This window comes from Trichomycterus rosablanca, chromosome 5, assembly GCF_030014385.1.
Source record: "Trichomycterus rosablanca isolate fTriRos1 chromosome 5, fTriRos1.hap1, whole genome shotgun sequence".
NCBI classification, from domain to species: domain Eukaryota; kingdom Metazoa; phylum Chordata; class Actinopteri; order Siluriformes; family Trichomycteridae; genus Trichomycterus; species Trichomycterus rosablanca.
This window is the reverse complement of record NC_085992.1, coordinates 13,075,286-13,219,464: the sequence shown is the minus strand read 5'-3', so window position 1 is coordinate 13,219,464 and position 144,179 is coordinate 13,075,286. Positions and strand designations below refer to the sequence as shown.

The 144,179-nt window shown below is 40.2% G+C and overlaps 3 protein-coding genes across 3 annotated transcripts; 1 reads left to right on the top strand and 2 right to left on the bottom strand.

Moving 5' to 3' along the window:
• Positions 1-10,782: 10,782 nt before the first annotated feature.
• Positions 10,783-27,915, bottom strand: LOC134314733 (calcium/manganese antiporter SLC30A10-like). The gene is made up of 4 exons (XM_062995428.1): positions 27,426-27,915; positions 21,672-21,740; positions 19,792-20,031; positions 10,783-11,213 (listed from the first exon to the last, which is right to left on the bottom strand). The coding sequence occupies exons 1-4, from the start codon at positions 27,913-27,915 to the stop codon at positions 10,783-10,785; spliced, it is 1,230 nt and encodes a 409-aa protein (XP_062851498.1).
• A 38,541-nt stretch (positions 27,916-66,456) lies between these two features.
• Positions 66,457-122,097, top strand: LOC134314732 (collagen alpha-4(VI) chain). Its single transcript, XM_062995427.1, has 41 exons — positions 66,457-66,532; positions 68,019-68,615; positions 70,187-70,777; positions 74,894-75,454; positions 76,659-77,282; positions 79,931-80,491; positions 81,813-82,364; positions 82,471-83,046; positions 85,473-86,054; positions 86,920-87,260; positions 87,498-87,573; positions 89,327-89,466; positions 90,159-90,251; positions 90,522-90,575; positions 90,732-90,803; positions 92,214-92,240; positions 92,325-92,369; positions 92,856-92,909; positions 93,340-93,402; positions 94,179-94,244; positions 96,713-96,766; positions 97,068-97,103; positions 98,046-98,111; positions 101,519-101,581; positions 101,950-102,012; positions 103,005-103,067; positions 103,829-103,879; positions 104,005-104,040; positions 105,340-105,402; positions 105,495-105,557; positions 106,198-106,233; positions 106,360-106,396; positions 106,906-106,917; positions 109,570-110,063; positions 110,178-110,253; positions 113,264-113,926; positions 115,283-115,376; positions 116,399-117,423; positions 118,856-119,026; positions 119,114-119,155; positions 121,537-122,097. The coding sequence occupies exons 1-41, from the start codon at positions 66,457-66,459 to the stop codon at positions 121,746-121,748; spliced, it is 9,171 nt and encodes a 3,056-aa protein (XP_062851497.1). The 3' UTR covers positions 121,749-122,097.
• A 5,313-nt stretch (positions 122,098-127,410) lies between these two features.
• fndc5a (fibronectin type III domain containing 5a) lies at positions 127,411-143,760 on the bottom strand. Its single transcript, XM_062994928.1, has 6 exons — positions 143,697-143,760; positions 134,381-134,496; positions 132,920-133,106; positions 131,243-131,332; positions 128,907-129,083; positions 127,411-127,669 (listed from the first exon to the last, which is right to left on the bottom strand). The coding sequence occupies exons 1-5, from the start codon at positions 143,758-143,760 to the stop codon at positions 128,944-128,946; spliced, it is 597 nt and encodes a 198-aa protein (XP_062850998.1). The 3' UTR covers positions 127,411-127,669; positions 128,907-128,943.
• Between the last annotated feature and the right edge of the window lie 419 nt (positions 143,761-144,179).

The window sequence follows — 144,179 nt, the reverse complement described above, 5'->3', positions numbered from 1 at the left end:
TTCCCAGATCTCAATCCAATCGAGCATCTGTGGGATGTGCTGGACAAACGAGTCCGATCCATGGAGGCCCCACCTCACAACTTACAGGAGTTAAAGGATCTGCTGCAAACGTCTTGGTGCCAGATACCACAGCACACCTTCAGAGGTCTAGTGGAGAATATATATATATATACAGTGGTGTTCCAAAAAATAGCAGTGATTTTAAAAAAGCGAATAAAGCACAAAATCATTATAATAACTTTTATTTCCATAAATGCAAATGCACTGAAAATACTACACTTTCAATTCTAAATCAAAACATTAACAAAATTTAGTCAGTTTGTGTCAATCCTTTACAGAAAATTAAGAAAAATGAATATTAGGCTGTTCAAAATAATAGCAGTGCCAGCATTTTTCTTTAAAAACTCAAAAAATTTATCTATAACATGAAAAAATGTTTGAGGTTTCACTTTACTTTAAATTACTGAACTAATATTTAGTGGCAGAACAATTGTTTCCGAGATCTGTGTTGCATGGAGTCGACCAACTTCTGGCACCTCTGAACAGGTATTCCAGTCCAGGTTGATTAGACGACATTCCACAGTTCTTCTGCAATTTTGGGTTTTGCCTAAAAAAAACACGTTTCAGATTTCAGCCCACAAGTTCTCTATGGGATTGAAGTCAGGGGATTGGGCTGGTCACTCTATTACCTCAATCTTGTTTGTCTGTAACCAAGATGTTTTGGGTCATTGTCATGTTGAAACACCCATTTTAAGGACATTTCTTCTTCAACATAGGGCAACATGATCTCCTCAAGTATTCTGATATATTTAAACTGATCCATGATCCCTCGTATGTGATAAATAGACGTAACACCGAGGTATGATAAACATCCCATATTATAATTTTGTACCACCGTGCTTTACTGTCTTCACAGTGAAGTTTGGCTTGAATTCAGTGCTTGGGGGTCGTCTGACATACTGTCTACGGCCACTTGACCCAAATAGAACAATTTTGCTTTCACCAGTCCACAAAATGTTCAGCCATTTCTCTTTGGACCAGTTAATGTGTTCTTTGGCAAATGTTAACCCATTCAGGAAACGTCTTTATCTTAACAACAGGACTTTGCAAGGAGTTCTTGCTGGTAAATTGTCTTCATTTAATCATCTTCTGTACTCACTGGGAACTTCAGATGTTCCTTGATCTTTCTGGAGGTGATCATTGACTGAGTATTTGCTATTTTGGCTATTCTTCGATCCAATCGAACAGTAGTTCCACGCTTCCTTCCGTATCTTTCAGATTTTGGTTGTCACTTCAAGGCATTTGAGATCATTTTAGCTGAGCAGCCAATAATTTGCTGCACTTCTGTGTATGTTTTTTCCCTCTACAATCAACTTTTTAATCAAAGTACGCTGTTCATCAGAACAATGTCTGGAACAACTCATTTTACCCAGTATTTCAGAAGGAAATGTGCTATGACCAACCTGTGCAACATTTGCCCCCCCTCCTGCCTTAAATAAGGGCCAAAACTGACACCCGTTCTTCTGCAGAATGAATGACTTCACCAATTGAACTCCTCACTGCTATTATTTTGAACCCCCTTTCAATCAATGCTTCGATTACTCAGAATGAGTGGGATGCATGTCCTAATTGTTGGGTTTGTTTTGTTTTCATTACTCTACTACACTTTCAAGTCAATTTTTTGCTATGTAGAAATATCACTTCTACTAAAAACAGTGATTTATCAGGTTAATGGTGTTGGACTGCTATTATTTTGAACACTACTGTATATATATACACACACACACACACTGCCTGGCCAAAAAAAAAGGTCACACACTCTAATATTTGGTTGGACCACCTTTAGCTTTAATTACGGCACGCATTCGCTGTGGCATCGTTTCCACAAGCTTCTGCAATATCACAACATTTATTTCTGTCCAGAGTTGCATTAATTTTCCCCCAAGATCTTGTATTGATGATGGGAGATTTGGACCACTGGGCAAAGTCTTCTCCAGCATATCCCAAAGATTCTCAATGGGGTTCAGGTCTGGACTCTGTGGTGGCCAAGCCATGTGTGAAAATGATGTCTCATGCTCCCTGAACCACTCTTTCACAATTTGAGCCCGATGAATCCTGGCATTGTCATCTTGGAATATGCCCGTGCCATCAGGGAAGAAAAAATCCATTGATGGAATAACCTGGTGGTTCGGTATATTCAGGTAGTCAGCTGACCTCATTCTTTGGGCACATAACGTTGCTGAACCTAGACCTGACCAACTGCAGCAACCCCAGATCATAGCAATGCTCCCACAGACTTGTACGGTAGGCACTAGGCATGATGGGTGCATCACTTCAGCCGCCTCTGTTCTTACCCTGATGCGCCCATCACTCTGGAACAGGGTAAATCTGGACTCATCAGGCCACATGACCTTCTTCCATTGCTCCAGAGTCCAATCTTTATGGTCCCTAGCAAATTGAAGCAGTTTTAGCCTCACTGACAAGTGGTTTTCTTAAGGCTACACAGCTGTTTAGTCCCAATCCCTTGAGTTCCCTTCGCATTGTGTGTGTGGAAATGCTCTTACTTTCACTATTAAACATCCCTGAGTTCTACTGTAGTTTTTCTACCATTTGATTTCACCAAACGTTTAAGTGATCGCCGATCACGATCATTCAATATTTTTTTCCGACCACATGCTAACACTTATGGCAGAGCTGCATTTTAGAAACTCTTATTTTAATCAAATGCCAAACCATAAGAAATATATACTTGATTCTAGGAGCACAGAATCTTCACTCCTGATGGATCTAGTGTGTAAATCCTACCACAATCATAACATTTGATTGGACTAGGCTACAAGGGAATGAAAGTTTGACATGGGCTTTCTTTCAACTGTCAAAAACATAGAATGTAGATGAAAATGAAGTTCCTTCCAGAATAAAGTTTGCATTTGGACACAGAGTCTTATATAATCGTATAAACCTGATCCTTATAATCCGGCTTTACTGAATTTAGGCAGAATAAAAACAAACAAACAAAACAGCGTGTGTTTAAAGTTTCAGAATCATGTATATAAATACGAAATGATGCCTGATGTCCGCTTCAGGCTGTATCTCTGCCTTGCGTCATGGTGCAGGCTCGCGGATCACCACGACCCTGATCAGGATCAACTACTTAAGATGAGCAATGAAACGCCGGAACTTTTTTGCTTTTGCCATTTTTGGTCACACGGCGCCATCTAGCGGACCAAGTTCCAAACTACTGTCTCGTATTCGATCAGTTCAGACTGGTTGCTGAGAAATAAACGTTTACATTTTGATTTTGGGAAGGGGCAGGTGTACTGTGAAGGGGGGTTTGTTTGTTTGTTCATTGGGATTTTAACGTCATGTTTTACACTTTGGTTACATTCATGACAGGAACGGTAGTTACTCATTACACAAGACTCATCAGTTCACAAGGTTATATCGAACACAGTCATGGACAATTTAGCATCTCCAATTCACCTCACTTGCATGTCTTTGGACTGTGGGAGGAAACCGGAGCACCCGGAGGAAACCCACGTGGCCACGGGGAGAACATGCAAACTCCACACAGAAAGGACCCGGACCGCCCCACCTGTAGATCAAACCCAGGACCTTCTTGCTGTGAGGCGACAGTGCTACCCACTTAGCCACTGTGCCGGTAGGGGTAGTGCCTCACTTGCATGTCTTTGAACTGTGGGAGGAAACCGGAGCACCCGGAGGAAACCCACGTGGCCACGGGGAGAACATGCAAACTCCACACAGAAAGGACCCGGACCGCCCCACCTGTAGATCAAACCCAGGACCTTCTTGCTGTGAGGTGACAGTGCTACCCACTTAGCCACTGTGAAGGGGGGTAGTCGTTTATATTCATCACTTTATGTCATGGCAGTCTTTTGATTTTAATATTTGCACTTTTTTTCTCCTGCAGCTAAAGGACTGAAACACACTTCTCTGTCCCAAGAAAGAAAGTAAAATGCGATTTAAGTGCTATTATAAATTAATTGTGTGGGTTTTTTTTTTAATCTGCTCGAATAAAACTGGATGGATTGATTATAGCTGGTGTCTTTTTTATGCCCATAGAGAAAATACACAGCTCTAGCTTGAGAAAACACCCATTACCAAGTGCATGGAACAGTGGTCTTTAAGCCAAGGTCAGAAAAAACACCGAACACTCTTTTAAATATTAGTAATCAGAGCTTTACAGTCATTAAAATGATTTCAATCAATGGTACTATAAGACCAAACACAAACGACGGTCATTGATGCTGAAGGTGGTGCCACCAGAAACATTATGGAGTAGATCCTGCATGTGTTTCCACCATGCACCAAGTGTTTGTAAGAGGCACCATATCAGCTACAATCCTGACCAGGATGGGTACCTTATTGAAAACGAATGAATGAATTAATGAATGATTTTACCTACCTTCACTTTGTGTAATATTATGCTTTGTTATGTCTTCTAGATTGTCAGCTATATAGTCTACATCAGGAATGTTGAACTCATTTGCACCGAGGGCTACATCAGCATTATGGTGCCCCTAAAAGGGTCGTTTGTAAAGTATCCTGCTGCGATTGGAGTCTGCCTTTTAATTCTTGGATGATTTACTGTTTTTCTCAAAGGCTAAATTTAGCACACTTAGTTCTGTGTTTCTACTGTGTTTCTGTATCTATTGTACTCCTTTACCACAGACACGGCCTCATTACACAAAATACAGACCATTTTTTTCTTCCTAAAGCACACACTTGTATTCGCTTTTCAATCTTTCATTAAATTACCTCCTTCTGCTTTAATTTTCTCTTCTTGGACATTTTGGGATTATTTGTAGACCAGTGGCGATTTCTCTAAGACTGCAAGGGAAGCTCAGCTTCCCCTAAAATGTCCAAAATTAAATGGTCAAATATGTACAGTTGTGTTAACATTTCACTGACTACAAATGCGTTAGAACACGTATATCTCGAAGACGAGTTCGTTCAGAATCAGCTAATTATCACAAATCGACTCGATTTTATTAACTTAACTCATACATTCCCGTAGCGTCAATGCATTTGCCCGCAGAAGCTGAGCGTCTCTTCACTTCTATGGGACTGCGTTGAGTTTTTTTTTTTAATGCTCCGAAACTCGCCGGTCGTTGGATAAATGCCTCGATTTTGTCCCGCCCCCGGACGCTGAGCGTCTCTGGGGATGAATGGGGCTGTGGGCGGGTGTGGACGCTGAGCTTCTGCAAGATGATTGGAGGATCAGTGGAAAGGCTGAATCCCGTTTTGATTGACAGCTCGTTTGAGCGCTACACCGTCACTTCTCAAACTCAAACTCAAAAGAAGCTTTATTGGCATGACAAATAGGGACATTCGTATTGCCAAAGCAATACACTTCATGTGTCACTTAATCACTAGGAGCTTCAGTCCCATCGTGGATTTTGCGAAGACAAACTGCAACCCATTTCAGGCCATTTTCTTGTAAAAGGAACAGAGGGCAGAATTTATGTGTAAATAAATTGACAAATTTTATGATGTAAGCCGACAATGAGCTTCCCCTCTTTGAAAGAGATATTACTCAACATCAGTTGATTGAAACCTGCCTTAGTTAGACGCTGATGTGGAAACACTGCCATCTAGTGGCAGGATGCGGTCACTTTACACATCACAAAATCGACATTCATTGTGGGAGATGTAGTTTATGCACGATTTTACAGTGTATTTTAAGACAATCATACGTCTTTTAGGCTCCGGACCGATTCTATTTTTACTAGTATTAGCTGTAGTCTTTGAGCTCCACTCTTCTGGACTACTTTATTTAGATCAGACACACTGCTAGATTCATTTCAACACACCACAACATCTCTACTCTGTTTAAGTCAGAGCTTTAACTAGGCCAGTTTAAAATATTATATATTTCTCAGATTCAGCTTTCGGACAGATGACCTTCTGTTCTCACGAGTAATGACGTTCATAGTAACTTAAATTCTTTCAATAGCAGCCAAAATAAAATGACACAACGGCTTTTGAAGGTAAAAAAATCACCAGTCTTTTATCTGTACTGTACTTACTATACATCACGTGATCATTCAGACCATCATAGAGTTGAAAAACATGCTGAGTCTTAGCAAATGATTAAACACAATGATAAGGAGTCAAGATATATTCACGTTATAATTAATGAATGATCTTTACTGAGAACAATAAAATCTGAACTCCTAAAAGTTCAGAGTGATCAAGTTTCATTACATCAGTAATGCCTTGTTTACGGAAGTATCCTTAAAAAATAAAACAACTGGTTTATTACAAGATATTTACTACATTTCACCTCAACAACATGAAGTGAAAAGTTACATTACATTCTGCTGTCCCAATCAACTTCTTCTAATCTTGATAATATTCATGCACTGATAATTACAATGAGCATATAAACACAATACTAACATGTAAAAAGAAAAAAAGAATACAATTAATGCATGTATAGAAAGTGTAGACACTTCCTATCTGAGGTAACGGCATGGCAGAGCTGACGAGTTCGAAACGTCAGCTCTGGTGTGCTAGCGTGTTTTACAGCTGCGTCACCTGATCGGCATGTTACTAGATTTTAATTAAACCTGCTGCATTCTGGACCCAATGTGTGTCAGGTTGAAATCAAAACAGAACAGCAAAGCTACTAGTCTTAAAATTGTAATTTAAAATGATGTAATTTCAGATGTTGACATCAACAACCTGATAGTGTAGAAAAATTAAATATACACTGATCAGCCATAACATTAAAAACGCCTCTTTGTTTCTACACTCACTGTCCATTTGATCAGCTCCACTTACCATATAGAAGCACTTTGTAGTTCTACAATTACTGACTGTAGTCGATCTGTTTCTCTACATACTTTTTTAACCTGCTTTCACCCTGTTCTTCAATGGTCAGGACCACCACAGAGCAGGTATTATTTAGGTGGTGGATGATTCTCAGCACTGCAGTGTCACTGACATGGTGGTGGTGTGTTAGTGTGTGTTGTGCTGGTATGAGTGGATCAGACATCAGTCCACCTTGTAGATGTAAAGTCAGAGACGATCGCTCATCTATTGCTGCTGTTTGAGTTGGTCATCTCCTAGACCTTCATCAGTGGTCACAGGACGCTGTTGGCTGGATATTTTTTGGTTGGTGGACTATTCTCAGTCCAGCAGTGACAGTGATGTGTTTAAAAACTCCAGCAGCATTGCTGTGTCTGATCCACTCATACCAACACAACACACACTAACACACCACCACCACCCAAATAATACCTACTCTGTGGTGGTCCGGTGGGGGTCCTGATCATTAAAGAACAGGGTGAAAGGGGGCTAACAAAGCATGCAGAGAAACAGATGGACTACAGTCAGTAATTGTAGAACTACAAAGTGCTTCTATATGGTAAGTGAAGCTGATAAAATGGACAGTGAGTGTAGAAACGAAGTGGTTTTAATGTTATGGCTGATCTAATCTAATCTCAACCAAGATTAACAATCATAAACTTCACTGAAAAGTCTGAATTTAACAAGTGCATTTGGGATTTGTTTGCTACAGTAATTAATTAGTACTCCAGTGAGACATTTAATAGACAGGTGTACACAAAAAGACATACATTATTTAGACTTTTATTGGAATTTAAAACTTACTTCAAGTGGTTTGTGTTCATGCAAAAGAGAAATCAAATACAGACTAATTGTCTTTAATAGGACAATTAAAGTCAGAACAGTTTGATTTAATAAAGGACATTCATGAATGTCTTGGTCAGTTAGAGCTTATTGTGTCAAATAAAACAGCACCTTAAGATTTCAGATCATACAATCATATTACACTTAATAAAAACTTAATAACATTATTATAACACAACAGATCTACAGTACATAAATAAGATCAGCACTTGTTCTTCATAAAGTACAAGAATCACCAGAGAAGCACAGCAAGCTAATAAATGCAGTAGATCTTTCAAGTCCCTGAGGTACCTCAATTTGTGTCTGGAATGTTCTGAGACAGCTTCATCAAACCAATATTAAACTGTTATCTTCTAACCAAAATGCTAAACAATGTATTTAAATCGAATGTTTAATAGGAAAGAAAGTGGTGATGGGCTGCTAGCTATTAGGCTAGTTAATAGTGATTAACAGCAATCCCTGAGTAACTTCAATTGTACACTATATTGCCAAAAGTATTCACTCACCCATCCAAATCATTGAATTCAGGTGTTTTAATCACTTCCATGGCCACATGTGTATAAAACCAAGCACCTAGGCATGCAGACTGCTTCTACAAACATTCGTGAAAAAAATGCAACAAGTCCAGTCGTGAAATTTCCTCACTACTAAATATTCTACAGTCATCTGTCAGTGGTATTATAACGAAGTGGAAGCTTTTGGGAACGACAGCAACTCGGCCACGAAGTGGTAGCCACGTAAAATGTCAGAGCGGGGTCAGCGGATGCTGAGGTGCATGGTGCACAGAGGTCGCCAACTTTCTGCAGAGTCAATCGCTACAGACCTCCAAACTTCATGTGGCCTTCAGATTAGCTCAAGAACAGTGTGTAGAGAGTTTCATGGAATGGGTTTCCATGGCCGAGCAGCTGCATCCAAGCCTTACATCACCAAGCGCAATGCAAAGCGCTGGATGCAAAGGTGTAAAGCACGCCACCACTGGACTCTAGAGCAGTGGAGACGTGTTCTCTGGAGTGACGAATCACACTTCTCTGTCTTGGCATTGTGCCAAGTGTAAAGTTTGGTGGAGGGGGGATTATTATTATGGTGTGGGGTTGTTTTTCAGGAGTTGGGCTCGGCCCCTTAGTTCCAGTGAAAGGAACTCTTAATGCTTCAGCATACCAAGAGATTTTGGACAATTTTATGCTCCCAACTTTGTGGGAACAGTTTAGGGATGGTCCCTTCACACCACTGTGCACCAGTACACAAAGCAAGGTCCATAAAGACATGGATGAGCGAGTTTGGTGTGGAAGAACTTGACTGGCCTGCACGGAGTCCTGACGTCAACCCGATAGAACACCTTTGGGATGAATTAGAGCGGAGACTGTGAGCCAGGTCTTCTCGTCCAACATCAGTGTCTGACCTCACAAATGCACTTCTGGAAGAATGGTCAAAAATTCCCATAAACACACTCCTAAACCTTGTGGAAGGCCTTTCCAGAAGAGTTGAAGCTGTTATAGCTGCAAAGGGTGGGCCGACATCATATTAAACCCTATGATTTAAGAATGGAACGTCACTCAAGTTCATATGCGTGTGAAGGCAGACGAGCGAATACTTTTGGCAAAATAGTGTATCTGGAATGTTCCAGGCTGGCTTCTCAGAACCGTAGTAGTCATATTTCCCAATCATAAAGCGAACAGATTCTGGTTCTGCCCCAAACACTCGACTTGATTAAATAATTCTGGCTAGAATTAATTATAACCAAAATAAATTCAGTGTAACCCGACTACCATCCAGTGAGACCAAAATGTACACCTTCTCAAATACACCGATCAGCCATAACATTAAAACCACCTCCTTGTTTCCACACACATTGTCGATTTTATCAGCTCCACTTACCATATAGAAGCACTTTGTAGTTCTACAAGTACTGCATGCTTTGTTAGACCCCTTTCATGCTGTTCTTCAATGGTCAGGTGCACGTTCCAAACTCTCTACTCCCTCTACGAATGAGAGCTGCGTGCTTTTGCTCGTGAGCCACGCATTCTGCTTTCACCTGCTTTAGGTCTTTGGAACGGTGTTGGGCCTGGGTGACCAATATGATGGCCATTTTCCACAAGATTTTAGCTAAGTCTTTGTCCTTGAGGTCACTTCGTGTGTACTCCGCTATACTGCTTTCCAGTAATGACTCAAGTGCCTCAAGGTTCAAGTTTTGGGCAGTGTTCATTTATTCAGGAACCAAAGATTTAGTCATGTCTGCCAGGGCTGTCTCTATATCCCTGTAAGAACCTCGTCCAATGAGGGAATCTGACTGGAAGTCATCTGGCATTTTGCTATCTAGAACTAACTCTGCAAGAGGTCTGCTTAAACCTCTTAGCCAAGGTGTGATATATTTGGTTGGCCCAATCAGTGACGATTTGGGATTAGGTTTTGATTCCAATAACCATTGGGAGTACTGTACGCTCCTTTTATTTACTAAGAGTAGTAGAGAATAATCCATCAACCAAAATATATCCAGCCAACAGTGCCTCGTGGGCAGCGTCCTGTGACCACTGATGAAGGTCTAGAAGATGACCAACTCAAACAGCAGCAATAGATGAGCGATCGTCTCTGACTTTACATCTACAAGGTGGACCAACTAGGTAGGAGTGTCTAATAGAGTGGACAGTGAGTGGACACGGTATTTAAAAACTCCAGCAGTGCTGCTGTGTCTGATCCACTCATACCACTTATATAACACACACTAACACACCACCACCATGTCATTGTCACTGCAGTGCTGAGAATCATCCACCACCTAAATAATACCTGCTCTGAGGTGGTTCTGTGGGGGGCCTGACCATTGAAGTGTGCCTGGGTGAAAGCAGGCTAAAAAAGCATGCAGAGAAACAGATGGGCAACAGTCAGTAATTGTAGAACTACAAAGTGCTTCTGTATGGTAAGTGGAGCTGATAAAATGGACAGTGAGTGTAAAAACAAGGAGGTGGTTTTAATGTTATGGTTGATCAATGTATATTAATTAATTGTATGAAACATTCCAGACTTCTAATATTTAATACAGTGATATTAGTTAAGGTATTTTTTATATCCTATGCCTTGTCCTGAGAAGCTGACCCCCTATTTTAAGCTTTAAAACTTAGTGCTTTTAGTTTGTTTTGTCTCCTCATTTAGCAGGCTCTGCGTTCCATCGGCTAAGTCCACGGCCACTTCACCAGAAGAATGCCAGTCTTTGACTTTATGGAGGTCAGTATGTTTCTGTGTTTTTGAATCAACAGGGCAGCAGGAGGTTTTTAAACAGTCACGGGAAATGCACGGTGTGCTACAGTAGCTATTCTCCAGCTCTTCATCGCAAAACTCCATCTGAACTGTGACGCTATGGACGCTGATCTGATGAAACACCTGCCTGATCTGCAAATGGAGGCGTCGGATTTCGTCTTTGGAGTGTTCAATGTCAGAAGTCACTCTGACGTGCAAGGAGGCAACATTCCGATCCTTGACCAGCTCCCATAAGTGGAATTCGTGAACGCTGAGGACCCCAGGTAGCCGACATAACTCCTCCACTGAGTAGAAAAATAACAAGGATAGACATTGAAAAAAATAAATTGCTGACAAATAGACTAATACAGTGAGTGGTACCTTGTAACACGACGTCCCCTAAACTCAAAATCTTTGAAAGTCGACACTCTTCGTCAAGAAATTTGTACCCTTAAACTCAACGTGTGTGCGACTGTCACCTTGTTCAGTGCTTGGCTTGAGCGCTGCTGTAAAACCTCACCAAAGTGCGAATATGAGACGAATCTGCATTTGTGTGGAATAACCGTCAGTCACTCTGAAAGCTCCACCTGTGTTTAGCTGGATTTTCCTCCTGTTTCACTTTTAAACTTGTGTTGTAGCTCGGGATGCTGAGAAATTGTGAGAATCAGCTTTTCTGAGAGTCTAAAATGCTTAACTTCGGCATTCGGCTCTCACTTCCGGTGGTACGCACGCTGAGACGCTAGCCTAGTTGTTTGTTTGTAGCCTTTAGCTAAATAACTTTTTATATACGTATGTTTTAAACATATAATTTATACGTTAATCTTCCGTGTGTTGTTGATTTAGTTTTATTTTGTCTATCGTAAAAAAGCGCTTGTGTTTACTAACGTAAATTCGTGCTGTGTTGGAAACTAGGAAACTTCTGCTACCGGCATTTGTTTGTATGCTAGCCTAGTTGTTTGTTTGTAGCCTTTAGCTAAATAACTTTTTATATACGTATGTTTTAAACATATAATTTATACGTTAATCTTCCGTGTGTTGTTGATTTAGTTTTATTTTGTTTATCGTAAAAAAAAGCGCTTGTGTTTACTAACGTAAATTCGTGCTGTGTTGGAAACTAGGAAACTTCTGCTACCGGCATCCGAACGAAGCCGGTTTTGTTTGTTTTTGTACTTCAGCGCATAAACATCATAATTATCCAGAATTAAAACCGTTTTCGGTCCGCACGAAGCGCGTTTGTGTTTGGTTGTGTTCTGTATTTCAGCTCTTAAAACACCTTTGTTTTGTGGGGAGTTATAACCGTTTCTGTTCGTAGGAAGCGCGTTTATTTGTTTAGTACACCAGCGCATAACACCGTTCTCCTTTAGAATTACAGTCGCTTTTGTCCGAACGAAGCGCGTTTGTGTTGTTTGGTTGGTGGTTTTTGTATTCCAGCTCATCATCGCCTGTTTCATCCGGAATTAAAGCCGTTCTTCTGTGACTACCAGCAGAAGCGCCGGTGAATCCAACATTAACATCATCTCCAACTCATCTTGTAAAGCTAAGTACATTTCTTTGCTACTATGGCCCCAGCAGGAGCATTATATCCATGTTCCGAGTGTAATATGTTCAGTTATTCCTTCTCCGTGTTTAGTGATAACTTTACATGTGATAAGTGTAGATTAGTTGTTAGTCTGACGGAGAAGATCTCAGTGTTAGAAGGGCGCATTCGGGCGTTAGAACAGACTACTACTAGTGAGGGCTTAGATTCAGCTGTAGCAGTCCCGAATGCCAGCAGTTCAGGTGTAGAACCCCAGACTCCGGCATTAGAGCCCTCACAGCGGGGCGACTGGGTGACGTCTCGGCGACATAGTCGTAGGGAAAAGCACCGACCATCTCAGTTGCACGTGTCCAACAGGTTTTCCCCACTCAGTGAGCCACCCGCTGAGAAGCCTGTTAATGTAAGTGCTCTGGTTATAGGAGATTCTCAGCTCCGACACGTGCGTATTGCAACCCCCATAGAGACACCAGCAACCATAGTCACCTGTATTCCGGGGGCCAGGGCGCCTGACATCAGAGCAAATCTAAAAGTGCTGGCTAATGCTAATCGTAGATTTTCGAAGATTGTTATCCACGTCGGCACTAATGATGTTCGTTTACGGCAGTCTGAGGTTACTAAGAGTAATGTTAAAGAGGTGTGTGAGTTAGCTAGGTCGATGTCTGAGGCAGTAGTGTGCTCTGGCCCCTTACCGATTCGACCCAGTGGCGAAACCTACAGCAGGTTGTTGTCGCTGAACCGCTGGATGTCTAAATGGTGCTCAGAAAACTGCATTGATTTTGTAGATAACTGGTCCACCTTTGAGGGAAGGCCTGGTCTTTTGAAGCGGGATGGTGTCCACCCCACGTGGGAGGGTGCTGCTCGCATTTCTTGCAGCATAGGTGACAGGCTTTACCACCGCGTTAGTGTAGCGGCAGATAGTGTTAAATGACTATCCAGAGCCAAGACCAGGCAGCAGACTAACAGGCCTAACCGACTGTCTGCGAGTCGCCATCGGACGTCACCTGGAATCCTTAGGTCACAAACCATTGAGACTGTGTCTGTTTACCGTGGCAGGTGTAAGCCAAAACAAAATCAAAAAGTATGTCATAATAACTTAATTAAAATTAATCTAAATGAGCATCATGAAAACCCTAGTAAAGTTAAACTAAAGTTAGGACTTCTAAACATCAGGTCACTTGCATGCAAAACAGTAATTGTAAATGAAATAATTACAGATAATTGTCTTAGTGCCCTGTGTTTAACCGAGACCTGGGCTAGACCTGATGAGTATCTAGGTTTAAATGAAGCATCTCCTCCGGGTTACAGTTATGAACATAAGCCACGTCTTAGCGGTCGTGGTGGAGGAATAGCCGCAATTTATGATAAAGACATAGGTCTTACTGTAAAATCATCTCCCATAACAAACTCGTTTGAAGTTCTTATCTCTGACATAACCAATAAATGTTCATCTGATAAAAATAGTATGTTTAAGCTGGTTACTGTTTATCGACCCCCTGGTCCTTACTCAGAATTTCTTAACGAATTTGCCGATTTTCTTTCTAAATTAGTTTTATCAACTAAGAAAGCTTTAATTGTTGGTGACTTTAATATTCATTATGAGGATAAGTGTAATCCACTCAAAATTGCGTTTGACTCTATTTTAGAATCCTTAGGCATCACCCAAAATGTAACAGGACCCACTCACCGCTGTAAACATACCTTAGATTTAATACTTACTTATGGTATAAACATAGACAACCTGGAAATTATACCACAGAATGACTTAATCTCTGATCACTCTCTACTAATTTATGAAGTGTCCCTGTCCAATAATATACAGCAACCAAATCGTTTTAAATGTAAGCGCACTATTACATCTGCAACTGCAGCAGCGTTCATAAACTGCCTACCAGAATTACCAAATATATCAGCATCAGAACCTAAAGAACTAGATCAGGCAACTCAAAACCTAGAGACCGTACTGCGCACAACCTTAGATAACGTAGCCCCACTCAAAACTAAACTGATTAGGGAGAAAAAACTTGCTCCATGGTACAATGACCACACATGCGCACTTAAACAAGCAGCACGAAAATTAGAACGCAAGTGGCGTCACACTACACTAGAAGTGTATAAGATTGCTTGGAAAGATGCTCTAACTGAGTATAAACATGCACTTATAAAAGCAAAATCTTTATATTATTCATCCCTAATAGAGAAAAATAAAAACAATCCCAGATTCCTTTTTGAGACAGTGTCCAAATTAACTAAAAACGTTAATGAAACTGAATCTAATATACCGCCTGACTGTACCAGCGATGATTTTTTAAAATTCTTTAATGACAAGATAGAAAAAATACGACTTCAGAGTCAGAGTGTGTCACTTGCCAATGTTAAGTATGGACTCACTCCGAGCAGCATTGGTGATAACAGTGGTGATAATAGTAACGAGTTAATCCAACTAAATTCCTTTAATCCAATCTCCCAAAATGAACTAACTGTGTTGATTAAATCATCGAAGTCATCATCGTGTATACTCGATCCTGTTCCAACTCGTTTACTTAAAGATTTACTCCCAGCTATTGTAGAGCCCCTGCTTACATTAATCAATGCATCCCTTAGCCTTGGATATGTACCTAAATTGTTTAAAAGTGCTGTTATTAAACCCCTGATTAAAAAACCTAATCTTGATCCACATGTACTAGCTAATTATAGGCCAATTTCAAACCTTCCTTTTGTCTCAAAGATATTAGAAAAAGTCGTTTCCAAACAGTTATGTTCTTATTTGAATGAAAATTGTATTCATGAAAAATTTCAATCAGGATTTAGACCCAATCATAGTACCGAAACCGCATTAATTAGAGTAGTTAACGAGTTGTTAATGTCTTCTGATAATGGATGTGTCTCTTTTCTTGTTCTATTAGATCTTAGTGCAGCGTTTGATACGGTCGATCATAACATTTTACTGGAGAGGCTAGAAAATACAGTAGGTGTTAAAGGACTCGCACTCTCTTGGTTTAAATCATATCTGACTGACCGCTCTCAATTCGTTTATGTAAATAATAAATGCTCGGAAACTACAAAAGTAAAGTATGGTGTTCCACAGGGGTCGGTACTGGGACCGCTATTATTTACACTCTATATGCTTCCACTAGGTGAAATTATTCATAAACATGGCATAAACTTTCACTGCTATGCAGATGACACACAGCTGTATATATCAGCCAAACCAAATGATACTGACACAATCAGTAAGATAGAAGATTGTGTAAACGACATAAAAAACTGGATGTCGTGTAATTTTCTTTTACTTAATTCAGATAAAACAGAGGTTTTACTTGTTGGCTCTAAAGCTGCAAGAGACAAATTGTCTAACCTGGTGCTAAACTTAAACACGTTCTCTGTTACTCCCAGCCCAGATGTAAAAAACTTAGGTGTCACAATAGATTCAGATCTCTCATTTGATACACACGTTAATAATATTACTAGAGTTGCTTTCTATCATTTGCGTAACATTTCTAAAATAAGAAATATACTATCTGTTAATGACGCCGAAAAACTGATCCATGCGTTTATAACTTCTCGGTTAGATTATTGTAATGCTCTTCTAACTGGATGCTCTGGTAGATCCTTAAACAAACTCCAGTTAGTTCAAAATGCAGCAGCTCGAGTGCTAACTAGAACTAAAAAATTTGACCATATTACTCCTGTTCTATCATCTCTACACTGGCTGCCAGTTAAATTTCGCATTGATTACAAAATACTTTTACTAACTTATAAAGCGCTACATGGTCTGGCTCCACAGTATCTGAGTGAACTTATTAATCACTACAGCCCAGCGCGTCCACTTCGTTCACAAGATGCAGGGTTACTTATAGTTCCTAAAATTAAAAAGATCACGGCTGGTGGAAGAGCGTTTTCCTACAAAGCTCCACAACTCTGGAATAATCTTCCTGCCTCTATTCGGGATTCGGACACAGTCTCAATGTTTAAGTCTAGACTGAAAACATATTTATTTTCTCAGGCTTTTGATTAGTATAGACAAAGGCGCAGAGCTTGGGGGTTCTTGGTCATAGAAACTTGTGGTGATCAGGGATGTTGGGTTGCTGTCGTTCTGCCTCTCTTGTCCGATCACTCAGGTTTGGTGACGGTGGGGAGATGGGCGCTGATGTCCTGTGAAAGCCTTCATGACCTTGTTACCTGCTTGCTCTCCCTTTTAGTTATGCTGTAATAATTAGGGCTGCCGGAGTCTAAAACTCTCTGTAAAACTGTTTGTCAACTAGCATTGTACATTATTAACTACATTCTCTGTTGTTTTACCCCGAGGGCATTCTGATGGAAACCTGTTTACCCGCCGAGGTTAAGGATTGAAGTCGAGACTGCCGGGACAACGATGCTGCTCCTGTCAGATGTGACTGGTCTGGAGTAATTGCAACGACAAGAAATCACTACAGACTTTATTGAAGACTAGAGTGGATAACAACTCTATTATTATTTAATTGTTTATTTATCTATTTATTACCAGTTATGACTTTTAGATCATTTAATTCTGTGTTTGTATGATTTGTGTAAATCGTGTATTTATTTAAAGTATCCTCCAGGCCACCCATGAAGGATGGGCCCTGCTGAGTCTGGTTCCTCTCAAGGTTTCTTCCTGTAATTTTCAGGGAGTTTTTCCTTGCCACAGTCGCCCTCGGCTTGCTCAACAGGGGTTTTTGTATCTGTTGGTCCTGGATTTTGTAAAGTTGCTTTGAGACAATGTCTATTGTAAAAAGCGCTATATAAATAAAGTTGACTTGACTTGACTTGACTTAACGTGGTTTCATGTATTAGAAGAACGACATAGAAACACTAAATTAGGGCTGGCACCGATCCGATACTCAGTATCGGTATCGGTCCGATATTGGCCCAAATCACTGGATCGGATATCGGAAGGAAAAAAACGTGTAATCCGATCTGATACTGTTGCTTAATGTAAATAACACAATGTAAATAAGGCCATTGTTTGTGTGTAAAGCAAATAACACACAAAGATACGTTCCTACAGAGTGCCGTTTACTGCCACTCACGCTTGATGACATCAATAACATGTGCCACTGATCTACAACTCCTGCAACAGCCATTCATACATTAAAGCACAATGATCTACTTAAACTTTTAGCATTTTAAAAAATCATCTACTACTGCCACAACTAAAAACACTGTTTTACGGCATGTCTAAGATAAGACTTCATTGATCCCCTTAGGGAAATTAACTTGTTACAGCAGTATGAAGACAGGAAAAACAGAAAGAAATACAACTAAGTAAAAAATATTGCACACAGTGTATAGTTATTTACTCTAAAAAAAAATCTAAAAAATAATATATACATTAGAAATATGCAAAATATATTAGGTTATTAGATTATTATTAGGTTATTATTAAATATATTAGGTCTACAATTGGAAGATTGGATGTCAACGCGATTGTTAATGTTCTGTCATGTTTTTAGATTATTAAAAACCAAAGCACGCTTATTGAAAACTTAACAGGAAACGGTGTAGTTTGTTTTATTTCATAACACTAATGGATTGATCATTGAGGATGTGAGGGATCTCCAAGCCGGGACAAGATAGATACATTAGTTTATTTTTATTATTTAATTGTAATAATTTTTATTTATATATATTTAATAATAACAAAGACAAGGCAGGTTACAAAACAAGACAAAAGAACACAAGACCTAAGCTAACAATGCTAAGCTAACTAATCTAAACATCCAGGAACAAGGCTAATTGCTAAACATGAACTAAGCTAATAACAGGGAACAAGACAAAACTAGACAGACCTACACAGGGCTAACAAGAACTAAACAGGGGAAACAGATGAAACAGACTAAACAAACTAAACAGGATAACCGGCTAACTAAGCTAAACAGGCTGAACAAGACGAACAAGGCTAAACTAAACACGCTACACAGGTTAAACAAACGGGCTAAACAGGACAAACCGAACTACACAGGACAGGAACATGAACTGAACAGACAGGAGCATGGATTAAAAAGACAGGATTATATCTAAGAAAGGTCAACCACCAAACCATCAGACAGAGTCACTACAAAGCAAATCAAAATAACCTCTACTGGTTTCTCCTATAGCTTCCCTCTTATACTTCCTCAAATGAGGGACAGCTGGAGCTAATTGGCTCTGGGAACCAAAAAATGGGCATGGCAGGAGACTGAGTGTGCTCACAGAGAGGGGGGCGTGGCACACAGGACCTCATTGTTACAATTGTATATAAATGATATTTTTTATTAATAATTTTATACTTTTTTCACTGCCTCTTCAAGGTGTAGACTTGACAGATCTAGAATTTTATACTGAAATTATAATTTATTTGGTAAATACAGATAAAGTTGCACTTGGACGGTGCTGTTAAACACGCCAAAAATACTACTAAATGTTCTGTGTGTAAAAGTGAAAATAAAAACAGCAGTTTTGCATAAGTGTGATGTTGTAGGTTCTGTATTTATTCCATTAGAATATTTGTTTCACAGTCTGAGCATTGTTATTTAGATAGCTAGTTTAACCATGGTGCATTAAGACATGTATTATTACTGCTTAGTTTGAGAGGAGAAATGACGGTATCGGTATCGGACATAAAAAAGTGGTATCGAGCCAGCACTACACTAAACCTCTATTAATTATTACTGCTCACAAGTTCTCTCCACTAATGAAATTCCTCGCTCGTTGTTTTAGTACAATAAGTCACGTTAAGCTTTGTGCACCAGCACACTCCATAGGAAATAACGGCACACCAAGTGCAAAAGCAGTTTTGCTGCTTCTCATGTGAATGTGCCTTTACTGAACTCACTAAGGAATACAGTATTCCAAGATCAAGCATCTCCATGATTAAGAAGCATAAGGAAACAATAAAGAACTAAAGGTAAAGTGCAGGTTTTATCGTATTTAACTGTTTTTTTAATATTATATTTTTGTTATTTTCAGTGTATAAGTGTCAAAAACAACCCCATTATTTTACATTAGCCTAAAATATATGCAGTATCACAGGACCATGAAACGTATTAACAGGTTTCCCATACATCCTTATGTGAAAAAATACCTTAAAACTAAAACGCCACTCCCAGAACCAATTGAGGTCAAGTTTCAAGCTACCACTGTATCATCAATGTAAGTAGAACTTGGTAGAGCAACAGGAAAAGTACAACACTGACCAATCAAGATCTGCTCTTGAAATTTTCCAGTCTAATTTAAGGTCTGAATGCAGAGACACTAGAGTCCACAAGTGTGCAGCCCAGAGACTTAGATTTCCCACATAATAAGAATACTTAAAACAGTTACCCCATAAGAGAACCTTCTATACTCACAGATCAAGGTGGCGTCCATGTCAGGAGGGCTCATCTGCAGCAGAATTCTAGTCGTCTCTTTGACCAGGGGAACGGCCGAAGACATGATAATAGCTATCATGACCAGAGTAAGGCTGGGGTCCACGTAGCACTGCCAGTTACAGGGGGTATCAGGTGGCAGAGGTTTCACGTAAAACAGCACGGAGGCCACCACTACCACCACTGAGCCCAGAGCATCATTCAGCACATGGAGTAAAACTCCTACGAGGAACGGTTATAAGTGAATGATAGACCAATTATGAACAGTTATGCTAATAAGAAAGAAAGAAACAATGTTAAGCAGGCACTGTTCCATCACTACCGAGTTGTTCATTTGTATTGATGCTGTCTTGTACAACCCCAAATCAGAAAAAGTTGGGACAGCATGGAAAATGCAAATAATAAAAAAAAATACAGAGTATCTTACATTTACTTTGACTTTTATTTAATTGCAGACAGGATTAACCTGAGATATTTCATGTTTTATCTGCTCAACTTCATTTCATTTATTAATAAACATCCATTCCTGCATTTCAGGCCTGCAACACATTCCAAAAAAAGTTAGGACAGTAAAGCATTTATCACTTTGTAATGTTGCTATTTCTTTTCACTACACTTAAAAGACATTTTGGCACCGAGGAGACCAAGTGATTTAGTGTTTCAGCTTTTATTTTGTCCCGTTCTTGCTGCAAACACGTCTTAAGATGTGCAACAGTACGGGGTCGTCGTTGTCGTAATTTCCATTTCAAAATTCTCCACACATTCTTTATTGGGGACAGATCAGGACTGCAGGCAGGCCAGTCCAGTACCCGTACCCTCTTCTTCCACAGCCATGCCTTTGTAATATGTGCAGCATGTGGTTTTGCATTGTCTTGTTGAAAAATACATGGACGTCCCTGGAAAAGATGACATCTTGAAGGCAGCACATGTTGCTCTAAGATCTCAATGTACTTTTCTGCATTAATGCTGCCATTACAGAAGTGTAAATGACCTTTGACAAAGGGCACTGACACAGCCCCATACCATGACAGACCCTGGCTTTTGGACTTGATGGATGGTCCTTTTCATCTTTTTCTAAAAAAGACCTGGAATGCTGATTCATCTGACCACAATACACGTTTGGTCCATCCTAGATGCCTCCGAGCCCAGAGAAGTCGACGCCGCTTCTGGACATGGTTAACGTAAGGCTTCTTTTTTGCACAGTAAAGTTTAAGGTGGTATTTGTGCATGTAACTCCGTATTGTAGAGCCTGACAAAGGTTTGCCAAAGTAATCCCTCACCCATGTGATTATATCAGCTATTGTTGAGTGGTGGTTCTTGATGCAGTGCCATCTGAGGGATCGAAGATCACAGGCGTTCAGCTTAAGCTTGCGCCCTCGCCTTTTCGCACTGAGATTCCTCCTGATTCCTTGAATTGTTTAATATTATGCACTGTAGAGGGAGAAATATGCAAATCCCTTCCAATCTTTCTTTGAGGTTCTTAAACATTTCAACGTTTTTAAACATTTCAATCATTTTCTCACACATTTGTTGATAAACTGGAGATCTTCTGATCATCTTTGCTCATCAAAGACTCAGCCTTTCCTGGATGCTGCTTTTGTACCAAACCATGATTACAATCACAAATTAAATGAAGCTGAGCAGACAACATGGAATATCTTGGGTTCAAACTGTCTGCAATCAAATACAAGTCAAAGTAAATATAAGAAACACTGCATTTTATCTGCGTTTTCAATACTGTCCCAACTTTTTCTGATTTGGAATTGTAAAATGCACCAGACAGCAAGAACTACCCAAAACAACCAGTCACTGTCACTCTGCAGAGTTAACACCCCTGGTCTAGACAGCAAAAATGTACTCACCTCTGATGTTAAGTGAAGGTCCGTCACTCTGTTTCTTATCTTTGTGTTCAGAAGTGGTCAGTTCGGAGCCTGTGGATGGACAGAACACCAGTGCTGAGCGCCTTTGCTGCTATCACGCAGAAGATTTACACACCACTTACATGGAGAAGAGGGGACTGCACGGACATGTCACAGAAATTATTCCTATAAATCACATTCCTTAAATGAGCAAGTGCATTATTTTAGTGTAAACTGTAAAGATTCTAATGAAGTCAATCGCAGTTAAGCAAATGACCTCATTAGATTTCACATCCCATACGTGGCTACTATTCATGCTTATTCAATTATGAATAATTTTTCCTTATAAAGTTGTTTGTAGCCAATGTAGGTCTATTTATGAATATGGATCTCTAGTAAACTGATTTGTAGCAGGTTTCTGTTCTAAAAACATTTTAGTATTACTATTATCTCTACAGGCATATAGACCTACACCTAACCAACACAATCTTGTGCTTTTCAGACCTCCAGTTATCTTTGTCCCACCCAAATAGCCACATACATCAAACACCTCCAAGCACAAGTATCCCACTTATCTCTAGGTACAGCCAACAACCCAGCATTTACAAAGTCTCAGATAAAATGCCACCCCCACTTTCCAAGCATACACCGATCAGCCATAACATTAAAACCACCTCCTTGTTTCTACACTGACTGTTCATTTTATCAGCTCCACTTACCATATAGAAGCACTTTGTAGTTCTACAATTACTGACTGTAGTCCATCTGTTTCTCTGCATGCTTTGTTAGCCCCCTTTCATGCTGTTCTTCAATGGTCAGGACCCCCACAGGACCACTACAGAGCAGGTATTATTTGGATGGTGGATCATTCTCAGCACTGCAGTGACACTGACATGGTGGTGGTGTGTTAGTGTGTGTTGTGCTGGTATGAGTGGATCAGACACAGCGGCACTGATGAAGTTTTTAAACACCTCACTGTCACTGCTGGACTGAGAATAGTCCACCAACAAAAAAACATCCAGCCGACAGCGCCCCGTGGCCAGCGTCCTGTGACCACTGATGAAGGTCTAGAAGATGACCAACTCAAACAGCAGCAATAGATGAGCGATCGTCACTGACTTTACATCTACAAGGTGGACCAACTAGGCAGGAGTGTCTAATAGCGTGGACAGTGAGTGGACACGGTATTTAAAAACTCCAGAGGCTGCTGTGTCTGATCCACTCATACCAGCACAACACACACTAACACAGCACCACCATGTCAGTGTCACTGCAGTGCTGAGAATGATCCACCGCCTAAATAATACCTGCTCTGTGGTGGTCTTGTGGGGGTCCTGACCATTGAAGAACAGGGTGAAAGCAGTCTAAAAAAGTATGTAGAGAAACAGATGGACTACAGTCAGTAATTGTAGAACTACAAAGTGATTTTATATGGTAAGTGGAGCTGATAAAATGAACAGTGTAAAAACAAGGAGGTGGTTTTAATGTTATGGCTGATCGGTACTACATTTTTTGCTTCCATATTTTTTCATTGTTAGCTCATGGCTTAATGGTCCTCAGTTTGGGTTTTCTTTGTACTTTATAATAAGGACAATATTTTATTAACCAGTTATGGCCAATTATAATCACCAAAAAGAAAATAAAACGCCTTGCTACAAGGTTAATAATCTCCAAATTACATCAGCTTTTTTGTATATTTGTATTTGTGACACAGGAGATTTTCATTATATAACGGACTTCATGTACGTGTTAGCATCAGGCGTGGCTAAAACACATGAACTCAATAATTAGAAGGGTTGTCCACATACATTTGGCCTCATGGCGTACGTGTGTCTTCACCCTTAGCCCCACTAAACATTCCCAGGGTGATCAACTCCCAAAACAGACTCGACAGACTGGCGCAGATTAATTAGGAGGTGAAACTGAGGAAACCAAAACGCTGACTCATTGTGATGCTGAGAGAAACAATAGGTGAAACATAAAACCACAGCATCTGCATGCATGTCATGCGTGTAAGAATTTTAAAGGACCGGTTCATTTATTAATTCACTAATTAATTCAAGTCTGGCACCACCCAGAAATACTGGCAAGAGTGCATCTTAAACAGGATGCCAATTTATTGCAGAATAACACACATGCAGTTATATGATATATCTCTCTTACTGATGAGATGTCTAGCCCAGGCATGAGGGTGTTAATGTCATTTAGAGAAGCATGTTGCCCAAATACATGGGATAACTTGGGCTAATAAATAAATTAGTTTGTTTAATTATAGATTCCTATCTATCAGTTCTGTTATACACTGTTTCTAACTGTTTGGACTTTATGTAATGGACAGATAAATATTGGCTTGGGCACTCAAGACAATTTAACTGACAATACTGTCAGTTTTGCCTCCACATTTACCCCAACTACTAAATCTAAATAAAAAATTATATAACCATAAATTAGGCTTAATTATAAGGGAAACACAATGAATGTGTTAATGGCAGCGGTGCTTAGTCTGACATGTGTTAATTAAAAGGAATGTAACTGCACATCACTGCCTGACAGTTTGGCTTGTACATTCCGTAATACATTAAGGTGAGTCATAAATTCAGCGGGAACAGCGGGCCAACTTTTATGTACCACTAAAAATAACAGGCAGCTGTAGATGACTCAAGAGAACAACCTTAGAAAGTCAAAAGAAAGATACAGAACAGTTATATTTTATGTTGGTAAATGTATGAAATTCATTGCTGCAAGGACTTGCTTATTGATGTGCGTTCAGACAGGGATGTTGATCGTTTCCTATAAATGACATCTTTATTGGTTTGGGACCTTTTCTTGGTTTTACAAGTGGAATTATTCTCTTAGTCTGTGGAATTATTGTCTCTCAATGTAGTCATTTCTAGTTGTCTATTACAGAGAGCTCTATCACATACAGAGGGTCACGCTATACCCTATGGGTCTGTCTAAAAACCTAGTGAGCTGCCTAACTGCCTACTGGTCGTCCTTGTCTGATTCTCTTGTTTTTCAATGTTCAACAGAAGACAGATCTGGACTGCAGGCAGGCAAGTCAAGCACACACACACACTCTGGGTCCATGAAGGGTGTATTTACATAATTGTAAATAGAAATTGTGTGTTATTCCCTGTATATTTCTGTTCAAACTCTTTTTCTATTGTAAATACCCCGTCTATTCCCGTCCACTGTACAACAATCCGGCTCTAAGAGCCGACTCTTTAAAGTGAACGACGGGATCCGGCTTCTGATTGGGAGCCGATTCGTGTTTTTTCCGGGTTTTTTTCTGTTAAAGCCACAAGTGATTGGTCAAGATACGTGGTGGCGTTTGTGAGTTTACAAGGAGCAGGAGGGGGAGGGGTTACACACACACACACACACACACACACAGCGTGCGGACAGCGTGCACACGAACAGGCGGGAGAGAGAGAGAACTTGATGAAGTTTTACATAGCTTACGTAGCCAGACATTACACGCTGGAAAGGTGAGGAAAATGAGTGACAGGAAACAGTAAAGTTTGGACACGAGGAACCTCTTTAACAAAGAAGTTCAGACCCACTGAGCTGATGGGAGACCAAGTGTTCAGTCTACCCACATCTTATACGTCACTGTGTATTGTAGCAACATCTGTTCCCTCAGAGAGAATCTTTTCCAAAACAGGGCAGATCCTAACAGAAAGGAGAAAGAGGATCAACCCCTCAGAGATGAGCTCCTTGGTTTTTCTGAATGCTAATCTTCACTAAATACTTACAAATACTGTCACCTGGATGCTGCTTTTTCTTGCTGCACATTTTCATTTATATTTGAATAGTTGAGTGATGCTTTGTTGATGTGTTGTTCCACTATAGATGCAAATTTACAAATAATATACACAATCAGACCTTTTTGTCTAATTGAGATGGGCCTTTGTTTTTGTATTTTATAATTTATTGTTGTGGCGTTCCATGTTGAGTATATAAATAAATCAATTTTAATAATAAACATTTAATACAATGGGTTTTTTTTACATTAGTAATTCATTTTACATGTAATTTGGTAATAAATTAGTTTAAGCAACAAAAAAATCTGTTTAAAGACTCAGCTCAATGAGCTTGTTTGATTACTTTGATTTTCAATTTAAGTTGGCAATAAGTAATTTAAATTTGGTAAACCTGTCAGTAGGTTACAGTAAAGTACTCTGTTCTTGGTAATTACCTTTAATTGCAGGGGACTGATTTTTTTTTTTTGCTTAAAAAATGTACAAGAAAATGTGCATTGTTTTGCACTGTTTACACTTCAGAAAAAATCGTGAGAAAATCGAATCGTGAACTCAGAATCGTGAATCAAATCGAATCGTGAGCAGAGTGTATCGTTACACCCCTAATAAATATATATGCTAGTTATGCCACTGCATCCAAAGGAACCCCTAATGGACACAGGATCAACAAAGTCCTTTGGACTTTGATCAGAGGGAGGTAAGGATCGAACCCAGGTCCCCTAGACTTACGAAGATTTTTCAATTATTGTTACGTGCCTCACAACAATAAGGTCTTGGGTTCGATCCCCAGGTGGGGAGGTCTGGGTCCTTTCTGTGTGGAGTTCGCATGTTCTCCATGAGTCTATGTGGGTTCCCACAGTCCAAAGACATGCAAGTGACAAAACTGTCCATGGGTGTGTTTGACATTAAACTTGTGAACTGATGTGTTTGTGTAAAGTCTTGTGTAACAGTAGCTACTGTTTCTGTCATGAATGTAACCAAAGTGTGTAAAACATGACGTTAAAATCTTAATAAATAAATACATTAATTATTGTTACAGTCTTTAGGTGGCATGATGGCACACAGCAGATGGGATGGGTGCCATACAGCAACATGGGTCCAGGGTACCTAGATTGGATCCTCAGCTCTGGTTACCATATGTAATTTATTTATTTATTCGGATTTTTAATGTCATGTTTGGTTACATTCATGACAGGAACGGTAGTAACTCATTACACAAGATTTGTCAGTTCACAAGTTTTAATGTCAAACACAGTCATGGACAATTTTGTATCTCCAATAAACCTGACTGCAAGTCTTCGGACTGTGGGGAGAAACCGGAGCTTCTGGAGGAAACCCAGGCAGACACGCAAACTCCACACAGAAAGGACCCGGAATTGAACCCAGAATTGAACCCAAAACCTTCTTGCTGTAAGGTGACAGTGCTACCCACTGAGCCACTGTGCCACCCACCATATGTTATAATTAAGTATTATACAAGTAAATGATTTAGGGTATATTCTTCTTCTTCTTCCTCGGCCTTTGTCCCGTTCGGTTACGGGGTCGGCGGATCATGATCCGCATTGATTTGGCACAATTTTTACCCCGGATGCCCTTCCTGACACAACCCTCCCTATTTTATCTGGGCTTGGGACCGGCACTACAATGCACTGCTTTGTGCATCTAGCGGCCAGGTATCTACAGGACAATTCGGTGTTTCCAATTAGCCTGGTGGCATGTTTTTGGACTGTGGGAGGGAACCGGAGCACCCGGAGGATACCCACGCGGATACGGGCCCGGACCGCCCCACCTGGGGATCGAACCCAGGACCTTCTTGCTGTGAGGCGACAGTGCCGCCCAAAGTTCAATCTTTTATTGTTTCAGTGTTTTGGGGTAACCTAGTACTTCGGTTCCCCCCCACATTTTAAAACATGCAGAAGGTGGATTGGATGGAATTTCTTTATTTCTATATGTATCTAGAATTGTGTAAATGAGTATATAGCACGAATAAGAGAACCTGCTTCTCCGTTCATCACGATCGTCCCGTCGCAGTCGGTTGTTTTGACTCCTTGCTGTTTCTTCCCGCATGGTAACCAGCTGTAGTCCTGGAACACCAGCAGTCCGACAATATTCACACCGAGTCCGAGAGATCCGACGATCAGGACTAGGAGGGGCTTATCCACCGCCTCAGGCTGGACCATCCTCTTCAGCGCCTCGGCCGATATAGAGAAGCACAGCGCGGCCAGGAAAGCAGCGTTCGCCAGCGCTCCCACCACCTCAGCCCGCGCCAGTCCGTACGTAGAGCGGGGCGAGGCGGGTCTCCGGGACAGCCTGCCCGAGGCCAGTCCCACACACAGAGACACCATGTCCGACAGCATGTTAAACGAGTCCGACACCAGAGCCAGAGAGTTCCCCGCGTAACCCGCCACGATCTCCGCCACGAAGAAGATCGCCGTGATCACCAGCATGAAGATGAGCCGACAGGTCTGCCCGCTATAGCGACCCATCCTTATTGTCTAAAGCACCACGCGCACCGAAAACACACCGACTGCACGCCGAGCTCGAGATCACGCGCTGAAAAACTCCTACTGCACACAGAGCCTGAAGTCACGCGCACATCTCACTAGAAGCACCACGCGCGCTGGGAAAGACCGGCTGTAACTCGCGAGCACGGCTCAGTTGAAACACCACCACGCGCACTGACAAACACCTGCTGCACGCAGACCTTTAGCACATGCGCACTACTCAGTTAAAGCAACACAGTACAGTGAACTTACTGCTCCTCCTCTGTTTTACATTCCCGTCCTTACAGTGCAGTAATAGTGTATAAAGGGCGGTGCGTGGAAACATGGAGCATGGAAATTATGAAGCTGTTGGTCCCCATTGATTATTATTATTATTAATATTGTTGTTGTTGTTGTTGTTGGTAGTAGTAGTAGTAGTAGGAGTAGTGGTGGTTTTCCCCTGTTTTATACAAAAAATTGGGGGCAGCACGGTGGCTAAGTGGGTAGCACTGTCGGTCCTGGGTTCGATCCCCAGGTGAGGCCGGTCCGGGTCCTTTCTGTGCGGAGTTTGCATGTTCTCCCCGTGTCTGCGTGGGTTTACTCCGGGTGCTCCGGTTTCCTCCCACAGTCCAAAGACATGCAAGTGAGGTGAATTGTCCATGACTGTGTTCGATATAACCTTGTGAACTGATGAACCTTGTGTAGTGAGTGGCTACCGTTTCCTGTCATGAATGTAACCAAAAAGTGTAAAACATGACGTTAAAATCCTAATAAACAAACAAACAAAAACTAAAAATTGGTACAGTCGACCCTTGACTTTAATTGGTTCCGAAGGGCTGTTCTTAAGTCAAAATGCTCGAGAATTAATTCGTGCCAGACCTCCCAGACCACCCCCTTATAAATACAAGTATATTTCCCTTAAATAAAAAATTATGTAATAGACATTCCTGTAATAAACAATAATAAACAACAATACACAGTAGTACTGTACATAAAACACATACATTACATTTCTTCACATTACATAATACATTCCTTCTTTTTTTTTATAAAATGTATCTACCAGAAACAACAATAACTCTCATATCTCTCTATTAATTCCTTCTTTATTTTAATAGTGTTGTATTTTGTAGGTGTAAATGCACGAAAGAAAGAATACTTTACTCAGCGACTTCCTTCTTCTCTCTCACTCACTGTCCCCTCTGCCTGATACACAGTGACAGCTACTGGCAGGAGTAATTATACAACAACAAATGCTCGGCGCTCTCTCTGCACCATATCTGGGGACATTTTAATATTGAAAACACCGGAAAAACACAGTCCGCTGTGCAAATGTTCGCTCACTGTATATATATATAGAGAGAGACGTTGTCATGTTGCACTGGTTGAAACTTAATTGAAAGACCCTTCAATCATTTGTCAGAGTATACAAGGTTAATGGTGCTCAAATGGAACATGATGTACTTGTTTCATCCTCAGTTGGGGTTGATTCAAGACACAATATACCTGTCATTCTGGTCCACGACTGGCTCGCCAACAACGCACATTTTGTGGTGCGGTACCTCCCACCATATTCCCCATTTCTAAATCCAGTAGAGGAATTCTTTTCAGCATGAAAGTGTATGAACACACACCCCGCGAGTGTGTGGACCTGTTCAAGGCAATGCTGGACATGTTTGGCCAGGGAGAACATCACAGCTGATGTAAATGGCATGACTAGGATAAAAGACAGGATACAGAGTTTCACTGCTATTTGCATTTCCATTAAAAATGCCATCCCCCCGGTATTAGGTGCCAGACAGGATCTCAAAACTTATGCATTTACGACCTCAGGGTTTTTCATAGACCAGTCTGGTTTGTCTTGTAGCTGCACCCTTTTTGATCAGGGTTTGGCTCTTCATACACAAAAGCTGATCTGCATATGAACTCGCCTCTTGCAGGTGAAAAAAGATACAGTCAGCTACTGCACACATGACATCCACTTGCCAATCCTTCTTTAGAGCACACATTTGCAGATCAGGTGTTGTCTCTAGCACATTTGATGAAACAAATCGAGCCATCGTCAGATCTAGCATCAGGTGTGCTTGAGATAAAACACATCAAATATCTAGACTGGCCACAGGTTTGTTGACTGCGCTGTTTGACTGCATGTTCGAAATATGATAAGTCAAGAGAGTCCAAAGTACAAAAAGTTAAGAGATAATTGCCTTCCACAAACAAGGAAAAAGATTGCAAATGTATTGAATGTTCCCAGAGATACAATTGGAAGCATATTTCACAAGTCCAAAGTTAAAGGAACACTGGCTACACTACCTGGACTTCGCAGGAAGAGGAAGCTGTCACTGACTGCCACCAGATTCCTGAGAAGGCAAGAGTGCAAGAGTTGAGCTATTTAAATTCCTCTTGTTTGATTTGTTTATTGCAAATTTGTAAATGTGCTAATTTGCAATGGGGTTAAAGAATAAAAAAAAAAAAAACACCCTATTAGGATTTTAACGTCATGTTTTACACACTTTGGTTACATTCATGACAGGACAGGTAGTTACTCGTTACACAAGACTCATTAGCTCAAGTATTTAATGTCAAACACAGTCATGGACAATTTTGTATCTCCAATTCACCTCACTTGCATGTCTTGGACTGTGGGAGGAAACCAGAGCTCCCGGAGGAAACCCACACAGACACTGGGAGAACATGCAAACTCCACACAGAAAGGACTAGGACCGCTCCACTTGGGAATCGAATCCAGGACCCTCTTGCTGTGAGGCGACAGTGCTACCCACCGAGCCACTGTACTGCCCTCATGAAATGGGAAAAATGGAAACTTATTCTGTAATGACCTCTTGAAGCCAAACCATACAAACAACACCTCTGATGTTGGTGTTTTGAATTTAGAGGCACTATGGTGGCACAGTGGGTAGTGCTGTCACCTCACAGCAAGGGATGGGTTCGATTCCTGGGCCAAGTGTGCGCCAAAGTTAGCAATCATAATTCTTTACATAATTTGAAGAAAATTACTGTCACCAAGAACCTTAAGTAAATAACATCTGGAGCAGTTTTGTGTGCACAAAGCAAGGTCCATGAAGACATGGTTTGGTGTGGGTGAACACCAAGCCTGCACAGAGCCCTGACCTTAGCTCCATTAACACCTTGGAATGAGGTGAAATGTAGAAACCAAGCAGAGAGGTTCACAAGTCACAAAATACGAGTCTGAGTCAAGTCACGAGTCTTGAGTCTTTAGTCAATATAATCTACACAAAACATATATTGGAAATGTAGCATTGAAATAAACAAATAATATGAAAGTTCAGATAAAAAACAACAGATTAGAAACTGTATTTTGCTATTTTACTTTGTGCCTTTACTTTCCTAGTCATTGTGCAAATGAATGTAATTTCCGTAACAAGAAGGTACCAGTTAAAAGCTTAAACTGATACGTTTTGTTTCCATTGCAAAACAAAAATGCGCGATAAATCACGGCACAGCGGCCAAAATCCAAAACACAGCGAAAAAAAATCCTAACCACTGCTTACCTTAGCTTATGTTCTTCCAGATGCTATTAAATTCATAAGCATGTGTCCCATTAGGAATATAATCTGTTATTTTGTAAATGTGCTTATAATTAAAAACCTCCAAACTTTTCCCGGTTGTGAAGTAAAACACTAACTCGTTAGAAAGCCAATCAAGTAGGTTTCATTGACATCATCTGTGTGACGCAAACTGAATAAATGCAAATAACAGCATTTCTTAATTTCTTAAAATTAAAATCAGAAGGACTGATTGGTACAGAAAGCAGTCTTTCAACCATTACCGCCAATTCTGTAGGAGCGTTTCATTCACCCCAGTTGTTCTAGTGAAGTGCACTACGTAGGGTATTCCACCATTTTAAGTGAGATTCCAATCCAAAGGTAACAAATATGTTCAAATGAAGTGAACTTCAAACTGTGTAGGAAGTAGGAAGCGACGCTTCATCACTACGCCGGAAGCTGGCTGTAACATCACACACACACACACAAAAAAAGCTAAAAAACCTCTCGCACACACCAAAGGATATGGGTGATAACAGAACTTTTAGGAGCTGCTGAGCTACTAAGCTAACTGTTCGCGTCACAAACACATAGTGCACTAGATAGTGTGAAAGATAATAGGCTAATGTTCCCTACATAGTGCACTAGTTTGTATATTAGAGAAGAATGTATGTTCCTTACTTAGTGCACTAGATAGTGTACTAGATAATAGACTTATGTTTCTTACATAATGCTTTAGGTAGCGTATTAGTTAACGGATTTAGGTTCCCTACATAGTGCACTAAATTGAATATCAGATAACGGATTTATTTTCCCTACATAGTGCACTAGATAGTATTTTAGATATGAATTTATGTTCCCTACATAGTGCACTAGATAGTGAATTAGACAATTGGTTTATGTTCCCTACACAGCACTAGATTGTATATCAGATCACGGATTTATGTTCCCTACATAGTTACATAGTGCACTAGATAATGTATTAGATAACGCATTCATGTTCACTACATAGTGCACTAGAAGGTATAACTAGATGATGATTTGTGCTCCTTACATAGTGCACTAGATAGTGTATTACATAATTAATTATGTTCCCTACATAGTGCACTAGATTGTATATTCGATTATATATTTATGTTCCCTACTTAGTGCACTAGACAGTATATCAGATAATGGATTTAATACGTGATCGGGGAAAAAAGTCTGTGTCGCCTGCGTGTACGTGTGTGTGTGCTCTTGGCCGCTCGTTCTAGATTCTGGGAGATTTTATCTGACTTGTGGGCATCAGGGAGCCGCTATGTATATGCGGGAGACTCCCGGAACTTCCGGGAGACTTGGGATGTCTGATTTACCCATTGTGTGCGTTGTGGGTTAAGACGGCCAGAGCGTTATTAGAGAGCAAAATATTTATAATAATAAATATTATATATATATATATATACAGTGGTGTTCAAAAAAATAGCAGTCCAACACCATTAACCTGATAAATCACTGTTTTTAGTAGAAATGCTATTTCTACATAGCAACAAAAATTACTTAAAAGTGTAGTAGAGTGATGAAAACAAAACAAACCCAACAATTAGGACATGCATCCCACTCATTCTGAGTAATCGAAGCATTGATTGAAAGGGGGTTGTTTAAAATAATAGCAGTGAGAATTTCAATTGGTGAAGTCATTCATTCTGCAGAAGAACGGGTGTCAGTTTTGGCCCTTATTTAATGTAGGAGGGTGGCAAATGTTGCACAGGTTGGTCATAGCACATTTCCTTTTGAAATACTGGGTAAAATGGATTGTTCCAGACATTGTTCTGATGAACAGCGTACTTTGATTAAAAAGTTGATTGTAGAGGGAAAAAACATACAGAGAAGTGCAGCAAATTCTAGGCTGCTCAGCTAAAATGATCTCAAATGCCTTGAAGTGACAACCAAAACCTGAAAGACGCGGAAGGAAGCGTGGAACTACTGTTCGAATGCATCGAAGATTAGCCAAAATAGCAAATACTCAGCCAGTGATCACCTCCAGAAAGATCAAGGAACATCTAAATTTACCAGTGAGTACAGAAGATGATTAAATGAAGCCAATTTACCAGCAAGAACTCCTTGCAAAGTCCTGTTGTTAAGAAAAAGACGTTTCCTGAATGGGTTCAAATTTGCCAAGGAACACATTAACTGGTCCAAAGAGAAATGGCTCAACATTTTGTGGACTGGTGAAAGCAAAATTGTTCTTTTTGGGTCTAGTGGCCGTAGACAGTATGTCAGACGTCCCCTGAGCACTGAATTCAAACCAAAGTACACTGTGAAGACAGTAAAGCACGGTGGTACAAAATTATAATATGGGATGTTTTTCATACCTCGGTGTTACGCCTATTTTATGGCATGCAAGGGTTCATGGATCAGTTTGAATATATCAAAATACTTGAGGAGATCATGTTGCCCTATGTTGAAGAGCAAATGTCCTTAAAATGGGTGTTTCAACATGACAGTGACCCAAAAGATCTTGGTTACAGACAAACAAGATTGAGGTAATAGAGTGGCCAGCCCAATCCCCTGACTTCAATCCCATAGAGAACTTGTGGGCTGAAATCTGAAACGTGTTTTTTTGAGGCAAAATCAAAATTGCAGAAGAACTGTGGAATGTAGTCTAATCAACCTGGACTGGAATACCTGTTCAGAGGTGCCAGAAGTTGGTTGACTCCATGCAACACAGATCTCGGAAACAATTGTTCTGCCACTAAATATTAGTTCAGTAATTTAAAGTAAAGTGAAACCTCAAAAATTTTTTCATGTTATAGATACATTTTTATAGAGTTTTTAAAGAAAAATGCTGGCACTGCTATTTTTTTGAACAGCCTAATATTCATTTTTCTTAATTTTCTGTAAAGGATTAACACAAACTGGCTAAATGTTGTTAATGTTTTGATTTAGAATTGAAAGTGTAGTATTTTCAGTGCATTTGCATGTATGGAAATAAAAGTTATTATAATGATTTTGTGCTTTATTCGCTTTTAAATCACTGCTATTTTTTTGAACACCACTGTATATATACAGTATATACTGTATATATATAGTCATTTGAAATGAGTCGAGTCTGAAGTTGCTGTGTGTGCGACTTACGTGCGACTGCCACTCGAGTCCCCATCTCTGATACCAAGCCAGACCTTCTCACAAGATATCATGTATTTACTCAAATGCTATAGACTCTAGACTCTAATTCCTAGGCACAGTCCAAAAAGCTGTGGAAAGCTTTGCAAGACGAGTGAAGGCTGTTCTAGCCTTAAGGAAGTAAGGAAGTAAGGACTCTATATTAATGCTCTCAGTTATCTAATGGAAGGTCCAACAAGCTCCTGGTCATATGTCCACATACTTTTAGCTTTACAAATTATTTCATATATACAATGAGACTGTCATGACATACATGTCCCATACAAGTGTATGTACCCTTTAACTTTAACTGAACCATGGTTGATGCAGGGGAACAAACCTAAATTGTCAGCAGGTTTGGTTTGGGAAACATTGGTTTCAACCAATCAAACGTCCTTGTCAATGCAGTGTTTACATCATAAACTAAGTGTGAAGGTCTGCAGAAATCCTATATATCTGAATCCTCATGCAACTTGGCTTTAGTTTGGACAACTCAGCTGATTTTATCACCTACTTTCCCCAAAACTTGCTGTTTTGTTATAGACCAGTAAAACCAGTCTGGTTTGTCTTGTAGCTACACCCCTTTTGACCTCTCGAATTTTCACCATTCTTGACTTTTTCTACAAGAACCACACCTAGTAAGATTGACGAGTTCAAAGGGTTCAACATCTACTGCAGAATAACATTATCTAACATTAGAATGATATCATGACTTCAGCTAGCAGAGGAGGACAGGAGTTTGGTATGCTCTCTCATTTTCTGTATGGGTTTTTCTTTGGGTACTTTAATTTGCTCCCAACTTCCCAAAAACATGTCATAGATGGACTGGCTACTCTTAATTACCCCTAGTTAATGTTATTATGAACTGGCATCTGGTAAGAGTTGTATTCCACTCCTGCACACAGTGTTTCTGGCTAAAGCTTTGGGCGAACAAGAACAAGGTCCTGGGTTTGAATCTTAGGTGGTGTGGTCAAGGTCCAAAGACATGCAGTCAGGCCAATCAGACATACTAAATTGCCCTGTGTGTGTAATACACACACAATAACAGTAATACACCTCATACCAGCACAACACACACTAACACACCACCACCATGTCATTGTTACTGCAGTGCTGAGAATGATCCACCACCTACATAATACCTGCTCTGTGGTGGTCCTGTGGGGGTCCGGACCATTGAAGAACAGGATAAAAAAGTATGTAGAGAAACAGATGGACTACAGTCAGTAATTGTAGAACCCTAAAGTGCTTCTATATGGTGAGTGGAGCTGATAAAATGGACAGTGAGTGTAGAAACAAGTTAGTGTAGGTGGTTTTAATGTTATGGCTGATCAGTGTAGTTTATGTTTTGTCTGGTCAACAAAACCTCATTTCTTAATATACATTCATTCCTGCATTTAAGGCCTGCAACACATTCCAAAATAATTGCGACAATAAAGCATCCACCACTTCAATGTAGAAGGTCTTGTTTATTTCAGCTCTGCTAAGGACAACCAGTTCATCAAGATGACATCCGACCCCACCCTGAGGCAGAGGTTTACAGATCAGACACTAAGTGAATTCTGGCTTGGTGTGGAGATGTACCACCAACTCATAGGGTTGAGGGCTGTGGGCATTCTGCTTTTCTTTCATTGTGAGATGGGCATTTATAGTACAGATGTAAGCACAGCATTAAAAGATGTATAGAACGAAACAGGCTCATTGTATCCAGTAATGCAGTTTGTTTGTTTATTAGGATTTTAACGTTATACAAGGTTCATCACTTCACAAACACAGTCATGGACAATTTAGTGTCTCCAATTCACCTCACTTGCATGTCTTTGGACTGTGGGAGGAAACTGGAGCACCAGGAGGAAACCCACACGGACACTGGGAGAACATCCAAACTCCACACAGAAAGGACCCAGACCACCCCACCTGGGGATCAAACCTAGGACAGTAATCGGACTTGAAATCTCACTTAAACTTGCTCATCTTTCATGCCAAATAGCTCCATTATTTTTATTTTATTTATTATTTATTCATGTTTTTTTGGCAGATTGAACTTTCATCGTTATCAGTTTAGCAAAGTGTTTTATTTCATTTCTCTCTATTTTTAAAATAGCACACAAATGGAAGAAGCAATCGTTACAAATGTCAAAAAGTGGTTTGATAAAGTTGACGTGTAAGTAGCACAACAGAAATGACTAAAATTGAGAAGCACTGGTTTAAGGAATCATGACGATGATAAATAGGGCCGTACTAAAATTCATGGGGAAATGTGCTTAATTTCATGGACCTAGTTTTTCAAAATTCACAGATTTCACATATTTTTAAAGAGAAGTGCCACATTTTCCGAGTCATTAAATAACACACATACTGTATAACTGAATGACAGAATCAATGGAAGCTCAATACACAGCACAGCCTACCTTAATAGTTAAAGGATGAAAATACTTGACACCACCCCCTGTGTCCACAGAATTGGTTGGGAGTTTTTTCAAACTCAGTACCTGAGTCATGTTTTCAGCTGCTTTAGACTTCAACATCTTGGACATTTTGGCAAAACGATTGCTAGTGTAACCGAGCTTCTTTAAATTTTGCTGAGTTTATAAGGAAAGAAATAAACTGTACTGTACAGGCATAGTACTGTACTGGTTTGTTCTTTTGAGGCACAGCACAGAGATGATCCTGTGTGTAGGAAAGCACACTTTTCCATTGATTATGAAATCCCCAAAGAGACAAAATACACTCAATACGTAAATACATACAATTGTCAGCACACTACACCACAGAAAAGTCTGTAACACTAACGTAATAACTTTATGATTGCTAGAACCACCTCATATTGCGCCTCATATTTCATACGCTACACGCATGGAACATGTTCCATCGCTAAACACAAACCAATTGCATATTTCACAGGAAACGACTCATTTCACAGTCCGTGATGCGATTTTCACGGCCATGAATTAGGTAGGGCCTTAATGACCCATATCAGATCAGATTTTATTAGTTACTAATACAGAAATCTGATCATTCTAAAAGGGGTTCACAAACTTTTTCTTGCACCTGTATGTTTTTGGACAGTGTCACAAATTCGGAAGCTACTTTCAAGCAGTGGTAGTCAAATACAGTTAATAAGTGTCAACCCATATTGCAATGAAGTAAGTGGGTCAGGTACAAAGTACAGGTAGAAACGTTTAATCATGAACCTGTGATGCAAATTAAAATTCCCATTTTTTCTATGGTTTTGTCACAGAACCCGGTCATGAACATGGACCTTAGTCGAAGCCTAGACACGTCTGCGCTTCTTCCAACGCTAAACCCTTGTAGAAATTTTAGCAGGCTGGTCACTCCTGGGTATTTGGAGATAATGACTCTTACTGTGGTTTAGTGGAGTTCTAGAGCCTTGAATATGGCTTCACAGCCCTGCTCAGACCAAATACACAACTAATATTCATTGATAGTAGTTATGCCATTGACTTCAGCCATTGCTATACATTATGTCCATCACACATGGACGAGATTGACATCCTATTTACATTTCACAGCATTAACAGTCTCCACTTGCAAAATAAATATAGCAAAATATTATAATATATATCTTTTTTTTTCAATTATCTATTTTTCCCCACTTTTTTCCCCCAATTTTTATCCCTATTCTAGTCATGTCCAATTACCCTGATTGTGTCCTCTATACTTATTCGACCCTTTTGCCGCCGACTGAGGACGCCACTCAACTGACTTGCGCCCCCTCCGGCACGCAATCAGTACAGCCTGCATTTTTCACCTGCACGAGCCGAGTTCATACACCGAGAGACACTGCGCACGGAGGGTCACACCCCCCTCAATGTTATTCCTCAGCCCTGTGCAGGCGCCGTCAGTCAACCAGCAGGGGCCGCAGTTGTACCAGTTATGAGGACCTATGCTCCGACTCTACCTCTAAGCCCCTGAACAACAGCCAAACGTTGTTCATACTCCCACCCAACCCAGTCGGAAAGGTAGAGCTGAGTTTCGATACGATGTATCTAGAAACCCAACTCTGGTGCGCTAGGGTACTTTACCGCTGTGCCACCTGAGCGGCTAATATACTGTATATCTTTTAAGCTGCATTGTAGCATGGGTTGTTCAGAAGCATGGGACCTGGGTTTGTTCCTTGATTGTCTTTGTGGACTTTTTAAGTACTCAGCTTGTTTCTTATCTCCCCAAAGCATGCAGAAAATAATCTGGCAGGTTTGAGTGTGAGTTGCTGTGTGGTAGATTGGGGCCCTGTTCTGGTGATCAGTGTTTCTTAGAGGCATTGGATCCACTGCAACATTGACCAGAGTTGGTTTATTACCACATCTTAAACCTACCAGTATGTGGACTGAATACTTTTAATTGGCCTTGGATCGTCTGGCACTCTTTCCACTCACAATGCATAGCAACCCTGTGCTTAGTGTTTACAGGAACAGCCTTATACACTGTATGGTCAAAAGAACCACAACCCAAACCTACCAGTAGGTGAAATGGATACTTTTAATTGGCCTTGGATGGACTGGCACTCCTCCCACAATGCATTAGCTGCCAAGTGTTTACATAAACAACCTTATACGCTGTATGGTCAAAAACATGGACACCTGATTATACGTTTGTTATATATACATATCATTTTAATATAAAGCAAGTCAGAATCTTGCATCTTGCTTTGTGTGCAAGAGCACAGGGATGCTAGAAAAAGAAATGGGCCTTCCCCATCTGATGCCACGGGTTTACACACCTGCTCTAGCTTCAGGTGTCTAAATGTGTGAATAATTTATAAAGGATCTCAGGGTCCTGCAATACTCTGTAATCCAGCCAGTTCAATTCATCACTCATTCATTCACTCACACACTCTGGCATCATCACAGTGACTCAGCTGGTCACGTAGGCACAGATAAGTACACTCCCCAACGCGACCACTAGAGGTCTCCAAATACTCACCACTAATTAATGCAGGGCATCAACTGACAGTAAACAGGGAAATAAAAAGGCACAAAATAAAGCAGGCAACATGCTTCCTGTGGAGTTCGATCTGTGAGGGGATTAGAAGGTGCAGAAGGTGGATTGGCTTCACGAAATTGTTTATAGAAATATATGGAATATATGATTGAGTGAGTAAATGTGCGATACTCAACATTAAGTGCTATATACAGGGGGTATTCCTGTCTTGTGACTAGAATTGCCAGAAGACTTTGGACCCACTGCGACCCAAAATAGGAGTATATATTCAAAAAGGAGTTCAAATATTACACAGTAGGCTAGAAAATGCATCCAACTCCATACAGAACCAAGAGGGCTAACCTGGTAGAATGGGTGCCATGCAGTAACGTAAGCTCCGAGAACCTGGGTTCGATCCTCGTCTCCAAGCACAATCTATGAGGAATTTAGTGTGTTACTCCGGTGTTCGTACAAGTTTCCTCTTGCTTAAAAAATAAAGTTGGATTGGTTACTTTGAGGTTGCCTTAATGTATGTATAAGAGAACGCCAGACCCAAACCCACTTAGCGCTTTTCCACCAAAAGAACTCTGGTTCTTGAACCGGTTCTGTTCGGGTTTCTTCGAGCCGTGGTGTTTTGTAGAGAACTGACCTGTGTTTCAACCAGTTTTTGGGAACCAAGCATGCGTCATCATTCGCTGTCTGGAACCTCTTTTTTCGGTGGTAACATGTGGAACCGGTTCAAAATCAAGTTTGCGAACCAGAAATGGAACCGTTCCATGTTGGTGGAAAAGGGGTGATAGTGACCCTGATAAAGCATCTAAGGAAGTAAATGAATCTAAGAATGTAAGGTCAGTTCAGTATTTTGGTTCGAGGGTGGCACTGGACTCACCATGACCCTACCAGGTTGAAACTTTTAGTGACAATTAATAAAAAAATAGAAATATATATTTGAAGCCGTTTTTGCCGGTTAGCCTCACTGACAAGTGGTTTTCTTAAGGCTACACAGCTGTTTGGTCCCAATCCCTTGAGTTCCCTTCACATTGTGCGTGTGGAAATGCTCTTACTTTCACTATTAAACATATCCCTGAGTTCTACTGTAGTTTTTCTACCATTTGATTTCACCAAACGTTTAAGCGATCGCCGATCATGATCATTCAAGATTTTTTTCCAACCACATTCCTTCCTCGAAGATGATGTTTCCCCACTGTCCTTCCACTTTTTAATAATGCGTTGGACAGTTCTTAACCCGATTTTAGTAGTTTCAGCTTCTCCTTAGATGTTTTCTCTGCTTGATGCATGCCAATAATTTGACCCTTCTGTAACAGATGAACATCTTTTCCACGACCACAGGATGTGTCTTCGACATGGTTGTTTAACAAATGAGAAGCTACTCACTGCATCAGTTAGGGTTAAATAACTTGTTGCCAGCTGAAACATAATCACCCATGCAGTAATTATCCAATGGGAGGCTCTTACCTATTTGCTTAGTTAAATCTAGGTGGTGACCTTTTTTTTGGCCGGGCAGTGTATGTATATATATATATATATATATATATACAGTGTATCACAAAAGTGAGTACACCCCTCACATTTCTGCAGATATTTAAGTATATCTTTTCATGGGACAACACTGACAAAATGACACTTTGACACAATGAAAAGTAGTCTGTGTGCAGCTTATATAACAGTGTAAATTTATTCTTCCCTCAAAATAACTCAATATACAGCCATTAATGTCTAAACCACCGGCAACAAAAGTGAGTACACCCCTTAGTAAAAGTTCCTGAAGTGTCAATATTTTGTGTGGCCACCATTATTTCCCAGAACTGCCTTAACTCTCCTGGGCATGGAGTTTACCAGAGCTTCACAGGTTGCCACTGGAATGCTTTTCCACTCCTCCATGACGACATCACGGAGCTGGCGGATATTCGAGACTTTGCGCTCCTCCACCTTCCGCTTGAGGATGCCCCAAAGATGTTCTATTGGGTTTAGGTCTGGAGACATGCTTGGCCAGTCCATCACCTTTACCCTCAGCCTCTTCAATAAAGCAGTGGTCGTCTTAGAGGTGTGTTTGGAGTCATTATCATGCTGGAACACTGCCCTGCGACCCAGTTCCCGGAGGGAGGGGATCATGCTCTGCTTCAGTATTTCACAGTACATATTGGAGTTCATGTGTCCCTCAATGAAATGTAACTCCCCAACACCTGCTGCACTCATGCAGCCCCAGACCATGGCATTCCCACCACCATGCTTGACTGTAGGCATGACACACTTATCTTTGTACTCCTCACCTGATTGCCGCCACACATGCTTGAGACCATCTGAACCAAACAAATTAATATTGGTCTCATCAGACCATAGGACATGGTTCCAGTAATCCATGTCCTTTGTTGACATGTCTTCAGCAAACTGTTTGCGGGCTTTCTTGTGTAGAGACTTCAGAAGAAGCTTCCTTCTGGGGTGACAGCCATGCAGACCAATTTGATGTAGTGTGCGGCGTATGGTCTGAGCACTGACAGGCTGACCCCCCACCTTTTCAATCTCTGCAGCAATGCTGACAGCACTCCTGCGCCTATCTTTCAAAGACAGCAGTTGGATGTGACGCTGAGCACGTGCACTCAGCTTCTTTGGACGACCAACGCGAGGTCTGTTCTGAGTGGACACTGCTCTTTTAAAACGCTGGATGATCTTGGCCACTGTGCTGCAGCTCAGTTTCAGGGTGTTGGCAATCTTCTTGTAGCCTTGGCCATCTTCATGTAGCGCAACAATTCATCTTTTAAGATCCTCAGAGAGTTCTTTGCCATGAGGTGCCATGTTGGAACTTTCAGTGACCAGTATGAGAGAGTGTGAGAGCTGTACTACTAAATTGAACACACCTGCTCCCTATGCACACCTGAGACCTAGTAACACTAACAAATCACATGACATTTTGGAGGGAAAATGACAAGCAGTGCTCAATTTGGACATGTATATACAGTGTATCACAAAAGTGAGTACACCCCTCACATTTCTGCAGATATTTAAGTATATCTTTTCATGGGACAACACTGACAAAATGACACTTTGACACAATGAAAAGTAGTCTGTGTGCAGCTTATATAACAGTGTAAATTTATTCTTCCCTCAAAATAACTCAAAATACAGCCATTAATGTCTAAACCATCGGCAACAAAAGTGAGTACACCCCTAAGAGACTACACCCCTAAATGTCCAAATTGAGCACTGCTTGTCATTTTCCCTCCAAAATGTCATGTGATTTGTTAGTGTTACTAGGTCTCAGGTGTGCATAGGGAGCAGGTGTGTTCAATTTAGTAGTACAGCTCTCACACTCTCTCATACTGGTCACTGAAAGTTCCAACATGGCACCTCATGGCAAAGAACTCTCTGAGGATCTTAAAAGACGAATTGTTGCGCTACATGAAGATGGCCAAGGCTACAAGAAGATTGCCAACACCCTGAAACTGAGCTGCAGCACAGTGGCCAAGATCATCCAGCGTTTTAAAAGAGCAGGGTCCACTCAGAACAGACCTCGTGTTGGTCGTCCAAAGAAGCTGAGTGCACGTGCTCAGCGTCACATCCAGCTGCTGTCTTTGAAAGATAGGCGCAGGAGTGCTGTCAGCATTGCTGCAGAGATTGAAAAGGTGGGGGGTCAGCCTGTCAGTGCTCAGACCATACGCCGCACACTACATCAAATTGGTCTGCATAGCTGTCACCCCAGAAGGAAGCCTCTTCTGAAGTCTCTACACAAGAAAGCTCGCAAACAGTTTGCTGAAGACATGTCAACAAAGGACATGGATTACTGGAACCATGTCCTATGGTCTGATGAGACCAAGATTAATTTGTTTGGTTCAGATGGTCTCAAGCATGTGTGGCGGCAATCAGGTGAGGAGTACAAAGATAAGTGTGTCATGCCTACAGTCAAGCATGGTGGTGGGAATGCCATGGTCTGGGGCTGCATGAGTGCAGCAGGTGTTGGGGAGTTACATTTCATTGAGGGACACATGAACTCCAATATGTACTGTAAAATACTGAGAAGAGCATGATCCCCTCCCTCCGGAAACTGGGTCGCAGGGCAGTGTTCCAGCATGATAATGACCCCAAACACACCTCTAAGACGACCACTGCTTTATTGAAGAGGCTGAGGGTAAAGGTGATGGACTGGCCAAGCATGTTTCCAGACCTAAACCCAATAGAACATCTTTGGGGCATCCTCAAGCGGAAGGTGGAGGAGCGCAAAGTCTCGAATATCCGCCAGCTCCGTGATGTCGTCATGGAGGAGTGGAAAAGCATTCCAGTGGCAACCTGTGAAGCTCTGGTAAACTCCATGCCCAGGAGAGTTAAGGCAGTTCTGGGAAATAATGGTGGCCACACAAAATATTGACACTTCAGGAACTTTCACTAAGGGGTGTACTCACTTTTGTTGCCGGTGGTTTAGACATTAATGGCTGTATATTGAGTTATTTTGAGGGAAGAATAAATTTACACTGTTATATAAGCTGCACACAGACTACTTTTCATTGTGTCAAAGTGTCATTTTGTCAGTGTTGTCCCATGAAAAGATATACTTAAATATCTGCAAAAATGTGAGGGGTGTACTCACTTTTGTGATACACTGTATATACAGTGTATCACAAAAGTGAGTACACCCCTCACATTTCTGCAAATATTTTATTATATCTTTTCATGGGACAACACTATAGAAATAAAACTTGGATATAACTTAGAGTAGTCAGTGTACAGCTTGTATAGCAGTGTAGATTTACTGTCTTCTGAAAATAACTCAACACACAGCCATTAATGTCTAAATAGCTGGCAACATAAGTGAGTACACCCCACAGTGAACATGTCCAAATTGTGCCCAAAGTGTCAATATTTTGTGTGACCACCATTATTATCCAGCACTGCCTTAACCCTCCTGGGCATGGAATTCACCAGTGCTGCACAGGTTGCTACTGGAATCCTCTTCCACTCCTCCATGATGACATCACGGAGCTGGTGGATGTTAGACACCTTGAACTCCTCCACCTTCCACTTGAGGATGTGCCACAGGTGCTCAATTGGGTTTAGTCCATCACCTTTACCTTCAGCTTCCTCAGCAAGGCAGTTGTCATCTTGGAGGTTGTGTTTGGGGTCGTTATCCTGTTGGAAAACTGCCATGAGGCCCAGTTTTCGAAGGGAGGGGATCATGCTCTGTTTCAGAATGTCACAGTACATGTTGGAATTCATGTTTCCCTCAATGAACTGCAGCTCCCCAGTGCCAGCAACACTCATGCAGCCCAATACCATGATGCTACCACCACCATGCTTGACTGTAGGCAAGATACAGTTGTCTTGGTACTTCTCACCAGGGCACCGCCACACATGCTGGACACCATCTGAGCCAAACAAGTTTATCTTGGTCTCGTCAGACCACAGGGCATTCCAGTAATCCATGTTCTTGGACTGCTTGTCTTCAGCAAACTGTTTGCGGGCTTTCTTGTGCGTCAGCTTCCTTCTGGGATGACGACCATGCAGACCGAGTTGATGCAGTGTGCGGCGTATGGTCTGAGCACTGACAGGCTGACCTCCCACGTCTTCAACCTCTGCAGCAATGCTGGCAGCACTCATGTGTCTATTTTTTAAAGCCAACCTCTGGATATGACGCCGAACACATGGACTCAATTTCTTTGGTCGATCCTGGCGAAGCCTGTTCCGAGTGGAACCTGTCCTGGAAAACCGTTGTATGACCTTGGCCACCATGCTGTAGCTCAGTTTCAGGGTGTTAGCAATCTTCTTATAGCCCAGGCCATCTTTGTGGAGAGCAACAATTCTATTTCTCACATCTTCAGAGAGTTCTTTGCCATGAGGTGCCATGTTGAATATCCAGTGGCCAGTATGAGAGAATTGTACCCAAAACACCAAATTTAACAGCCCTGCTCCCCATTTACACCTGGGACCTTGACACATGACACCAGGGAGGGACAACGACACATTTGGGCACAATTTGGACATGTTCACTGTGGGGTGTACTCACTTATGTTGCCAGCTATTTAGACATTAATGGCTGTGTGTTGAGTTCTTTTCAGAAGACAGTAAATCTACACTGCTATACAAGCTGTACACTGACTACTCTAAGTTATATCCAAGTTTCATGTCTATAGTGTTGTCCCATGAAAAGATATAATGAAATATTTGCAGAAATGTGAGGGGTGTACTCACTTTTGTGATACACTGTATATATATATATATATATATATATATATATATTGCTGTGATCATGTGTGCTCCAAGTTTTGTTACCTCCCACATCCCAAACCTACCAGCAGGTGGATTGAATACTTTTAACTGCTCTAACTGCCCTGAGATAAAAGTTACTGAATAAGCAATATGGCCAAAAGTATGTGCTATTAGTTGTCAGACATCCCACTTTGGACATGAATATAGATTAGCAGCCACCATTGCGCCTCGAGTAGGTGGATTGGTGAGTTTGAGTTGCTCAGTGGTTGGATGTGTGTGATGCCCTGAAAAGCATTAACAATCAATCTGTTCCTGATCCTCACACAATGGTTTTAGGTTAGACTCCAGAGCCACTGTGACCATGATCGTGATGAAGCATTAATGAAAGAGCATAATACTGTAGTATTAGGTGGTATGTCGAACACAACTTTAGTGCCATCTAGTGTACAAAATGCAATACTACACTGCAGGAGAGTCTACGTGTGGTCAGATCGTCAGGAGCAGTGGTAGCTCAGAAGTTTAGGTTTTGGACTAGTAATCAAGAGGTCGCTGGTTTAAGACCCCACAGCTCTGTCGTAAAGTAGGAATACACCCAGGACAAGGCACCAGTCTCTCTCAGAGCAGCACACACAGCTTCAGTATGTACTCCCATGTTGCATCCCAAGTCCAAGGAACAATCAAAAATTGTTAAATTATTTTCTTATGCTTCTGTTTAAGCAAAGCACTGAACCTCCTCCCATCCCCGCTTATAAAGGACTGACCTTTTCCTAAATGCTATCCTTATTTCATTCCCATCAACCGCTTCATCCTGGTCAGGGTCGCAGCAGGTTCAAACAGGCCACCAATCCATTGCCCGGCCACCAGCGGAACCCTTAGCCAACGCTCACTCCCCCAGACATAGCCAATCATGTATATGCAGACACCTGGTCAGCCCATAACACAGCTACACTCACTGTCCATTTTATCAGCTCCACTTACCATATAGAAGCACTTTGTAGTTCTGCATGCTTTGTTGGCCCCCTTTTCAATCGTCAGGACCCCCACAGATAATTTTTTGGGTGGTGGATCATTCTCAGCACCGCAGTGACACTGACATGGTGGTGGTGTGTGTTGTGCTGGTATGAGTGGATCACACACAGCAGCGCTGCTGGAGTTTTTAAATACCATGTCCACTCACTGTCCACTCTATTAGACACTCCTACCTAGTTGGTCCACCTTGTAGATGTAAAGTCAGAGACGATCGCTCATCTATTGCTGCTGTTTGAGTTGGTCATCTTCTAGACCTTCATCAGTGGTCATAGGACGCTGCCCATATTTTTGGTTGGTGGACTATTCTCAGTCCAGCAGTGACAGTGAGGTGTTTAAAAACTTCATCAGCATTGCTGTGTCTTATCCACTCATACCAGCACAACACACACTAACACACCACCAAGGTGGAACATTATACATTTCTATCTTTATACTGTTTTTTTTAATACAGTCAAAGTGGATCCACAATCCTTAGCATGAAAAATATCTGCATAAAAGTTATAATTTAGATTTAAAAATAGCAAAGATTCCAAATGAATACACACTTTCACATGAAAAGCATGCATTAGGCAAGTAGTAGCCTAGTGGTTAAGGTACTGGATTACATTTACATTTTCGGCATTTAGCAGATGCTCTTATCCAGAGCGACTTACAGAAGTCTAGTAATCAGAAGGTCGCTGGTTCAAGCCCCACCACGGCCAGGTTGCCTCTGTTGGGCCCTTAACCCTTAATTGCTCAGACCGTCACTGTACTGTAAGTCACTTTGGATAAAAGGCATCTGCTAAATGCTGTAAATGTAAATGCATTAAAGCAGTTCGGATTTTAAAAATGGCATAGATAATCAACATTGAAGAGTATATACATTTTATGGGCCCTTCTGTACAAACCATGACAATAAATCATAACTTGGGTCTTTTAATTTTTTTAAAATTATTATTATTTTTAATTATTATTATTCAAAATTGAAATGAACAAATTCTCACATGCACAACTGAATATAAATTACATATATTATTTAACTCAAATGATCACTTTATTCTGTTGTACAAGTCTCAAATTAAATATTTATATATCATAAAGGATCATAAGCACAAAATGTTTCAATGTTTCAATTTCAATGTGAAAAAACTGCTTTAAATAATTACTGATGTATGTAAAGTTTGGGCACATCTATCTACATTATATTGAATTAGAAAAAAAAGCCCTATATGCCAACATGACATGAACTAAGGTTTAGTTACACAGGAACAGTGGTGCACTTTTCCTCTGTGGAGTGCGGCATAAAGGAGTTAATCGGAAGGACGCCTTTGACCTGCGACCTTGTCACGAAAGTCAACGTCTACAGTTTGCAAAAATGTTTAGATCAGCAAAATGCAAGATAAAAATGGACTGCTGTGAATTCTGCATTGGCGGCTTTACAATTTATATTCTATGCACCTCAAAATTGGTAGATGGAAACCTCTAAATAAAACCAAGAGGGGAGAAGATGCGATATATAAATACGCAGCATATAAATACCTAAAGTCTGTCTGGATGTACATATGAAACATGGCAAGAAAGAGGAAAGCTACCAGTATTAGGTAACCCAGTTTCAGGATGTGGTAGAGAGTCAGAACCCTCTGTAGGATGACTTGCACCACCTTGAAGCAAACTGGTTGAGCACAGCTTTCGGATCCAGTTCTTACAGGTCACATCTCGAACCGTGTGAAACTCATTGTACTGAAGATTTATCCCCTGATGACCCAATACAGCTGGTCACTTTATTAGGAACACCATAATAATACTGGGTAGAAACCCCTATAGCTCTCAGAACAGCCCTAATTCTTTATAGCATAAATATAAATATCATCTTAAGGCATTGAAAACATACTGGTCCAATTGTGGTCCATGTTGAGAAGACTGGTCAGCAGTACATCCGTGATGCTACTCTTCCATCCTACCATGACCCAAGGCTGTTCTTCGGATTTAGATCTGGGAACCAGAAGGTGATTAAAGTACAATAAATCATTGTCGTGTTCATCAAACGCTGCATTATCATGCTGGACGTCACCCGTAAACGATGGTAAATTCTTTGGGTTTTACATGATCAGCCAGCTGTAGCCTAGTGGTTAAGGTACTGGACCAGTGATCAGAGGGTCACTGGTTCAAGCCCCACCACTGCCAGGTTGCTGCTGTTGGGTCCTTGAGCAAGGCCCTTAACCCTCAATTGCTCAAACTATATAGTGTAACTGTAATCTAAGTCGCTTTGGACAAAAGGCGTCTGCTAAATGCTGAAAATGTAAAATGTAAATGATCGGCAATGAAACTCAGACAGTCTGTAGCATACAACTGATGCTTGATTAGTATTAGGTAGCCCAAGAAACCAATCTTCACACCAATACACCACTGCGATCAGCATGACCCGCTGAAGCCAACGTGGTAGGTCCATGGATTCATGTAGTTTACAGCAATCTCTGAAAGTATTATGTACACATTATAAATGTGAGAAATGTGAGATGTATCAGACCAGGTAGTGTTTGTGCAATCTTCACTCGTCCACTTTTTGTGACTCTGTGCTTACTGTAGCTTTGGACTGTTGTTCCTGGCTGACAGGACCTGAACTTAATGTGATCTTCTGCTGGCTTTTCCTGTAGCCCATTCGCCTCAGGGTTCGACGTATCGTGTGTTCTGAGATGCTCTTCCTCTCACCATGGTTGTACAGAGTGGTTATTTGAGTTACCGTGGCCTCCCTGTCAGCTTGAACCAGTCTGTCTATTCTCCTCTGCCCTCTCTCATCGACAAGCCGTTTCCGTCCACAGCACTGCCGCTCGCTTGACGTTTTTTGTTTCTCGCACCAGTCTGTGAAAACTCTGGAGACCGTTGTGCGTGAAAATCCCAGAAGATCAGCAGTTACGGAAATACTCAGACCAGCCCATCTAGCTCCGACAATCAGGCCACGGTCGAAGGCACTCAGGTCACCTTTTCTCCCCATTCTGATGCTTGATCACCAGACGCACTTGACCCAAGTTCGTATTATTTTAGGCATTATCCAGTTGCCACATGATCACTAATTAAGTACAAATGAACAGGCAAACAGGTGTTCCTAATGAAGCGGCTGGTAACACACACACAGACACACACAAACATTGGTTATTAAAAACTTATAATGTTTAAGTTCATATTACTCTACTCTATTATAATATCCAAAAACTCAAGCAGAAATGAAGTAAACATTAAGTAAAAACATTCATTTATAACAATCTATAACAGGGGTGCCCATACTTTCATGGCTTAAGATCTACTGTTTAAGTTGACAGGTTATAGCAATCTACTTTTTAAGGTTGGCCTCATCATTTCAAAAAAATGCTTTGAAGCTTTTAAAATTAACTTCACTTGCCTATATTGACACTTAGCATTACAGGGCAAGCAACTGAAAAATCACACTAACCTTATTCTGATGATTTACACTGAATGGTGTCAGCCAGGTTTGTGTAGTCTGGACAATAGCTGCTGATGCCAATTCTTAAGCAGGCTTCCAAGTGTTTATCAGTAAGGGTGGACCAATATTTAGACTTATTATTTTCATGTGGGAAAAGTCTGATTCACACAAGTAGGTTGATCCAAAAATGCTGTCAAATATGTGGCACATTTTTTTATGTTTGGATGTTTTTCCTCAGCCAGCAAGTTCCAAAATTGTCCAGCAGAGGCCCCTGCCTTCATATGAATGTCAGATTGTAGGGTTAAAATTTCTGTCAGCTTCTTCCACACATTCCAGGTCTTTGCAGTGGTCTTGCCCCGAATCTAACCATTTCTGGTTTATTTGTGCTTGGTTACGAACTCATCTTCACAAACAGTGTAGGTTACAAAAGGAAAAATGCAAAAAAGGTGCAGACTGGCTACTGATGAATGAAAACTTTCTAGATTAGCAGTGATTTAGGCGAGCTGAAACAAACCACATATTAAAGAAACAGTGGCCACATTTTATTGTAATCACGTTGAGGTGCACAGTGTGCACTGTGATCAACGTATTGGGCACCCCTGATCAATAACAATCAACAATATAACCTATAATATTTTTTAAATGTACAATAGAAACATTTAAAATACAGGTAAAAGCAAAAAACTAAACAAAACAAAATACATACAATTTCTGTACAAATAGAAAACAGTTAACATTTTTGAAAATAATTTCTTAAGACATGTTTTAATTATGCAGTTACAGATACAGGTCCTTCTCAAAAAATTAGCATATTGTGATAAAGTTCATTATTTTCCATAATGTAATGATAAAAATTAAACTTTCATATATTTTAGATTCATTGCACACCAACTGAAATATTTCAGGTCTTTTATTGTTTTAATACTGATGATTTTGGCATACAGCTCATGAAAACCCAAAATTCCTATCTCAAAAAATTAGCATATTTCATCCGACCAATAAAAGAAAAGTGTTTTTAATACAAAAAAAGTCAACCTTCAAATAATTATGTTCAGTTATGCACTCAATACTTGGTCGGGAATCCTTTTGCAGAAATGACTGCTTCAATGCGGCGTGGCATGGAGGCAATCAGCCTGTGGCACTGCTGAGGTGTTATGGAGGCCCAGGATGCTTCGATAGCGGCCTTAAGCTCATCCAGAGTGTTGGGTCTTGTGTCTCTCAACTTTCTCTTCACAATATCCCACAGATTCTCTATGTGGTTCAGGTCAGGAGAGTTGGCAGGCCAATTGAGCACAGTAATACCATGGTCAGTAAACCATTCACCAGTGGTTTTGGCACTGTGAGCAGGTGCCAGGTCGTGCTGAAAAATGAAATCTTCATCTCCATAAAGCTTTTCAGCAGATGGAAGCATGAAGTGCTCCAAAATCTCCTGATAGCTAGCTGCATTGACCCTGCCCTTGATAAAACACAGTGGACCAACACCAGCAGCTGACATGGCACCCCAGACCATCACTGACTGTGGGTACTTGACACTGGACTTCAGGCATTTTGGCATTTCCTTCTCCCCAGTCTTCCTCCAGACTCTGGCACCTTGATTTCCGAATGACATGCAAAATTTGCTTTCATCCGAAAACAGTACTTTGGACCACTGAGCAACAGTCCAGTGCTGCTGTTTCTGGTTCAAAAGTGGCTTGACCTGGGGAATGCGGCACCTGTAGCCCATTTCCTGCACACGCCTGTGCACGGTGGCTCTGGATGTTTCTACTCCAGACTCAGTCCACTGCTTCCGCAGGTCCCCCAAGGTCTGGAATCGGCCCTTCTCCACAATCTTCCTCAGGGTCCGGTCACCTCTTTTCGTTGTGCAGCGTTTTCTGCCACACTTTTTCCTTCCCACAGACTTCCCACTGAGGTGCCTTGATACAGCACTCTGGGAACAGCCTATTCATTCAGAAATTTCTTTCTGTGTCTTACCCTCTTGCTTGAGGGTGTCAATGATGGCCTTCTGGACAGCAGTCAGGTCGGCAGTCTTACCCATGATTGCAGTTTTGAGTAATGAACCAGGCTGGGAGTTTTTAAAAGCCTCAGGAATCTTTTGCAGGTGTTTAGAGTTAATTCGTTGATTCAGATGATTAGGTTAATAGCTCGTTTAGAGAACCTTTTCATGATATGCTAATTTTTTGAGATAGGAATTTTGGGTTTTCATGAGCTGTATGCCAAAATCATCAGTATTAAAACAATAAAAGACCTGAAATATTTCAGTTGGTGTGCAATGAATCTAAAATATATGAAAGTTTAATTTTTATCATTACATTATGGAAAATAATGAACTTTATCACAATATGCTAATTTTTTGAGAAGGACCTGTAATTCCCTGTTATTGCTAGTCTATAGAGAGGCAATTGCTATGGTATTCCAGGTGGTTGCTAGTGTGTTGCTAAGCAGCTATGGTATTTCAGATGTTATTTTTTTTGCTTGCTAATGTGTTGCAAGGCAATACATATAATATAAGTTACATAACAATGACTGCACATGCTCAGCCACACTATTTTAGATGACCTGAACTTGAAACAGAAATTAAAAACACAGAACACAAACCAAAACAATACAGAATTTATTTATTTATGCTGACAACTGGTACTTACAATGGGGCATCTAATTAAAATCAGCGGGTATATCAGCCGAGAACAATTTGGTAACTTTACAGAGCCAGGTGCACCCTGTGGTGCCAACACTCTTTGCTGCTGGTGTTCGGATATTCCAGGAGGATATTGCCCTAATACTTAATGCTAAAATTAAACATTAAAGTTATTTGATAAACACCAAGATGATATTGCTTTAATAATTAATACTAAAATTAAACATATAAACACCAAGATGATATTGCTCTCATACTTAATACTGTACTAAAATTAAACATTAAAGTTATTTAATAAACATTAAGATGATATTGCTTTAATAATTAATACTAAAATTAAACATTAAAGTTATTTGATAAACACCAAGATGATATTGCTTTAATAATTAATACTAAAATTAAACATATAAACACCAGGACGATATTGCTCTCATACTTAATACTGTACTAAAATGAAACATTAAAGTTATTTGATAAACACATAGATGATATTGCTCTCATACTTAATACTAAAATGAAACATTAAAGTTATTTGATAAACACCAATATAATATTGCTTTCATACTTAATACTAAAATTAAACATTGAAGCTATTTGATAAACACCAGGACGATATTGCTCTCATACTTAATACTAAAATGAAACATTAAAGTTAATTGATAAACACCAATATAATATTGCTTTCATACTTAATACTAAAATTAAACATTGAAGCTATTTGATAAACACCAGGACGATATTGCTCTCATACTTAATACTAAAATTAAACATTAAAGTTAATTGATAAACACCAGGACGATATTGCTCTCATACTTAATACTAAAATTAAACATTAAAGTTATTTGATAAACACCAATATAATATTGCTCTCATACTTAATACTAAAATTAAACATTAAAGTTATTTCATAAACACATAGATGATATTGCTCTCATACTTAATACTAAAATTAAACATTAAAGTTATTTCATAAACACATAGATGATATTGCTCTCATACTTAATACTAAAATTAAACATTAAAGTTATTTGATAAACACCAATATAATATTGCTCTCATACTAAATACTAAAATTAAACATTGAAGCTATTTGATAAACACCAGGACGATATTGCTCTCATACTTAATACTAAAATTAAACATTAAAGTTATTTGATAAACACCAGGACGATATTGCTCTCATACTTAATACTAAAATTAAACATTAAAGTTAATTGATAAACACCAGGACGATATTGCTCTCATACTTAATACTAAAATTAAACATTAAAGTTAATTGATAAACACCAGGACGATATTGCTCTCATACTTAATACTAAAATTAAACATTAAAGTTATTTGATAAACACCAATATAATATTGCTCTCATACTTAATACTAAAATTAAACATTAAAGTTATTTCATAAACACATAGATGATATTGCTCTCATACTTAATACTAAAATTAAACATTAAAGTTATTTGATAAACACCAATATAATATTGCTTTCATACTTAATACTAAAATTAAACATTGAAGCTATTTGATAAACACCAGGACGATATTGCTCTCATACTTAATACTAAAATTAAACATTAAAGTTATTTGATAAACACCAATATAATATTGCTCTCATACTAAATACTAAAATTAAACATTAAAGTTATTTCATAAACACATAGATGATATTGCTTTCATGCTTAATACTAAAATTAAACATTAAAGTTATCTGATAAACACCAGGACCATGTCCAGCACTTTTAACATCCTTAAGAACTGCAGGACTGAAACACTATTGAAGCTTTTTAAGTGTTGACTGAAGTAAATGGTACCACAAAGCATTTGGAACTTGTATAAAGGCATGAACAGAATGATTATAGATGTTATTGAGGCAAAAAAGTTAAGTATAGCCTTTATATTTATGTATGACGTGTTTCTATTATTTTGTCCAACTTCTGTATATTCACTAACACACTGACCGGAGTCACACGGTTTATTTACAACAAACACGTCATTGTTATCAGAATAAAATACAAAAAATAAATAAAATAAACCATCTTACCTGCTTTACTTTTCTCCTGATAACTTCTTTAGACTTTAATAACGTCGTTAGACTATAATAAACGTTTATTTTATTAATATTTACAGAAATATTAGCTCACCACAACTAAACCGAGCATAGCATTTGTGTTATCTGGTTCACACAATGGCGACCTTCTTCTTCATCTAGTTTGTTTCTTGTAGGCTAGAAACTGTAAAAGCGCAAGTCTGCCTCTCAGTGATGTGATGAGGGTACAGCACTTTTCCTCAACCGATCCAACAGCTTTATTAGCATGTTTGTTTATTAGGATTGTAACGTCATGTTTTACACTTTGGTTACATTCATGGCAGGAATGGTAGTTACTCATTACACAAGACTCATCAGTTCACAAGGTTATATCAAACACAGTCATGGACAATTTAGTATTTTTTTTCAATTCACCTCACTTGCATGTCTTTGGGCTGTTGGAGGAAACCGGAGCACCCGGAGTAAACCCACACAGACACAGGGAGAACATGCAAACTCCACACTGAAAGAACCCGGACCGCCCAGACTGGGGATCGAACCCAGTACCTTCTTGCTGTGAGGCTACCCACTTAGCCACCGTGCCGCCCTTATTAGCATGACAGTGCACCTACCATAACAAACCATACAGATGAACATTGTGTGTATACAGTTATTGACTGTTATCCATCTGATGCTCTGAACACAGGGACCCCCAAACTAATTACTTGTAATGACATGGTGGTGTGTGTTGTTGAGGTATCAAATAGTGTATCAGGTTGGGTGTCCATACGTCCAGTTTTAGAGTGAACGGATCGGTTTTTTATTCGCCTGTCCACAGTCTGGCGCAATGCATGGACGGACATGTATTTGTCCTCCTTTGGAAGCTAACCAGGTGCTTGTAACCATCATAATTAATTAGCCTGTCATTGCCTTACCAACATGTCAAAAGAAAGTACTGTCACCACTTTCCGTGAGGACATCCATCAATTTATTGCAGAACGTTGAGCCCTGAATTGCTAGTTAATCACTAGGTTTTAATAACTGTTCACGCTGTTAACATGTCTCTGAATGGTTAGCTCACCACCCTTCCACTCTGAAGAGTAGGAAAGATGAATTTCATGCTTTTAGTAATAAAGTATTACAAGTAGATTCTATATATAGTGAGTATAACAATCATTAATATGGCAATTTAAAAAAATGTAGTTCATTTGGTTGCATCACAATAATATCAAGTAAAGTTTTAATTGTGTGGACTGTAGAAACTATCCTTACTACCCACTGCCATGTCCTCCTTTTTGGGGTCTGATGTCCTCCTTTTAGTGGCCCTAGTGACCTTAGTACTAGGTGCAGCAGTGTTGTTGAGATTCTTAGACACCTCTGTGTGTTTGCTGTAAGCAAAATAAAAAAAATAAAAAAAACAGTCCTGTAATATAAAAGTGTCAACTGATAAGTGTCCAATGTGGAAAACATGGATTTGGTTGGTCTGACAAGGCACCAAAGGATTTAGTGTTTGGCCAAATCCATTAATGTTGATTTGGCATCACAGGCCTAATGCAGGCTTGAACAGTCCTGAATTTCCTAGTCAGTTTTTCCAGTTATAGAAGTGTATTGTTTTTTCCAATTTAAAGTTCTGAGATTTACTCAAACCCAGTATTCTTTTACTGTACCAGGTTTCTGTTATTTCAGAATCAGAATCACTTTATTTCGCCAGGTATGTTACACATACGAGGAATTTGCTTTGGTGATACACATAACAGTACACATAATAGTACACACAATACACATAATAGTACAGATAATTACACATGTATGACATGTAACATATAACATATTTAACAGACCCGACAGCACACGGACTGTTAACCAGTATTTACCAACATTTACCCAAGAGAACAACTGTGGTTAGGAAGTGTCCACAGTTCTAAAGCCAACATAGACAAGAATTGAATATTCCTCGTATCTAATTCCAATGATGCAACATGCAATCTGGACGACTGAAGATGAGGCCCGAGCGCAGTGGGTGGTTGAGGATGAAGACCGAGGTTGAGCACTCGGCCACCCCCTTCATATACACACGCAAACACACGCCTGTAAAATCACACAGGAGCGTGAGTGAATAATTAAATTGTTAGGATAACGGTCAACTGTACAGCTGTGCTAAATGTCAGTGAAATACATCTGTTTGTGTCTTGAGGACAAGCTTCCTCTCAAATCTGTAAACATGGTGGAGAAAGTCCACGGATCAGCATGATGGAGAGTCAGACAGAATTTGTGTTTGTATATTAGATGTGTTAAGAAGGATGTAATTTTACTTTGTGAAGAAAGAAGCTTTCCACAGATATTTTTTGTGGGGGAGTGCACAGCTGTAAGATGAACTTTATGGGATTCATGCCACGACTGTTCACAAGACGAGAAGCAGGACTCTAAAAAGCTGCTCACTCTTGCTCTGTACCTGTATATCAAGCATTACTAATTTAGGATAAAGAAAATAGTGTTTTGTCAAATTATGGCTTATGGCAAATGAATACAGACAACGTGTCATACAGTCAAATATTGTGTCTATGTGTCATACACTTACACTATTGTGTATATGTCTCTTACATTTACACTATTGTGTATTTGTCTCTTACAGTGGCAGTCTTGGGATTTGAATGATTTTTGTGACTCATTGGAATCATTAGAACACATTTTTGTTTATTTTCTTAAAATCTGCTAGGTCAAAAATAGAAACACAGCAACAATAATTAGAAATTTGATGTTGTTTGTGGCATGACCTAATTCATCAGTCCTGATTATGATTGACTATAGCTTGTGGCTTCTCTTTGTCTACATAAACAGGGCTGGTTGAATGCATTTATTAATAAATACAATGACATAAAGAGCTTTCTTTGCCAAGCTTGGAAAGAAAATCCTTGTAATAATGAAACTAAATACGGAAATGAAACATATAGAAATACACTATATGGCCAAAAGTATTTGGACACCTGACCATGAGCTGGTTGGACATACCATTAATTTGACAAGGCTTCCCACAAGAATTTGACATACACAGATCAACTATAACATTAAAACCAGCTCCTTGTTTCTACATTCACTGTCCATTTTATCAGCTCCACTTACCATATAAAAGCACTTTGTAGTTCTACAATTACTGACTGTAGTTCATCTATTTCTCTGCATGCTTTGTTGCCCCCTTTCATGCTGTTCTTCAATGGTCAGTGGTGGTGGTGTGTTAGTGTGTGTTGTGCCGGTATGAGTGGATAAGACACAGCAGCGCTGAAGGAGTTTTTAAACACCTCACTGTCACTGCTGGACTGAGAATAGTCCACCAACCAAAAATATATCCAGCCAACAGCGCCCTGTGGGAAGCGTCCTGTGACCGCTGATGGTCTAGAAGATGACTAATTCAAACAGCAGCAATAGATGAGCGATCGTCTCTGACTTTACATCTACGAGGTGGACCAACTAGGTAGGAGTGTCTAATAGAGTGGACAGTGAGTTACACAGTATTTAAAAACTCCAGCAGTGCTGCTGTCATGATCCACTTATACCAGCACAACACACACTAACACACCACCACGCATGTCATTGTCACTGCAGTGCTGAGAATGATCCACCACCCAAATAATACCTGCTCCGTGGTGGTCCTGTGGGGGTCCTGACCATTGAGAAACAGGGTGAAGGGGGTTAACAAAGCATGGAGAGAAACAGATGGACTACAGTCAGTAATTGAAGAACTACAAAGTGCTTTTATATGGTAAGTGGAGCTGATAAAATGTACAGTGAGTGTAGAAACAAGGAGGTGGTTTTAATGTTTTGGCTGTTGTCTGTGGGAATCTTATTTCTGCAATCCTTTATGTTTTAAATTAATTATGATCTATTTGGCTTTTTTATTTAAATGATATTTTATTTTATTTTCATGGTCAATCCATTTTATAAATTTTTATTATTATTTATTCTTTGTTGATTCTACAAACCCACAACACCGAGAGGCAGGGGAGCTTTCAGGGATTTTGGGCCCCATAAAAAGAAATCACATTGGGCACCACCCTAATGTTCTAACAATCTTTAGTCCCATACAACACCCCTTCTGAAAGGTACTGACAGGCACCAAAAATGGATATCTTAAAAAAGAAAATGATCTCATTTTTTAATGACTCATCCTATGTAATAACCCATTTTCTTAATACTGAGATCAGATCAGAGTTGTGTGTAAATGTGCAGTATGATTATATTTCCCAGCAGCAAGATTTAGATTAGTCTTATTAAACTTCATGAGCTAAACCACCTGCTGTGTGATGCAGGAGCTCGGAGCCAAAAAATGGATTTCTTAAGCGAGAACCTTTATAAACTTTGAAGAACTTAGTTTAGTGCACATCTGCCAGTTGAATAGCCTTCATGACTCCTTCTGTAGATCATCACCAAGCAGCAGCAGGACATCTCTTCTCTTGTTTATCTTTTACCAGAATCTCCAAACAGCCTGTTTCTTTAAAAAACAAATATTTATAGAGTAAGAATTTTTAGACTACAGAACAAGAGTTCAAAGCTTAGCAATCGGAACTCGTCCAGAGTATTCACATTGTATTTATACAGCTGAAAAAATGGAGATGTTGGTGCGGGATGATATGCAGTTTGAACGTTGTGGTGTTACAGCTGAGGTCAAAAGTTGACTTACCCTAGGAAGCAATGTGCGCTTAACATCATTTAATTTTTTTAAATCATCTTTACATATATTACATACACCGATCAGCCATAACATTGAAACCACCTCCTTGTTTCTACACACTGTCAATTTTATCAGCTCCACTTACCATATAGAAGCACTTTGTCATTCTACAATTACTGACTGTAGTCCATCTGATTCTCTGCATGCTTTGTTAGCCGCCTTTCATGCTGTTCTTCAATGGTCAGGACTCTCCCAGGACCACTACAGAGTAGGTATTATTTAGGTGGTGGATCATTCTCAGCACTGCAGTGACACTGACATGGTGGTGGTGTGTTAGTGTGTGTTGTGCTGGTATGAGTGGATCAGACGCAGCAGCGCTGATGGAGATTTTAAACACCTCACTGTCACTGCTGGACTGAGAATAGTCCACCAACCAAAAATATCCAGCCAACAGCGCCACATAGGCAGCGTCCTGTGACCACTGATGAAGGTCTAGAAGATGACAAACTCAAACAGCAGCAATAGATGAGCGATCGTCTCTGACTTTACATCTATAAGGTAGACCAACTAGGTAGGAGTGTCTAATAGAGTGGACACAGTATTTAAAAACTCCATCAGCGCTGCTGTCATGATCCACTCATACCAGCACAACACACACTAACACACTACCACCATTTCAGTGTCACTGCAGTGCTGAGAATGATCCACCACCTAAATAATACCTGCTTTGTGGTGGTCCTGTGGGGGTCCTGACTACTGAAGAACAGGGTGAAAGCAGACTAAAAAAGTTTGTAGAGAAATAGATGGACTAGAGTCAGTAATTGTAGAACTACAAAGTGCTTCTATATGGTAAGTGGAGCTGATATAATGGACAGTGAATGTAGAAACAAGAAGGTGGTTTTAATGTTATGGCTGATCAGTGTATATATATTTATTTGATGTTAAAACTTCCACAATGTTATTTAACTTAATAAAATGGAATTAGCCTCTGTCACAATTATTTTGGCTGACTACAGCTAGTGTATAAATAGGGCTCTGTGTCGGCTCACAGCAGGAATATCCTGTTAAAGTTAAAAAAAGCCTTCGCTCCTCATGTGCATCAGTGAGCCTTGGTCGCCCATGACCCTGTCGCCGGTTTACCACTGTTCCTTCCTTAGACCACTTTTGATAGATTCTGACCACTGCCAACTGGGAACACCCCACAAGAGCTGCAGTTTTGGAGAGGCTCTGACCCAAAATTTGGCAATTTGTTTTTCCTGCTTGGTCGTGCCTGAGAGACTGAGAGAGAGCTTAAATACGGATTTAGCACCATCTGATTTCCACCTTTTTGGATGCTCAAAGAAGCTTTAAGGGGAAGAAGATTTTAATGTGATGACGATGTGAAAGCAGCGGTGCATCAGTGGCTTCATGCTCAACCAAAAACATTTTTTGCTGTTGAAAAATGCACTGGGAGGTGAAAAGTGAGAAATGTAGAAAAGTGATGATGTATATACGTATATATTTACACACCATATATATACCAAATAACATGTAATATAATATATATCATAATTCATTCACAATTTCTTGTACTTTACAAGTGTAAGCTTCTGACTTTAACTGCACATGAGATGTTCCAGGACTCGCAGATTGTGACCGAGGCCATAGTGTGTGTGTGTTTCAATGATGTTTATGAGTCCCATATAAACTCTCCTAATGCACTTAGTATAAACAATGTATTAGACAACAATGCAGGCAAATTACTCCCTGTCTATAAAGTAAATAAAGTATATGCATAGATTAACACATTGTATATGTGTGTCTCTGTGTGTCCATATCCAATTTCCAGAAAAGTTGGGACATTTTGTAAAATGCAGTAAGAAGAATAAATGTGGTTTGTTGATTTTGTTGAATCTTTATTCAACTCATAAAAGAAGAAAGAAAAGATTTTCAATGTTTTCACTGATCAACTTCATCATATTTTGTAACGAAAAACACATTTAGAATTTGATGTCTGCGACACACTGCAAAAACAGTTGGAACAGAGGCAAAATAAGAGTAAAAAGTTAAGTGTTTTGAAACATTCCACAATAAGCAGGTGAATTGGTAACAGGTGATAGAATCATGATTGGATATGGAAAGAGAATCCACCAATCCATCAGTTATGTTATATAGCTGCATAAAGAAATGCAACCTGAAAATCTATTAAAAACAGAGAGAGCCAAACATCAATGCTATTCATAAACATCACCTCTGTGCCCGAGCTCATCTCAGATGGACTAAAAGACAATAAAAACATGTTCTGTGGTCAGATGAGTCCACATTTCAGCTTGTTTTCTGGTTAAAAGAAAGATGTAAAGGACCATCCAGACTGTTATCAGTGAAAGCTGCAAAAGCCAACATCAGTCATGGTATGGTGGTGCATCAGTGCCCACGGCATGTGTGACTTTCATGTGTGTGAAGGTACCATTAATGCAAAGGTGTATGTTTCAATTTTGGACAGACAATGCCAGGTCTCATTTTGTATGTGCTACAATAGCGTGGCTTCATAGACACAGAGTGTGTGTGCTTGACTGACCTGCCTGCAGTCCAGATCTGTGTCCTATCAAAAATGTATTGTGCACCATGAATAGGAGAATCGGACAACAGTGACCACAAACTGTTGAGCAGCTGTAGTCTCATATCAAGCAAGAATTAAAAAAGGTGATGGAACAACTTTTTTGAGTGTGTTACAGGCATTAAATTCTAAAAGTGTTCATACAAATACATAAAATACAATGAAAGTTAATCAGTGAAAACATTAGAAATCTTTTATTTCTACTGTTATCAGTTAAATACAGATTCAAGAGAATGAACAAATCAAATATTCCTCTTTTTACTGCATTTTACAAAAGGTCCCAACTTTTCTGGAAATGGGGTTTATAGTGGTGTGTAGTGGTTTGTGCAGCAGTGTGTGTAGTGGTGTTCTTGAGTATATTTAGTGTGTTTGTATTACAGCAGATCTTTGAGGAGTGGCTCTATAAGCACGTCATTGACTTGGAGGATTTCACTCGTCTCACTCTCCTCACTGGCTGGAATTTCTTCCTCCTACGACTCTTCACTGGCAGCTGTAAGTTTTGTTCATAATTTTGAATGATTATTTTTATGTAATTTTTATTTCACTTTACAGTAAATTTAGTTTAAACTAAGACATGATTTGTATGATCACTATGGGAAAAAAAGACGCTCTGGGGGTCAAATAGTTTTGAAATATTTATGGTAACTTGCTCAGTAACTTGTATTATTTAATTTTAAATGTTACAATAATTGGTAGAACTTTACATTACAGATTATTAGTTGATAATGATATAGTAATATCAATATGATATGGTAATATTGCTGCTGTAACAAGTCTATAATAAAATTATAACAATTATATGCACCTTTTCAAGTTCTTAAGGAATAATAATTTAGTAATTGTAGCTGAAACAAGTCAATAATAAAATGGTAAAATAATGTTAATGTTAAAAAAACAATGCTAATTGTCTAGTTCTTATTATAATATAACTCTTACAGCACTGTTTCTACTTAACATATCATCCCAGTTAAAATTTTTTTTTGGATTTTATAATATATGGATTATTACACAAAAACAATGAAGTATTTATGCTGAAATGATGTGGTATTAATGTGGTAAAATACAAATTCACCTGGTTCGACTTTGTTTCTTAACTGTTATGTCTTTAAATGACCAGGCACAGTATAAGGTCACAAGTGTAGGTATATTTTTTAGATAGATAGATAGATAGATAGATAGATAGATAGATAGATAGATAGATAGATAGATAGATAGATAGATAGATAGATAGATAGATAGATAGATAGATAGATAGATAGATAGATAGATAGATAGATAGATAGATAGATAGATAGATGACAGACAGACAGATAGACAGATAGATAGATAGATCACTGTATTAATCCCAGAGGGAAAGCCAGGTGTTACAGCAGCTCAAGGTATGTTGAAAAAAGTATTAAGGTAAGTAATTATTACTGTACAATACTGTATAGGTAGATAAATAGAATAAAGAAATGTAATATAAGAAATTATTATAAAAGTGCCGTTAATATGTGCAATGTAGGCTTCATAAACATAGTGCACTATGATGTCCTGGCACAGTGGGGAGGTATTATACAGTGTGATCGCTCTTGGTAAAAACAATCTCCTGTACTGTTCCTTGTTACAGCACAGCTGGATGAGTCTGTTACTGAAAGTGCTCTGCTGTCTGACTAGGAGGTCATGGAGGGGGTGTGATGAGTTGTTTAGTAAATGCGGTTAAAAGAAGAAACTGTGATTTCTTCATTCTCTTAAATCTTTATTTAACTGATAAAGTTAGAAAGATGCTGAAATGATGTGGCATTAATGTTGTAAAATACACATTCACCTGTTTCTACTTTTTTTCTAACCAGTTATGTCTTTAAATGGCCAGGCACAGTAGGAGGAGTGTAGTAAATATAAGCATATGTGCAATGTAAGTTTCATAAACAGAGTGGCAGATCATACTCTATGAGTCCTAATAGTTCTGATGGTGACTCAGTACACTATGATGTCCTGGCACAGTGGAGAGGTATTATACAGTGTGATCGCTCCTAGTACAAACGATCTCCTGTACCGATTCTTGTTACAGCACAGCTGGATGAGTCTGTTACTAAAAGTGCTCCGCTGTCTGACTAGAAGGTCATGGAGGGGGTGTGATGAGTTGTTTAGTAAATGCGTTTAAAAGAAGAATCTGTGATTTGTTTATTCTCTTAAATCCTTATTTAACCCTCCTATTACCTTTGGGGTCAGTTTGACCCCATTCAATGTTTAACGTCTTTAAATAAATTATTGACATCATTTTTTTTGCTTCATATTTGATGACTTTTCCTAATTTAATGGGGACAACTGGGTAAACGTAAAATTAACATGATGATATGTTTTCAATGTCCTGTACACATTTTGTACGCATCGGTGTTCTTTGGGGTCAATTTGACCCCAGGCTGTTTTAGCTGTATAAAACATATAAAAAATATCAACATTTTACACACATTTGTTTTGGTTTTTTAGGAAGATATTGAGGTCAATATGACATGCAATTTTATAATCTTCAAAAAACCTTAAGGCCCTAACCTCACATAACCATAACTGTAGTAGTGCGAGAACCACTGATAGTTCACACAACCTGGGGGAGGGGGAAACATCATCCTCGCAAGGTTTTTCATATTTCCCATGCTGTGGGGACAGGAAAATATGGTTTCTGCGAATAGAGACAGAGGATGATGTTGAGGAGGACCCTGATTATTAGGCATCCTGATAAGAATGAGATCCTCAGTGTTGACCCTTCTTTTGTCTCTCAACCACCAGCAAACACACTACCTTCCAAAACTGAAAAGTTATTATGGTCTGTCTCCCCACTGGAATAACAAGGCAGACTTAGTGCTGCTAATGTCAACAAAATGCTTCCAGACCCCACCAGATATGCTGTCAGTCATGTCCAAGACATAAAATCAGCATTTGAGTTCTTCATGACACCATCAATTGAAAAGGTCATCTCATATACTTGAGATGACAAAGTTAGAGGGGAGGCACGTGTATGAGGACAGTTGGAAAGACTTGGATGTGACCCACTTGCAAGCCTACATTGGGTTGCTTATTTTGGCAGGAGTGCACAAGTCAAAAGGCGAAGCAACAGCAAGTCTTTGGGCTGCTGACACTGGAAGGGCAATATTTCCAACCACCATGTCTCTAAACACATTCCATGTTTTCTCCCGTGTCATACGCTTTGATGACAGAGAAACAAGGCAGGGCCGACGAGAGCGTGACAAACTTGCAGCAATATGGGATGTATGGGACAAATGGGTTCAGCGATTACCCTTTCTTTACAATCCAGGCCCCAACGTGACGAATGAATGATGAATGTCTAATTGCATTTTGTGGGCTCTGTCCTTTCAGACAATACATGCCCATAAAGATGATCTGTTTTACAGATGAAATCCTTCTAAATTTTTGAAACTGTGTGTGTCAAATTGACCCCAAACAGGTTACTATTCCATATAACAGAAATTGTTTTTCATTCCAAATGTTATAAATAACAAAAATATGTCACTCATATAAATCCATTAAAACACCAAAAAGATCTCTACTTCCAATTTTAGGTCAATCAATGAGATTTGATGGTGATCTGCATATTTCTCCATAGTCGCGCAACAGGTATTCTGGATGTATAAGGGGGTGGGTGGGGGGGTTGTTTATTTTTTAAAAGGCTATTTAGGTGGTCAATAAACAAACATAAAGTATGTGACATAAATTTGGGTAACAATTTTAATTATAATAATTTTCTGGAGATTTAAATTGCTGGGGTCAAATTTGAAGGTAATAGGAGGGTTAACTGATAAAGTTAGAAAGATCAGATTTCCAGTGTTTTCACTGTTCAGCTTCATTGATGGCAGCATGTTTCTCTCTAAAATCCAAAAATACACCTCTGTGTCAATGGTACCTTCATACATATGCAAATCACCTACTTATTATTCATTAACAACTTTAATATGTGCTGATTTTAGGTAAATAACTTATTATATGATTTTATTATAGACTTGTTACAGAACTGACTTGTTATAGAACTTAATTATTATCAAGTAACAACTAGTAAATTGACATTTAATTTATGAATGAATCCGACTTTTTACCCCAGTGTTACCACATTAATACCCTCTTATTACTGATCTGACCAGACAGGTCACCAGTCTATCACCGGGCAAACACACACAAACACACAACTCTGGCCATCTGACCTGGGAATAAACCAAGGCCCTTCTTGCTGTGAGGCAACAGTGCTACCCACTGCATCACTGTGCCACTCAGAAGTTTTTTATGAAAAGAGAAAAGAAAAAATGAACCAGTTAACCAATTTCGTGTTTTATTTCAGGCCAGCAAAGGGGTCCAGTGATGGGGGTCATTCGTGGATTACTTGGTGCCTTCATCATTTCATCTGTCCTTCTCTTTAGTCATGGCAGAAAAATTGGTAAGAAGGTTATTTTGAAGTAAACACTGCTTACAAATTATATTTGGTTCTTACAAAGCCCCTAAAGTATCATCATTGAAAATAAAAAGAAAGAAAAAAATTAACCATTTATCTCATAAGGAAAAGCTGCCTTTGTTTAAATAATGCATATCTCTTAAGCTCACAGTAATTTTATCATCTGCACGCAATATATTTCTAGTGAGCATGTGATACATTTCTCACATACATGTAATACGTTTCTAATGTCCGTGCAATAAGTCTCATACATTTTTCATGTGAATGTGATAAATGGCTGTTTATTACATTGACTTACTGGTGACCATACGTAACATTTGTCACATGCACGCAGTACAATTCTCTTGCACATGTGACAAGTTTGACATGAGCGTGCGAAGGTTCTTGTGCATGTTCAGTGTCTTGTTCGCACCCGAAAGCCTCTCGTGTGTGCATAGTCATTTGTGGAATTCGTTTTACAACAGAGGTCCTTACATTTTTAAATGTCACTGTAAAGTCTCTGTAACTTCTGCACAATTTGTAATCAGGAACAAAGTGTGTCAGTTGATTAAATATTAATTTAATTCTGAGGTTGTGCTACGTGGAAACCGAGCCTAGCTTTAATAACTATAACTATATACACCAACCAGGCATAACATTATGACCACTGACAGGTGAAGTGAATAACACTGAATATCTCTTCATCACAGCACCTGTTAGTGGGTGGGATATATTAGGCACCAAGTGAACATTTTATCCTCAAACTTGATGTGTTAGAAGCAGGAAAAATGGGTGAGCGTAAGGATTTGAGTGAGTTTGACAAGGGCCAGATTGTGATGGCTAGAAGACTGGATTAGAGCATCTTCAAAACTGCAGCTCTTGGTCTGCAGTGGTCAGTATCTATCAAAAGTGGTCCAAGGAAGGAACAGTGGTAAACCGGCGACAGGGTCATGGGCGGCCAAGGCCCGATCAGTGGTCTGTGGTCCGATCCAACAGACGAGCTACTGTAGCTCAAATTGCTGTAGAAGTTAATGCTGGTTCTGATAGAAAGGTGTCAGAATACACAGTGCATCACAGTTTGTTGCGTATTTAGCAGCAAAAGGGGGACCAACACAATATTAGGAGGGTGGTCATAATGTTATGCCTGATCGGTGTACATAATAATACTGAATTTTTCCTTGTGTTTTTTCCTCTTACCTCCCTTCTTCCCTTCCTTTCTTTTAACATTAATGCTCATTAAGTTATAAATAATAAGCGCACTGTCATTGAATCAAAGTACATTATTGCTGTGCTAAGTTTGTTACTAGAAAGCATTCAAACCTGGTTTTGTAACAAGTAAAGCCTTCCAGTACTGAAATTTACACAATTATTTAGCAAAATGTCTGGTGAATTATGACCCCTGCTTTATACCAAACGTCCTCCGCATTTGGTGGAGAACTCAAGTAGAGGACTCAAAACTGTTTGTACAAATCAAGTACTTTCTCTCTTACAGTTTGCACACAGGAGGCCATGGCTGACATCCTGTTTTTAGTTGATGGCTCTGCTAGCATTGGCCTGAAGAACTTCCAACAGATCCGTGAATTTCTGGCCTCCCTGGTGTCCACCTTTGACATCGGCCCTAACAAAGTAAGGGTGGGCATGGTGCAGTTTAGCGACACGCCACGTACCGAGTTCTTCCTCAACACGTATGAAGAAAAGCAGGAGATTCTTGATTACATCAAGAAATTGCCCTATAAAACCGGCGGCACCAATACAGGTTTGGGTTTGCAGTTCCTGCTGAACAACCATTTTGTTGAGCAGGCTGGAAGTCGAGCAAACCAAAGAGTGCCTCAGATCGCCATCGTGATCACGGATGGAAATTCTCAGGATGAGGTTGAGCCGTACGCCCAGGAACTGCGGCAGAAGGGAATCAGACTGTATGCCATCGGAATCAAAGATGCAGATGAAACTCTGCTAAGGAAGATTGCTAGTCAGCCGTATAACCACCACGTGTACAGCGTGTCCGACTTTAATGCTCTGCAAGGAATCTCGCAGAATGTCATTAGGGAGTTGTGCACCACTGTGGAAGAGGGAAGGGGAGAGCAACAAGGTAAGGACAGCTTTATAACATTATACTGGACAGTGGTGGTTCAGCAGGACTATTGACCAAATAAGCCACAATGATACTGTTAGGTCCCTAAGCAAGACCCTTATTTCTTAGCTGCTTGGAATGTTTTGGAATGTGTTTAGATGTTAGTCACTCTGGACAAAAACATCTGCCAAACACATATATGTAATTGTAATTAAATTTTATTTTTACTAGTCTGCTCAGGCAAGATCAACCATAAGAACATACAAGAGGTCAAAAATGTTGGTGTGACTCAAGTCAAGGATCCCATATTTAGTGATTGTTTTCATTGTCAAGTGACCCATACTCTACCTAAGTGCAAAATTTTGTTACTTTTCTTGACCAGGGACCAAGCATACCCAAGAGGGCTTTATGGGTGGGGTGAGAAACAGTAAAGATCGTTGATTATTCAAATCCAGTCATCACAGAATTGCCATTTGAATAAGAAAACACAAGCCATATGTAAAACCCAAATGCAATAGATGGTGTATTTGCTTTCAGCATCTGATCAAGAATGCCGTTATAGCCTAACCTTCCTTCTTCTTTACCTGGTACCCTTGTACAATCTGATACAGACAATAGCACAAGTAGATTTGGATGTGTACCGTATTATACTGTAGGGTACGGAGCAATGGAAAAGGGGCTGTAGAGAACCCTTCAGAATCCTAAGAAAATGGTTCCAGGTCACAAAAATTTAAATAAAAAATTTAGAAGTTTAGAAATTAAGTCAGTGGTTAAGTCAGTTAGGCCTAAGTGAGCCTAGAGAGTGTCCCATTGCATGTATTTGAGAAGAGTAAAAATATATGGTATAGGTTATGGTACAGGATAATTAATAGGCTATTAGCATATGGGAGATTCATTGTGATATCATATGGGTCTACACTGGGTCTTTAAAAAAAAAAAAATGACTCTCACAAAAGTGCAAAGGTCAACAAATGGTGACTGCGGAAGATTCTGATTCAGTTGTTGATGTGTTGATGCAGATCCAGCTGAGGAAGCTTCCACCACCAGTTCAACAGATGTAAACCCACCACACCAACCAAAATGAGAAAATACCACATGAACAACGATTGGTCTGTTGTTCAGATAGGGGTGGGATAATAAAGCCAGATAGACTCTCTCATAACTGATGCAATTACGACCTCTGCTGGCTGACTGATGGCGTCTGCACAGAGACGGGAAAAGAGTGCTGTCAGGGTGTGTCTCTCCATACACAGTGCTGATCTGCACTGCACTCGTCAAAGTGTAGGTGACAAAATGCATACGGCTGCTGCCCACGTGTAGGAGGGGGCGTGGGTTAGCTTCATTCTCCTCAATCAGAGCGGGGATCGGCATTGGTGGAGAGGAAGCATGACGCAATCGGGCAGCCCAGTTTTGGGAATAGGTTTTATTTAGTACTACAGTATTTTAACTGCAGAGCCACCACCATTCCAGTGAATTGTCAATGGGTCTAAAACAATTGACGCCATTGGTTTAGTCTCCATTACCTGTTTTTAAAGAAATTGAATGTCCACTTTGGTCTTTCCACTGATTAATGTTTTATTTAAGGTGAGTGTATGTTCCTTTCCTAGAATGCAGTGAGATTTCCTCAGCAGACATCGTATTCCTCGTGGATTCGTCTGACAACACCAGAGATGCCAAGATTCCACAAATCCACAGATTCCTCCATGCTTTTGTAGAAGGACTTGACACTCAGCCAGACAGGGTGCGAATTGGCCTCACCCAATTCAGCAGTGAACCATACCAGGAATTCAAGATTGGTGACTATAAAGACAAGGTAGATCTTTTAAGGAAACTAGACAGCATCACATACCACCCAGGCACTGCGAACACTGGGGCAGCTCTGGATTTCATTAGGACAAATTACTTTACCAGGGTGAGAAAAAATGTCCCCCAAATTGCCATCGTGATCACGGATGGAGAGTCAAATGATGACGTAGAATTGCCAGCTCAAGAACTTCGGAAGCTGGGAGTCATTGTCTTTGTGATAAAGACTGGAGCGGGTGATGTTGGACAACTCCAAGCTATTGCTAACAGTCCGCCAGAAGAATTCTTGATTAGGATGAACAGATTCCCAGTTCTTCAAGAGCTGATTGAGAACATGCTCAGAAAAGTCTGCATTGCTGTTGATGACCAAGTGCGAGGTAAATTGCATGTCTTTTCTTTTTATAGCCCAAGCTGAGCAACATTGTTCTAGCAGACAGGATAGTAATATTTGCATCACTCAGGATTCCCAAAATTGGTACTACTAGAGTCAAGATGGCATGGACATCCTTGATTGAGAGGGTTCCACTGGCTGGATCCTTGAAAGAGAAAGTTGCTTTAATTTTTGTTGATCAAATCACGGTTATCTGTATAGTTCAGCAAATGTAAACAGAATAGGGAGTTAGTGCTCACCTTCAAGTGTGTTCAGCTCAAGTATTAGCAGCATAAATGTTGAAGACTTTGAGAGAGAAAAGAAAAACACAAAGTAGGTCAATATTATTAACTTTTAGTTAACAGGAAGCCTTCCAGGGCCAGAAATAATATAAATGTCTTAATCTTTGACATTTCTATGAACATCAGCCCACATGACTCATTGCTCCAGCTCACTTTAGTGCTCATCTAGTTTCACAACAGATAATGGACAAAGACATCTTTCTTTCTTCCTTCCTTGCCATGATTTAAAATGCCCTAAAGATGTTCCTACTCAGAGGTCATGTACCTTGAGCTCTCATAACCAAGCCAACCATAATTCTTGTTTAAAATGAAGGTAACTGGAACCAGAGTAACAGAAGCTTGAAGACCAACAAGATCTTTTAACCTGCAGCTGAACAATGACCATGTTTGTTTTATATAATTGGTACCAAATTTAAGAGGAACAAGCACAATTGTACCTTTTCTACACTGACTGTTAAAAAATATTCAAATACAGTGCTTCTAATTCTTCAAAACTGATTCTCAGTAAATTAAAGAGGCAAACAAGAGCAAGGTCAGATTTACATTTATTTATATGAAGAAAGTTACCAGCCATCTAGATCTTGATATCCTCACAGAGACACCCCAACAAACATATTAGTGGTGTGCGATACTGCAAAATTTGGTATCGATCCGATACCCAGTAAATACAGGCCCAGTATTGCCGATACCGATACCGATATTTTTTAATAATTAAGGTAGATGCATCATTAAATTGCTAAATCTGAATGATTTTTCATGACCTTTAAGTGTTTTATTGTAATAGATAATTTTTTTGTAAGTAGCTGCTCTCAGTAGGGTTGTAGATAAATTCAGTTGTTTAAGGCTCAGATTTCTTTTTTCTGGGTGCTTTACTTTCTTACAACGTTACCATCATGGCGTATCACCACAAAGCAGCTAACTCATACCACATAGTTGTGTTTGCTGGGTGAATAAATTTGTACATTTTTAATAGTGATCGAATACATGTGTTCTTGTTTATTTGAAATAAAAAATCGATGCTATTCTGTTTACATTCATAAGCACAAAGTCAAAAGAAAAGAGCTCCCATTCACCAAAACACAAACACAGGGAATAAGAGCCTCAGTACGCATGCTTCGATTCATTTGCGTCGTGTGCGCAAAGTGCGTAAGGTGCGTCCGTACTTTACGTACGCATCGTTTACACTATTATATCCATAAAATTGACCCTACTTTTGTATCTGCAAAGCAAAGCATTCAAAAACGTACAATTCCTACCAGTGTACTGATGTCTGTTAGGATTTTAACAACATAACAACGTGACGGTACCACACCAAAACACAGCAGAGCAGGAGGGGAGGAGTAAGCTGTGCATGTAATAATAATAAATAATAATAATAAGTTGGACTTATATAGCGCCTTTCACAATACCCAAGGACGCTTTACAAAATAGAAAAATACATCAAGATACAATATTAGAGACAGACACATGAAAGACGCATGAATACATAAATGATAGGACACAATAATAATATAATAAATGTAGATTTACATAAGTTAATGAAGCTTATGAAACAGTAGAGAAATGTTTGGTAAATAGATGAGTTTTGAGTAGGGATTTGAATTCTGTAAAAGAAGAAGTAGAACGCAGGGAAAGAGGGAGAGAATTCCAAAGTAGGGGAGCAGAGACAGAAAAGGATCTTCCACCCATGGTAGAGAGCCTGAAGCTGGGGACAATCAGGAGACCAGCATCAGTAGACCGTAAAGAGCGTGAGGGGGTGTACCGATGTATCAGGTTTTGTAAGTATATTGGACCAAGACCATAAAGTGCTTTGAAAGTAAGTATGAGGACTTTGTATTGAATACGTTTGGAGATGGGTAACCAGTGAAGTTGGGCAAGGACAGGTGTAATGTGATCCGTTTTTTTTGGAGCGAGTGAGCATCCTAGCAGCAGAATTTTGAACACATTGAAGAAGGTGGATAGATTTAGCAGGAAGACCAAAGAGCAGAGAGTTACAGTAATCAAGTCTGGAGGAAATAAAAGCATGAACAAGGGTTTCAGCAGCCACAGAGGAAAGAAAGGGACGCAGACGAGCAATGTTTCGTAGGTGAAAGAAGGCAGACTTAGAGATTGATCTTATTTGGGGAAGAAAGGACAATAAAGGATCAAACAGCACACCAAGGTTACGCACAGTGAGGGATGGGGAAATAGAAACACCAGCAATAGAGAGAGAGGAGGGAGAAAGAGAGGAAACCACAGATTTAGTGCCAAGGAGCAGGAATTCCGTTTTGTGGGGATTTAGCTTTAGAAAGTTAGAATGCAGCCAAGAATTGATATGGTGAAGACAGCTAGTAAGAGAAGCAGGGGGGAAAGAAGAGGAAGGTTTGTAATTTAGGTAGAGTTGAGTGTCATCAGCATAGAAATGAAAACTGAGTCCATAGTGTTGTATGATAGAACCAAGTGGTAAAATATACAGGATAAAGAGGAGTGGACCAAGAACAGAGCCCTGAGGGACACCATGTTCAATTTTAGCAGTGGCAGATGTTGATTTACCAATACGTACAAAGTGCAATCTATCAGTTAAGTATGATTTAAACCAGGCTAAGACTAAACCAGAAAGACCTATTTCAGAGAGACGAGTTATTAAAACGTTGTGATTGATGGTATCAAAAGCAGAAGAAAGATCAAGAAGAATAAGCGCAGAGGCAAGACCCTGGTCAGAAGCAGTGAGAAGATCATTTAGAACATAGAGAAGTGCAGTTTCAGTGCTATGCTGTGAGCGAAAACCAGATTGGAAAGATTCTAAGAGCTTGTTTAAATTAAGATAGTCAAGTAGCTGAGAGGCCACGACACGTTCAAGAATCTTGGAAAAAAATGGCAGATTGGAGATGGGGCGGAAATTACTAAGAATAGTATTGTCAAGATCATGTTTTTTGAGGACAGGCGTCACAGAGGCAAGCTTTAGGGCAGGGGGTACATAACCAGAAGACAGAGAAATATTAACAACATGGCAAATAACAGGAGAGAGGACCGGAGCACATGACTTAACGAGGGAGGAAGGTGCAGGATCGAGAGAAGAGGTAGATGATGAAAGACCAGAAATAATTTTAGCAATGTATTTGACATTGACAGCAGAAAAAGTAGAGAAGCAACAGGTGGGGAGAGTCTTAGGCATGGATGGAGATGGCAGTGTGGTGGAGGAAGTAGAAGAATGAGAAAGTTCATGATAGATTGTGGACACTTTGTCCATGAAAAATTGAAGAAAAGAATCACAGAGTTCAGAAGAGTCAGAGGTCTGTTTAGAGGGGGGACGCAAGAGCTTGTTTACAGTGTTAAAAAGCTGACGATGATTTTGACCAGAGGCTTGAATGCGAGAGGAAAAGTAATAAGTACGAGCAGTGTTAAGAGCGGCTTTGTATTTAGAAATGTGGTCAGAATAAGCTAGAAAATGAACATGTAATCTCGATATATGTAAGATGTGAGAGGAGCGGAGTCTACACACACATGGTCTTTACTTTCTGACGAAACGGGAGAAACATGCTGAATGTAGCAGAGAAAAGTAAAACTTAAGTATCGATCCCATCACACTAGTATCGATCCGATACCAATACCAACGTTGGTATCGATATTTGGATCGATCCGCCCACCACCATAGGTCATTCAGCACTGGGGTAAAGCTTAGTGTCATCAGCTTAATAATGAATTCAAATATTATATTTACTGATGTAGTTATCTACTGCATGCCTTAATGACCATATATAATGAGTACATAATGACTGACCCTAACAAGGATTCACAGCCCTAATTTTCTGGTTATCTTAATTTCTTCTCTCCCTATTTAGCCTTTTCCCAGAAGTTCGCAGATATATTTTTCCTGGTTGATAGTAACGCACCAAAAGTAGAGTTCCAGCAAATTCGAAGCTTCTTGATGAGACTGATCAACCAACTCAACGTAGGAAAGAATGCTAACCGCATTGGTTTGGCACAGTTTAGCGAAAACGTTATTGAGGAATTTCTCCTCAATACTAACAAAACTAAAAGTGAGATCCACGCTTTCATCCGGACTATGAAATCTAAGCCAAGGGGAGCACGTAGAACTGGAAACGCGATTGAATACGCACGCAGGAACTTTTTCAATACCTCAACTGGTAGTCGCATTGCTCAGGGCTTTAAACAAGTCCTTCTGGTGGCGACTGCTGCGAAATCTGATGACAGCGTTCTCTGGCCATCACACATGACAAAAAATGAGGGAGTCAGCATGATATCTGTTGGCTTTGGTGGAGCTGAGGTGGATGAGCTGCAGGACATTGCTAGTCCCAATCAGAACTACAAGATGGCACCTCAAACCGTGGCGCAGGTCAAGATTGTGATTGAATCACAAGAACCAGCAATCATCTCTAAAGGTTAGTTTATTTTCATGTTTTACCTTCACTTTATCCTGGGCAGGGTCATTGCCCCCCTCGGCCACCCCCCCTCAAACATACTGTATCCAATCATGTCTGTATATAGATGCCCAACCAGCCAATGGCACCACCGGGAATTCGAACCCTAGATCCTAATGGTAGTAGGTAATCATCTTAATGGGGTTACCTCCCATATACCGAAACCATGCTATTAAACCAGATGCCCTATACTGGCCTTGTATGATTGAAAAGTTGAGTACATACACTGATCAGCCATAACATTTAAACCACCTCCTTGTTTCAGCTCCACTTACCATATAGAAGCACTTTGTAGTTCTACAATTACTGACTGCAGTCCACCTGTTTCTCTACATACTTTTTAAACCTGCTTTCACTCTGTTCTTTAATAGTCAGGACCCCCACAGGACCACCATAGAGCAGGTATTATTTGGGTGGTGGATCATTCTCAGCACTGCAGTGACACTGACATGGTGGTGGTGTGTTAATGTGTGTTGTGCTGGTATGAGTGGATCAGACACAGCAGCACTGCTGGAGTTTTTAAATACTGTGTCCACTCACTGTCCACTCTATTAGACACTCCTACCTAGTTGGTCCACCTTGTAGATGTAAAGTCAGAGATGATCTCTCATCTATTGCTGCTGTTTGAGTTGGTCATCTTCTAGACCCTCATCAGTGGTCACAGGACGCTGCCCATGGGACTCTGTTGGCTGGATATTTTTTGTTGGTGGACTTTTCTCAGTCCAGCAGTGACAGTGAGGTGTTTAAAAACTCCATCAGCATTGCTGTGTCTGATCCACTTATACCAGCACAACACACACTAACAGACAACCACCATGTCAGTGTCACTGCAATGCTGAGAATGATCCACCAGCTAAATAATACCTGCTCTGTAGTGGTCCTGGGAGAGTCCTGACCATTGAAGAACAGCATGAAAGGGGGCTAACAAAGCTTGTACGGAAACAGATGGACTACAGTCAGTAATTGTAGAACTACAAAGTGCTTCTATATGGTAAGTAGAGCTGATAAAATGGACAGTGAGTGTAGAAACAAAGAGGTGGTTTTAATGTTCAAGACATTTACATTTTATCTACTGTCTTAACTCATTTGGAAATGAGCTTGGCAACATTAAGGTAATAAATCGTGACTGTTGTACCAACAGAAATGTAATTTATTGTATTTTCAGAGTGTGAATCTGCAGACATAGCAGACGTTGTCTTTATTGTCGATGAATCTGGCAACATGGGACCTGAAAACTTCCAGCTTGTACGCAACTTTCTCTTCAACACCATTTCCAGCCTCAATGTGGGCATGGACAAAGTGAGGATAGCCATCGTTGAGTACAGCGATATCCCCAGGGCCGATGTCTACCTGAATAGTTTCGGCAACAAGAGCGGAATTTTGCAGTATGTCAAAAGACTGTCCTATGGCAGAGGGAAAACCTACACTGGGGCTGCTCTCAAATTTGCCAAGGAGCAGGTTTTCACCAAACAACGAGGCAGTCGGATTGACGAGCACGTTCATCAAATAGCAGTGGTCATCACGGACGGGAGCTCTGCGGATGACGTGAGCGGGCCGGCAGCTGATCTGCGTCGATCAGGGGTCACTGTGTTTGCTCTGGGCATTAAAAATGTCAACATGGAGGAGTTGAAGGAGATTGCCTCCTACCCACAAAAAAAGTTTGTCTTCAGTGTTGAGAGTTTCATTAAACTCAATGCGCTGTCGAATATGCTGACAAAAAGCATGTGTGCGGACATCACAAGCGCCGATGTTATACCCATTATATACCCAAGTTATACTCTTCAGAAAGGTTGGTAACTCTTGTTACACTACACCTTTTTTGCTTTTGAAAACAGTACTATAAATACTTCTGCTTCTAGCTAGTGAATTGCCATACCCTCAAGGATTTAATCAATAGAAACATGATTTAGGTCCCCAAACCCAGTCCAATGGGCATTCCAAGTAGTTTTTGACCAATTTTATCTCTAAATATATTGTAAAATTGAATGTCTATTGTAAGGAACATTAGGTCTCAATCTATAGAATTTTGGCAACGTCTTTTTAAGTGACTAACTAAACCCAGAGTCAAACCTTTTTTTTTTTTTTTTTGCATTTTCTCCCCCTTTTTTCTCCCCCTTTAGCGCGTCCAATTATCCAATTTGCATCACGCCTCCTCTCTGTCTATGCCAAACTCTGCCCTGACCGAAGAGATTAAAGCTAACCCACGAGCAGCAAGCCGGATGCATTTTTGCAACCCACACCTTGATGAGTGTTGCACCACCTAGCGTTGCATGCGCAGAGACAAACCCTAAGAGCACTTCTCCCTCATCTCTGTGTAGGCGCCTCTAATCAGCCGGCAGAGATCGTAACTGCACCATTCTGACAGAGAGAAACCCACTTCCGGCCCCTTGTCCCGCCCCCCAACTGAACAACCGGATAATCATTGTTTATGTAGCCAACCAGCCTCGAGCCGGTAAGGCAGAGCTGGATTTGATACGATGTATCTGGAATCCAGCTCTGATTGCAGAGTGTGCTTTTAACCGCTGCGCCACCTGAGCGGCTTCCAGAGTCAAACCTTACCAAACAACCAACTATTTTGTGACCCGCAAAGTGACCGCATCCCACCACTAGATGGCAGTGTTTCCATATCAGTGTTTAACTGAGGCGGTTTTCCAACAAGTGATGTTGAGAAATATTTACAAATAATCCCAAAATATACAAGAAGAGAAAATTGAAGCAGAAAGAAGGAAATGTAATAAAAGAATGTCATAAATGAGAGGTTGCTGAAACATGAGAAAAACTGTCCACAGCCAAGTAAGCTTTGCATCACTGTGGGCTTTGGAGGCTGATGAGCAAATAAAGAAGCCCCTTGCTTTTGTAGTGCGTGTGTTGAGTAACAAAGTTTGGTTGAACCGTAACCTGCAGATTTTGAAGCAGGGGCTTTATTCTATGTCCACTCTGATGTAAAGCTTGATTAACTGTGGACAGTGTTGTTTTTACGTTGCAGCGACTTCTAATTCATGTCAGACCTTGGATTATATCTGACCATCCACTAGATGTGCCAGCCACTAGATGGACCAGCTCAGAGTCAAATCAATGTTTGCTCAGGGCTCTCGATCGCTATGTTTGAACTGTTCAATGACTTAATCTCTTGCAGACTCAAGAAACATATCTAGCATGATAAATATCTAGACCTGTTGGCGACTCAAAAATCTGTAGTGCGAGTGCCAGTGAGTGCGGTGTTGACCTACAGCAGTCCGGGGAAGTAGTTGTAGATGGGTGTAGCAGAATACATGGCACACACAAGCTGTATAGTATTTGTGACCTTATCGACACAAACCACAATACCATGTTGCATTGCAAAAAAATATTTATTTACCTCCAACTCTCTGCAGAACAGACAATCCCTGCAAGTCACAAAGCCCAATCCACTCCGTCACCCAGATTCTTTTTTTTCTCTTTGCTTTTACATGGCACATCAGTGCACAAACAATGTTGAGCGTTTGCTTCTTGCTGATGGTATCATTTTTCTCCCTCTTTAGCGCGACCAATTATCCCCTTTCAAACTATGTGACAAAACATAGTTTGGGAGACCAGACAGACTTGTCTGCGATTCCTCCTGATGATATTCACAAAGTTGAATCTGTTCATCTGGACATAAGTTTGTTGTAGAGATATGTTTCGCCACTTATCCAAGTGACTTCTTCGGTCTGAGCTGGTGGTGAATAACCCCAACCTTATATGCAGCCGATTTGCATAATGACCGATCATGGCTCATTGCATAACAGTGGAACCGGTGATCAGGTCCATATGCAAATCACAATGACCATTAATTACAATGGTCATGTGTGCCTTTCACACATGATTGGGGTATAGCTCCTATTACGGCGTTGTAAGATGGTAAGAGATGTACTCTCAGGCTCCCTCCCCGGTTCAGGGATGGTCATTCCCTCTTCACATAGATGGCCTCTTTGACTCCTTGTTCAAACCAGTGTTCCTCCTTGTATTAAATGAGTGGCCGCTGGCTTGCAGGTGAGTGTAAATGGCAGAGTCCTGGCCAGAAGAGGTCAATCTTCTATGCTGGGCCATCTGTTTTGCCAGTGGCTGTTTAGTTTCTTGGATAAGTGTTGAAACGTATCTCTACAACAAACTTATGTCCAGATGAACTGATTCAACCTTGTGAATTTGTGTACCTGAATTATTGAGCATGCATCAAGAGCTCCTGTTGATAGATCATGTAGTTTGTGACCCCCTATCGCAAATCAATCGTGCTGTGTGAAAACCACAATGACTTAAAATACTCCCGATTACAAGAACTGTACAACAATCTGAACACCTCGAAAGCCATATAGTGTGAACTTAGATTAGGGTGAGATAAAAGTCTTCTGTATGTTTTACTGTGATTGGACCTTGTTTGTACCTTTGTTTTGTATTTAAACTATTCTCCCATAACTTTAGGCTGCAAATTCACCGCTGAAGCTGACATCTACTTCCTCCTGGATGAATCAGGCAGCATTTCCAGCAATGACATGACAGACTTTATTTTAGAGTTCCTTCACATGCTCGAGATTGGACCAGATAAGGTGCGTATCGGTGTGGTCAAATCCGCAAGCAGTGCGACTGTCGTCTTCTACCTGAACACTTACGACTCCAAGGCAGCAGTGGAACATGCAGTGAAAAGCCTGCAAATGGAAGGTTCCGGCACCAGGACTGATCTCGGTCTGGAAGCAATGATTCCACTCTTTGAGGGGGCATCACAGACGCGCAAGGGAATGGTTCGCAAATTGCTTATTGTTATCACAGATGGTAAATCTGAAGCGGAAGGCAAACCAGTAAGAGTTTCAGCTGAAGAACTGAGGAAGCAGAACGTCACAATCTATGCTGTAGGAGTAAAAGCTGCAGACAGAGTAGAGCTGGAGGAAGTCTCTGGAAGCCCTGAAAGGACTTTTTATGTAGAAAACTATGACTTTCTTAAAAATATTAAAATGGATATTCTTAAAGACATTTGTTCATTTGAAGGTAAATCTGATTTAACAGTCTGATCATTTGATATTTTATTTATATATTATTGTAAATAGTTGATAGAAAAGAGTTTGTGCACCCTATGGCATTACCTAGATCATAACATTTAAACCAACCCCCAAAAATATGCATGCCAGTGCTTTTTTCTTAGTTTTTTAAATAGGCACCAGGATGAATTGTAGGAGGATCCAGCTCACAAGGTGCAGTTGTTATGACCTGCTGGTAATGTCCTGGTGCCAGACATACTCAAAGATAAGATATCTTCTGAAGTTCGTGTCTACAATGCATTGTTGTGGCCAGTAAGACCAACTCTATAGTAACCTCACTGGCCTAAACAAATAACACACAGATATACACCGATCTGCCATAACATTAAAACCACCACCTTGTTTCTACACTCACTGTCCATTTTATCAGATCTGCTTACCATATAGAACACACTTTGTAGTTCTACAATTACTGACTGTAGTCCATCTGTTACTCTGCATGCTTTTTTAGCCTGCTTTCACCCTGTTCTTTAATGGTCAGAACCCCCACAGGACCACTACAGAGCAGGTATTACTTGGTGGTGGTGGATCATTCTCAGCACTGCAGTGACACTGACATGGTGGCGGTGTGTTAGTGTGTGTTGTGCTGGTATGAGTTGATCAGACACAGCAGCGCTGCTGGAGTTTTTAAACACCTCACTGTCACTGCTGGACTGAGAATACTCCACCAACCAAAAATATCCAACCAACAGCGCTCTGTGGGCAGCTTCCTGTGACCACTGATGAAGGTCTAGAAGGTGACCAACTCAAACAGCAGCAATAGATAGATAAGTGTCCGCGTGGGTTTCCTCCGGGTACTCCGGTTTCCTCCCACGGTCCAAAAACATGCCACCAGGTTAATTGGAAACACTGAATTGTCCTATAGATACCTAGCCGCTAGATGCACTAGTGCATTGTAGTGCCGGTCCCAAGCCCGAATAAATTAGGTAGGGTTGTGTCAGGAAGGGCATCCGGCGTAAAAATTGTGCCAAATCAATGAGCGATCATGAGGATGACTCGCTGTGGCGACCCCTGAAAAAGGGAAAAAGCCGAAAGAAGAAGAAGAAGAAGATTGATCAAATTGCTTCATTATTTAAAATTCTGCCTATGAAGTTTCATATTTATTTATTAGCGAACCCAATTTTTTTCCAGTGAACTAATGCAGTCCAAAGGTTCACAAACTTTTTCTTTCACAAGTGTATTTCATGTATCATTGTAAATATTATTTAGATTATGAAGCAACAATGTTGCAGCAATGAAATAACATTTCATTTTTCCACTTTGTCCTACAGCTTGCAATGATCTCTCAGCGGACGTTGTCTTTTTGATTGACGGGACAGACGCTGTCAGTGGTGCAGATTTTGGAAAGACAAAGGAGCTAATAGAATTTGCTGTTAAAAAACTTCCCATTAAAGAAGACCAAGTCCGACTAGCCGTGGTTCAGTTTGGCACTGACATAAAGGTTGAATTTGGGTTAAATTCCCTTTATGATAAAGACAGAATGCAAAAGAAAATAGAAGCCATTGATCAGATGAAAGGAGAGACATCCACGGGTGCTGCACTTAACAAAGTCAGACAGGTTTTTGAGGAGTCCAGCGGTGGACGTATCAATACATTGCAGGTCCTTGTAGTTGTTACAAATAGCATTTCCAAGGATGATGTAACTCTGCCTGCTAAAGCTCTTAGAGAAAGGAACATCGACATATATGCCATTGGTTTTGAACATGCAAATAAAACTCAGCTTACTGATATTTCTGGATCTGTTGAAAGGGTCTGTCTAGAACAGGACTATTCAGACATCCCTACCTTGGGTGGTAAGGTCATCTTCCAGATTTGCAATACTGGTAAGTGACTAAAGAACACATAGCATTAGGCATTGTCTTGATGACTATAGAAATTTGGTGTTTCATGTACAACATCGAACAATTGTTCCTACTGCTTGTTTTCCAGGGTGCAAGAGTCCGAAACTCCTTGATGTGATCTTTGTGGTGGATGGTTCTGGAAGCATTGTCAAACAACATTTTCAGATGATGAAGCGGTTCATGGAAACAGTTGTGAAGAAGGCAGAGGTTGGCGAGAAAAGGGTTCGATTTGGGGTCATCAATTACTCTGACCGAGCCCGATCGGAATTCCAGCTAAAGCAGTACTTTAGCCAGGCTAAGGTTCGCGAAGCCATCTCAGAGGTACATGCCCTTGGAGGGATACGAAATACAGTCCAGGCTTTAGAATATTCACTCTCATATTTTAAAGAAACGCATGGAGGACGGCGGGCGAAGCACGTTCCTCAGGTGCTTTGCTTAATAACAGATGGTCCAGCTGCTGACTTTGCTGGAATCACAAGATGGCACACAGAACTTAAAGATTCTGAAGTTAACATGTTTGCTGTTGGGTTGGGGGAAGCCAGTAAGGCTGAGCTCACAGAGATTACGCAAAATGACCAGAGAGTTTTCCATGTGGACACCTACGAGGCTTTTCAGATGCTCTATAAACCTATCACTCAACAACTCTGCAAACTGACCAAGCCAGGTGAGCTATGGCCTTATTCAGATGGAATTAGTTCTACATATTGAGGTTTAAAATGCAATTATAACTCAAATACCTCAGTAAATGTACTACAAGTTTATCAATTATTCAACCCTTACTCTTATATTTTATTGCCCTAGATTGCATAGTTTAAGTATGGCACAATAAGCTTTCTTACTAAGTTTTATAAAATCTTGTGCATTATACATTATAAACATTATAAAAAAGACCAAATCATTTTACCTATAGTCCAAGCATAATTCCAAACAAAGGTAAATAAACCAATCTGGTTTGGTCCCATTTGGGTACAAAAGAAGTACAACCCCAATTCCAATGAAGTTGGGACGTTGTGTAACACATGAATAAAAACAGAATACGATGATTTGCAAATCCTTTTCAACCCATATTAAATTGAATACACTACAAAAAAACAATAAAGTTTATCCGTTTGAACATTAAATATCTTGTCTTTGTAGTGTATTCAATTGAATATGGGTTGAAAAGGATTTGAAAATCATTGTATTCTGTTTTTATTTATGTTTTACACAACGTCCCAACTTCATTGGAATTGGGGTTGTATTAACAAAAGACTTAGTTATTAATGAGCCAATGGCAAAGGCTCTAAATCACAAGGAATTTAGAGATTTCATCATCAACAGTCCACATCTAATACAGGTGATTAAATGCAAACTATTATACAACCCCAAATCAGGAAAAGTTGGGACAGTATGAAAGTATGGAGTTTCTTACATTTACTTTTATTTGATTGCAGACAGGATTAACCTGAGATGTTTCATGTTTTATCTGCTCAACTTCATTTTATTTATTAATAAACATTCATTCCTGCATTTTTCTTTCCTGGACAGTAAAGCATTTACCACTTTGTAATGTTGCTATTCCTTTTCACCACACTTAAAAGACGTTTTGGCACCAAGGAGACCAAGTGATTTAGTGTTTCAGCTTTTATTTTGTTCCATTCTTCCTGCAAACACATCTTAAGATGTGCAACAGTACGGGGTCGTTGTTGTATTTTTCGTTTCAAAATTCTCCACACATTCTCTGTTGGGGGCAGGTTAGGACTGCAGGCAGGCCAGTCCAGTACCCGTACCCTCTTCTTCCACAGCCATGCCTTTGTAATGTGTGCAGCATATGTCTTGTTGAAAAATGCATGGACGTACCTGGGAAAGATGACGTCTTGAAGGCAGCACATGTTGCTCTAAGATCTCAATGTACTTTTCTGCATTAATGCTGCCATCACAGAAGTGTAAATGACCTTTGCCAAGGGCACTGACACAACCCCATACCATGACAGACCCTGGCTTTTGGACTTGTTGATGATAACAGTCTGGATGGTCCTTTTCATCTTTGGTCCTGAGCATACGGCGTCCATTTAAAAAAAAAGACCTGGAATGCTGATTCATCTGACCACAATACACGTTTCCACTGTGTGATGGTTTATCCTAGATGCCTACGAGCCAGAGAAGTCAATGCTGCTTCTGGACATGGTTAACATAATGCTTCCTTTTTTGCACAGTAAAGTTTTAAGCAACATTTGTGCATGTAACTCTGTATTGTAGTGCTTGACAAAGGTTTGCCAAAGTAATCCCTCACCCATGTGGTTATATCAGCTATTGTTGAGTGGCGGTTCTTGATGCAGTGCCGTCTTAGGGATCAAAGATCATGGACGTTCAGATTAAGCTTGCGCCCTCTGCCTTTAGGCATTAAAATTCCTCCCAATTCCTTGAATGGTTTAATGATATTATGCACTGTAGAGGGAGAAATATGCAAATCCCTTCCAATCTTTCTTTGAGGCTCATTATTTTTCAACATTTCAATCATTTTCTCACGCATTTGTTGACAAACTGGAGATCCTCTGATCATCTTTGCTCATCAAATACTCAGTCTTTCCTGGATGCTGCTTTTGTACCAAATCATGATTACAATCACCTGTTGACATCACCTGTTTGGAATCAAATCATTATTTAGTTTTTTTTTACCTCATTACTAGCCCTAAATTGCCCCTGTCCCAACTTTTTTGGAATGTGTTGCAGGCCTGAAATGCAGGAATGGATATTTATTGTTAAATGAAATTAAGTTGACCAGACAAAACATATCTTGGGTTTAAACTGTCTGCAATCAAATAAAAGTCAAAGTAAATGTAAGAAACACTGCATTTTTATTTTATCTGCATTTTCCGTACTGGGGATTTGGGGATGTATTTACAAATCAAGTGGACTGTTAGGCATGAGGTATTTATATTTTCCTGTGGTCATTTTTAATAATTAAATTTGTACAATTAGTGCGACACCTTGTAACTGTGCAAAATTTACTTAGTTTGATAAATTTAGTCAATTTAATACTAAAAACATCAGCAAATCGTATTTCTTGATCTCATATGTCAATCCTATTTTGTTTCGTTTCTCCATTAGACTGTGAAAAGGAGGTTGGAGATCTGGTGTTTTTGATTGATGGGTCTGACTCAATTACCAAAGATAATTGGAACGATATGAAGATCTCTTTAGCCAACTTTGTTAAAAAACTTGAAATTGCACCTGACAGGTGGCGGGTTGGTTTGACTCAGTTCAGCTCTGACACACTGGATCACTTTTACATGAACAACTATACCAACGCTGAAGAAATGATACAAGCCATCAACAATATTACCCCAATGAATCTGGGAACAAACACTTGGACTGCGCTCAGAGAAGTAGAAAAACAGTTTACACCTGAGCATGGAAGCAGGTGGGAGGAAGGAGTTCCACAGAACTTGATTCTAATCACTGACGGCGATGCCAATGACCCCAAGGACCTAAATGCTTTAGTTACACTCCAAGCTAGAAACGTTGAGATTTTTGGTATATTGGTGATGAGACGGGGGATGATAGAACCACCAGACATCACCAATATTGTTGAAATGGTTGGTTCCCGTGAGAGAGTGTTTACTGAAACCTTTGACACTCTAAAGTTGAACTCAACCACTGAGAGAGTTCTTGAAGCCGTTTGCACGAGTGGTAATGGTACAAAGGGTAAGTGTGAAAATATACACTGATCAGTCATAATATTTCTACACTCACTGTCCATTTTATCAGCTCCACTTACCATATAGAAGCACTTTGAAGTTCTACAATTACTGACTGTAGTCCATCTGTTTCTCTACATACTTTTTTTTAAGCCTGCTTTCAACCTTTTTTAATGGTCAGGACCCCCATAGGACCACCACAGAGCAGGTATTATTTAGGTGGTGGATGATTCTCAGCACTGCAGTGACACTGACATGGTGGTGGTGTGTTAGTGTGTGTTGTGCTGGTATGAGTGGATCAGACACAGCAACACTGCTGGAGTTTTTGAATACTGTGTCCACTTACTGTTCACTGTCCTACCTAGTTAGTCCACCTTGTAGATGTAAAGTCAGAGACGATCGCTCATCTATTGCGGCTGTTTGAGTTGTTCATCTTCTAGATTGTTATTTGTGCCCACTGGGCACTGTTGGCTGGATATATTTTTGGTTGGTGGACTATTCTTAGTCCAGCATTGACAGTGAGGTGTTTAAAAACTCCATCAGCATTTCTGTGTGATGGACTACAGTCAGTAATTGTAGAACTAAAAGTGCTTCTATATGGTAAGTGGAGCTGCTAAAATGGACAGTGAGTGTAGAAACAAGAAGGTGCAGCATGGCAACATGATTATATGGATTTGGGTTTGATTCCTACCTCTAATTCTAAATAAAATGTGGGTGATTGAATGGGTGAATGTTGCCATGTAATGTTTAAAACCCTGCCAGGATGTACTCCACAAGCTTGACCAGAATTAAGTATTTAGCAAAAAATTTTGCTGCCCTATTCTCTAACTGATAGCAGTCTCTTTCCCGTTTGCTAGATTGCACGCTCGACATTGGCATCGGGTTCGATGTTTCCGACAGAGCAACTTCCCAGCCTCTTTTGGGACCACATGCAGAGTCGCTTGTCGCTGCAGCTATTCACCGCTTATCTATGTTTGGAAAAGTCTGCTGTGTCAAAGAAAAAATCAAAACTAAGTTCGGATTCCGGCTCGTGTCTGGTGAAGATGGAGAAGTTATAGACGACTTTCAGTTTGAAGAGTATAACCAGAGCATTGTCACAAAGGTCCTGAAACTACGACCTGCAGCACCCTTAGCGTTCAATTCCTTTCTTCTGAAATCCTTCCAGGAAAAATTTGCTTCCTCCAAAGCCAAAGTGAAGGTGAGGCAGCTAAATCTACTGATTAACATTTTCTGGATGTTTCAGATTACTATCATGCTTAGTGAGTCAGTAGATAATCTGTTATCAGAGCTTTTTATGGATATTATATTGGCATGTTCCACACAAATCATGACTCACACAGATGGACATAAACAGATTCCTGGATTACACAGGAATAAAGTCATGACCTCTAGCCTGTTATAAACAGAACATAAACTGTGCATTTTTTTCCCCCAGGTGGTTGTCATCTTCACAGATGGCATTGATGTCACCATGGAGCATCTTAAGCAGAGTTTAGAAAGTCTACAGCATGGTATGATGCAACACACCCAGAGTATTGGCTATTGGGTGTCCGTAACTTACAAAATTATTAATATAACCCCAAATCAGAAATAGTTGTGACAGCATGGAAAATACAAACATGAATATACAATGGTTCTTACATTTACTTCGACTTCATTTGTCAATTTATATCCATTCCTGCATTTCAGGCGTAAAACCATTCCCAAAAAAAGTTAAAGGTAAAAGGTTTACCTCTTTGTAATGATGCCATTCTTTCTTAAAAAGATGTTTGGCTCAGAGAATCCCAAGAAATGAAGTGTGTAACAGTACATGGCTGTTGCACTTTTGTTTCAAAATTCTCCACGTATTCTCTATTGTGGACGGTCCAGTACCCATACCCACTTCTTCCACAGTCATGTGGAATGCATTGTCTTGTTAAAAAATGCACCCATGTCTCTAGAAAAAATTACATCTTAATAGGAGCATATGTTGCTCTAAAATCTCAATGTATGTTTCTGCATTAATGCTGCGACACAGAATTGTAAATGACCTTTGCCAAGGGCACTGACACAGCCCCATACCATGACAGACCCTGGCTTTTGGACTTGTTGCTGATAACAGTCTGGATGGTCATTTTCATCACATTTCATCTGACCACAAGGACCACATGGACCATCACATTTGTCTCTAAGCCCAGAGAACTTGAAGCTGCTTCTGAACACGGTTAACATAAGCCTCCTTTTTGCACAGTGAAGTTATAAGTGCCATTTTTAAATGTAACTATATAATGTAATCCTTCAGTATTAATGAATAATGGTTCTTAATGCAGTGCCATCTGAGGTATCATAGAAGATCAGCTTAGGCTTGCATCCCTTGCCATTTACACCATAAAATTCCACCAGATTCCTTGAATTGTTCAATAATATTATGCACTGAAGAGGGAGAAATATGCAAATCTCTTTCAATCTTTCTTTGACAAACACTGCTTTTAAACATTTCAGTAATTGAATGTGTTAACAAACTGGAGATCATATTTTGATGTTCGTTCCTCAAATATTCAACCTTTCATGGATACTGCTTTTGCACCAAATCATAATTACAATTACCTGTTGACATCGCATCATTATTTAGGTTTAAGTTGACCCGAGAAAGCATTAAATACTTTGACTTACTGCCTGCAATGAAATAAAAGTCAAAGTAAATGTAAAAACACTATTCTTTAATTTGCATTTTCTATACTGTCCCAACTATTTCTGATTTGGGGTTGTACAGGCATTTTTTGGGCTGCTCCTGCATTTTGCCACAGCTGATCTGGTCTGCATACCTGATTTGATACAGTTTTTGCCCCTTCCTGATGCAACTCTTTTCTTTTTATCTGGGCTTGGGACCAGCACTGATAGTGCACTGACCTGCTAGTTTTGTAGGTTGAACATCTACGTTGTTTCAGTAATAATTTATCATTACTGAAAACAAATACCCTATTTTTATTTTTTTTTAAATTATACTGTATATACATACTGAATGATTTCCCTTATTGTTTTTGAATTAATTTAAATACTGTGGCACATTTGGAAGCGCTGTGGTCTCACAACAAGAAGGGTCTGGGTTCAATTACCTGACCAGGCGGCCAGGGTGCTCTGTCCCATGAGTTTGCATGTTCTTCTTATGTCTGCCCTGTGATGGACTGGCAACCTGTCCAGTGAAACTATCATCATCGATTGTAACTGCTTTACAATGTTCATTTTCTTTTCACATTGTAAGATCTATTGTTGTGTGTAATTCAGGGGTGGATGCACTGCTGCTTGTTGCTCTGAATGGTAACATGAACCAATACCAGCAACTGGAGTTTGGACGAGGTCTCAGCTATAACAGTCCCCTTTCCATCAACATGCCTAATGTGGGCAATGCACTGTTGGAACAGATTGTGAGTCACACAGCAATATATTGTTTTAATAATATGTATATATGACATGTACTGTTGTTTTAAATAGTCACTGATCAGCCATAACATTAAAACCACCCACCCATGCAGTCAAAACAGCTCTGACTTTCTGAAACAGTCCTAGCTAAATCGGGCACATATCTGCCATGTTTAAATGATGCACATGTGCCTGACTGTCCACATAATGATGGAGAAAACAGGATTTGTCAGCCGATTTGTCAGCAGTTGTTAGTTTCAATGCCTGCCTACCCATTGTAGGGTTCGATGGGTTTGATGCAGGGTGTATTGTGACACAATCATCTTAACACAATCTCCAATTTTAGCTACAGTAGCCCTTCTGTTGGTCTGTACAAAATGCCATAGTGGCCAAGTCTTGGACACCAACAACCTGTCCACAATTTGCAGCTAGTCCCTCATTGGACCACTGTCTGGGGATACTCACCACAGCTGTCTGTGAGCACCCTTTGCTGTTGATTTTGCCTCTATCAAATTCAGTCAGGTCTTTACGTTAATAAAATCTGCTGCATTCAGGACATCAGCCCAACATTTACCAGATTACTGGTTTCAATGTCTTGGCTCATCAGTGTATAATAGTGTACAATTAGTTTGATGAGGAAGTACTGTATTCTAGCGTATCTTTTAAAATGTGTTCCTTCCTTCATCTTTTTGTACAGTTATCAGTGACTTCAAGAGAGTGCTGCAATGTGTCTTGTTTGTGTACCGGCACTTTGGGCCCCCCAGGTCACCCTGGGCTTCCTGGACAAAAGGTACAAATGCAGTGATTGTCACATCACTGCACCACTAAAAACATAAAAGATTTAACCACAATAAAACATGACACATGCATTAGTTTCTGTATTTGTCTTCATACATTGGATCTTCACATTAAGACTTGTACATTGTCTGTTAGATCGTCTACATGCTGAACAAAAGCGGTCTTTGTGTAAATCCTTGTGGGACACCGTTCTATGTCCAAATAGCTGATACAATCATGATAAGTGTCTAAAATATGTAACTGATTTTGTTTGGATTTGTAGGGTCATCCAGGATTGAGGGGTCATCCCGGATACCCTGGAGATGCTGGAAGTCCGGTAAGTGTGTTTATTCTGTTGTTGTATAAACTGATCTTTCCTAAAGTTTCCCACTCTTCAGAATTGTTTACAACATCACTTTCTGACATTATGTTAACAAAATGCTTAAAGTGTTTAAGTAAGATGAAAATCTGAGCTATTTGTGTAATTGTACAGGGTGAACGAGGTGCACCAGGCCTGAACGGAACTCATGGAGATAATGGTTGCCCTGGTAAAAGAGGTCTCAAGGTGGGGTTAATTTATCTTTTAAGAAATTGTATTTGATTAAGCATAAATGTTATAATTAATTCATTTTATTCAAACTTAACTTTATTTAAATGTAGTTTTTTTAGTGCATTTAGTGCACTATTAGGGTCCATAATCTTATTATGTTACACCTACATAGTGAACCTACCATCTGTACTAAATGGGAAGCAATTCTGATACATTAAAGCTGTATTCGAAACCCAAAAATCCTCATTCTTGTAGATAAAAGTAACATATTGAATGTGAAATAATACATTTATGATAAAATTATAATGTTACATGTTTTCTTAATTCAAATACAGAGTGTAGCTCAAATTCTGACTTTGGTTTTGTATCAGTAAGACATTAAAGGCTTTTTTGTATTTAATGCAGTCAAATACAAATTATATTATAAAATATATTATAGTATATTAATACAAATGCAAATTCTAAAAATAAATGCTTACTGTTAGCGATTTTAATTATTATGTAAATTAAGAATAGAGTTTTACCTTTTGTATAATATAATGAATAAAATACAGGAGCTTAAATTCTTTTTGTTTGCAATCATTCAAATACATTTCGATTTAATTGGAATTTGCAAGTTCGAATCCCACCAGAGCCACTTACCTGGCTGGGCATACACACAAACACAACTGGCCATGTCTGAGGAAGGGGGGGTCGGGTAAATAGAGGGAGTCACATGCAGCTTAGCGTGATATGGTTCTTTGTGGGAACACAACACAGATGCAGACTGGACATGTGTCAGAGGGGACATGTGGTGAGCTGACTCTTTGGGATCAAAACAGGCAGCAGCGGAATCACAATTGGGAATTAGAAATGACTAAATGACTAATGATTGGGAGATAAATTATGACCACCTTCCTAATATTGTCTTGGTCCCCCTTTTGCGGCCAAAACAGCCCTGCAACTGTGATGCACTGTGTATTCTGACTCCTTTTAATCAGAACCAGCACAAACTTCATCAGCAATTTGAGCTACAGTAGCTCGTCTGTTGGATCGGATCCCCATGACCCTGTCGCCGGTTTACCACTGTTCCTTCCTTGGACCACTTTTGATAGATACTGACCACTGCAGACCGGGAACACCCCACAAGAGCCGCAGTTTTGGAGATGCTCTGACCCAGTCATCTAGCCATCACAATTTGGCCTTTGTCAAACTCGCTCAAATCCTTACACTTTCCCATTTTTCCTGCTTCTAACACATCAACTTTGAGGATAAAATGTTCACTCGGTGCCTAATATATCCCACCCACTAACAGGTGCCGTGATGAAGAGATAATCAGTGTTATTCACTTCGCCTGTCAGTGGTCATAATGTTATGCCTAATTGGTGTAAATCTCATCCCATTTCTTGGCCAAATGTATTAACTTTTTTTTTCTTTCCTCTTCAGGGATCGATTGGCTACACAGGAACTCTAGTAAGTAACACATTTGGCCCAATTTGAGTGTTTTTATACCAGGTTTATTACCAGGTCATATACTGTGTGTGATCTCTCTCACAGGGGGAAAATGGAGAATCTGGTCTGGATGGCATAGATGGTGAACAGGTGATCTTCCACCCCTAAATTCCAGTTTACTGTGGCTCTGTTTACTGATAATAAAAACCCCACTGCTGGATTGAACTGATCAACTGTAAATAAAGACACAATTAGAATGTGATGCCTGCAACACCCTAGAAAACAATTAATTGATTCCTCAGACTCATCTGCACTGCATTTAAAATCAGATCTTAGTGTATCAGATCGACACTGTACCCACCGAGCCACCGTGCCACCTAGTAACCATATTAGCATTTGTTATTTCTTTCCAGAGAGTTTCATTGAATGTAACAATGATATTTTAACTCAGTACTTGTTTTTAAAAGATGCTTAAACACTTGAAAGTACCCCTTTAAAGTGGAATTTCTTTGCATCGGATTAGTGTAAAGATGCATTGTTGCAAAGTTCCATAATAAAATCAGTTGTTTTGGAAAATGTTGATTCTCATTTTGCAGCATCTTTGTTAATTAATTGTCCCTATTCTCTTTTAAACAGGGTGAAACTGGCAAAAACGGGTCAAAAGGACTGAAGGGAGATCCAAGAAGGGCGGTAATACATTCCACCATATTTACTTTGTTGACCTTTTGTCAGGATCCTGTCAGTAATTAATTATTAGGGAGGTAACAATACATGCTACCCACGATGCAATGCCATTCACAATACTGGGTTCACGATACGATTTTTTCCCGATTTTTTACACAAAATTAAATTTAATACAAATTATGACAAAGTTTCCTTTTATTATTTAATTATATTATTTATTATATTAAAATAAAATACTGTATTTGTGCCTAACTTTTATTTATCTAAATAATGAATGTCCTTTTATTTTTGAGGTAGGTACAAACTATGCAAAACAATGCTGCACATTTCCCTTTTGTGTAAAAAAAACTGAAGCTCTGTCTCATAATTCATATTAATTTTTTCACATGGTAAAGACTGTGATATTGCTGTGTTTGTCCTGTGTGTGTGTTTTTAGGGTGAAAAGGGACTTCAAGGGACTTCGGGGCCAAAAGGAGACAAGGGTGTGCAAGGAGATCCGGTAAGTTAAAAAAGTACAGACAGTAAATTTACACAATAACTAATATAATTACAAATAATTATAATACAAGTAAGAAAAATGACTTTTAATGAAACAGTGGGGAAAATCAGTGCTTTGCAGGAAACAAAAAACAAACATTTATTTTTTATTGTGTACCTATTATACTACTTTTTTATGTTATGTTTTTTATGTTTTGGTGGTCTTGGAGGTCACAATGCTGATTTAGTGCTGCTGCAACCTAAGACAGCCGACCAAACGTTCTGGCAGTGTCAAAAACTTAAGAGGCTCACCTGAAATCCACCAATAGCAGGACAGCAAAGAAAGAGTAAATGTAGTATAAGCAAGTGACCACTTCAAAGCTAACTGAATGAATTACTTGATTTATTCTAATATACAGAGGTTAGCCTGACCCATCTTACAATGCCTTAAGCACTAACAGGGTTGCTATCCTTCTAACCACATTTCCCTTTGAATAATGGTCTAGAAGTAGAAGCTAGTTAATATCCATACTAATCATTTTTATAGTAATGGGTAGACTTCCCCATGCTGTTACCACAAAGTTGGAAACATCTATTTTCTATAATTGATTTTATACATTTTAGCAATAATTGCAGCTGAAACACCTGAACTCAATTAATGGAAGGGGTGTCCACATACTTTGGGTCATTTGGTCATTAATTGTTCATACTTTCATAAATAACAAATATAGTAAATATAGCTTTATGTTTAATTTTATTGGCATTGTGCAGTGAATATGTATGATATTTTGATCATAGGGGCTACGAGGACGAGACAACAATGTACAAGGACCGAAGGGTGAGATGGGATATCCAGGCCCTCCTGTAAGTGTTTGTTTTTATTCATCATATTTTTTAAATGTTAGGTTTTAAATTCTAAATTCCAGGGTTTGAATCCTCAGCTGTGCTACTGATAGATCTAGCATCAACATTAGCCAAACTGCTGCCACAAATTTGCACTTCTTTAGAATATCACTTACAGTGTATCACAAAAGTGAGTACACCCCTCACATTTCTGCAGATATTTAAGTATATCTTTTCATGGGACAACACTGACAAAATGACACTTTGACACAATGAAAAGTAGTCTGTGTGCAGCTTATATAACAGTGTAAATTTATTCTTCCCTCAAAATAACTCAATATACAGCCATTAATGTCTAAACCACCGGCAACAAAAGTGAGTACACCCCTTAGTGAAAAGTCCTGAAGTGTCAATATTTTGTGTGGCCACCATTATTTCCCAGAACTGCCTTTACTCTCCTGGGCATGGAGTTTACCAGAGCTTCACAGGTTGCCACTGGAATGCTTTTCCACTCCTCCATGACGACATCACGGAGCTGGCAGATATTCGAGACTTTGCGCTCCTCCACCTTCCGCTTGAGGATGCCCCAAAGATGTTCTATTGGGTTTAGGTCTGGAAACATGCTTGGCCAGTCCATCACCTTTACCCTCAGCCTCTTCAATAAAGCAGTGGTCGTCTTAGAGGTGTGTTTGGGGTCATTATCATGCTGGAACACTGCCCTGCGACCCAGTTTCCGGAGGGAGGGGATCATGCTCTGCTTCAGTATTTCACAGTACATATTGGAGTTCATGTGTCCCTCAATGAAATGTAACTCCCCAACACCTGCTGCACTCATGCAGCCCCAGACCATGGCATTCCCACCACCATGCTTGACTGTAGGCATGACACACTTATCTTTGTACTCCTCACCTGATTGCCGCCACACATGCTTGAGACCATCTGAACCAAACAAATTAATCTTGGTCTCATCAGACCATAGGACATGGTTCCAGTAATCCATGTCCTTTGTTGACATGTCTTCAGCAAACTGTTTGCAGGCTTTCTTGTGTAGAGACTTCAGAAGAGGCTTCCTTCTGGGGTGACAGCCATGCAGACCAATTTGATGTAGTGTGCGGCGTATGGTCTGAGCACTGACAGGCTGACCCCCCACCTTTTCAATCTCTGCAGCAATGCTGACAGCACTCCTGCGCCTATCTTTCAAAGACAGCACTTGGATGTGACGCTGAGCACGTGCACTCAGCTTCTTTGGACGACCAACGCGAGGTCTGTTCTGAGTGGACCCTGCTCTTTTAAAACGCTGGATGATCTTGGCCACTGTGCTGCAGCTCAGTTTCAGGGTGTTGGCAATCTTCTTGTAGCCTTGGCCATCTTCATGTAGCGCAACAATTCGTCTTTTAAGATCCTCAGAGAGTTCTTTGCCATGAGGTGCCATGTTGGAACTTTCAGTGACCAGTATGAGAGAGTGTGAGAGCTGTACTACTAAATTGAACACACCTGCTCCCTATGCACACCTGAGACCTAGTAACACTAACAAATCACATGACATTTTGGAGGGAAAATGACAAGCAGTGCTCAATTTGGACATTTAGGGGTGTAGTCTCTTAGGGGTGTACTCACTTTTGTTGCCGGTGGTTTAGACATTAATGGCTGTATATTGAGTTATTTTGAGGGAAGAATAAATTTACACTGTTATATAAGCTGCACACAGACTACTTTTCATTGTGTCAAAGTGTCATTTTGTCAGTGTTGTCCCATGAAAAGATATACTTAAATATCTGCAGAAATGTGAGGGGTGTACTCACTTTTGTGATACACTGTATGTGTCTGTGCCTTAGCGGTTTCACAGGATTGGTTGAACGATCAGCAAGCATATATGGCTGGACGGGGACCTGCTTGCAGCTGCATCAGTAACTCCTACTGTCTGATTGAGGAGCAGGCAGAAGTGGTGGAGGAATACAGAGAATATAGTGTATTCTTCTACTACAGGCTCCATGTGGGCAGTAGAATTGTAATAGGAAATCACTATTAACAGTCTAACTACCGGTAATTACTAAATTTGGAGAGAATTGTGGGGGATAAGGGTGAAATGTCATTGTATGTTGATGACGTTTTGAATTTGGGGAGGTCAGTCTGCAAACTTCTGATTTATCTATCACATTGCTATGTGTTCAAGTGAGATTTATCATTCCAAAGAATGTTTTTACTGTCCAGAGTGTATTATGTATAATGTATAGTATATAATGATGGGCTGGTGTATTCCACTCGAGGCAACACATCTATGATTCATGAAGCTCCCAACCAACAGTGTTTATGATGATATTTCTTTCTAGACATAGTTTGGAAACAAAGCTGTTGTGGCAGCAACATTGGGCTGTTTTAGCTGATAAGTCACAAAGCTATTCAGAACGACCACTTTACTGCCAAAGTTTATCCATTAAAAATGCATGACTACATGTGATACTAACTTTATAATTCTATATTCTTGACAGGGGGACCAGGGCACCAACGGTATTCCGGGTAACTCAGGGGAAAGTGGAAAGCCTGTGAGTAAATGATCTCCTGTGAAATGTCATGATTCCACAGCTGCAGCACTATCCAAACTTCTAAACTAATGCACAACTGTTTAGTTTAACCTTAACATTGCTGGGGGGGAGGGAGGGGTGAATACTTCAGCAGCGTGAGTTTATGTAAGATGTTTAGAAAAGTGGCTGATGTTGTCTAGACCCTCTGTCAGACTGGTCATCAGTTAAGCATGCATGCAAGAGAAATATTTGGAAAGGTAACAAATTTCGGAAGATTACTGAGGAAGGTCTAATGATGTATCACTTTTACTCTTTTATACAGGGCTTCCCTGGAAGGAAGGGTCCACCAGGTCAATCGGTAATGAAAAAAACCCTTTTTTTAATTACAGCAAAATTATAGAAAAATAAAGGACTGATTTACTTCAAACACTAATCTACATCTTAAACTACACAGATAAGCAAAACACTTATTATGTTACAACAATTTTACAGCCATGGCTAAATTGATGTTGATTAATAGTAGTTCTTTGTAGTCCATTGCCAATATGAAAAAGCTCCAAAACCTGTGTAAGAAATTATTACAGCAAGGGTTGTTCCTGGGTAGCCTTAGTGATTTAGTACAAACAGTGGGCTGAGGAATGACTAATCGACAAAGCACCAACAGGTTACAGGTTTCTGGGCGGCCAAAACGTAGTGATGTGAGAAAACCAACAGAAGAGCTACAGTGAATTAAACTGCACATCATGAATGGATGGTGATGGGAGGAATGTGCCCACACACTGTTTATTGAACCGTTCATTGGCTAGTCAAGGTGCCCATGCTCCTGAACACCATCAAACACAGGTACAAAGGGAATAGAGTGTTGAAACTGGACATTTGAGTGATGGAAGTTATCTGGTCTGGTGAATCCCCAATTTTTTATGGATTACTTGCATAGTCAGGCATGTGTGTGGCACCAGAAGGCATACGGGAGTTGAAGGGCCTTAAAGGGAGGTCTTGTGGAGGTCATGCTTGTTGGATCAGAGCTGTTTTAATATCATTTCATAAGGGTGGTCATAATGTTGTGGCTCATTAGTGTCTTCATATATACAGTGGAGGCAAACAACATTTTAGTCCCTTTTGTTTTAGGTATTTTATATACCTACAGTTCATACATTGGCATACCATTTTCAGATTATATTAATAAACATATGTATCTGTGTCAATGTTATATAAAAACTATAGTTCTAAATACTAATGCTAAATAAAACCTTATGCTATTGCACCTGCTTTCATACTTTTATTTATTTAATACTTTTAGGGTTTGACCTCCACAGAAGAAGGAGAACCAGGAGTAGTGGGTCCTCCTGGACATCCTGGTGTGCGGGTAAGGACTTCTGTTTTCTTTGTATTTGTCAAACAACTACAAATATCTTTCATATGGAACTTAAACAAAGTCAGCTTTAAATTATTCCACTTGCAGAACACTGGTTGCTGTAGAAGATAGGGCTAGATGAGAATACAGAATACTTGATAAATGCCCCAGAAGTATCACTTCTAAAAATACCATGCATTGTGTATAGCATTGTGGTGTAGAGAGATTTATATTTTTTGTTGTTTCAAAGAAATCATACTTATATTTTAAACATTTAGAATAAAATATATAGTCAAAAAGTTAGGACACCCATGAGAACCTTTGTCTTTTTAAACATATTTAAACATATGAACATTTAAGCTTCATTTAAACAGTACTGAGAGATGGAGCTTATATAACTAGACAAATAAAACTGAAAAAATTACTTTTAAACTGAAGTTGTAAAATGTAATGAACAAAAATGAACATTTATTGTGAGGAAAAAGTTAGGACACCCTATGTCCTAATAGCTGTTATTTCCCCTTTTGACTGAAATAACCTCAATTAGACATTTCCTAAAACCATCAACCAGTTTTTGGACAGATGGTCTTATATTTTTCTCAAGCACCCTCTGACACAGTGAAGATTCTATGATGGATTCTATAATGGAGAGCTCGCCAGGCCCTGCTGCTGCAAAACAGCCCCAAACCATGACATTTTCACCTCCATGCTTCACAGTTGGTATGAGGTTCTTGTGCTCAAATGCTGGGTTGGGTTTGCACCAAACATGTCTTCTGTTACTGTGCCCAAATAATTCAACTTTGGATTTATCTGTCCGAAGCACATTGTTCCAGAAGTCCTGGTCTTTGTCTAGGTGTTTCTCTGGTAAACATTAGTCTTACCCTGATGTTTTTTTTGACAGCAAGGGTTTCCTCCTTGCACACCTCCCATGAAAATCAAACTTGTGCAGTCTCTTTCTGATGGTAGATGCACGTACCTTCCTATCAACTGTGGCAAGAGCTACCTGTAGGTACCGTGATGACATTGTAGGATTATTGGAGACTTCTTTACTCATCTTGCGGTCTGCTCGTGGGCTAAACTAGTTAGGACGGCCTGACCTGGTCATGTTGGTGTTATGTGGGAGATAAAGGACTCAAGTGCGGAGATTGGAAAATAATAATTTTATATTTTAAAGGGAAAATAATACACAAAACACGAAACAGGAACAAAAAACCAATCAGGAACCCCGATGGATGCCACTGGGCAATGCAGGCAACGAGAACTGAAAAAGAAACAAAAGAGGGAAGACGCGAACCCCGGTCGCCTGAGCGCGAACCGGAGGCGTCAACCACCACGCTATTTAGGCGCAGGGGGGTGGAAATGTGGTAGCGCCAAAGAGCGCTTAGTAGAAAACAAACGGGGCAAGCCTCCGAGGGGACGCAGTCCCGGACGCAGCCCCGGCGGTGCCTACAGCAGGGACGGTGAATAAGATCTGAAAAATACAAAAAGGGCAATTAGATAGGTACTGTCATAGAGGCAGATTCAAACCCAGAGCGATGGCATTACAGCTGAACGCTTAGTGGCATTGCCACTCTGCGGTTACTGAACCCAGTGACATATGCGAATTACAACACCGTTCGACAGGCTTGCCACAACCACGACTTAGCGCGTTGCTAAGGAAGCCAACAGTGCTAACACTAAAACGCAAGTACAGGGATTCGGTTGCTAATGTCATGGGAACGGATTCGAACCGGGAATACTGGCATCACAGCCAAACACTTAGCAGCATTGCCACCCAGCGGTTACCGAACCTAATGACACATGCGCATAAAAGTACTGTTTGACAGGCTTGCCACAACCACGACTTAGCGCGTTGCTCAGGAAGCCACCAGTGTTCAAGCTAGCGTTGAAAATAAAAGGAGGTGGATTCGAACCGGGTAATGGTGTTATAGCCGAACGCTTAACGGCATCGCCATCAGGCAGTTGCTGAACCCACTGGCACATGCGAATATAAGCACTGATTAAGAGGCTTACCACAACCACGCTTTAGCGCGTTGCTAAGGAAGCCACCAGTGCTAAAGCTAGCGCTGAAAATAAAAGGAGTTGGATTCGAACCGGGTAATGGCGTTATAGCCGAGCGCTTAACGGCATCGCCATCAGGCAGTTGCTGAACCCACTGGCACATGTGAATATAAGCACTGTTTAAGAGGCTTACCACAACCACGCTTTAGCACGTTGCTAAGGAAGCCACCAGTGCTAAAGCTAGCGCTGAAAATAAATGCAGCACAAGGGCTGCTCGGAGTCGCACCACACTAACCCTAATAGAGTCAAAAGCAAAAGGCTAGCTACCTCGGCCTTGCAGCCTACACACCCGAATGACCTGGTGCCACCCGGGGTAACCCTCTGGCCCTAAGAAAGGCGTGTGGGCGACCCACCATCAGCCCTCACGGACATGGAAACAAAAGCAGAAGGTGCGACGCCTGCAGCCTGGCGACGGCCCCTTAAATAAGGGAACCGCAGCTGCAGGTCGTTCGCCCTAACGAGCTGGCCTATTATTTAAGGCCACGCTCGTTACTGCTCTGTAAGGCCTGCGACGTCAGGGAAGAGTGGTAAGTTCCAATGGAATGGCTGATTTATAATTGTTTTGAGATCTTTTTAAATCCCTTCCCAGACTCATATGCATCTACAACCTTCTTTCTGAAGGTCTCAGAGAGCTCTTTAGATCTCACCATGGTGATAACACTCACTTCAACAATCAAGAGCAAACCAAACTAATGTCTGAGGCTGAAATAAAACTCCAATGTCCTCTAACAATGCTCGAATCATTGCTGGATTCTAATTTTAGACATTTTAAATAGTAATAAATGTGAGGGTGCTGACTTTTTTCTCACAATACATTTCCATTTTTGTTCATTACATTTTACAACTTGTGTTTAAAAGTAATTTTTTTAAAATTTTTGTTGTTTAGTTATATAAGCTCCATCTATCAGTACTGTTCAAATAAAGCTGAAATGTTCATATGTTTAAATATGTTAAAAAAGACAAAGGTTTTCATGGGGTGTCCTAACTTTTTCACATGACTGTATGTTTAATAGTAATTGAGCCACTAAGTTACCACCGAGCAAAATATTGGCTTTTAGATAATGTTTCAAACACTGGACATCCTGGCTCAGAGATTCATTAGCTTGACCAAAATTAGTTTTGAGAAATGTAACATATGTCTTTTATAATACAATATGAACAATGAATAAACACAATGCTTCATTTTAGAAGATTTAAAGGTCCAAATGGCGCTCTATCCCAGTAGTGACCCATAAACTAGAATCTGCACTTCAAAATTCCAACTTTTCAGGATTCTTGAAAGGTGATCATGCCTCCCAACAAAGTCTCATTATTTCTAGTGTCTCAGATTTAATATATGCTGCTTTATGACTTTTTAGGGCCCTGCAGGAAGAGGTGCATCTAAAGGAGAGAAAGGTGATCAAGGACTACCTGGACTTCCGGTATGTTCTGTTGTCATTGTCATGCTTTATGATGAATAGCTATGAGGTTAATTTGCCCATAATTCTTTTGAAATCTTAAAAATATGAGATTCCTTGAGATCCAATGAGTTAGTGGACCAAGAAGTGACCCTAGATATATGATGTTTATGTAAATCAGTCATTTTATAAACAAGGCTGTAAGATCTTCAGCGAGTCTCTCAGTGGTTTATGTTTTATGCCAGTATCTCATAGCTTGTGGATTCAAATCTCATGACTTTTAGATTCCATTGTTGAGCACTGTAGCAAGACTTTTGACCCTCAGTCTTGATTTATTCTGCCTCACTTGAAATTCACTTCAAATGAAAAAACATAGCATACTATGTTCACAGGGTCTCTATGGTTCAGTTGGAGACAAAGGGGCCAAAGGAAATCTAGGACGACGGGGACCTCGGGTATGTGATATACGCACTGTTGCATTTACATTTTTTATAGTGGTGTGTTTTTTGTCACAGTGCTGTGTTTATGTGTACGCATAACTTGGCTCCATCCCAAACACTAGAACTAATGTCTTTCTGGAACCAACTCCTTTAAAGGATCTATTCCATGCTCTGGGATATACCATATGATCTGTTCTTCCAAAACTAGACATTCATTTCAAGAGTGTATATCCTGTGTTGATTTACAGGTGAAGTCAAGACACACGTGCACTTGTAGTAAACATGGATGTCACGGCAGATTTCAACACATTCAAGAACTGTTCTTTATCAGTGAATGAATGATAACATTTGAAATTCGAACAATTTCTCAACCTTGACAAGTAGACCACTATTCTCTGTACATTTTAATGGGTGTAGTCTAAAGAAAGCACAGAAAAGTCACCAGCTGTAGTCCATCATACACTGACAAGGCATAACATTATGACCGGGTGAAGTGAATAACACTGATTCTCGTGTGGTCCGATCCAAAAGACAAGCTACTGTAGATCAAGTTGCTGAAGAAGTTAATGCTGGTTCTGATGGAAAGGTGTCAGAATACACAGTGCATCACAGTTGCAGGGCTGTTTTGGAAGCAAAAGGGGGACCAACACAGTATTAGGAAGGTGGTCATAATGTTATGCCAGATCTGTCTAAATACTAATGAGGAATTAGGAGGCTATGCTACAAAATGAATTAAATAACATGATAGAACTTCCTACACCATAAAATTATTCTTATTGTGTATATTCTATCCAGAAGATTCTATGACAACTCACAACAATATATAAAATAAATCAAGAAGTGTGTCACAATCATCTGTCTTAACACACATGTCATATACAACATACACTTTGCAAATGTAAACTTCTACTGCTAATACACCTAATGGTTATGCAGTAATGTATATTGCTATAATGATTTCCCTAATATAGATTTATCTGAACTTATAACAATCACTTTCTCTTCAGGGTCCACCTGGTGACATCGGTATTAAAGGAGATGATGGACTGGAGGGTTTCAGAGGACCATCGGTGAGTACATCTTTGTTCATTGTGAGATAAACATGAGAAATTAGACAGGAATAAGGATCTTCATTTAATTTATCATTTCATTCAGTTAACATGTTAAGAAAGAAAAACATATTGCTTTAGATATACAATTGAAACCCTCATGGCAAAACATGCTAGCACATCAGAGCTGACATTTCGAATTCGTCAGTTTGAAACTCAGCTTTGCCATCCGACAGGCTGGGCAGCTACACGAACAATGATTGGCTGTTGTTCATACAGGGTGGGAGCCGGATGGGACCTCATAACTCATGCAATTACGACCTCTGCTGGCTGATTGATGCCGTCTGAGTCGAGGAATAATGCGTTGATCAGGGTGTGGCTCTCCGTACACAAAGCTGATCCGCATATGAACTCGCCTCATGCAGGTGAAAAAAATGCAGTCAGATTTGCGTATGTGTCTGAGGGAGCGTGTGTCTCGCTCTCCTCAATCAGGATGGAGATCAGTATCACTAGCGTAATGCAGTTGGGTAATTGGATACGACTAGATTGGGAGGAAAATACCATATTGTAGCTAACTGGCATGTTATACAAACATCGACTGCTAGGGATGGTTGGTTTTTTTTCTACCTAATAAGAAAGTATGGCGAAAATTAACTGAGCTAATAGCTATTAATGTCAGCATTCTTAATACCAATTTGTACCATGATTAGCAGTGTTTTAACATGCACTTTGCATAATGTAGCTGCTTTTATACCTCTATGTCAACTTTTTTTCTCCAACAGGGTAATTCTGGCCCAGACGGCTTTGGACCTTTGGGACCTATAGGACATAAAGTATCAATGCATATTCTTCTTCTTATTCCTCTTATTATTACTATTATTATTATTATTATTATTATTAAGGGTAAATAACCTATGTTTGATTTATATGGCCTCACTATCACTTTTGATTCTTGCAGGGAAGTCTTGGCTTTCCAGGTTATCCTGGCTTGCCGGTATGTTCCACAACATACTTAAAAAAAAAAAAAACATTATTATTATTATTTACAATATTTATACAGTGGGAGAAACAAGTGTTCAACCAGTTTTCATTTTGTTCATAAATTTATTTTTATTACATATATCCAATTTACACACAGTGTTTTCTTACTCACAATGAACTTCTATAGAACTATCTATAAATATGAACAAACAGTATGTATTCAAAGGCAGTAACAAGAATATGTTAAAATAAATTAAATTGATTTGGGAAAGTAATTATATAATTATATTTATATGTCTTGCAAATTGCGCCTGGTTGCATTGTTAAAGATGTTACCATTGGTTGGGGAGATTTCATGCAATCAGTATTAATTGAGTAGAAGCATCATGATGTGGTTCTGCTTTTCTGCAAATGGGACTGGGGATGGGAGTATTACTCGTCACTGAAGATTATGGTGGACGGTGGAAGATTATTACAAGTGGACTCCTTATATTTGGGAAGTACGGTGTGAAATACTGTTAAATGTGCTGGTGAAGTGAAATCAAGAAAAGTAATAGGCATGGTGATGATAGCCAAATTGAAGGGACAGGGAAAAACAAGTGATGTCCCCATGCTACAATTGATAAAAGCCTTGGTCTGGCCAGTAGCCACATATGGATCTAAAGCCAGGACACTGAAGAAAAAGGAAGAAAGATGCATTGCAAGTTTCGTTACTTAGGGCATGTGATGACAGTGTTGAAGGCAGTGTTATGGCAGCACATTACAAGTAATTAAAGGAAAAGTTAATGGAGCAAATGTGCCAGTATACTGTATATTGGAGAAGAGTTTCATCTACATTACTAAAATTTGGATGTTTTAACCTAAATAAGAGGCCAAAATGAGTCAACTGGCTTTTAAAAAGTACGTCCCAATTTGAATTGAATTGAAGTTTGAATTCAATTGACTTCAAAATTATGAAGGATTTTCACATTTACGAGGGTCAGAAGGTTCTTGTAATGTGGTTCTTGAAACTGTTATTGCCACCAATGGCTTTGCAACAAAGTACCAATGCTATTCATTTGTGTTGTTTAAATAGTTATTACCAAAGTGTTCTGTTTTTCATATTAACAGAAATATATGTGTTCATGCTTGTGAATAGATAGTCTTTGTTCATATTTATATGTACACAAGAAACAGACAATTCAGTCTAAATACAAAATTGATATTTGCACTGTAAGCTATTAAATAAAACAAAAAATGGGGTTGAATACTTGTTTTCCTTTATTATGTACATTGTGTTACTTAATAAACATGTATGTGATCTGGACTAAAGGGTGAAGATGGCACTAAAGGATCGAGTGGAGGCAAAGGTCACAAAGGGTACCGGGGACAGCCGGTAATACTTCAGTTTATTGGTGCATTAATTTAGTAAACAAGTCACTTGCATTGTTTTTATTTTATAAAATATAACATGAATTATCTGAACAGGGGGACAGGGGATCACGTGGATTACCTGGGGAACCTGGAGACACAGGGAACATTGGACACAAGGTAAGTATTACTTTTACTAACTGTAACTTTAGGACAACAAACTTTTATATATACAGCTAGGCAGTGATAGCTCAGTGGTTGAGGTCCCTGAGCAAGGCCCTTAACCCTCAATTGCTCAAAATTATAATTGTAAGTCACTTTGGATAAAAGCGTCTGCTGAAAATGTAAACATACTTTTAGAATTCTGACATGCTAACTGAGCTAATGAAATGCATGAAGACACTGACATATTAGCTAGCCTAGCTGGACATTTCTCTAAAGCAAACTTAGAAGAGAATTCTCTATTAGTATTACTAACTTGCTAATTTAGTGATCTGAATTATTGTCCTAGTAAACATAGGAAACTTCCATAACTAACTTTCTGCATTTTTCTGAAGATTTTTCAGAATTAAAGCCCTCTTTTTATGAAAGTAGGCAGTAGATGCCATGATTAGATATTCTATCGAGCTTACTGAAGCTTTTATTTAAAGCAAAATTTGCTAATTTAGCCATTTGAAGCATTCTGCATTCTGGTATCTTAAGTTCTATATTAGCAATACTGCCTTGCTAAATGTAGCAGATTCCAAAAACCTCCAAGGCTAATCTTTACCTAAATAATTAACACGTTCTTATATAAACACCACATCATCTGTCTTTTCAGGGTCCTAAAGGGCCACCAGGGCCAACCACAAAGACTGTAAGTGTTTTTTTATTATTATTTTACCTAATGCTTCTACCAAGTACACAATTACCTGTATATAGCATGTGATTGTTTATAGTTTGGTTGATTGTTTACATGCTTCCTTCCTTTTATTTTTCTTAGGAATGCGAGCTAGTCAACCATATCCGTGAAACCTGTGGTAAGATTGATGTTATTGTTCTGTAAACACAATGTTCTTCTAATTATTAGTTATAAGTGCTAGAGCTGTTCGGGTGATATAGCAGTCTAATACACTAGTCCACTACTGCAGATACCACATGTAAGTCTTAGTGGTGCCACCAGCTTAGCTGGATGCTTAACAGACTCAACTGGCTGTGTCTAAAGAAGGTAAGGCCAGATCCAAATTGAGTGGTGGAGGAATACAAAGAGCATAGTATGTCCTCCGTACATATCAAAAGATTACTGTTTATTGAATCCACTTTTGGCCACTGTAAAGTGTTTGTGGAAGTGTGTGTTATGGGTGGGTGGGTGCCTTGTATGTGGGGAATAAGTAATGGTGGGGAATTGAAAACATGTTTGAATGGAAAAACACAATAAAAATTATTGTTTAGTTGGATTGCATGGTCTAGAATATTGAAACTTTTTTGATTTGTGCTTTGAAACAATGTTATAGTTACTAATTCTGTAATCTATTTTATTTTTGAACAGTTTGCTGCGAAGGTAAGCTCTACAGTCCAGCTTTTTCTCCATATCTGTCTAAATAATCATAATATGTTTAGAATTTAAGAAAATAAAATCACATTGTCATTATTATTAACCCATCTGCCAACATGCTTACTAATTACAGTAAGGGAAAACAAGTATTTAACCATTTATTTCATATATTTATTTAATTACTATTATTAATTCAATTAGGCTATTTACACGAGTATGGATATGAACACAAAAATGTGTTTATAAGCATCAACAAATTCAATGGAAAGTCATTGTTAGCAATTAAAATGTTGAGAGGTAAAACATTCGCTTTTAGAAGCAAAATGGTGTAATCGTGTGCTTTTGTCTAATAATTTTAGCTAAGATTAAGACGTATTTTCCTTTTAAGTATTGTGAAAGGGTCGTCCATGCTTTATTTCTTCTTGGTTAGATTATTGTATCTCTTTGCAACTTTTTGCCATCTTTTAACTAAGGGAAGGAACTGTGATTCAATAATGCCAGTCCTGGCTTGCCTTCATTGGCTTCCAGTGAAATTTAGGATTGATTTTAAGATATTATTGCTGGTTTTAAGGACCTAAATGGGATGGCACCATCATACCTTGCATCACTCTTGCAAGTTGGGATTCACATGACATAATACTAAGCTCAAGAGCAAAGGTGGCCAAGCCTTTGCAGTAGCTGCTCCAATTTTGTGGAACAACTTGCCTTCCCAGATTAGGACTGCACACTCACTTGGTGTTTTTAAGACAATGCTGAAGACACCGTTTTACTTTGGCGTTTAATAGAGACGATCGCTCATCTATTGCTGCTGTTTGAGTTGGTCATCTTCTAGACCTCATCAGTGGTCACATGACACTGTTGGCTGCAGTGACAGTGAGGTGTTTAAAAACTCTATCAGCATTTCTGTGTCTCATCCACTCATACCAGCACAACACACACTAACACACCACCACCATGTCAGTGGCACTGCAGTGCTGAGAATGATCCACCACCTAAAAAATACCTGCTCTGTGGTGGTCCTGACCATTAAAGAACAGCATGAAAGGGGGCTAACAAAGCATTCAGAGAAACAGATGGACTGGTATTGTAGAATATCTAATTGTAGAACAACAAAGTGCTCCTATATCAGTGGTGGGCAAACTACGGCCCGCGGGCCACATGCGGCCCGTTAGGCTGTTTAATCCGGCCCGCTGAGTATTTACAAAACTGTCCTAAAACCGCATTAATTTAAATCTTTTTCCTGCACTAAACTTGCGTTTTAATTGATTCCACTAGATGGCGCACACCAGGCGGTTATGTTATGAAATATATAACGTGTCTCACACCGTCATAGGAACATGGATTCTGCTGTTTACCATTTATTATTTTTATTCTTTTATTCTTTATAATAATAAACCAGAACCATGTTTTAGGCAAACCAACCATGTCCATAAAGAACATCATGTAATCATGTAACCATAGTGCAACAACATTTTTACATAATTCGAACCTAGGGCGGAAAAACATGAGCCACGCGCTCTGCCCACTGCGCTACTCAAACAGCGGTGTAATGAACAGGCTGTTATGCTGATATCCCTGCGCACACATGGCGTTACTGAGACTAAACGTGAACACTAAGAATAATAACCAAACGCTTTCTAATTCCCACGGTAGCAGCAGTTTCCTTCAGTTTCATACAGATCGCCCCGTCTCTGTCTCATCTGCTGCATTTCTCTACCATTGATAAAAAATACGGAATAAAGTGCATCCCATATCAGTTCAATACGGAACGCAGCCTTTAGTTTCCAAATAAGGAAGGATTCCGTATTTTATGGGACGGTTGGCAACCCTACTATCACCCCAGCATGATCAAACCACTTGACTGGTTTAAAATGTTACACATAAACCATTAACTTATGTTGAAAGTGCTGCTTTAAAGGCTGAATTGGTTTTGTTTAGACGGCGATACACCAAGTGGAAACAAAGATAAAAAGAATTTTAAAAAATGCGTTAAAAAAATTCACATTCACGCATGTGTAAATGTGCACATAAAAGGATGAGTCTGGTGTTTCATTTATATTCAAAAATTCATCCTTTAATCACGAAAATAAAGGTTTAAACGTGAACTTATATTAGTTCCAAACCCCCGCACCCACCCGGCCCGTCTGTCAATTTTTAAAACCCAGTGTGGCCCTTGAGCCGAAAAGTTTGCCCACCCCTGTCCTATATGGTAAGTGGAGCTGATAAAATGGACAGTGAGTGTATGAATAAGTAAAATAGTGGTAATATACAGATAGTAATAATAATAATATAGATAATATCCAATATATATTATTAATTAATAGTATTAATATAAAAGTAATGATATAAATAATTTTGCAATTGCTTGCTTGTTGTTCCACCTGTCCTTGGGAAGATTTGTGGTCCCATGAATGTTCCACTTGAGGATTATCAAAGTAGTTGTATTGACAAAGGCTCTGTAGCTTTCTTAATTCAAGTACTGTTTAATCATTTTGTCATTAAGTACTTTAGGAAGCTTCTTCACATCAGGATTGCTACTTGTTGAGCAAAATCCTCCAAAACAATAGCAGCTACTTCCATAATGAAACCTTGTTTTCCACTTACTTTACATACTAACCTTTTTAATACTTATGACTGAAAGTGATTGATTGTGTTTAGGTCAGAGCAAGTGTCCAGGATACCCAACAGAGCTGGTGGTTGCTCTGGACATGTCAGCTGATGTAACTCCACCAGTGTTTGAGAGGATACGTTCTGCAGCCGTCTCGCTTTTAGAAAGCATCGATATCGCTGAGACTAACTGTCCGTTCGGCGCTCGGGTTTCCGTCGTCTCCTACAACAGCGAGACCACCTATCTGATCCGCTTCACTGATCACCGTAAGAAGAGTCAGCTCCTCGAGGCTGTCAAGGGAATCCCCCTCCTGAGGAGCAGGAACAGGCGCAACATAGGCCAGGCAATGCGCTATGTTGCTCAGAATACGTTCAAGCGAGTTCGGGATAGCAAACTGATCAGGAAGGTGGCGGTCTTCCTGACAAACGGGCCATCTCAGGATTTCTCGGCCATCAACACAGCCATCCTGGAGCTCAAGGCTTCAGATATTCATCTGGGAGTCATTGCTTTTAATGATGCTCCAGAAATCCGTCGTGCCTTTGAGGTAGGAAAAATGGATTGGGAATTTGGGGTTTAGGGGTATGAGAAGCTCTCTGGTAAAAATGTTATTATCATTGTCATCAACTAGAATCAAGAATGTTTCTCTTCATTTTTTTAGGCTGATGAAACTAGAAGCTTTAAGATCGTTGATCCAGAGAGAGCCAGTTGGATTAAAGAATGTGTCATCTGTTTTGGTAAATCACTCATAATAATAATTTTAGCCACACCCACTGATAAAGGTGAAAGATCAATTAGATAAAACCCAGTTCTATTAAATATTGATAAGCTTTCAATTTTGAGGCAACAGTACCCTATGCACCATCAGAATCAATGTTCAAACTAATTAGGTTTAAAGGAACTCACTGTCATTTATCCCACTGAACATCTTTGGGATGAATTAGAACAGCAATTGTAAGCTAAGCTAGACAGTTGCACACCAAAATATATTGCAAATCCTTCCTAAAAGAATAAAGACTATTATAGCCACAAGAGGTCCAGCAACTCCATATTTATGCCCATGGTTTTGAAATGGGATGTCCAATGGTCTCACATGGTCAGTCCATTGAAAGCACGTGGTCAGGTGTCCACTTTTAGCCATGTAGTGTATAATGTATAATACCGGTTTATTGGGTAGATCACTCACTTTCTTAACTGCTTATCCAATTAGGGTCGCGGGGGGTTGTGCTGGAGCCTATCCCAGCTTTTCAATGGGTGCAAGGCACACAGTAACACCCTGGACAGGGCGCCAGTCCATCGCAGGGCAGACACACATACACATACACACATCCCATTCACCTATAGGGCGATTCGGTGTCTCCAGTTAACATGACTGCATGTTTTTGGACTGTGGGAGGAAACTGGAGCTCCCAGAGGAAAGACACGGAAAGAACGTGCAAACTCCGCACAGAAAGGACCTGGACCGCCCTGCCTGGGGATCGAACCCAGTACCTTCTTGCTGTGAGGCGACGGTGCTACCCACTGAGCCACCGTGCCGCCCTTGGGTAGATCATTGCTTCATTGCTTCCCAAATAATTGGCAAATTATCAACTGTTTCATGTAACAGGTGCACATAAGACAATTGTCAATACATATACTTATAATAGTCAAGTTGAGCCCAAAGTTGAGATATTTACCAGGGGGGGTTGGTGACAAGAACATGTCTCCAACTGATTCTTTACACTATTCAGCAGCGGATTTCTACACAGAAGTTTACCACATATGGAGGAACACACTATGCTCTCTGTAATCCTCTGCTGCTCATGCTAGCACATAGACTAGACCAGCCTTTCTCAACCGGGGTGCCGACTGGCTTCGTCAGGGGTGCCGTCAAAAATATTCTGATAGTGATGAGTCGTTCGCGAACGATCCGATTCTATTGAACGGCTCTTTAATATGAACAAAAGGAACCGAGTCGCGCTCCTGGGAGCCGCTGTATATATGTTTATTTCTGCGCAGTTCGGCTGTAATTCACCCAGTCCGCTTCCATCAGTACAGGGAATCAATCAGTCATAATAAGAGCTGTTTATTGTCGAAATTCAAATCCGAAAACGGAGCGCGGAGAGAGCAAGACACACAAACACACACAGAGAGCGAGAGAGAGACACTCAACTCAAACTTAAAAGAAGCTTTATTGGCAAGACAAATAAGGACATTCGTATTGCAAGTTACAGAGAAAAAATAACAATAAGAAAGAACAAATATATACAAAACAGTTACATGTGCAAAAAAATATGAAATAAAATATTAATAAAAACAGTGCAAAATAATAACAATAAAAATTATACACACACAGAGAGAGAAAGCGAGACACACACACAGAAAGAGAGAGACACACACACTCAAACTGATCGTTATTACTACCTCATTACTGTAAATATTATTATTTTTATTGTTATTATTTTGCACTGTTTTTATTAATATTTTATTCTATTTCATATTTTTGCACATGCAACTGTTTTGTATATATTTGTTCTTTCTCATTGTTATTTTTATTATTTATCTCTAACTTGCTTTGGTAATACGAATGTCCTTATTTGTCATGCCAATAAAGCTTCTTTTGAGTTTGAGTTGAGAGAGCCGTAACCGAGCTACAGAGAGAACATGCAGAAAAGAAGCAGTGCTCTTAGTATAATGACAAATAATTGAGAAATAAACTATAAACTTGTTTAATTATGTTAAATCTGATTCGTTCATGGCGCGAACTGAGCTTTTCGAGCCTAACTTACATCAAGAACAAGTACAGGAAGCGACTGAGGGCTCTGGCGAAGGGGCTCCGAGTCTGCCTCTCATCCATCCCTGCCAGAATAGGGCGATTGTGTGCATCATCCCAGGCTCAGGTTTCCCATTAAAAGTAAGTCACGTTTACCCCTCCCTCCCTAAATGACACCTTATGGTGTGTGTGCGTGTGTGTTAGCAGTCCGAGGGATGCAGAGTGTAAGTTTTTTAATACATTTTAGACTGGGGTGACTTGAGATTTTGCATACTTTTAAAGGGTGCCGTGACTGAAAAAAGGTTGAGAAACACTGGACTAGACCACGACCAAACGTCATTTTATGTAGCCCGAGACGTATGATTGTCTTAAAATATTGTACATAAACTGCATGCCGATTTTGTGACCCGCAAAGTGACCGCATCCCATCTAGATGGCAGTGTTTCCACATCTGTGTTCAACTGAGGAGTTTTTCCAATAAGTGATGTTGAGAAATATTTACAAATAATCCCAAAATGTACAAGGAGAGAAAACTGAAGCAGAAGGAAGGTAATTTGAATACAAGTCTGTGCTTCAAGAAGAAAAACCGGTACGTCTCTTTTGTTATGAGGCCGTGTCTGTGGTACAGGAGGACAATATAAATGTAGATATACATTATAAATATACAGTATTTAATTTGGCATTTTGACACCAAACAGAATGTAGCCTCCAAGAAAAACAACAAGTAAGTCTTAAAAGGCAGACTGCAATCACAGCAGGATATGTTACAATCGACTCTTTGAGGGCCACTATAATACAGATGTGGCCTTTGGTGAAAATGAGTTTGACACCCCTGGACTAGACAGAAGGAGTCTTTGTTGCAGGGAAAATTTTCCCATTATGTTCCCCTCAAACAAGCCTAAATAGCTCTGTTCACGTTTGTCCTTAAGTCCTCATGGTAGGTGTCTCATTGTCATAAGTTCTATGACAACAATTCCATCTCTCCCTGTGTGTAGATCATTGTAACCCTGACAGGACGTGTGGCATAATCCCAAATCCTGAACCTGAGATTGTAGACGTGGACCTAATTGTAATGATGGACGCTTCTTGGGACCTTCAGGCCAATCAGTACTCCGGAACCAAGGAGCTCTTGCAGTCTCTTCTGGACATTGTAGAAATAAGCCGTGAACCCAACCGAGAGGATGGAAAAGCCAGAATTGGAGTCTACCAGCAGAGCTCGGTGTACCCCAATTTCCACATCAAGGACATCATTGGGCTTGGTACATTTAATAACCGTGAAGAAATGAAGATTGTAATCTCTGAAAGAATGCAGCAAGCTGGCGGTTTTTCCCGCCTTGATTCTGCATTGGAGTGGATGGTAAACAACGTTCTGCTGGAACAAGACGTACGGAGGAAGAAGCAGGTGGTGATGAACATTCTGAGTGAGGAGTCAGCGAGGTACATTGACAAAAGAGAGCTGGACTATGTCTCCGAACTGTGCCAGTGTAATGATGTAGTGATGTTCACACTGACTGTGGGAGACAAACTTATGTGGGAGCAGACAGAAAGATTGACAACCTCACCAGTAGAGCAACATCTTGTCCATCTGGGACAACTGGGCCTGAGAGACCTGCGGTATGCACAGAAGTTTATCCGAGCCTTCCTACGAATGCTTACAAGTAAGACACATATCAGTCAATCTTTGCTAACATTAGTCCCATTTGATTGCAAATATTCATGCAAAAGGTAGTGATGGTGCTGCACAGCTTCATGCTTTCTGGTTTAATCTTCAGCTGTGAGTATTTGTGTTGGAACCCCTGTAAAATCTCACTAGAAAAAGACTTCCCTAAATATTAATGAAGGGCAAGCAACATGGTGTAGCATAAAGTGTTGGTGCAGTACAACTCCAGTGTAACAAGTTCTATTTTGGCTCCAGTTTTTGTCTGCAGAAATTGTCCATTGGTTTCTGTTCAATTCCAAATTTAGCAAAATGCATGTAACAATTAGAACTACATTGATCAGCCATAACATTAAAACCACCTCACTGTCAAGCACTTTGCAGTTCTACAATTACTGATTGTAGTCCATCTATTTTACTTGATTTTTAGCCTGCTTTCACCCTGTTCTTCAATGGTCAGGACCCCCCACAGGACCACCACAGAGCAGGTATTATTTGGGTGGTGGATCATTCTCAGCACTGCAGGGACAATGACATGGTGGTGGTGTGTTAGTGTGTGTTGTGCTGGTATGAGTGGATCAGACACAGCAGCGCTGCTGGAGTTTTTTAATACTGTGTCCACTCACTGTCCACTCTATTAGACACTCTTACCTATTTGGTCCACCTTGTAGATGTAAAGTCAGAGACGATCGTTCATCTATTGCTGCTGTTTGAGTTGGTCATCTTCTAGACCTTCATCAGTGGTCACAGGACGCTTCCCACTGGGTGCTGTTGGCTGGACATTTTTGGTTGGTGGACTATTCTCAGTTCAGCAGTGACAGTCAGGTGTCTGATCCACTCATACCAGCACAACACACACTAACACACCACCACCACCACCATGTCAGTGTCACTGCAGTGCTGAGAATGATCCACCACTTAAATAATATCTGCTCTGTGGTGCTCCTGGGAGAGTTCTGACCATTAAAGAACAGCATGAAAAGGGGCTAACAAAGCATGCAGAGAAACTGGACTACAGTCAGTAATTGTAGAACTACAGAGTGCTTCTATATGGTAAGCGGAGCTGATAAAATGGACAGTGAGTGTAGAAACAAGAAGGTGGTTTTAATGTTATGGCTGATCAGTGTATATGACAGGTGGAAACGGGTGCGGCTAAGAGTCATGCAGTAGGTTCCAGGGTTTGATCTGGGGAGGTGAAAGATAAAAGGTTGTCAGACACTGTGATGGAATAAATGCTAAATGCTTCCATTGCATTGAATGCATACATGGGGGTGTAGCTATAGCTGCAGATAAACTTTCAACACAACTATTTTGGATGAACAAACTATTCAAAATGTTTCCTTTGATCTGCTTACAGGAGATTTCTTCCCTAAACCCTCATCTCAAATCAATGCGTGCCGAATTTTTGCACCAAGACCGTTTCCAAAGAATCCAATTCTTCTTCCACCAGGGTAAGATCTTTGTTACCGTATTGGCCTGGATACAAGCCGAATCTGCCTGCGTCAGGCTAGATGTCTGATGTGTCGATGGAAAGTTAAATAGAGATCGATGTTGTTGACGCAAATAGTGGTTGAATACTTTCTTCTAGCTTGTTTCTCTGGGTGTGATACAGCTTCATGTCAGAATCCACCACTGGTTGGTGAAAAGAAGAACCCAATGGTGTTATACATGTCACAGGTGGCCTCGGCAAGTCTAGGGCAGTGTTAGCTCAGTGGTTAACATATTAGACTAGCTCTAGACCACTGGGATGTCACTGGCTCAAGACCACCACTGCCAAGTTGCCTTGGTTGGGCCCTAGAACCCAACTGCTTGGACTGTTTTTTTTTCCCTCCCTATTTAGTGCACTCAATTTTGTCTTCCACTGCTGAGAGATACCAGATTGCATCCAAGGAGAGCACGTCACTGTACACGGCTCCTCCGACACGTGTACAGCCTTCCTCTTCTCGCCCCTGCATTCTGCACAGGCGTCTTTTCCACCAGTCACATAGACACCCTGCAGATACGGTGGCCAATTAGTATATGCTGCAAGCACTGCCAATTATGCCCGCCAGATGGCGCCAAGCCGACCAGTGGCAACACCGAGTTTCGAACCAAGGAGTTCAGAAACTCTGTGATGGTGTGCTAGTGGAATATCCCACTGCGCCACCTGAGCGTCTACTTTTACTGTATTTAGTTGCGAATGTAATAATGGTGTAATGGCACGGTGGCACAGGGAGTAGTTCTGTCGCCTCACAGCATGAAGGGCCTGGGTTTGATTCCCTGGGCAGCCAGGGTCTGCATGTTCGTATATTCTCAGTTAGCTAAAGAGCTAATAAGGTTTTATGGATAAAGATGGTTAATCAACATTAGAACCTTACACACCACAGAATGATTCAACTGAGTTGCTGTTTGTATATGTTTTACCCTACAGTAAATAACTCAAATTTGTGAAACGTTTGGCTTTAACTGTACCTTTTTTCCCTCTTTGTATTAGATTTGACCAACCACCAGTTTTTCCAACAGAAGGGGTTCCGTTCCCCACAGAGCCCACGACTGAAGCCTATCAAGAACCAGAAGAATTTACATCAGCGCCCACTGAAGCGTTTACAGATGTTTATATATACAGATTTACAGAATATCCTGATGGGTATCTGGAATTCAATGCAGATGCTAACCCGACTGAAACATATATAGAATTATACACAGATGATTTGAGTAACGTTTATGAGAATACGTATAGGGATGAACCTCGGAACGAAGACACAGAACTGAAGATCAAGAAATTGGAGAAGAGTAAGTCAGGGGCAACTGAAAAGAAGGACAGCCAGTCAGAGACCACTGAGAAGAAGGACAGCCAGTCAGAGACCACTGAGAAGAAGGACAGCCAGTCAGAGACCACTGAAAAGAAGGACAGCCAGTTAGAGACCACTGAGAAGAAGCACAGCCAGTCAGAGGTCACTGAGAAGAAGGACAGCCAGTCAGAGACCACTGAGAAGAAGGACAGCCAGTCAGAGGTCACTAAGAAGAAGCACAGCCAGTTAGAGACCACTGAGAAGGACAGCCAGTCAGAGACCACTGAGAAGAAGGACAGCCAGTCAGAGGTCACTAAGAAGAAGGACAGCCAGTTAGAGACCACTGAGAAGAAGGACAGTCAGATAGAGACCACTGAGAAGGACAGCCAGTCAGAGACCACTGAGAAGAAGGACAGCCAGTCAGAAGCCACTAAGAAGAAGGACAGCCAGTCAGTGACCACTGAGAAGAAGGACAGCCAGTCAGAGACCACTGAGAAGAAGGACAGCCAGTCAGAAGCCACCGAGAAGAAGGACAGCCAGTCAGAGGCCACTGAGAAGAAGGACAGCCAGTCAGAGACCACTGAGAAGAAGGACAGCCAGTCAGAAGCCACCGAGAAGAAGGACAGCCAGTCAGAGGCCACTGAGAAGAAGGACAGCCAGTTAGAGACCACTGAGAAGAAGGACAAAGAGGATCCTGGGCAACAAAGTGAAGCAGATCAAGCTAAAGGTATTTTATTTTTGCCATTCTTGACCCATAACCCTGCTGGTCTGGAACCAGCAAATCTCTGACACAAGTAGCTGATAGGCTGGGGGTTCTAGCATCACCATAGTAATGCTAAAAGCAAGAGAACCAGCTAAAAGCAAGAGAACTGCCACTAAAACAGCAGCAACTAACAAGCACATTATTTGCGATGGTCCACATCAACATACGTAATCTCACATACGCTATCAAACAAGTGTAAACATGGGTTCAGTTCTTAAAAGGTTTGCTACGGCGCCCAGGTGGCGCAGCAGGATATTCCACTAGCACACCAGTGCTGAGATTCTGAATACCTGTTTGAAGCTCGGTCAGCTGGGTGCAATATAGCGGGCACAATTGGCAGTACCTGCAGCAGACAACATTGTCTGCTGGGTGGGAAAAGGCAGAACTAAGTGGGTGTGCTGTGCAAGGACCCTGGTTAGCAGACCGCCTGTGCCAGAGATGGGGACTCGCACGTCAGTCGCACACACAGCGACTTCAGACTCGACTCGGACTCATTTTAAATGACTCAGACTCGACTCATGACTCGCAAAAAAATGACTCGTAAACAACAAGAGTTGCTAGCGTCAGCATGTGTTAACATTAGTTACATGTGACAATTATATATATATATATATAATTATTATTATTATTATTATGAATATTCTGCTCTCTAATAACGCTCCGGCCGTCTTAACCCGCAACGCACACAATGGGTAAATGTTACAGCCAGCTTCCGGCGTAGTGATGAAGCGTCGCTCCCTACTCCCTACACAGTGTGAAGTTTACTTCATTTTGGAATCTCACTTTATTTCTACGCTATATTTCCAATATGTTTTGTGTATATTATATTGACTCGTGACTTGACTCTGACTCTAGTCTAAAGACTTGTGACTTGACTTGGACTCTAGACTAAAGACTCGGAGTCTTGTGACTTGTGAACATCTCTGGTTTGTGCAGAAGTGAGTGAACCTCATGTACGAATCCACCGAAGCATGGGCAAAAAAAAGTGGTTAGGGACTGTGCAAGCGTCAGAAGGGGCATGGAGCAGGCAAATATACTCTCCATGAATGCAATCGGGATCCACAGAAGCAGAAGACTTATTGGCTATGCTAAATCGGGAGAAAATACATAAATAGAAAAAAAGTCCTAGCTCGCCCCGCTCAGGGTGGGGGTCTGCAGTGGCAACAGAATTCCACCTCTAAATATTTTGGCACACTGACCAATTGCCTGTTCTCCCCTCCCTACGATCTGGCCCTGATTATACAGTATGTTTACCCTAAGTGAAGACCACCTCTAAATACTGAGTTCAGGTGTTTCAGCCACACCCATTGCTAAGAGGTGTTCTCTATAATATCCATTATATAAAATCAATCAATGCTTCCAGTTCTTTCTAACGTTTTGCCCGTTTTAATTTCAGTGAAGTGTTTACTGGATAGGGACATGGGAACTGTGTGTTCCGCGTACAAGGCCCGGTGGTATTTTGACCGAAACACCAAGAAATGCACACACTTCTGGTATGGTGGCTGTGGTGGAAACAACAATCGTTTCCTTTCAGAAGCTGAGTGCTTTGAGACATGTGGATGGCTTGGTGAGTTGGAGTCAAATATTGTGACCAGAAAGTTTTATTGTCATTAAATATTATTTAAGTATCATATTTTGTCTGTGTCTTTAACAGAAACGGATCCTGTACTACAGGACGACCCAAATAAACCCAAGGGTAACACACATGAACACACACACAGTGCTTTTATCCAGAGATTAAATTGTACACAGAACTGCTAGACTTGGAGAGTTTTAAAAAATGTCCGATATCCAATACATCACGTGTCAAACTCAAGGCCCACCTGCCAAATCCGGCCTGCCACGTCATTTTATGTGGCGAGAGCTTAAAAGACGTATGATTGTCCTAAAATACACTGTAAAATAGTACATAAACTGCATCTCCCACAATGCATGTCGATTTTGTGACCCGCAAAGTGACCGCATCCCGCCACTAGATGGCAGTGTTTCCACATCAGTTTAACCGAGACGGTTTTCCAACAAGTGATGTTGAGAAATATTTACAAATAATCCTAATATGTACAAGAGAAAATTTAAGCAGAAGGAAGAGAATTCAATTCAAGAAGAAAAACTGGAATGTATCTTGTGTTATGAGTGGTAAAGGAGGACAATATAAATGTACAGTAGATATACATTATAAATATACAGTATAAATTTGGCATTTTTATACCAAATACAGAATTTAGCCTCCAAGAGAAACAACTAATTGTCCAAGACTTACAAGGCAGACTGCAATCACAACAGGATACGTTACAATCGGCCCTTTGAGGGCCACCATGATGCAGATGTGGCCCTCTGTGAAAATGAGTTTGACACCCCTGCAATACATGGCTGTAATTAAGTCAAGTTTGAAATGTACCTATACTTGTATACTGGGATCACTAAACCAGGGGGGTCCAACCTTATCCACAAATGACCATGTAACTGCAAGTGCATCTGATTCCACCTGTTTAATCAGTTCATCTTGGTCTTTAAAAACCTGATTAGTTGTATTAGATGAAGCTCTTGCTTGGTTGATATGAAAACCTGCAGCCACATGGCCATTTCAGTCCAAAATTGGACATCACTTAACTAAACAAGCTCTTTCCCATGTGGGAATCCCAACAGATAGTCAATAGCAGATGTATTTTGTGAAAGCGCATCTACTGTGGGCTTTACGTACACTTGTAACGAACATGTAAGTTATGTCAGTCTTGGGATAGAAATGATTTCCCCTGTGACTAAATAATTGGAACATGTTTCTTTGTGAAGGGAAACTAAATTTGAGTTCTTTCATAGGTTTTTGTGGGTTTTCAGAAAATGTAGATCATAATTATACACTGATCAGCCATAACATTAAAACCACCTCCTTGTTTCTACACTCGCTGTCCATTTTATCAGCTCCACTTACCATATAGAAGCACTTTGTAGTTCTACAATTACTGACTGTAGTCCATCTGTTTCTCTGCATGCTTTGTTAGCCCCCTTTCATGCTGTTCTTCAATGGTCAGAACTCTCCCAGGATCACTACAGAGTAGGTATTATTTGGGTGGTGGATCATTCTAAGCACTGCAGTGACACTGACATGGTGGTGGTGGTGTTAGTGTATGTTGTGCTGGTATGAGTGGATAAGACACAGCAGCCACTCAAACCAGCACAACACACACTAACACACCACCACCATGTCAGTGTCACTGCAGTGCTGAGAATGATCCACCACCCAAATAATACCTGCTCTGTGGTGGTCTTGTGGGGGTCCTGACCATTGAAGAACAGGGTGAAATCAGGTTAAAAAGGTATGTAGAGAAATAGATAGACTACAGTCAGTAATTGTAGCACTACAAAGTGCTTCTATATGGTAAGTGGAGCTGATAAAATGGACAGTGTGTGTAGAAACCAGGAGGTGGTTTTAATGTTATGGCTGATCGATGTATATACAGACACTAAGATTATAACAGTAAAAACATACATGGAACAGTCGTCTTCTGCCAAGGCCTTGAAAGAAAAAAAAATTCTCTGGATTGTCAAGTGTAATCACACAATAAGGCTACCATACCAGAAAGTATCCCAGGGTTGAATGAAACCAAGCCTGGTAGCCTGCTAAACTGGCTAAACTGGTCACCCAGGGTGTAATTATGAGGATCTTCAAAAAGTTTCTGCACTTTTATATTTTAGTTGAAAAATATAGGGTGGGAGGAGTAGTAATTGGTCATGTCTAAGAAACTGAGAGAGAGAGCTTATAGTCTGGATTTAGCACCATCTGATTTCCACCGTTTTGGACGCTTAATGAAGCTTTAAGGGGAAGAAGATTTTCATGTGATGATGTAAAAGCAGTGGTGCATCAAGACATTTTTGCTGATGGCATTAAAAAGTTGGTACGATGCTGGAAAAAAAAACATCACAAGGTGACGATGTAGAAAAGTTATGTCATTTGTTTTTAAATTCTTAATAAATAGAGTTAAAAAAAGTGAGGAAACTTTTTGAAGAACCCTTGTACTTATTCACGACACTGTATTTTTGACTGATTTTGTGTATTGTTTGATGTTTATCTCGACACAGATATCTGCCGGCTCGCTCAGGACTTAGGGACCTGCTATAATTTCATGTTGAAGTGGTACTACAATGCGACCACGCAGGAGTGCACCCTCTTCTGGTACGGAGGATGTAAGGGCAACGAGAACAGATTTGATACTCAGGAGGAGTGTGAGGCTCGCTGTCGGAGAGCCCCGTACAAACGCAGGAAGATTAAAAGCGCACGTCGAAAACATTAAACATTAATTGGTAATGCCAAATTGATGTTGTCATTGATGAGTTGATCACAGAACGGTTACATCACTGAAATTACAGGACAAAGCAGGATAGTCGACGTTGTTGTTTTGTTTAATGTTAAAGCTGCAGTACTTATGCTTTCAGGATTTAGCGCCCTCTCTGGTGGAAATATGGAAATATACTACAAATGTATAAGAAAGTGTTACATACTGCCACATTCATAAAGGTGCATATGATCAGTGACTTATTACAAATACCAAAAACAATCTAAATTTTCACTTCATATTGCAAAAGCAAAAACTGACAACTTGATTTTTGAATCAAGAAAAAGTGTTCTTCCCTGTTGTTGATTTGATGTGTATAAAAGTTATAAAAAAATAAAAGAACATCACACACTTGTACAGACTACTTTTTTTTTAAATAATAAACATAATGAAAAACATAATGATTGCACAGGCTCACTGAAACAATAAATGAGTTTGTGAACCTGATTTTCTGCATTAACACACATACCATGGTTTGATTTTCATCTACACCGACCAGGCATAACATTATGACCACTGACAAGTGAAGTGAATAACACTGATGATCTCTTCATCACGGCACCTGTTAGCGGGTGAGATACTATATTAGGCAGCAAGTGAAAAATGTATCCTTAAAGTTGATGTGTCAGAAGCAGGATAAATGGGCAAGCGGATTTGAGCAAGTTTGACAAGGCCTAAATTGTGCGACGAGTTTGAGGTGTTGACTTGGCCTCCAAATTCCCCAGATCCCAATCCAATCGAGCGTTTGTATGATGTGCTGGACAAACAAGTCCGATCCATGGAGGCCCCACCTCGCAACTTACAGGAGTTAAAGGATCTGCTGCTGACATCTTGGTGCCAGATACCACAGCACACATTCAGGGGTCTAGTGGAGTCCATGCCTCAATAGGTCAGGGTTGGCAGCAAAAGGGGCCCAACACAATATTAAGAAGGTGGTCGTAATGTTATGCCTAATTGGTGTACATAAACAACTTAAGAAATAATACAACTGGCAAGCACACTCTTTCCAAACTAATATGTGAGTGTTCGTATTCTAATCTAATCAATCCATCCATCCATTCATCTATCTAGACAGAATGTGTTATGATGTTATGACCTGGACATGGAGATCAGACCACATTGCAAAATTAATTATTACAAAAGTCCAAACCAAAAAAAAAAAAAGAATGAAGCAATTACTGAAAATAAAATGAAAAAAAGAAATTAATACGACCTATGCATTTAGAAATCTGACCATGAGAACGTTGGATGTCCCATTCCAAAACCATGGATAATAATATTACAGCCCCCTTCATCCTTTTGCAGCTATAACAGCCTCCATTCTTCTTTTTTTGGGGGGAGGGGGATTTCTGCCCAGTCACCTGTTAGCACTAGGTAGGGCTAAAACTCTTAAATTCATTAAATGGGACTAAATGTTTACATTCCTTTGGCTGAATTATGTATTTTCACTATTACACAGTATATTCTTAAGTGTTGCCATGGCAGATAAATATTTCCTCTTCCCCTTATAATTAGTACATTAATTAATTTTGTTGTAAAAAAAATGCACAGTGTTTTATACAATCATTATTTATTATTTACTCACTGAATGAATTCCTGTGTTGTTTCCTCATTAAAATTCACACATGCAGAGTGGCAGTTTAACATAATTCTGCATGAACGTTATTATGTACATATTGTAAATATTTCTGCTTCACAGTGTAGAATTAAACAGCTGTATGTGTGCAAATTCACATCCAACACTAAAAATCAAAATTTCTACTGAGTTTCTACTGTACAAACATCACTCAAACAAATGACTGATAGACCAATAATATTCAGTAAAATGTAAAAAAAAAGTCTAACAATATTAATAATGCCATATTTATGTATACTATCTGTCCAAACATATACAGACACCTGACCTTGACATTTAATTGTAACTGAATACAGTTTGGGTTAAGGACCTTGTTCAGGGACCCAACAGGTCAATTTGGAGATAGTGGGACTTCTAATTACTAGTCCAGCATCTCAATCATTGTGCTACCACCTTACATTCTATTGTAAAACATAAGACATTAAAATAAAGTCTCTTTTCTTCCTGTGTGACTATAACAGCCTCCACTCATCTGGAACTTTCAGGCTCCTAGGCTTTAATGAGAAGCTTTGCCTATTTAGTCATTTCATTTTGACTCTGTAAATACACCCAGACTTCAATTTGCAGATCTAATTTTAACAGAAATCTAATTAGGTTTGTCTCATTTTAATTAAAATTTATTCACATTCACGTGTGCAGTAGCCGACTGCACCTTTTCACCTGCACGAGGCGAGTTCATATGCGGATCAGCTTTGCATATGGAGAGCCACACCCTGATCAACGCATTATCCCTCAACTCTGAGCAGACACCATCAGTCAGCCAGCAGAGATCGTAATTGCATCAGTTATGAGGTCCCTATCTGGCACTTCCCCTTCTGTATAAACAACAGCCGGATGGCAGAGCTGAGTTTCAAACTGATGAGTTCAAAATGTCAGCTCTGGTGTGCTAGCGTGTTTTACCAGCCTCGCATTTATACATTTTAATTAAGAACCTTAATGAAGAACTGGTATTCTCACCTGTAATGTAATTTGTGACATAATAATTACATACATAAAATTACGAACAACCTTTAATACAAAAATGATGTAAAAATTGATATATCTAGTATAATGCTTTAGTGAAAACAACATTTTATTGTTTACATTTTAGGTATAAATTAAAACATCAATTTCAATTTTTTTATAATATGTGTTATCAAGGACAATATTGGAAATCTTTTCTTTTTATATATACGTTTGTTTTGATTGATTTGTGTTGAGTTTAAGGTGTCTTTTCTGCAGTCAACTGGCTGACAAATTAATTAAATTAATGTATTTTCTATTTCATTAGGTAGCATGATTTCTGTTAAAATGAGTAAACCAAGAATTGCTAATAATAATTTTTTTCTTTCGGCTGCTCCTGTATATAGTGGTTACCACAGCAGATCTGGTCCACATTCCAGACTTGGCACAGTTTTTATGCCAGATGCCCTTCCTGACGCAATCCTCCTATTTCTATCTGGGCTTGGGGCCGACATTAAGGGCACAAGACAAATGCACCTCCCAATTATTAGACTGTTTCAGTCATAATTCTGCTTGAACATTGGTCATGCCCATGCAGGCGCCTAACCAGCCGATAGCACTTTTGTTTTTTGGAAAGAGACCAGTGTAACCAGTAATTATTCAAGAGTTTAGTGTGACTTTTGCTGAACCTGCTAATAAGAGAGTTTGGACTTTTTAATACATTTTAAATAATTACCAATCACAAAAGCCCAGGATCACTGGAATACTAGATGGCAATAATCACCTGTTAACTCATGCACCTCAAAGTATCACAAGCTTCTCGACAACAAAAATTACAGTAAGGATTCAGTTCAAATCTCACATGTAATTAGAGCTTTCTGGCATAGAAAAGTGAAAATGTAAAGTACATCATATAAAGTGGCAAAGTTCTGCTGTTTTCAAGTGAAGGAGGTCCAGTCCTGGTTTATTGCTAATGTGAAAAAGATTCAGCCCTTGTTGAGAGACGAGGTCCTTTCCTCCCAGAAAGAAAGAAGACGTCCTTGAAAGACACGTCCTTTAGTGCTGACGTCCTCAGCAGTGTTTCATTACCGCCAAGTCTTTAATTATCCATCTTTTCATAATTGCACATTGTCAGAGCTCTTAAATTGATCACATTGTCCTTTAACTGACCAGATATACCTTCACATTTGCTCACTGATGGGTGAGGAGTCTCTAGATATGAAATATTGTAAGGATTTAATGGGTAGACACATCTCAAATCATCCAAATAAAAAAAATTGATGATATACAGTATTTAGTTATTTAGTGCATGTGTAAATTATATTTATTTAAACAAAAACAAAACAATTGTTTCTTTACTAGATGACATTGTTGCTAAGTTTACTTAGCACCGTTGTTACCTATGGAGGGTCACTATCTGTTTCGTAGCAAAAAGTATGAACTATCTTCTATCTTCTAGGTAGAAGATAAATAATAATAAAGAATAATCAAACCCATATTGCACAGCAGCAGTGTTCTCAGTACCCTCATGTACCTGGACATACTGTGTTGCTAATGAAGCTTCCCTGCTGTTCTCTGCATTGAGGATGAAACACTGACAGAGATCTGGCAACCTTTTGGGCAGTTTATGTGTGAATGTCCTTGATTGGTCAAGCTGCTATTTAAATAATACACTTTCTCCATCATTATCATCCTCATCCATCTCTATTTCATCAATAAATGATATTAATAAAAAGGTAAAATCTGCCTCAGATGTCTCAATCTGCGCCTGTGTCTTAATCTGCCTACAATATCCTATACAGTGTACTCGAAATAGCAGCCTCATTGTTGGTCAAAATCTAATAAAATTTATAGTATTTAGAATATTAAGAAAATATTATCTACATTCTACGCCTTAATCCCTTCCATTATTAGTACCTTAGTCATTTTTACATCATTTTCACACTGCACAAATAATGTAAGTACTACATAAAAGTATATAATATGGTTGATCATATTTTATACATTTTGGTGCCCCGTATGAGGATAATACTAGAAATACTGTAGAACTGATAATAACTAAGGAACTAAGGAATAATAGGTGTTCCTTCACCCATGTCTTTGTAAAAACCATCTGTCTATTAACTGATAAGGCATGGAGAAAGGATCATTCTCCAGCACTCAGTGGTTCTCTATTATCAAAATCTAATTTATAAAATTATATAGTATTTAGGATATAATTTGGAACACAACAGGGCTTATCTGCATTATGTGAAGCTTGACAGAGCAACTTTTATACTGATAAATCATTGGAGCAATTGGTGCTCTGCTTGAGTATCAAACTCTTTTTCCTACAGAAAAACAATAGGTATTAAATTTGTTTAACAAATGTATTTAGGCTATTGGACACATGACATTAGACAAAATAATCAGTTTTAACACTGATTATGTAGAAAAATAATGTTGCCCTGATGTGGTGGAGGTTAACAAGCTGATTTGTTTTCTTTTAGATCTTTTAAATCAAATATCAGCTCTACTGTTAGTTTGCTCATACTTCAGTATATTCACTTAGCATTTTTTAAAACAGATTTTAAATGATTTGCAAAAATATTGTTTAGGTTCTATACCTTAATCCCTACTATTATTAGTACCTTAATCAGTTTTACATCATCCTCACACTGCTCAAATAATGTAAGTACTACATAAAATTAAGGTTAATCATATTTCCATACATTTTGGTGCCCCGTGTGAGGATAGTATGAGGAATATTATAGTACTAATAATACTAGAAAATAAGGCATAGAACCTCTTTAATTGGTGTTTAACGTAAATATGTGATTCATTTGATCTACAGTCAATGATGGCAGCTAAAATATTCACAAAAACACTGAAAACATGGCGTTCTCTGAAACTGAGACAAACCAAAACAATGAGAATACAGAGGCTAAATCAAGACAGGCTGGCCTGAGGGGTTTGCATCACTTCAGAGTGCCCTCACTCATGTCTTTGTAAAAACCATCTGTCCGTTTACTGATAAGACATGAAGAAAGGATCATCCTCCAGCCCTCAGTGGTTCCCTGGCTAAGCAAACCAGCTCTTAGCTATCCAGCTTTAGCTCTGGTTTTTATCTCTGAAACCCACTGAGGATTTGTGGTAGTCCTTGTGGTATGTCCAACCCAGCTTGCAGTTCTTCTGACTGGAGCTAGTAGTTTTGATTCCTGGCTCATATGGATGCTTAAGTGGCAGGTCCCAGGTGGGCCAATGTATGCTGTCAGTACATTTAAGTCTTTGTCCTCTGGTGGAGAAATGGGTCCTTTTTAACCTGGGCATCACAATAAATGTGACAGAATCATGCAGTGCCCTGATTGAACATCTTTCATATACAATTAAAACTGAACATTTACACACAGTCTTGCTATGGTTACGAGGTATGTATTTCTACCCTATGCCTATTTATTTCTGAGTTTTACCAGAAACCTAACACAACCTTCACATACTGGCATTTTTTTTTGGGGGGGGGACACACCCTTGAGACACAGAGACACCCTGGTCCATAAAGCTGGGCAGCACCAACACACGATGTTTTCGGAATTTGTAAATGTAATTGTAGAAGCAAAAAAGGTTTAGAACTGATTTTAAAATAAAGCATGAGCTACATTAAGAAAACACACTAATACACAATAATGGTGTGTCATATCGGAAAGGCTGTGAAGACATATAACATGCTGATAAATGCAGTGATTACTGGACATTATAATGGAAGGTAGAAGATTGGAACAAGTGGACTAAAGGCCTCCGCATACTTCCTGCAAAACTAAGTTCGCAAGCGTTGCACGAAGCCGAACGTTCCTGCTCCACAGCTGCAGGCGACGCTGTGACATTTATGATGTTAAGTTTCATGACTACCGAAAAAGGATGGCGGCGTCCAAAATCACATTCTTAAACTGTACGTACTAAAGTAAGCCAGTACAGAAGTAAGCTCTTTCAGTATGCAAGTGTGCTGTGTTTGCATACACAAAAAATGCTGCCCAAGCAGTAGATTATCCAGGTACTTTTCGCATCTTGTTTAATGAATACTACTTATTTGGACACACTACCCGCTCCTGCATACTGTTTAGTATAAAAGTAGCGATTTCGGACACAGGCGTTGTCGTAAAGTGACGTCGTCCGTGGAGTTCGCCCAGCTTTCATGTGCACGACAAGGCGAGCGAAGCCACTGTGCGACATCCGTAGTTGTTTGCTTTCTCCGCAAATACATCACATTGGTCGCCGAAGCCAAGTGAAGAAAGTCAAGTGAAGAATGACAGTTGGCATGGCGGTGATTGTCAAATTGACAGGAATAAAAAAAAAAAAATCAAGTCAATTAGCACCATCACCAATCTACTTTTGATGAATGTCTTAGTCTGGCCAGTAGTCACATATGGACGTGAAGCCTTAAGACTGAAGAGGACATGGATTGCATTATTAGGGGCTAGTCTGCTACAAGCAACACAAGACAGAGGGCACTGGAGAAAGCAAACTGTACTAATGGCATAGTGACATGACATACATTTACTCACTCATTCATCCTCTCTGTGCAATTTACTTGCGATGGGGTCACACCTTGCTCCGTAACAGCCCTCCCGACGGGTGCTCAGGGGTACTGCACTCTGACGAATTCTTGGCTTTATCTTTATTATTGTTTGGTTCATTGTCTTTAATTATATCATACTGACGACAGAAGAGAGCAATCACACCTAGTGTGGGGAAAAAAGTTTCATTAAATAAATACATACATGAAGGTATATGCAATTTAATAAAGATTATCTTTAGGTTAAAAGTAATTAATTGTAGTTTTCTGCAGTATTTTATTTTCATTTTAGTTATATGTAGGGCTGGCTCAATACCACCTTTTTATGTCCGATACTGAAACTGCTCAATGAGTATCTGCCGATACCAATCCGATACCATCATTTCTCCTCTCAAACAACTAAACAGTAATAATACATGTCTCAGTGCACCATGGTTAAACTAGCTATCTAAATAACAATGCTCAGACTCAAACAAATATTCTAAAGGAATAAATACAGAACCTACAACATCACAGTTTTTTACCTTTTACACACAAAACATTTAGCAGCATTTTTTGGCTTGTTTAACAGCACCATACAAACATTTAAAATACGTGACGCATCTCGCTTTATGGCGTGTCGTCCAAAGTGTCTACAATTGGAAGATGTGGATATCAATTAAACACGATGGACTAATTAGAATTGATGCAGAGTTGAGATTTTGCATTACAGTTCTGTCACGTTTTTAGATTATTAAACCCTGCTGGATTTTGAAGAGGACATCTGTGGCTAAACGGGAAATGGTGTAGTTTGTTTTATTTCATAACACTAATGGATTAATCGTTTAGGATGTGAGATATCTCCAAGCCGGGACAAGATAGATTTTCTTTATCTCAGATGAGCGATTTATCATTTATAAAGTGATTTTTATTGTGTTTAAACAGTGTTTTTAGATGTGGCAGTAGTAGATGATTTTTTAAATGCTAAAATTTTAAGTAGATTAGTGTGTTTTAACTTCTGAATGGCTGTTGCAGATGAGTTGTAGTTCAGTGGTACATGTTAATGACGCCATCAAGATGCACCTTGTTACGGCAGTTGCCGAGTGAGCTGGCAATAAACGGCGCTCTGTTGGAACGTATCTTCGTGTGTTATTTGCTTTACACACAAACAATGGCCTTATTACCAGACATAACCAATAATGTCTGTAAATAGACGCCCGGCCGGCTAATTGCACAGCTGGGGATACTAACCCTGGATCCCTGCATTATTGGGCTAGTGTAAATGACCACTGCGCCACCCGAGCGCATTTCTACAGTAGTGATTTTAATTCGGAGGAAAAAACACAGATAATATTGACTCAGAAATGCACTTAAATAACAGAAGCAAATGTAAAATATTTGTATAAAAAAAATAAAATGAGTTTGCTTGTTTTTCTTAATAGATTTTTGCTTTCTGTTAAAATAAAAAAAATTCTAAAGCAAGAAAAATGTATTACTACTACTACTATTACTGTAATCTAATACTAATAATGTAAATAATAATAATAATAATATATTCTTATTATTATTAAGAATATATTCAGTATATTTGTGTCTCTAGCATTTCTGTACTCCCAGAGCTCATGTCTCATGTATGTGCCACACCCCTGTCTCCAGGAGCACATGGTTGGGGAAGCTTTGTTTGTAGTGTTAAGCCGACGCCCCTCATGTTCATTGGACAATAGCTAATGATCCACAATTGAACCTCATTGCAGGGTAAATGCTCAAGGCATTTAAGAAACAAGCTGTGGATCATTCAGTGCAGGTTATAATGCTATAATGTTCATGCTTTTGACTGTTATTTTGTTCTTGACTTGGTTGATTAGTAGTTCATGCTCTTTGCTCCCCTGTCCAGAGTATTCCTGCATTGTGCCCAGTGTTTATTGGGGAAATTACCCACCATGACCAGGATAAAGTGGTTAATGAAAATGTAAAAAGTAAATACAATTATTTAAAGCTTTTTTTGTTGTTGCTTTGACTGAATTAAGGAGCAGATTTTTTAATTTTGTTTTTTAAAATTCACAGAATTTTGTTCTGCATTAATTAAGATAAATGCAACATTTTATTTCTTGAATTGAATCATATTTTATTTCTGATTAGTTTTATTTATGGATTTACTTGTCGTAATACTCCTACATTTTACTCAAAAGATCACGCACAAAAAACAAGCTCACAACTTAAAAACCTGAAACCAGAATCATTCAAAAAGCAGTACAAATAAATGTTGAGCATAATTTTGGTACCCAAGCTATTAAAAAGAAACTATTAAAAAAAACGAGTAGTAATCAGAAAGGTCTCAGTCTGTACCTGCCCACATGACTAGCACCACGACGATGATGATGATCTCTCCCGCTCTGAGCTGTGTAGCCTGTTCCACTTCCTCCATGGTGACCTCATCTACAAACATAAACAACAGTTTACTATTATACGTGTATTATTATATTAACTGTGTATGAAACCCTTTGCTTATGTACATGAACTCTGAGTTTAAATCAAGTTTAAATAAAGTGTGTTAGACTCTTCAAACCAATACTATCAAACCCAAGTGCAGGCCAGCAAAAGATGCTAACAGCCAAAGCTGAGGCCTTGGGCACTAGAGCAAACATTTGAGTTCCAGGACATCAAAAGTGAGACCTTAGCAGAACCTGATTCTTGTAGCCTAGGTCAGCAGTCCCCAACCTTTTTTGCACCATGGACCATTTTCATATAAGATATAATTTCACAGACCTGCAGGGGTGGGAGGATTTAAAATGAAATTATACAATGAGCATAATAAAATACACAAATACCCCTTTTTCACTGATGCGGATCCGGCTCTGTTCTGGTTCGTGAACTTGATTTTGAACCGGTTCTGTGTGTTTCCACTGAAAAAAGAGGTTCCAGACAGCAAACTAGCGTTCTAATCTGGGACCACAGAATACTTGGTTTTTCAGCGCAAACCGTGATGTCACCTGTGGGCGTGTCAGAGTGTAGAGGTTTGAAAAGCTGCAAAACCGTGTTTGCGCTGCACTTTCATTTTTTAAAGTTCACCTGATTAAATTTTGAGCCAGTTTGCCACTGATATTCGCTGATATTTTCAAAGAGATGAACTGTGTGATACGACGTGGTAAAAGTGACCTGGACAGTATGAAAAACGCTCAACATGAAAAATAAAGCTTAACGTGGCTTGTTGTACTAAAACAATGACTGATGAATTTGTGCAGTACAGAGCACTTATAACCAGTAATTTAGTGTTCCTGTGTCGTACTTTTAGTACATTCAGCCACGTTACGCTTTACTTTTTTATTTTTACATTAAGCTTTTAAGACTCTCCCGAGAAGCAGATTCAGAACCCCGAGCTGTATAACCACCATACGTGAAGTAAATAGCTAAACACAGATACATGTGGAGCTTTTGATGGTTATTTCACACAAATGGATGTTCGTGTCATGGAACTTTAATTATGTTTTATCGCTCAAGCCGAGCGCTTTGCGAATCGGTTATTTGCGCCGAGGGTCGCGGTGAGAGCGAAGCACAAAGCGCTTCTCACATCAGTAAACTTTAGAAAACAACAACTGCGACAAACACGTCTACGTCTTCTTATCACTAATAGTTGAGCGATGCTTTTTGCATGAAAACAAACATCTGTAACAAGAGCACAAATGCTCACAGGTAATCTACAAGCTCTGCCGTCATGTTACTACTCTTTACTTTTGTGGTGTAACAGCAACCGTTGATGACGCAGGCTACTGGAATCAGTACATACAAATGCGTCAAGAGAAACAAGCAAATGTTGTTAACAGAGAACCAGTTTTTCACAATAAAACATCTTTCAGAGTGTGATTTTCAATAAAACTAAAGAAAAATTAATAATTTATTCATTCTGTGCGGCCCGGTAATAAATGACCCACTGTCTGTGGCCCTGTGGTTGGGGACCACTGGTCTAGGTTATTAACCGTGAGTTTGTAACACAATGTTTGTGTGTGTGTGTGGGTGTACCTTTACTTTTAGAAACCTGGTTCTCTGCCTCTTTGGGCGTTCTGAAGCGCAGCGTTTCACTAGGTGGACTTGTCCCATGAATACTGATGAACTGCACGTGAACAATGTAATCTGTCTCTGCCTCCAAACCCCACAGTGCACAACTCCGCGTGGTCGTGTTCACTTCCTGTATAAAGCGTAGCATGTCTTTCGCCTGTTCAGAGAGACATAAACACTCCCAAGTAAGGAACTCCACGTACAGGGATGAAGAAAACCAATCGCACATCAAGGTTTAAATTAATATACACTGATCAACCATAACATTAAATCCACCTTCTTGTTTCTACACACACTGTCCATTTTATCAGCTTCACTTACCATATAGAAGCACTTTGTAGTTCTACAATTACTGACTGTAGTCCATCTGTTTCTCTACATACTTTTTTAGCCTGCTTTCACCCTGTTCTTCAATGGTCAGGACCACCACAGAGCAGATATTATTTGGGTGGTGGATCATTCTCAGCACTGCATTGACAATGACATGGTGGTGGTGTGTTAGTGTGTGTTGTGCTGGTATGAGTGGATCAGACACAGCAGCGCTGCTGGAAATTTTAAACACCTCACTGTCACTGATGGACTGAGAATAGTCCAACAACCAAAAATACCCAGCCAACAGCGCCCCGTGGGCAGTGTCCTGTGACCACTGATAAAGGTCTAGAAGATCAAACAGCAGCAATAGATGAGCGATCGTCTCTGACTTTTCATCTACAAGGTGGACCAACCAGGTAGGAGTGTCTAATTGGACAGTGAGTGGACACGGTATTTAAAAACTCCAGCAGCGCTGCTGTGTCTGATCCACTCATACCAGCACAACACACACTAACACACCACCACCATGTCAGTGTCACTGCAGTGCTGAGAATGATCCACCACCCAAATAATACCTACTCTGTGGTGGTTCTGTGGGGGTCCTGACCATTGAAGAACAGGGTGAAAGCAGGCTAACAAAGTACGCAGAGAAACAGATGGACTACATTCAGTAATTGTAGAACTACAAGGTGCTTCTATATGGTAAGTGGAGCTGATAAAATGGACAGTGAGTGTAGAAACAAGGAGGTGGTTTTAATGTTAACAGGTAACAGTGCTTCCCACTGCGCCACTGTAAAACCCGGTGAGCAAACATTGATCCAATTAAAGAGCTTTAACCCTGAGGACCCCATTTGCAGGACAGTTTTTCTTTTGTGGATTTGCATATTGTTTGTGAGCCTCTCTATAGTACATTTACTTTACACACTATAAATGACTTGATTACTTCAGGGACACACTGAGAACTGGAGCTAATTTTATTATCGAATTGAAATATTTCACTCTGATTTTGATTGGGCTTTTACTGTGTCTTCTTGTTACAAGAAGTATAACGGTCTTATAGACTTTTCACTAAGTGATTTAATGCCAGGCCAGCCTCTCTTTCCGGCTCAGTCCGCATACCTGCTGGGTGATGGCAAATCCAATAACTGGCTCGGAGCTGGGGATGTCCCATATCACTGTAGCAGAGTTGGCCTTCAGATCCCTGATCGATACGTTCACTGGAGCAGCTAAACTGTCTGAGAGAGGACAAGAATGAACAAGAGTTACTCACTATAGAAGCAAAAGTATGTGGACACCCCTTGTATGCAGAGTTCCAAGAAGATTAAAGCTTTGGTGAGTTTCGTGTGGAGCCCTGAAACATTGATTGTGAGCCAGGTGTTCTGGTTTAATCTTAGTTTCTGACCACACACAAGCTCTTTTGACTAAATAGGCAGAATGTGCCTCAGACACAGTCCACAATGTTCTAAAAGTTAAGCCTGTTAGGGCCAACTTCATTCAATGGGATGTTCAACAAGCTCATGGTCAGGTGTCCACATACTTTTGGTCATATAATGTAAATGAAGCCAGTTTGATTGCACCCAAAGTACATGGAACAGCGGTATACTGCCATGGTCAGAAAGAAAGCCCAAAAAACACTATATGTGTATGGCCACTCGCATGAATCAACGTGGTGGAGCTTAAGCACATGGTTTTATGTTTTAGGCCATACTTCTAAACTTCATACATACTGCACCCAAAAGTACATGGAACAGTGGTATATTGCCAAGATCAGAAAGAAAGCCGAAACAATCATTTTATGCTAAGATAATTTTTTGAACTGTCAGATATACAAACCCGATTACACCACATGACAAGATCATGCTGGTTCCTCCTCTACAACATCAGGAAGATTCGGCCATTTCTTTTCATAGAGGCCACTCAGATTCTTGTCCAGTCACTTGTAATCTCCTGGCAGGTGCTCCTATGTCCACTATCAAACCCTTGCAGCTTATTAAAATTGCAGCTGTCCACCTGGTTTTTATCCAACCTAAACACTGCCACATCACCCCACTGCTGCGTTCTCTTCACTGGCTTCCTGTAGCTGCATGCATTCAATTTAAAGCACTAATGCGCGCCTACTGTTACGTGGGGGGAGAAAACAGGACCCAGGATGCAGAGAATAGTAACAGAAAATTGTATTAATAAAAGTAAACAAATAATAACCAGGGATATAACATTTAACAAAGGAAAAAACTAAATCGAGTCGCGAATCCCCATCGCAGCTTGCGAGGCCGTCGCGACCGGTGCTGCAGGGATGGAGCTTCTCCATGATGGAAACGAGAGAAAAACTCAGCGCAGCTCGGGGATCAGATGGCTCTGTCACCAGCCACGTTTCACAACACAGCTGGTGATAGAGCCGATCTATAGGAAACGAGAGAAAAATCCGAACTCGCCTCAGCGCAGTCCGGGAAAACCGGTGGCTCTGTCTCCAGCCGCACCTAGCTGTCACCAGGCAGAAGCACACCTATAGGAAACAAGAGAAAACCCGAACTCGCCTCAGCGTAGTCCGAGGGAATTGGTGGCTCTGGCACCAGCCGCACCTTGCTGTCACCGGGCAGACGCACACCTATAGGAAACAAGAGAAAAACCCGAACTCGCCTCAGCGTAGTCCGGGGAAATTGGTGGCTCTGGCACCAGCCGCACCTTGCTGTCACCGGGCAGACGCACACCTATAGGAAACAAGAGAAAAACCTGAACTCGCCTCAGCGTAGTCTGGGGAAATCGGTGGCTCTGGCCCCAGCCGCACCTTGCTGTCACCGGGCAGACGCACACCTATAGGAAACAAGAGAAAAACCCGAACTCGCCTCAGCGTAGTCCGGGGAAATCGGTGGCTCTGGCCCCAGCCGCACCTTGCTGTCACCGGGCAGACGCACACCTATTTAACACAAAAAGGCCCCCGAAATCCCCGTAGCGCAGTTCGGGGGAACAGAAGGCTTTGTCGTCAGCCGCAGCTGGAAAGAAGCCAATCTGTTTTAGCGCAAGGAACACGCCGAACTCGCCGTCGCGACGTTCGGGAATACACCGAACTCGCCGTCGCGAAGTTCGGGAATTGAGTGGCTATATCGTCAGCCGCAGCTGGAAAGATGCCAACCCATACACGCCGAACTCGCCGTCGCGATGTTCGGGAATACACCGAACTCGCCGTCGCGAAGTTCGGGAATCGGGCGGCTATATCATCAGCCGCAGCTGGAAAGAAGCCAACCCGTTTAATGCAAGGAACACGCCGAACTCGCTGTCGCGACGTTCGGGAACGCACCGAACTCGCCGTCGCGCAGTTCGGGGAATCAGATGGCCATGTCACCGATCGCGCCTCAGCACGACCGGGAAGGAGCACACCTGTTAGCACAAGGGACACCCCGAAATCGCCGTCGCGCAGTTCGGGGAGCCCGATGGCTAAGTCACCAGCCACACCTTGCTGTGGCTGGGACTAAAAACAAAAAACGCCGACTTTAACTAAAAGAAACCAAACGAAACAGGGGCTAAAGGCATGACAACCTGTGGCTGCATGGTGCCTGCTTAAATAAGCAGGCACAGCTGCAGGTTGTCAGCCTTAATTAGGAGGCCTCTAATTTAAGGCCTTTGTTCCAGAAGATCTGTAATTCCTGCGACGCCGGGAACCAAGGTAGGTTAACCCCAACGCCGCAGGAAACCTTACACCTACAAAGCCAAAAATGGACCAGCCCCAAGCTACCATCAAGGTCCAATCAAACCCCGCTCTGTACCAGGCAACCTCCAAGCCACTAGTCTCGCTCGACTTGATCCTCCACCCAGGACTCGATGAAGACAAGCATCAAGGCTCTTCTCTGTACTTGCACCCAAGTACTGCAGTCTATGCATCGCCAATGGTCTTAGGCACTGCATTGTTAAAATGTACCCTCTTCTCTAAACTCTGCACTTTAAAGTTGGTCTAAGGTTTTTGTTGATCACATGGATGAAGGAAAAGCAGAAACCCAATTATCAACTGACATTTTTCTTGAAAGACCCCTGTTCCCTTTCTTTTTAAGCATTATTAATATTCATAACCCAAAACTGCTGGTATACTGTTCAAGCATCTGTGGGACTCAACATCCAGAAGGTGTCGAGGTTTGTATTCACCATTAACTTCAAAAGATCTGAAGAACATGAATGTGTCTGGAAGACTGAAGAAAGGGTAGAGATCCGGTTTGTGAGGAACTCTGCTGAATCTTGTTGAATTATGGATGACAGTTTACAACTGGGTCAAGAGACTCGACTATTGCTTTGTGTGTGTGTGTGTGTGTGTGTGTGTGTGTGTGTGTGTCTTAGCATGAGCATGCTGGGCATCTAATTCCAGAACCACAGGAATTATTATGCTGCTATAACAGCCTCCACTATGCAGAAATGTCTTTCCACAAGATTTAGGATTGGTCCTTCGGACATTTGTGCCTATTCAGTCAACACAGCATTTGTGAGGTCAAGATGAGAAGAACAGACTTGCAACTGATGTTCCAATTCATTGCAAACCTATTAAAGGGGTTAAGCTCAGGGCTTTCTCTACACCAAAGTTCAAACAATGTCTTTATGAATCTAAATGCACAGCAGCATAGTCATGCTGGAACAGGAAAGGGTCTTCCCCAAACCGTTGCTACAAAATTGGAATTTTATTTTTTTATAGATTCCATACACCTTTTAACAATGAATGTGGATGAAATATAGTGTAAATATACTGACCATATTGTGTAATTGTCATTCAAAAAATTGCAATGTGTAACAAGGCCCTGCTGTAGGAGTTTGGCAGTGAAGCACATTAAGAGTTGTGTCCTATTGCATTGCCATTTTGGCCGGCAGAGGGGGCATGGAGGCGCAGATGATTGATGTGTCCATTTACACTAATTGACAATCACCTGCTGTTTATGTTGTTAATTAAGTGTGTTAATTTGCTCTAAGTGGATATTTGTATATATATATGTTTATATATCGTTATGATCCTGGGCTTGCTCTGGTCTGGTTTTCCTTGTTTCTTTCTTAGAACTCTCTTAATTTCACTGCATTTTGGACCTTATGAAGGTACCCACCCTGGGAGAGCAAATTGCTCCAGAGGCGGCATGACATCCCTTTTCTAGAGAGGACCCTGCATGGGCTGCACTACTTGGTGTCACGTGGGAGAAAGGAGGACTCAAACGCAGAGATAACAAAAAATAAAGGTCTTTATTTTTTATTTAATAAACAGAAAAATAACAGAAAACAAAAACCAAACTAAAAACCGATCGGAACCTCCGACGGAAGCTGCCGGTGCAACCGACAGAAAAAGACAAAAAGGAAAACTAAAAGAGAGGCGGACACGAACCCCGGTCTTTTGGGTGAGAACCGGGGACTTTAACACCGCGCCAACCAGGCACGGAGTGAAGTTACGCGTGGGCGCTGAAGGCGCTACTGAAAGCAGCAGCGGAAGCTACAAGCTCCGCTGAGCGTTGACCCCAGCACAGCGGTAGGCTGGCAGGGAAGTGATGCGGAGTGCAACGGGCTTACGGTCGCGGTGACAGAGGCACTCCGATCTGAAAAGGGAAAAAGAGACAAGCACAGTTAGCTCAACTTGCGGATTCAAACCGGGGTTGGTGGCAGACCGGCCAAGCGCTTAACAAAGTCGCCACCCAGCGGTTACTGAACCCAAATACAATATTCAATAAGAGTTTCTGCAGCGGGGTAGCACCAGCGCCACACAGTGGTCCGGTACGCACCCGCTAAAGCTAATGGCTAAGCGGACAACAAAAGGCAGTTCGAGGACTGCGCGGCGTCGCACCACCCTATTTCTAGGAAGAAGAAAGAAAACCTCAATACCTCAAACCTTGCGGTTTTTACATGCCCGAATGGCCTTGTGCCACCAGGGCTACCACCTAAGGCTATGAAACGGCGTGGGCGAGCTACCACAGGAAACAAGAAACAAACAAAAGGTGCGACACCCGCCGCTGTGTGGTGCTGGCTTAAATAATCATCCCCACAGCTGCGGGTGATCAGCCCTAATTGGTGACCCACTACTTATGGCCTTGTTTTCTGAGCTCTGTAAGACCTGTTTCGCTGGGAACCCGGGGCACGTTCACCAGCTACTACAGGCTTCGTTATACTTGGAGGGGTCTTTCTTTTTTTCTGAAAGCTGGGTTGATGCAGTTGACCGGAGCAGCCTGTCATATTATGACAACCAGTTCTCAGTTCTGTGCTATCCATGTTCTATCCACTTTATCCATTGCAGGCTGCAGATGTCTTTTTATCCGTTACTGTGTTTCCGTTATTTTTGACCACCTTATTTATTTGTGATTCTCCTGTTTTTGCTAATGTTTTTTAAGCCACAGTATTGTTCTACCTTGTTCAAGCATTTGCACTTGGGTTCTTTTTCATTCCTGCAGGTTCAGGGCTTCCCCTTGAGCTTCAGTAGCAAAGCGTGAACCGCCCCATTTCATTAACATTGTTTACACCTGCTGAAATATTTATGTAGTAATAATAAATAAATACATAAATAGAGATGTCATGTACACATCAGTGCTATGAAAAAGTAATTGCCCCTAGAGATGTCATGTACACATCAGTGCTATGAAAAAGTAATTGCCCCCTTTGTGGTTGCTGTTTATAACATATTTGTTACAATGATTTTAGATTAATGGACTATTGATTGAAGGGTCGATGGTTACATATCAAGCCCCACTACTGCCAAGCTGTCACGGTTAGGCCTCTGAGCAAGGCTCTTAGCCCTCAATTGCTTGCTCTGTCATTGGCTACAAATGTAAGCTGCTTTGGATAGAAACATTTGCATCTAAAATGCAATAAATGCAAATGTAATCATTTTGTAGAACAATGGTCGCACCCTAATCTGGATGAAATTGTTAATGAAAATGAATGAATGAAAGGTGCAAGTTTGCTGGGAGAATAAACATTGTGATATGCATTATTAATATGAACTGCATGTTTTATTTGCTGTTATTGTTTGTTATTAATATTTCTTGTAGTCATGTATTTACCCTCAAGCTCTAAAATATTCATGTATGCAGATGCTCAAACATCTGCACACACATTCACACTCTGCAATTTACATTTGTGATGGAAATTAACCAACATTTTAAATTAAGTATTATTAAATGGACCATCATGCCCACCATAAAACAGTTTACGGTTTTACATCGGCCAGTGGTCAATTCCTACAGAGCTTCAGAACATGGCTACTCTCTGAGTGTCAGCACTTCAGCCAGACAACATGAGTCACTACTGCAGTGGCAAAGAGGTAAATCCATGCCTGTTTGTGTCTGTTCAATGCCCAGCCAGGCTAGTGGCAACAATGATCTGTGCAGAGTCACAGGTCAATACTGGAAAGTGAATGGTTGAGACACAGAGCCGAGGTGGCTTGTTTATATTCCTCCAGCTAGTCACATTATAGTTTATAATGTCTATAATATACTCACTCACTCACTCACTTTCTTGTGCTGGAGCCTATCCCGGCTCTTCAATGGGTGCAAGGCACACAGTAACACCCTGGACGGGGTTCCAGTCCATCGCAGGGCAGACACACACACACATTCACATATAGGGCAATTCAGTGTCTCCCCCATGACTGCATGTTGTTTGGACCGTGGGAGGAAACCGGAGCTCCCGGAGGAAACCCACACAGACACGGGGAGAACATGCAAACTTCACACAGAAAGGACCCGGACTGTCCTGCCTGGGGATCGAACCCAGGACCTTCTTGTTGTGAGGCGACAGTGCTACCCACTGAGCCAACGTGCCACATCTTTCTTAACCACTTATCCGATCAGGGTCGCGGGGGTGTGCTGGAGCCTATCCCAGCTTTTTCAATGGGCGTAAGGCACACAGTAACACCCTGGATGGGGCGCCAGTCCATCACGGGGCAGACACACATACACACACACCCAAACACATACACACACCCATACACCTATAGGGCAATTCAGTGTCTCCAATTAATCTGACTGCATGTTTTTGGACTGTGGGAGGAAACCGGAGCTCCCGGAGGAAACCCACGCAGACACGGGGAGAACATGCAAACTACGCACAGAAAGAACCCAGACCGCCCCACCTGGGGATCGAACCCAGGACATTCTTGCTGTGAGGCGACAGTGCTATCCACCTAGCTACCGTGCTGCCCCTGTCTATAATATAATGTTTATTATATTAAAAAATGAATTCATAGAAGTTTTAAGCTTTTTTCCCAGGGTTTTATTATGTAGTTTTAGGGGATACTCATGATGTGTAATTAGAAAGCCTTTAGAGTGTCAAAATTAATAAAATTAAGTGTTTTTGAGCTCAGGGGTATGTAATAACACTTCAATTTCTGATTAATGGGATTCGCACCCATGTTTAATTTACAACCACTCATGCTAATGTGTTGGGTGCATTTAGTATGATTACATCTGTCCTGATTCAGACTGCTTGTGTTCTATGGTTGACTGTAAACGTGCATCGTTAATATTCCACTTAAACACTCGTCTTTATATTACTGAATGTTTTAAGGTCAAATGGAAGATGATGTCATGTTTAGGACAATTCTGAGTCCACTTGCTCTCTCATGCTTTCTGCTACCAGGGTAGTGGTAGATCAGCGGTTAAGGTACTGGACTAGTAATCAGAAGGTTGCCGGTCAAAGCCCCACCACCACCAAGACCCTTAATTGTTTGTATTTAGTATTAAGTCATAATTGTAAGTTGCTTTGGATGACAGTGTATACTAAATGTAGCTAATGTAAATGTGTCTGACCTTGTGGCCATGTGTGTTCAACCCTTAAACATGCACATACACGTTCACAGTTATTAATTCTCAATAAATTAATTAATTAATTCTTATTAATTTTAATGAGTTAAATGAGTCAAAAGTATACATACAGCAACCTAGATTTTTGTTTTCATTTGGTGGTGCTGAATGTTCTTTAATGTTGTTAAGCATTGTGGCATTGATTATCAGTTCCTCACTAGTAACTGTGATTGACTACAGCTGATTACTTCACAGTGTCTATTTAAATAGGACTAGCTCAACCGTACCCAATAACATGTACATGCTGTAGGGCAGACTGCCAGGTTGCCATTGTTGGGCCCTTGAGCAAGGCCCTTAATTAAGCCTCAATTGCTTAGATGATATAATGTCACAGTACTGTAAGTCATTTTGGATAAAGGCATCTGCTAAATGCCAAAAATGTAAATGTACATGGAACAGCAGTCTTAGACAATGTCAACAAGAAAACCCTGGAAATCCAAAAAGCACAAAAAACATCACTGTCTACTGTCAAGCAAGCTTCATATAACCTTCAGCAAAAAAACTAGACAGGCAAGAAAGTTTGGGTTTTCCTGCCTGCAATAAGACAATACAACTTAGTCAGTTATCAAATTAAATTCCATTTCCTTGTGTATTTTATTATGTCTTGATCCAATGTCTATCAAATTCAGATGATATATACATGCCCCAACAGGTACCTCAATTCATTTAAAATTCTGTCCAGGCTGTTAAGCAGTAAAGTGGGCCCAAACCATAGTGCTACCTCCACCATGCTACACATTTAAGACAAGGTTTTTGGTGTGCAGTTTTTGGTGTGCAGTTAGTAAATAGGAGGAATTTACAACTCAACATATTACACGTTCACATACTAGATATGAGGTAAAACTGTATCATTTGTTTTGGATGCTATGCTTTGTTTTGTTGTATTTTTTATTTTCTCTATTACTATACTCACACTCACTTTCTTAACCGCTTATCCAATCAGGGTCTGCTGGAGCCTATCCCGGCTCTTCAATGGGCGCAAGGCACACCGTGACACCCTGGGCGGGGCGCCAGTCCATCCCAGGGGAGACACACACCCTTACACACACCCATCTTCCTATAGGGCAATTCAGTGTCTCCAATTAACCTGACTGCGCAGACACAGGGAGAACATGCAAACTCCACACAGAAAGGACCCGGACCACCCCGCCTGGGGATTGAACCCAGGACCTTCTTGCTGTGAGGCGACAGTGCTAGCCACCGTGTCGCCCTCTATTACTTTATTTCAACATATTTGTTAAGACTAATCATTACATAAAAAACTGTGTATGCAAAACTATCTACTATTTATCTATCTACTATCTACTGTATCTAGTTACTATCTATCTATCTATCTATCTATCTATCTATCTATCTATCTATCTGTCTGTCTATCTACATATATAGAAATTGAAACAAATAATAAACAAAAAAGCATTTTCATGCTTAAAATATACAATTATTTAACCGAATTATATACATCTTAGATTTACTTAGTCTCGGCCAGGACTTCAAGCAAGTAAAATTAGAAATAGGCTAAACTGTTTCCCATCCTTTTAATGATCCAGCACACATGCAGAATTCAGATCATCCATTCTTATGAAGCCTGTTGCAATGTTCTGTCAGATCAGATACAGTTGGTCACTTACCAGCCTGAACCTGTGATACAGACAAAAAGCTCAGCAGCACCACTTGTACCAAACATGCCGCCATCCTTCAAGCCACGGCGCATCGGGTAATCTTGACAATCTCATTTATTCTCTCATCTCTTCTCATCTGTTCTCTCATGGGTTCATTCCCACAAGCCGTTCTATCCGTTCTGCCATCAGGCTTTCTCCTTGTTGCTGAGAAACGACGCTGTGTGATTTCAGCACCGTGGTCAGTACAGTCCTCACTGATGCATCAGTAAACGGATAACAGAAAAGCTACTGAAGGAACAATAAATACCAACACTGGGTACGAGATTGAGCATGGGTAGAGCGGTCGGTTCTCAGTGCCTGCGTCAGTGTGGCAGCGAGAGTGGAATTCAAATAAAGTCCCTGTGTGTGTGTGTGTGTGTGTGTGTGTGTGTGTGTCTGTCTGTTGGGGGGGGGGGGGGGTTAACACTCTCTCTTTCTCTCTCTTCTTGCTTT

Bases quoted from the DNA above. Each gene is read 5' to 3' on its own strand.
- fndc5a (XM_062994928.1), bottom strand. From the start codon at position 143,760: ATGGCGGCATGTTTGGTACAAGTGGTGCTGCTGAGCTTTTTGTCTGTA. The intron at 134,497-143,696 runs GTAAGTGACCAA...GTCCTCTCTCAG, and splicing joins TGTATCACAGGTTCAGGCTG to ACAGTTTAGCTGCTCCAGTG. The intron at 131,333-132,919 runs GTAAAGGTACAC...TTATGTTTGTAG, and splicing joins AGAGAACCAGGTTTCTAAAA to ATGAGGTCACCATGGAGGAA.
- LOC134314733 (XM_062995428.1), bottom strand. From the start codon at position 27,915: ATGGGTCGCTATAGCGGGCAGACCTGTCGGCTCATCTTCATGCTGGTG. The intron at 20,032-21,671 runs GTGAGTACATTT...CGTTCCTCGTAG, and splicing joins ACCTTCACTTAACATCAGAG to GAGTTTTACTCCATGTGCTG. The intron at 11,214-19,791 runs GTGAGTATAGAA...TTTTCTACTCAG, and splicing joins CATGGACGCCACCTTGATCT to TGGAGGAGTTATGTCGGCTA.
- LOC134314732 (XM_062995427.1), top strand. From the start codon at position 66,457: ATGGGGGTCATTCGTGGATTACTTGGTGCCTTCATCATTTCATCTGTC. The intron at 90,576-90,731 runs GTAAGTGTGTTT...GTAATTGTACAG, and splicing joins CTGGAGATGCTGGAAGTCCG to GGTGAACGAGGTGCACCAGG. The intron at 90,804-92,213 runs GTGGGGTTAATT...TTTCCTCTTCAG, and splicing joins CTGGTAAAAGAGGTCTCAAG to GGATCGATTGGCTACACAGG.